This window comes from Bos javanicus, chromosome 24 (genome assembly GCF_032452875.1).
Source record: "Bos javanicus breed banteng chromosome 24, ARS-OSU_banteng_1.0, whole genome shotgun sequence".
Classification (NCBI taxonomy): domain Eukaryota; kingdom Metazoa; phylum Chordata; class Mammalia; order Artiodactyla; family Bovidae; genus Bos; species Bos javanicus.
Window position 1 is genome coordinate 2625342 of NC_083891.1, and position 142204 is coordinate 2767545.

The window sequence follows — 142204 nt, forward strand, 5'->3', positions numbered from 1 at the left end:
CATATTTAATAAATATTTTTAGTGTGTCTTAGATTTCATACTATAGTTTAGACAGTTTCACTTCCAGCTTTCAGACAGACAAGGCCTTTTAGAAGATTCTCTTTTTTTGTATCTGTTTGTTTTTCACTTTTAACTATTTAGTGGAGTGTCTTAGGAACCTTTCGGATCTAAATGTCCAACAATCACACACCATTGCCTGACTTAGGCAGACAAGCAATTAAACATTGTTTCATTAAAATGCCATTTTCCTTAGTTTGAAGGAACAGAGCCCCAAATCCTGTACAAATAATTCAGTGGACAATAACAAGAGAAGATAAGTATTTTTCTCCATCTATTTCACTAACCAGAATTCTTGTTTGTTATAAAATTATAAATAACCAATAGATATCCAAACATTAGTCCATTCAACTTGCTGATTTCTTTCCACCCAAATAGTCTAATTTACTTAGACACTCCAAAATGAATTTGGAGAATTTCAGGGAGTTACAGAAACAGTGTTCTTAACCTTTGGTGGGGACTTTAAATGTTTGAAGATATTAAACAGTTGACATTTTGACAACGCTAAGTATGTTACAGAAGTGGTATGAGAACTCAGATATTTTGTTTTTATGCCATTTTTTAAATCGTGTGTTGACAAACTAACAGTGCTGTAAACACGCTGGGCTCGGGAATGGCGCTCTCAACAGTAACAAAACCATAACAAAACCGTCCTGGCCCTCAAGCTGCCATTTTCCAGGATGTACCTCCTGCCTCTCAAGTTACATTCTCAGATTCTGCATGCATTGTAAAGAAGCGGGTAGAAAGGAAACCTCTTAAAAGTACAGTATCAATATTATTGCAGAATCCGCGTGGCCCTGAGTGAAATCATACGTGGGTGATAAGCGGGTGAGAGAAAGAAGGCAAGTCAGGAAAATCACAATTTTATGAGGAGTGCGGAAGTTTCGCTCACTGACTGTTGGTCTAACTTGTCAATTTTCCACACATGGAAGTTATTATTGCAATACTGTTGTCTTAAACAGACCCAAGGATTTTCACCATGGACTCACATCCATTTCAAAATATGACCAAAAAATATTAAAGCTTCCAGTATGCAAATTTTAATCTCTTTGTGTATGTGTGACAGTATGTCTCTATATGACATTAATATCCATGTCATCAGTTGCAATGCGTGACACTTTTATTTGTGCATGTTTACTCTGCATGATAAAGAATGGTGGGCACTTCAATACTTTTCTGTGAATCGGACTTAAATCTGATCAAGAATACATCGCACTTAGGCATTCAGGCTGAAAGCAGAAAGAATTGTCAACGACCTTCTCCAAGCCCGCTCTCGGAGTTAGTGCAAATCATTAATCATATTTTATAAACAGGGATCCTTCTCTCGAAGCTTCTCAGCCCTCTTACTGCCTCCCTGTCTCTCCCCCCCGCTCCAGCCCCTTCCTGCGTGGAAACACACGCACAGGCACACACATCATACATGCATGCAGGCTGCACTCACATTGCACACATGCAGAATGGCCCCTGGCTGAGCGTCCAGCTTTGCAGGCACAAGCCCCTCCCTTGGCGCTCGTCCGGAGTAGTTTCTGTTGCAAATGCCCTAAGTTGGAGAGGGCCCCGAGCTGCAGCAGCCGGTTACGTTAGCGAACGTTAGGCACCGAGAGAAATGCCACGGCGGAAGGTAACGCCTGGACTGAGGCGCGGCCTCCCCTAAGAGCGCAGTCCGGGTCCTGGATGGAACCCATGTCCACCGCGGATCGTCACGAGGTCAGCGGAACACTGCCCAAAGCCCGGTGGGCGAGGGCTGCCTCACCCCGCGCCCAGATCTACGTCACCGCGGGCTCCGGGTGGGGGGCTCCGGCTCCCAGAGCCTCCCCCAGCCTCCTCCCCGCCTTCCCCTCCTTCTGCCCGCTCCCGCCCCTTCTCCTTCTGTACCACCCCCTCCCCCCACCCCATGGAAGCTTTCTGGGGTCAAACTGGAATTTCTATTCCCAGACTTAACTTAGTGCAACTAACTATGGCCCACGGAGAGTAGTTGAGATGAGAAAATGGAGTTTGAAATACAAAAATCACACTGGAACTTTTCAAGGATTTAAGAAAAAAAAGTGATATTTTAAAACTGATATCCAGTAGAACGCTAGTTCTGAAGTCTTCCCAGTGGGACCCCATCTTGATCTGCTGTTAATCTGCAGATACTCTGCGCCTGGACTCCCCTAAGCGCCTTTAGCAGGAAGTTAGGTGAAACGCACACCCCGAGCGGTTGGTAAAGCACGCGCGGCTGGGACCACCGGAAGGATATCCGAGTATAAATCTGGATTCGAGGCTTAGCGCTCAGGTGCCCGAGTCGGCTGGAAATGCATCCCCAGCACGCCTGCACGTATGGATGCGTGCTCGTGTGTGTATCCGTGTGTGCGCGTCAACAGCTTCCCCTAACTGGATCTGCGGCAGCGCTGGCCCTCGGGAAGCAGGGGCGACAACTAGCCACTGGGATCGTGATTCAGTGCTATTAGGGGAAGAATTATCTGTGTCTGAGTCATCGCGAGCCTCCAGACTTTCCCCGCAGTGTGGCAGAACTTTGTGCTGATGAGACAATAGTGGAGCGTGTGCGTTTCCTACAGGGCAGACCATTCCGGTGCTGGGGGAAGCCTCGGGCCTGCGCCCAGCTGCTGGGGCCCGGCCCCCTCCCCGCGCCGCGTAGCCCCCGGAGCCCGGCCGGCGCCGGGGTCCCCGCGGGGCGGGCGCGTCCCGGGCGCGCGCGAGCGGCGCGGGGAGGGGGCCGGGCGCGTGGCGGGCCCCGCGCGCCCTCGCGCGTCCCCCGCGCCCGGGCGCAGCTGGCGCGGTCGGTCTAGTGCAGCGCTCGGCTCCGCGCCTCGGGCGCTCGGCTTCACCTTCAGAGGCGCGGGGCGTGCGCGTCCTTCTCCCCTGGCCTCCGCCTACCCTGCAAGGTAGGGGCTGCGATGGGGGCGCGGCGGGGCCGGCGGGGGCGGGGGGCGCGGGGACCAGGCCTCGACGTGTGGGGGACCCGGCGTGCGCCGCGGGGGTGGGGGCGCCGGGGAGGGGCTCCGGGGCGCGGGGAGGGCTGCTCGCTTCCTCGGTGGGTAGTTGCTCCGCTCCGCAATTCCGGGAGAGGGAAGATGCAACTTCAGGCGGCCGGGCGAGCGCCGGAGAGGTGGCTTTTACCGCAGTGGAGGGGCGGGGTGGGGGCCGGAGGGGAGCGCGGAGGAGGCGCTGGCTTTGTACACTTCGTCAAAGGCGACGCGGGAGGAGGGGAGCTCGGATGCGCTCTCCATCCATTAGAAGACAAAGAGCAAATTGCCTTACTTTAAAGTAAAACGCTCCGGCTAATGAAGGTGGGTGATGGGGTTGCGGAGCCGGAGGAGCCGCTTCAGTTATTAAGGGTTCGGCGGATGGGGTCGTTGCCTGTGGGCACCGAGCTCGGCTGCCTCGGGGACAGGTTTGCAGGAGGGGCGTCGCTTTGCCTCCCCCTCCCCTGGCTCCCTGCCCGTCAGCTGGGAGCGCAGAAGTGACCCTAATGTTAAAAGAAGTGAGAGCTCTGAAGGGAAGTTGGGGCAGGGGTGGGGGTGGGGGCGAGGGTTCTTGCAATGACTCTGAGGAGCGGTGTGGAGGGGGTCTGGCAAGCGGGGGCTCCTCGGAGATACACCCAGCCTGCCAAGGGTGGGAGCAGGGGTGGGGATGGTACTGATCGCTATTTACACCCGGGCATACACTAGGAAAGAATACTTGGGGTGTGTGTATTTGGGGAGGGGAAGGTCGAAAAAGCGCCTGGTCTGCCATTTCCAGGGAGAGCTAACCTACTGAAGAGTTACGATCATTATTTAGATTAAACCGCCTCGTCAAGTTTTAAAGAATAAGTTTGAATGAATAAGTTTGTATGAATAAGTTTGGTAAAAGCCAGCCGAGCTGGGTATTTAAAACAGTGGTTCGTGGAGGAGGTTTGGTGTGCGGTGACAATCAGCGGTGGTGGGCTGGGGGGCCGGTGGACCCCTGCTATCAGGGACCAGGGAGACTGAGCCTTTTACCCGAAAAATGTGGGTCTGTTCGTCAGCCCCGGTTATTATCGGCGTTAATAAGCTCCCCGCTGCAGACCCGGATCTGACCAGGAGCTTCTGGGTTCTGTGTCTGTATCCTACTCATTCCGCTGGGCTTATTGATAAAGAAGTAATTGGTCTCCGGGTGTGCAGAGATCAACTTGCTCAGCCCTCTTTTTAAAATATATTCATCCTGTGCCTTATTTAATCCAGATGCACAAAAAGCCATTTGCTGCTGCATTGTTGGTTTACATTTTTTGAAAAGGCGACTGGTGTAACCTGTGGAATTTGAAATGCAAATAAAAGCTCGTGGGAGTTGAGGCAGAACAAATCAGCATTTATAAAGTGAAAAAGATTTAATGTCTCTGAAATCATTGCGGAGAAAAAAAAAAAAACTGGAGAGGGGGAGTGCTTTTTCAGGGAGTGAATTGTGACGTCAGGTCTTTTTGGAAAAGATGTTATTTTTAAGGTCTGAAACCCGGGTATGTAAAGTGCTTACAGGAAAAACAGATTACAAGATTAACATCTGTTAACATGATCGTTTATCTCCAGCCAAAAATAGGTCAGTTCTTTCTTAAGGAAACACTATGACTGGCGCATGCTTAAATAATAAAATTAAAATAATGAATTCATAAATTAGGACCGGCGATGGTGATACTCTGACCTGTGAAGAACATTTTTTAATTTCGAGATCAGTGAAAGGTCAAAGTCCCTTTTGGGTGTTGAGGACAACTTCACCCCGCGTCCACTACCCGCCCCCCAACCCATGACCCCTCCTTTTCACAGCTAGCTTCCTCTCCGCCCCCACCCCGATTGCTAATTTTCCCTTTCATCCATTGTGGAAGTATAAAATATATTTAAATGGATATTGTCTGACGCCCCCGTAGTTAAAGAAGGCAAACTCTCGGCGCAGATGGCTAACTTTCAGAGCTCTGCTGTTGTTTTACCAATAAATGAAACGGTAGGGAGGGGGGGATAAAAAGGAAACAGCCTTGCAAAGTCTCCCTGCCCCCTGGGTGTGAGTGACGGCTTTCCTGGCCAATCCGCAGCGGCTTTCTCCATCCCGGAGGTAATTTGGGGTGTGAGTGTGTACGCGCGCGCGCGTGCATGCGCCCATGTGTCTGCACACTGTTAAGTCCGACCATCCCCGCGCATCCGCAGGCTCCGAATTTGCACAGCTGTGAGCTGTAGACGTGGACACGCTTTTTCCCGAGTCTGTGCAGCTAGGTAGGCACGCAGCAGTCTCCTCTGAGTGTCCTCCTGTAAAGAATGAGCATCAGAGGTGCTTTCGGATTCAAGGCGAAACCTGCAGAAGGGGAAGCCAAGGAGTGATGTGATTGTGCTTCTCAGAGATTATCGAAATGTGTGGTTTCTCCCGTCTCGTTCCCACGCGACAGACGCGCCGCGCTTCTTGGGGTTAGAGTGTTGGAGCCCACTCGCCCGGCGCTAAGCGTAGCGATATCGGGAATTGTTGAAACTGGTGTTCACTGTGAAAGTGAAGGGCAGCGTGTACCTTCCAACTTCAGATTTTTTTTTCCTCTCTGGCAGTTGATACTCCGTCCGTGGCAGAGCCTAGAATGTGACCAGTTCACGGTCAGGGAAAGTTCAGCTGCCCACCCGACTTACGAACACGGAGCGCTGGCGGCGCGCGCGCGCACAATGCGCACATTCACGCGCGGAGAGCGTCCCGGGCCGCTCCGCGTTTCCTGCGGTTTAGCCCGGCACCCACTTTCCTCGGAATACGAGTGGTGGTGGCGTGTGGAAGTGTGCGGGCCGGACTGGCCGCGCAGCATCTGCTCAGTATTGGAGCCGCGGCGCCGCTTCGCCCCGGGGCGGACGGCGGTGCTGCAGGAAACGGGTTAAGGCCCCACTCGTGCCCCCTCCTTCCTGGAGACTTTCCCTGGGAGGGACCTGCGCCCCGGCCTCGTCCACGCGCGGTGTATCCGGCTGCGGGGCCGCGCAGCGGTCACCCGGACGGTCCATGGGCGATCCCGGGCGACAAGATCCTAACTGGGCGACGAGGTGGTGTCCAGCCCCGCACCCACAGCCCAGGCCGTTCCCGACCCCTAATCCGAGTAAGACTCGGTCCTCCCCTCCGCCCCCCATCTCTGTGAGCTCGCGGATGGAGGAATGGGTAGCAGGGGGAGGTGTCGCTAGATTAAATCATTCCTGTTTCTGCTCCTCCTGGGGTGCGGCGCGGGGCCCGGGGCGCCGGGGGGCGCGGGGGCCGGGTTGGGGCGGGGGCGCTTACCTGCCCGCCCCGGGGGCGGGGGCGGCGGCCGCGCGCGGCCTGGCTCACTGGGGGAGGGCCGGGGGCGGGGCGGGCGGGGCGGGGAGGGGGGAGGGCCCGGCCTGCGCCCCCGCCCCCCGGCGCCCGCCCCCCGCCCCCGTCATGTGGAGCGGACGTCACACGCCTGCACTGTAACCCAAGAAGTGAAAGAGACGGGGACCCACGGCCCAACTTCGCACCGTAACAAAGGCGGGGGTCCGTGCGGGCCGGAGGGGGTCTAGCTGGGGAGGGATCGGGCTCGCCGGAGCGAGTGGGGGATGGAGCTGGGGGTGGGGCCGCCCTGGGGGGAGATGTTGGAGGGGGGGGCTTGGCAGGGGAGTGAGGGCCTGGTCTGGGAGTGGGGTCCTGGCTGGGGCCGGGGGAGCGGGGACCCGGGCAAGGGTCCACGGGGAACGGGGCAGTGAGGGCCGGGGCGGGGGTCCATGCGGAACGGGGCAGTGGGGGCCGGGGCGGGGGTCCGCGCGGAACGGGGAAGTGGGGGCCGGGGCGGGGGTCTGCGGGTGATGGGGCGGTGGGGGCCCGGGCTGGGGTCTGCGCGAGTCCCTGGCCGGGCGGGGGTGTGCGCGGCGGCGCGGACCGCGCTCCAGGGGCCCCGGCGCCGCCAAGGCCAGGTAATTGGTTTCTATTTTAAACTTCACTTTGTCCTGGCGGAGGTGGGGCGGTGGGAAAGGCGTGGCCCCCGGGCGATTACATAAGGGTACGTACCTGATCTGGTCCGGGCGGGGGGCCGCGCGCGGCTTTGGGCGCGAGGGGCTGGTGGGCACCCGGCCCGGGCGTCCCGGTGCGGGGCTGCAGGGCGTGGAGTTGCTGCGCCCTGCCCGTGGGCCCTGGTAGGTGTCGGCCGTGGGGGCCCCGCTGCACCCCACGCTGGGACTGAAAGCCCCAGGGGCTGGGGGCTGGGCCTGCCGGCGGGGTCCACCGCGTAACAAAGGGCAGGGCTGCGGGACCCTGGGCCGCGCGCGGCGCTGACCTAACGGCAAGTCACAGAAGTCTCAATTAAGCGTGCAACAGAAAGGCATTTCCCCCGTGAACCTGCCCTTATTCTCCAGTCTTGATTAAAGATGATTTAAACATTGAGGTGCTCCAACCCGGTGGCTGTGTGAGACATACCATTAAAGGACTGACTGGAGGAGAATCTAGGGTGGTTATTCTCCCAACAGGATCTTCTCCGGATTATTTTTCCTGCCTCCCTATTAATACGATTGGAGTATTTTGGTTGAGGAATGTAAGTGCTACTTTAGGGAACTCGGCATGCCTGCTATTCGGTAGAATCTTTCTGCTGCTGCGCAAAATAGAGCTGATTTTATCATTTGTTTGTTCCTTCATTTTCTCTGGCATTCTTTGATTGTGGCGTCAAAATAGCTGTGTATTTATATTTACACAGACCGGCCAGAATAAAGTGCCCCGCAAGCCACTGCTGCGCAGCTTTCCCTGTGTGTGGAGTGGGAGGGGCGGAGCTGGCCCCGGTCTGAGGGCTCCGGTCCGGGAGAGGGACAGACAGTTCCTTGAGAGCAACTCCCAGCTCCCTTGAATGGGCCCTGGGAGACCCTGAGTTCCGAGCCAGACTCTAGTATTTTGGTAATGGAATTCGAAGTTTGATGTGTTAAGATACAAATATATCATGTCTGGTATTTTTCTTAGTTCATTAGTAGGGCTTTGTTTTAACTTGCCAATTTGAATATAATGAAACGCTTAAACCACAGTAACATTAAAAAAAAAAAAACCCCAAGGGATGTGCCCTCAAACTCACAGAGATGAATGGGAGAAGTCTCTAAAATGAAACAGAACAGTCAAGGAGCCTATTTGGTAGGTAAAGGAGAGGAGTGCTGCTTCGTTTTATTTCTAAAAGCTGTTGTTTGTCAGAGCAGTCTGTCCCAATGGCTTAATATACTGAAACTTACTCGATCAAGAACTTTTAACGTTTGGATGTGTAATTGATATTAGTCACTCATGACCCAAGAGTAGTTTTCATCACCAGTCTTAATCCCATTGTTAATTTGTAAAGGACCTTTAAAGTTGACTAATTTAGAGATTAAAGTTTTCTAGGGCTCTGAAGTCCCATATGTCTAACTTTGTAACATGTCCCACAGACCAACCCAGGGTAAATTAAATGGGTGATGTTTGTGAAAACAGGTCCATGCTGAAATCGCCTTGTCTCCACTTCCATGAATTAAACTTTAAATTCACTTACCTTACCTGCTCCTACTTGAAGATATCTGAGTCTTACAGGTGGCGCATTTGGTGTGGAGATTAAGTTTAGCAACAATTATGGAAAAAAGAAAAGGAGACTTCTTTAAAGAATAGCTGGGAGTGGGGTAAGCTCTAACAGATGGTTTTCAGCCTTACTAAATAGGGAAAAATGATAATGTGACCTAGGAATTTAAGGAGAGTTTAGTCATGGATAGTTCTTGAAAAACCAGTAATTGGTTTATTGGGTCATTGTGGATTTTTATTTATTCATTTTCTAGGATATGTATTGGTCTTATTCATAAGTTACCAGATCGGCTCTTTTATAAAGAATTTTGTGAGAATGCCTGTAAGTCTGGCTAGAGATTGTGTTTAGAGTTTCAGCTGCATTATACCTTAATGGCATAGAAATAGGAAACTGAAATAGAAGCCGATTCCGTTCAGTGGGAAGGAGCTTGTCCAGCCGTGTCTGCTTTCGTTTGTTAATATGTTTGTTGTCAACATTCAGGATACTACACTCTTTTGGTTTTTATTCCATTTTCAACATTGGTGTTAGTTATATCGTTAAAAGTGGTATTTTGCTTATAATGTCATTAGATTTCTAACTGAATAAAGCAACTCTGTTGTGCAGGAAACATAACTTTTTCACTGGTGTTTGATGGCCACATTTAGCTGGAGACAGCTAAATTTTCTCAGTAACAGGCATAGATTTTGGCAGAAGGATAGAACTAATGAAGAAAGCAGAAGAAAGTGAAAAGATTTTGATCAGATATCTGCAGTCATCAATATTTGAACGTAGAAGTAGCATTCCTTCTTCAAAAGGGAATACTCTAGGTGCTATAAATGTTTCTACATCTTAGCTCTTGGATGGAGTTATTCTGACACAATTCTTTAAAAAATGCATCCCTTTGCTTTCCTAAGCCCTCCCCCTCAGAAGTTCTAGACGATGTGGGAAACTTTTCTTTAACTCTCTTCTTGCTGAGTGCTGTTGGGAGATACTAGTGGCTCCCTGTGCCGCCCTGGCCGTCTGCGCTGTGCTCCTCTCGGTGTACTCACAGCAGAGCTAGCACCCAGCACGTGGACCTGGCTTGGCTTGCATAGCACTGGGCACCTTTGATCTTCTTCTCCAGAATTCTGAATGTCTAAATAGGAAAAACTCACTGCATCACCGTCGTTAGCTCCCAGATCCTCACTCTCTTGGTAGGAAACCACATCTCACTTGGCTTTGCGTCTTTCAAGTGAATAGCAGCGTCAGGATGTGGCTTCCTTCTGCAGTCTGATCGGAAAATGCAGAGACCGGCTAGCAGGATGGAGCTTTGGGATGGCAGATGTGAATGTAGGGTGTGGGTGTGCGTCCCTGGGCACCTGGAGTTTGGGTACCAGCAATTTTTTGACTGGTCGCTGGGTTTGGCGCTCACTGGTGGTGTGAGTCACTCGTGAGACTGTGGCCCTTTTCTCCTTCCGGTCTCCTCCTTGGGGATGTCACCCCTGACCTTTTCCAGCTGATGACCAGCAGTATGTTGGCAGCGGTCTGTTTGGGATTAAATGAGCCTTGGGACCATGAGAGTGACAGCATTTTTCAGATTCAAGCCTTGGTGTCTCTTCTGTCTGCCTCCAGAAACAAGTGAATTTGGGGAGGGGGGAGGGGGGACTTTTCTCTTTGATGGAGGGGTGACCTTTGCCCTGAGTGAGATTCACTCCCCACCAGAGTGAGTGTGGGGGCACTGATTTATAGGAGGGCATCCTCTTTATTTTTGGACTCCAGCTATGAATAACTTGCAGTTTACAGAAATGCTGGCAAATTGTCACAAGCCTGTATTAAGAGAGGAATCCTATCAAATGTTTATTTATGAAGAATTTCTTAATAAAACTAACCTTATGGGAAGAATAAGGAAAAAGTTTCATTATAAATTTGAAATGTCTTACCCAGTTCTTTAGAAAGCATCTTTATTTTAAAATTAATTTTCTTCAGGAGAGAGCTGTTTTAGGGTCTCCACTTAAATAGCTATGGGAGGAGTACGCATGCAGGCCCCATAAATGCATTACTTGTAAGTGAGAGTTACACTGTCTGCCAAGGTGTACCAAGTGTGTTTCAGACAGACTGGTCAGAATGAGCAGTTGCAACTGTCTGTTTGGTGTATTCTTTATCCCTCGCATCTGGCTACATGTGATTTGGGCAGCTGCAGATTCTGTTTCCAGAGCTAATGCTGGTTGTCATGTTTATGTCCAGAATGAACTGTTTTCCAGCAGCATATATCGGAATCGTAACAAAGTGTAATTTTTGTGGCTCTCGACATCCCTTAAAAGTAGTTTTCCAAAAAAGAGCTGGTGTTTAGTCTTCGATTCAAATGGCACTGAGAATCACAAAGCAGCAATAATTAGAAATGCAACTCTTTTTGGAACCCAAACATGTAAATACGTGTAAAATGATGAGTCAAGCACCACCGCAGAGTGTCGAAAAAATCAATTCAAAAAGCAGCTCCATTGGGTGTAGGTAGATTTTCCTGTGTATTTCAAATATGTGTTCATTCTGGTAGGTTTTCTTTTTCTTTCTGTTCTGTTGTGGTTGATGATGTTTTGCAGTCAGGAATTTAATCCAGTTGTTACGTTCTGAAAACCGACTTTAAGAAATAGGTATTACATGTGACCTGAAGTTCAGACACTTCCTCAATGGAGGGTTGAAAGGAGGAGACCTAACGTGTTTCCTTCAGGAGGAAAGTAAGCTAGCGCTCTCTTCCTCCAGAACCAGGTAGGCTGCCTCTCACCATTGCTGGCACCGGAGACTGCTGTTGTCAGCTCAGCCCTCGTGCAGCTGTCTTGCTCTTTTCTTGCTCACTCAGGAGATGGGGAGCGTAGGCTAACGTGGTGTTAGCTTTCACGACATGGTTGAAGGGAGACTGAAAAATTGAGGTTCTCTGGTAAAACTCTAGTTTTTTCTTAGGCACTCGGAATTAAAAAAGAAACCCTTTCCCAGCATTATTTGATCTTCACTCGAAAAACCCTCCCTCTCCAACTCTTCCCATGTGAAAGGAAAGGATATTTGTTTAGGAATTTTTGTCCTTTGTCTCAGAGAAGGGCAACATGTGCCTGTGTTTGCCATATGGCACTGTTTAACCTGTGTTGCTCGGACTGACTGGGGCTGCGTGAGGCGCTGATTCCTTCCAACATTCCAGAATGTTCTTTGAAAGTTGGGACAGTGAAGGATGCATCCAGAGTTGTGCTGAGAGGCTGTCCCCGGCTTCCTCAGCGTCTTGTTCGGTTGGTATTTGAGGCTGTGAGCAAGTGTCGCTTTTCTTTTTCTTCCCTGAAATAATGTTTGTGGGAAAAGAGTTTGACATTAAATGTTGGCTGATTGTGTGGATTCAGGAAGACACACAGCCCCGTGTGAGTAGTTAAAACTTCTGCTGGTTGTAAATGGGCTGAAAGTTGGGCTGGTGAGACAGGATTTCCACTGTGTAGTTCCTAATTATTTTGGTGACTTTAACCTAGAGCTAAAAAATATGTGTTATTTTCCTTCTTAAAAAATTAGCTTTTTATTATTATTTTTCTTAATGGATGGATGAACCCTTGAACAGATGGGTGATCCTAATTTATAGTTTAAACTTTTGTGGCTGCTTTTGTTCTGGGATTATCTAAAGGCAAATCTGTGATGTTTTCACTGAAAAATTTGTTTTATTTACACATGTTATTTGGAATGTTTAGATAGACATGTATGTGATCACAAGCTTCTCTGTTACATGCTGCATCTCTGGAATGGATGGATGTGGGCATGGATGAAGAGTCTGCCTCCAATTTTTTGGGGGGGATGTTTTTATTAAGATATAATTGACATTTAACATTGTATGAGTTTAAGGTATACGATATTTTGGTTTGATATTTCTTTAATTGAAGGATGGTTTACAATACATATAGGTATCAGGCGTATAACATAGTAATTGGATATTTTTATGGATTGTACTCCACATAAAGTTATTATAAAATACTGACTGCAGCCCCTGTGCGGTGCATTGTCCTTGTGTCTTGCTTGTCTTCTGTGTATGTAGAGGTACCTTTCACCTCTTGGTCCCCTTCACCTATCTTGCCCGTCCCCCACTCCGCTTGCCCAGAAACTACTAGGCTGTTGACTGTAACTGTGAGTCGGTTTCTGTTCTTATTTATTTACTTTCGGAGAAGGCAATGGCACCCCACTCCAGTACTCTTGCTTGGAAACTCCCATGGATGGAGGAGCCTGTTAGGCTGCAATCCATGGGGTCGCTAAGAGTCGGACACGACTGAGCGACTTCACTTTCACTTTTCACTTTCATGCATTGGAGAAGGAAATGGCAACCCACTCCAGTGTTCTTGCCTGGAGAATCCCAGGGACGGGGGAGCCTGGTGGGCTGCCGTCTATGGGGTCACACAGAGTCGGACACGACTGAAGTGACTTAGCATAGCATTATTTACTGTTAGTTGGGGGGTGGTTACTTCACAATGTTGTGTTGGTTTCTGCCATACATCAGCAGGAATCAGCCATTGGTCTACACGTGGCCCCCTTCTTTTGACTCTCCCTCCCACCCTCCACCCCATCCCACCCCTCAGGGCCATCACTGAGCCACGGGGTTGAGCTCCCTGTGCTATACAGCGCCTTCCCACTAACTGTTTCACATGTGTAATGTGTGTTTCAGTGCTACTCTTCTTGTTTTTAAGGTCCCGTATGGCTGCAGAGCTGCCCATCAAAGCTCCTGGGTCTCTAGACAGTTTCTTGCTGAGTCAGCCTCCTCAGCTTTAATCATGCTGTTCCCCGTTTTAAGGAAAGAAGTGAACACATTACCTTCGTCCATGTGTGTGTTGCCTGTAAAGTGCACGTGGGCACGTGAGGATGGGAGGGTAGTGCTGGGCACCACTCAGGGAGTCAGACGGATGAGAATCACGCAGGTGGGCACATGAGGATGGGGGTTGGGGCGGGCCGGGTACCGCTCAGGGAGTCTGAGAGATGTGAACTGTGCAGGTGGGCACCTGAGGATGGAAGGCAGGGCCAGGTACTGCTCAGGGAGTCTGAGTGATGTGAACGAAGGCCACTTTGCCTGACACATAATTCCTATTGACACCATCAGTGACCCAGGGAGATTTCTGTGCCAGTTTGAGAAAATATCATCATTCACATTGGTAATCATAGTCCCAGCAGATTTAGACTCATCACTCCAAGGCTTTCTGTGTCTTTAGCGTGACCATTAGCATAATGGTGATAATTTGTTCCTTTGACTCACACTGAGCATAATTGAAATCAGTGTTATTGTGATGAGCATAGCACAGCCCAGGTGCTCAAGAGGCTTCTTTAGCTCAGAAACGGCTTTTTGCGCTTTAAAACAAGAGGCGAGGATAATGATCTCATTCCAAAAAACAAAAAACAGAACTCTAAGTAAATAACTGAATTCCTAATGTAAAAATACTTGCCATAGCAACGTAAACTTGGGACAATTCTGTAGAGTCATGGGATTAGTGGTTTAGTGGTAGGATTAAAATTGGCCTCAGTAAATTACCCTGGTGACAGAAAAGCAGAGTCTGTTAATGGTTTTACAGGAAGATTGGCTTATCAGTTATTTTCTAGGTTGACGAAAGATTATGGGCTGCTTAAAATTTGAACTTGACAAAGGAAGGTTAATTTTCCTAACAGCTATTATACACTTGAAAGTATCTGTAGGGACTGGTTAAAAAAAGAAGATACCGCAGTTAGAATTTGGGATTTATTTTGTGCATGTGGGTGTCAGTTGATGGACGGTCCAGTGTTTGTTTAGCTACGAATGTTCAGGGCTGTTGAGAGTGTGTATTTCAGCCAGCGGTTAAATGAGGTCTTCCCAGTGTCCATGGAAATAGTAGACTATTTTGGAAAGTGCGTGAGCTCTTTGGGGCCACAAAGGCACCATTTAGACGAGCACTGAGCTGCACGTCGTGGCCCAGGCAGGCTACGGTGGCCCACTGCTGCCCAGGGTGCTTGTTAGGTCTGCGGGGTTTTCAGTTGATTCTATAGAATGACCGTGAAAGGAGACATTTACTTCCCTGGTTATTTACCTTTCTTTGTGCATTGATGTTATTTCTGTTTGGGCTTGTTTAAAAGGGTTCATATTGAGAGTTATACCTATGTCACTGGCTGGCGGCTTAGGGATGCTTTGGGGGTGAATTGGACTTTTTACAGGTACTGAAATGCAGAAGGATTTGGTGACTCAGCCACGGTGACGGAGTTGACCTCACACCCAGGGCTCCTGAGTGGCAATCTCGTGCCCCCTCTGATGTCCCCCGATGCCCTGTGGTGAGCGCACGGAAGGAAGTGAGGTTGCAGCTTGTTGAGAAGGCTCAGGGCTGATCGGACCTCTGAACTCTGAGAGTGTAGACCCAGCAGGCAGGTTCTTTACCGCTAGCACCACCTGGGAAGTAAGGTGTAAATGAAAGTCAAGAACAAGGAAGTGAAATAATAGGTCCTGATGAGGGGAAAGTAGGATTTCGCATCCAGCTCATCGTGTTCCCTCCAGCGGATTTACTTGAACTGAAATGTAGAATCTGAGTCTTCTGGTCACTAAAAGTGAGTGAAATAGGGCTCTTGATATGTCGACTAGATGACGAGGGCAGAACTCACACCAGCTCTCCCGTGAAGGAGGAGGGTTTTGTCCTGTAAGTTTGTATGTTGGGCTTTTTCGCACAGGCCTTGTGTTTTCACATAGCCGACCTTCAGCGGTGCTTTTGGAGAGAGTCTGTGGTGGCTTGCAAAGGGGGTTCCTTGGAGCTCCCCTGGAGCAAGGGTGTCAGAATACAGCATCCTGAGTTGAGAGCTGTTTTTTGAGTCCCCATGACAACATGATCCCAGGTATTGAGCACTACAGTTTATCGTTGTGAGTTGAGTTTTTATCTTTAAGGGCCTAACACAGACTTGAATCGAATTGAGTGACCACATGAATAACCAGCCCCCCCCCCCAAGCAAATAGCTCATAAATGTTCTATCAAGGCTCATTCCTTTTTATGAACATTGGTTCCACGCCTGTCATGTTCTGTGTGTTGTTTGGTATTCGTCACAGTCGGGAGAGAGGAGCTCATTCTAGCCCCTTGCCCCCAGGAGACTCTCGTGGTTAAGGAACTTGGGTCGTTTGAGCAGACCAGATTCTGGGTAGTCACCTGGAGTCTGACCCTCCTCATGCTTGTTCAAACCTAACTTTGAGTCTTGGTCTGAGCCCCCTGGAGTTGTGTCTCTCTGTGGAGATCACGTCGTGGAAGACCAGTGTCCCTCCTCTGGGCCTCTGTTCAAAGTGGCCTGGGTGACCGATGCGTCACCAGGGGGACTGGGAGCCAGGGTCAGGGTGCCCTCAGCGGGGACCGGCCCCCGAGCAGGCGGGCCTTGTGCAGTGTGTGGTTGTGTCTTATGTGAAGATGAGCAGAAGGAGGAATTTACAGGGTGATCTGGGGGTTTGAAGTGAGGAGACCCCTGCGTCAGCGTCCAGTCGTCCAGCCAGCCAGGAGTCCCAGCCCCTGTTCTTCAGGTCGACTTGCAGAGCCTGCACCAAAGCCCAGGAGGGCCCGATCTTGGGAAGCCAGGTCCTTGTTGGGCAGGGGTCAGCAGCCTGTCTGTGAAGGGCCGGATAGTAAACATTTGGGGCTTTGTGGGCCAGAATTTCTCTGCAGGGGCTCATTCTGTCTGCCTTGTAGCAGTCAGAGAAGCAGTCACAGACAGCGTATCGGTGAGTAAACAAGCTCTGTGGATACTGAAACTTGATTTCATGTCATTTCACATGTCATCAAATGCTGTTCTCTCTTTGATTTTTACCCCAGCCACCGTCCTCAGCTCATACACAAGCTGCACAAAAACAGGTGGCTGGCAAGCTGACTGGCCCCAGTGGGCTGACCATCCTGCTAGGCCGTGCTGCCTGGTAGTAGAACATTTTCAGTTTTGATTTTCTAGTTACCCCATGCAAAAAGGGTAAAGAAATGGGTAAAATTAATGATATGGTTTATTTAACCTGGTAGATCCAAAATGTTCCTTGAACACGTGATGACGTAAAAGTTACTACTGAGATGTCCTTGGCTCTCTGTCTCGCTCTGAGCCGTGGAAATCCCCGAGGATCTTACACTCGGAGCTCAGCCCGACGTGGGCTTGCCCGATTTGGACCCTGTGGGGCTGGAACAGCTGTGGGGCTGGAGATGCTGTCGGGGTGGGAGCCGGAGCTGAGATTCATCAGGGACTTGCACTCCCCCAGTTCAGCTGTTGGTAGACAAGGATTCTAAGGGGCGGTGCAGGACACTTTGGAAATATCTCAGATATTTCCAGAATCAGAGCAGCATAATTAAGGGATAAAAGTTCCCTTCTACCATTCTCAAGGTCTGTGCAGGAGCAGTGTGTGTGGGGTGCTGGGAAGGGCAGCTGAAGGAGGCACTGGGGTGTCCAGCAGCCCGAGGCTGACCCCGCCGTGTGTCTGTCCTCCAGAGAGTCCCTGGTAAATCGGCCCAGCACCCTCGGAAGCAGGAGCCGGCCTGTCCAGATATTCCTCCGGATTCCTGCAGCTGGGCCCCTGCCTCTGATGCAGCATCCGGTAACTCAGGTGTGTTAATCCCGGATTGCAGGCGTGTGGGAAGGAGTTGTAGTGCAACATGCAGCCTCTGGCTTCCTGTCTCATATCCAGTCGTGTTGACTTCTGGCTGGTTGTGAAGCCCGTGTGCCTTAACTTGTTCATCTGTGAAATGGGGTCAGACGCTGGCCTCCCCCGAGGGCCCGCAGAGCACAGTGTGCAGTGCACCAAAAAGAAAGGGAGCCCGAGAGCAGACTAAACTGCAGATGAAGGCCACTCAGGAATTTCAGAACACAGAAGGAAAGTGATGGTTCTGGTTTATTCTGTCTCATCTAGTGGTAATTTTATATGTAGCATGTAAAAATATAAACTTTACATCCAGCATAAAAGGCATTTAATTCTTCCTACTTTTTGCACATTAAAGAAAAAGTCTGTTTATTTTACAAGCAGGTGAGACCTGTGGTCTAATTCAGTTAGATAGATGTTCTTTATATTCAGCATACGTGTGTGCTCAGGTGCTCAGTTGCATCTGACTCTTGTGACCCCATGGACTGTAGCCCATTAGACTCCTCTGTCCCTGGGATTCTCCAGGCAAGAATACTGGAGTGGGTAACTGTGCCCTCCTCCAGGGGATCTTCCAGACCCAGGGATGGAACCTGGATCTCCTGCAGGTGGATTCTTGATCACTGAGCCACCAGGAAAGCCCTCCCTGGGAAGCCTATTAAGGCTTAAATCTTAATTCTCCTCATTTTTGTTTTATTAACCTCACAATACAGAAAGCAACTGTATAAAACATGGAAACTGTCTAGTTTGCCTGGGGGCTTAAGGTAAGCCTGGAGTGTAAACCCCAGGCAGAGTTCACTGATAATTTTGTGTGTCGTTGTTGTAATGATGATCAGACACCAACAAAACGCTCTCTGTGCGGAGGAGCAGAGTGTTTTTCTGAGATTATGGTTTTGCAGAGCCTCCCCTCACATTCTTCACGGATGACCTAGTGCCCATCTCGTTTCTGCTCCCAGGTCCTGAGATGTGAAATACGGGGGTTGGATGAGAACGCAGTATGCTTTGAGCTCTGTATCAAAGCTCGTGGAAATGCCAGGGTGGGGGCTTTTCACTCAGGAGGGCGGTGTGGATGCAAAGGGAAAACCTCTTTCCCTCACGATGGACCTGGAACCAGTGTCCTTCATCAGTCTTCTTAAAGTAGGTCATTTCAGTGTAACCCTATTAATAATAATAACAATGAAGATTCCTTTTCCCCAGATGGGCAGCAACAGTTCAGAAAAGCTGCTTCTCAGAGGGAAGAGTCAAGTCAGTAATAAGAGCAAATGGACCTCCTTTAAGAGGGTGATGCTTCTTTTAAGGAGAAGAGGGTTAAATGTAGTGTCATGATTCCGTTCCTTCGTATCCGCAGTGTTTTTGAGGATGGTTTGTGTCTTATTCCTGCGCTGTAAGGCATCACAGTGAGAGACACGGAGGTCCTGCCCTCGTGGGCTTTACAGTGGGCCATGTCGTGAGTGTGGCCGAGTGTGATGGGGGTGTTTGGCTACCAGCTGGAAGGGGATTTACGGGTTTAAAATTGCAAGAGAATCACATTGTGTCAGTATATTTATTACCTGCCACAGTCAGGCACAAAACCCTGCCATTCCAGGAGTCGGCGCAGAGCGAGTCTGTGTCCCCACGAATCTTGAGACTGCTGCTCCTGCTGGCTGTTAAGCTGTCACGTTTTTGAGGTGAGACCTGGTTAAACTGCTTCCCGATTGTGGGGCTGGTCCTGCTTTTGGCCTCCAGGCTATGGTCTACCTGCTGCTCCTGCCTGAGAGTCCAGGTTCCGGTCAGCACATTTCGCGTTTAGACTTTAGTATTTAGACTGAAGGTCACGTTGCATTTCTCACCCTATCAATCACCGAAATGCTTCTTTGGATAGATAAATGGTGTTGAAACAGACTAGAATTCTGTTGATTCTCTCGCCTATGGACTCACAGTATCAGTGTTCAGGAAACTTACCGGACCTAAAAGAAAAAAAAAGATCGGCTGGCATTCCTGTGGGATAACAAAGTCCAGATCAACGCTGTTCAGCTCTGAGAAAAAGCGCTGTTTCTCTTTTCTGTTTCAGTGGCCTAGCTAAACCTTGCTTTAGATGTGTGCAGGTTGAGGCAAAGGGATATTTCCACTTAAAGGAGAAATGAGAACTGTCGGTGTCAGGATCACCACTTTTTACTGTGTGGACCTGACATTCTTAGCAGAGTTTTGCCAATTTACATGCTCAGCATGTTGGATTTCATCAGTTAGTTCAGTTCAGTTGCTCAGTCGTGTTCAGCTCTTTGCGACCCCATGGACTGCAGCACGCCAGGCTTCCCTGTCCATCACCAACTCCCAGAGTTTACTCAAACTGATGTCCGTAGAGTCGGTGGTGCCATCCAACCATGTCATCCTCCATTGTCCCCTTCTCCTCCTGCATTCAGTCTTCCCCAGCATCAGGGTCTTTTCCAATGAGTCAGTTCTTCGCAGTTGGATTTCATAAGTGGGTCCTTTGCTAAGAAAAGATTGAAGGCCCCGGAGATGGTCACCCTGAATTGGCTGCACATCTGGGGGCTCAAAGAGCTTAGGCGGTTTCTACCCGTCATGTGAAATTTATGGGTATTCATTTGCCTGAGGATCTGCTAGTCAGATGGGACTTCAGGATGACAATAAATTCAAGTGTTCTGATTAAAACATCCCTTTCTTAGACAAACCATGGCTGGTCTTGGAGGTTAGTGGGAAGCAGACACAGGATTGCAGGCTTACATTTAATCACATGGGGCAGAATTTCTTTCCTCTGCACTTGCATGCTTAATTCACTGTAAGATGTCTGAAGTTGAAGCTATGAATATGAGCTCCGTCCTATTTTTAATTTTGAGGATTCGTGGGAGCTGAGCACAAATGATGTCCTTTCCCATTCTCCCAAAACTTTGTCTTCTTTGGTAGCATCCCATTTTCTGGCAGAGAGTTGATCTGAATGTCATTATTCTGGAAATTAATATGAAGCTTCACATTTTAATAATTGAGCCAGAATTAAACGTGGACATCTGGGGCCCGAACCTTATGCTGTGTTTCTCTTGTGTAAGGGGTAAAGACCGACACAGTACTTCACTTTGAAGACATAGAGGTTTTCAAAAATAAGTTACATATAAGTTCACAAAATGGTACGAAGACACGGCACTTTTCCTTCAGGTCTGCTTCTGCTCCTTCATTCAGTCATGTCCGACTCTTTGCGACCCCTTGGACTGTAGCCTGTCCTTGGGATTTTCCAGGCAGGAATACTGGAGTGGTTCCCACTTCCTTCTCCAGGGGATCTTCCCAACCCAATCAAACCCAAGTCTCCTGCGTCTGCTGCATTGTAGGTGGATTCTTTACCACTGAGCCACTGAGGAAGCCCTCGGTGGGGGTGGAGTTCAGCGTAAATAACTTGTTAAAAGCAAGAGAGTTCCAGAAGATCATCTATTTCTGCTTTATTGACTGTGCCAAAGCCTTTGACTGTGTGGATCACAATAAACTGGAAAATTCTGAAAGAGATGGGAATATAAGACCACCTGACCCGGCTCTTGAGAAATCTGTATGCAGGTCAGGAAGCAACAGTTAGAGCTGGACATGGAACAACAGACTGGTTACAAATAGCAAAAGAAGTACGTCAAGGCTCTATACTGTCACCCTGCTTATTTAACTTATATGTAGAGAACATCATGAGAAACGCTAGGCTGGAAGAAGCACAAGCTGGAATCAAGATTGCCGGGAGAAATATCAATAACCTCAGATATGCAGATGGCACCACCCTTATGGCAGAAAGTGAAGAAGAACTAAAGAGCCTTTTGATGAAATTGAAAGAGGAGAGTGAAAAAGTTGGCTTAAAGCTCAACATTCAGAAAACGAAGATTATGGCATCTGGTCCCATCACTTCATGGCAAATAGATGGGGAAACAGTGGAAATAGTGGCTGACTTTATTTTTTTGGGCTCCAAATTCATTGCAGATGGTGACTGAAGCCATGAAATTAAAAGATGCTTACTCCTTGGAAGAAAAGTTATGACCAACCTAGATAGCACATTGAAAAGCAGAGACATTACTTTGCCAACAAAAGTCTGTCTAGTCCAGGCTATGGTTTTTCCAGTGGTCATGTATGGATGTGAGAGTTGGACTGTGAAGAAAGCTGAGCACTGAAGAATTGATGCTTTTGAACTGTGGTATTGGAGAAGACTCTTGAGAGTCCCTTAGACTGCAAGGAGATCCAATCAATCCATCCTAAAGGAGATCAGTCCTGGGTGTTCATTGGAAGGACTGAAGCTGAAGCTGAAAATCCAATATTTTGGCCAGCTGATGTGAAGGGCTGACTCATTGGAAAAGACCCTGATGCTGGGAAAGATTGAAGGCAGAAGGAGAAGGGAACAAAAGAGGATGAGATGATGGGATGGCATCACCGACTCCATGGACATGAGTTTGGGTAAACTCTGGGAGTTGGATGGACAGGGAAACCTGGCATGCTGTGGTTCATGGGGTCGCAAAGAGTCTGACATGATTGAGTGACTGAACTGATAACTGATGACTTGTTAATTGATTTTCAATCACGTATTTGAACAATTGAATTATAGAGAAATACTTAGGGTAGCGTTCTCCTTGCTGAAATTAAACTATTTCTTTTCGAATAATTGTACAAAATGCATAGCTGGTAGACTGCAAAGACTCTTAACTATTTTTGCCATCGAGATATTTGCAATCCAAAGTAAAAGTTGCATTTTGAGAAAAAAGGACGTGTGTGACATTTCACAGTGTTTTTGTAATTTTTACTTTATGCATGCTGTTGTGTACTGACTGCCTTCTTGATATCAATCACTGTATTAGGCATTGAAGTCCATAAGCTTCATGAATGTACTTGGATTTTTAATATACATACATGTTGTTCAGTTGCTAAATCCGGTCTGACTCTTTTGACCCCATGGACTGCAGCATACCAGCCTTTCCTGTCCTCCACTATCTCCCAGAGTTTGCACAAACTCATGTCCCTTGAGTCAGTGATGCTATCCAACCACCTCATCCTTTGTCACCACCTTCTCCTCCTGTCCTCAGTCTTTCCCAGTATCAGGTTTTTTTCCCCAAAATTGAAATGGGAGTTTTCTGTCAACTTATTTTCTCAATTTTTTTGAGTGGTTATGGGATCTTAGTTCCCCAACCAGGGGTCGAACCCTCACCCCCTGTATTTGAAGGGCAGAGTACTAACCACTGGACCACCAGATAAGTCCTACAACGTACTCTTCTTAAGGGATGAGCAGAGTGTAGCGGCTGGCACACCCCATCCTGGTTTTTAAGTGCCCAGTACCCCGTGTGGTCTGTTCTGAGCCACAGGGAGGGGACCTGGTGGGGGCAGCCAGTGGGCAGGGCCTGGAGCCAGCAGCTGGATGTTGCCCTGGGAAGCTGCACTGCGTGTGTCCCCGTAGTGGACGCTTGTGTCGCTGAGGGTTTCCTAGTGTGCAGAGAGCCTCTCTGACACATGTGGTTTTGTGCATGTGTTGGAATGTTTCTTTGGGATTAGGTCCCCAAGATGGAGTTTTTGGCCGGAAGGGGCGTTTTCATTGAGTGATATTGTCGAGTTTCCATCAGGATATCAAACTGTCATTTCACACCCTCAGCAGCAGTCAGGGACGTGAGGCTTTGTCTTTGTCAGCTCTTGATGTTATCAGTCTTTCAGTCTTGGGCAATCTGACAGGGAAAATACGCACCGGATTTTAAACATTTAAAGCCACATTGAGCATTTCTTAGTGTCTGTTGACTATTATTTCTCTTGTGAACCACCTGTTCACTTAACTCGGTCAGTTTTTCACTGAGTTATTTATGATTTGTTGCTTTGTAAGAACATTTTCTTTATTAGGACAGTAGCTCTGTGCTCTGTGTCTCAGATAACTTTTGGTTTCAGTTTAGTTCAGTTCAGTCGCTCAGTCATGTCCGACCCTTTGTGACCCCATGAATTGCAGCATGCCAGGCCTCCCTGTCCATCACCAACTCCCGGAGTTCATCCAAACTCATGTCCATCGAGCTGGTGATGCCTTCCAGCCATCTCATCCTCTGTCGTCCCCTTCTCCTCCTGCCCCCAATCCCTCCCAGCATCAGACTCTTTTCCAATGAGTCAACTCTTCGCATGAGGTGGCCAAAGTATTGGATTTTCAGCTTTAGCATCAGTCCTTCCATAGAACACCCAGGACTGATCTCCTTTAGGATGGACTGGTTGGATCTCCTTGCAGTCCAAGGGACCCTCAAGAGTCTTCTCCAATACCACAGTTCAAAAGCATCAGTTCTTCGGCGCTCAGCTTTCTTCACAGTCCAACTCTCACATCCATACATGACCACTGGGAAAACCATAGCCTTGACTAGACGACATTTGTTGGCAAAGTAATGTCTCTGCTTTTGAATATGCTATCTAGGTTGGTCATAACTTTCCTTCCAAGGAGTAAGCGTCTTTTAATTTCATAGCTGCAGTCACCATCTGCAGTGATTTTGGAGCCCAAAAAAATAAAGTCAGCCACTGTTTCCACTGTTTCCCCATCTATTTGCCATGAAGTGATGGGACCAGATGCCATGATCTTCGTTTTCTGAATGCTGAGCTTTAAGCCAACTTTTTCGCTCTCCTCTTTCACTTTCATCAAGAGGCTTTTTAGTTCTTTTTCACTTTCTGCCACAAGGGTGGTGTCATCTGCATATCTGAGGTTATTGATATTTCTCCCGGCAATCTTGATTCCAGCTTGTGCTTCTTCCAGCCCAGCATTTCTCATGATGTACCCTGCGATATTAAGAAGAGGTGGCAAGAATACACAGAAGAACTGTATAAAAAAGATCTTCACGACCAAGATAATCATGATGGTGTGATCACTCACCTAGAGCCAGACATTCTGGAATGTGAAGTCAAGTGGGCCTTAGAAAGCATCACTACGAACAAAGCTAGTGGAGGTGATGGAATTCCAGTTGAGCTATTTCAAATCCTGAAAGATGATCCTGTGAAAGTGCTGAACTCAATATGCCAGCAAATTTGGAAAACTCAGCAGTGGCCACAGGACTGGAAAAGGTCAGTTTTCATTCCAATCCCAAAGAAAGGCAATGCCAAAGAATGCTCAAACTACCACACAATTGCACTCATCTCACACGCTAGTAAAGGAATGCTCAAAATTCTCCAAGCCAGGCTTCAGCAATACGTGAACTGTGAACTTCCAGATGTTGAAGCTGGTTTTAGAAAAGGCAGAGGAACCAGAAATCAAATTGACAACATCCACTGGATCATGGAAAAAGCAAGAGAGTTCCAGAAAAACATCTATTTCTGCTTTATTGACTATGCCAAAGCCTTTGACTGTGTGGATCACAAGAAACTGTGGAAAATTCTGAAAGAGATGGGAATACCAGACCACCTGACCTGCCTCTTGAGAAACCTATATGCAGGTCAGGAAGCAACAGTTAGAACTGGACATGGAACAACAGACTGGTTCCAAATAGGAAAAGGAGTACGTCAAGGCTGTATATTGTCACCCTGCTTATTTAACTTATATGCAGAGTACATCATGAGAAACTTTTTATCTCTTTTCTCTTCTTCACTTTGTGTAAGGTCTTTTTGCTCCAGAAACATTCAAATAGCCTCCATCTAAGTTGTTTCTCAAAATCTGTATGATCGTAACTGATTTTTTTTTTTTTTTGCATTTGAGCAAGTGAATGTGTGTGTGACAGGCCTTTTGATTTCTTACCTGATTATTGTTCTGTTGCTTCTTCTATTGATTCCTGAATAGATTTTGGATGTTTATTTAGGGCTTACCTGGTGGCTCAGGTGGTAAAGAATATTTTAATAGAAAATTAGTAATTTCTTTCAATATTATCACATTTGTTAATGTAGAGCTTTGAAGAACATTATATTCTTTTAATTCTCCTTACTTTGGTGGTCCATGGATTTAATTTCCCCCAGCTCCTACTTTATTTTTTGTTTTTGATTAGGCCAGCTTGTCAGTTTTCTCATTCATTGGGCTTATCAAAGAGCCAATTATTGACTTTATCAATTTTGCTGGGTTTTTTTCTCATTTGTAGTTACCTTTTAAAATTCAAGTTTAAGGCTTTTAAGGCTTTTTTGGTTACTTCTTGACTTGAATACTTCACGTGCATGTTTTCTCTATTTTTAATCCCACAGCTGGTTACCCTTTCAGCTTTCTGTGTGCCCCATATATTTTGACACAGGAGGGGTTCAGGAGAGGTTTGCAGTTGCCCCATGATCTTCTCCTGCCCCAGGAGTTGTTACGGAAAGTTCAAAATTTTCCAAATGGCTGAACTTTTGTTAGTGTTGTTTTTGCTTTCACTTGGTAGTTTTTGCTGTCACATTATTATATCTGAAGCTTGGGAGACCTGCGCTGTTTCTGATTTATGGAACCGTTAGAGCCCATCTTTGTGGTCAGCATGTAGCTGCCTTATGTTCTATCCTTAGTTTAGCAAACTGGCCAGTACGGGGTCTGACGTTAGATACTCGATAATCCCTACTGTTTCATTCACGTCTACTATTGTTTTTGCCTTTTTAATCTCTAGGTTTAAGAGAGATTTGTTAATTCTCCCAGATCCATTTTGTCTCCTGTGAACTATCCATGTATTCACTGGGGTGTTTGCTTTATGTATTTGGTTCTGTGTTATCTGATTTTAACATGTAGGACAGCCTCATCCCTGATGGTTTCTTTTTTTACCCTTAATCATTATAATATGACTTTTGTGCAATTGAATAAACCTTTTTCAAACCATGAATTAAACTTTTAGTGATATTTCTATTTTCACTCTTGTTTATTTGCATTTTTCTGTTTTATTTTATCTATATGTTATCCAGCTTTTCTGAATTTCTTCATTTGGGGTGTCTTTTGTACAGGGCAAAGAGTTGGATTTAGTTGTTAAGCCCTTCATTGAGTCTTTTTAAATAAATAAGTTGATCCATTTATATTTTTTGCTGAAACAGATTAGATGTTCTTTCCTACTTAGAAAAACTTTTATCTGATTTTATGCTTTCTTTTTTATTTATTGGTAAAAGAATCATGTTTCTCTTCTTTAATCCTTGAAATCAGAAGATAGATAGAAGGTTCTGTGTTTTCAGTTCTATCAATGGTTATATTTATACCTTTTGCTTAAACCCCTGTTTCTCAATTTATCGACTTCAGTAACAACATAATTTGACTTCCTCTTCAGGGAGGATGAAGAAATGAAAGCGCCTCTGTTCCCTTCCTCCCTTTCTTCATTTCTTCCCCTCTTCCCACGTGCTACTGTAATTCCTTTTCTGCGTGTGGTTTTAGTCTACAATTGTGAATTTATTATTCTTATGTTGTATATAATGTCTTGTAAGAAATGTAACAATCGCATGTTTATATATACCTCACAAATACTTAGACTTGATTCTATCTACACATTTCTTTGCCTGTTGGGTTCAATGATCATTGTCAGATTTGTTTCATTTTTATTGTTTTGTGTGTGAGTTCTCTGAGTCACGTGTTTGACTGGATTCTTTTTCCCAGTAGATTGTAAAGGAGGTTGTGGTGAGGACTGGGGCCCTTGTGGAAGTTGGTTCTCTGAGGAGAGGGTGCTGGGTCAGGACGGAGCTGTGGGCAGCGGTCAGAGCCTCAGAGAGCCTGGAGGGCATGTGGGTGCATGTGTGTGCGTTTGTGTGTGTGTGTGTGAGGACAGCAGGTGGCGTCTGAGAGGTCTTTAAGGGCTGTGAGTGATCTTGAGGACGCTGGGCTCTCACCAGTTATGAGGTGATGGGTTCTGGGTGACCCCTCAGTGTCTGCAGCAGAGTGCTCACCAGAGCAGGGGACTGAGAGGAGTCCATTTTCAGAAGATGATGCTGGGCAGTGCTCAGGGAGGGTGGTACTCCGGGCAGACCAGTGACCATAAGACTGGAGAAAAGGGGGACCTGAGAGAGGTGTTGGAGGGTGCGATCCTGGAGACGTGGTGATGGTTTGGGCAGGTGGTAGATGGAGGGAGGCCCAGTGTAGACGTGGTGCGTATGGGGCCCGGGCACCACTGGGCCAGGATCACTGTCCAATTACCCCACACAGCTGTGTGAGGCCATAACATGTTCGGGAAGAGGCCTGACCGCTCTTGCGAGAATGCTCGGACAGCAGCGGCTTGGGCCTGCCGGGTCCCAGAAACACTTGGTGTTTCCCTTTCTTCCTCAGAAACGGGCAGGTTACAGAGCACCCACTCCGCACACCGGCACAGTTAGGGCCGGAGAAGTGCAGAGGCCACGCTTCTCGTACAGAGAGCACGCCTCCTGGTGCAGAGACCACACCTCCCAGTGCAGACGCCATGCCTCTCTTAGAGAGACCACGAGTTCTGTTGCAGAGGCTATGCCCCCTGCCGCAGAGGCCACGCCTCCTGGTGCAGAGGCCACACCTCCTGGTACAGAGACCACACCCCCAATGCAGAGGTCATGCCTCTTACAAAGACCACGAGTCCTGCCGCAGAGGCCATGCCTCCTGGTGCAGAGACCACACCCCCAATGCAGAGGCCACGCTTCCTGGTGCAGAGACCACACCTCCCAGCACAGAGGCCACGCCTCCCAGTAATGTCCCCATTTTCCAGTGCAGGGGCCTTGCCTCTCTTACAGAGACCACGCCTCCTGGTGCAGAGGCCACACCTCCCAGGAACCCCTGAGAGCACTGGCTCCCACCTCTTGCCAGGTGTCGGCTGGAGGATACAGTCTGGCCTTCTCTCCTTTAGTGCCAGGACACTGGTGGTAGAGGATGCCTGCCTTCTAAGTGCAGGAGGTTGAGGGTTTGATGAATGTCGTAACTTCAGAACTGCTGATACATTGTGCATACTGGTAAAATTATTCTTTGAAAATTCTTAATAGCAGTAATGTTTTTATCTGTTTCCAATTTCTTCTGGCCCATAGGTTGGTGAGAGAGACTGAAGTTCATGTCTTTGATGTGGGTAGAATAAGGCATTTGAAAGTTGTCTTTTAATTAATCAGCTTAGAAAAATACTTTTTAAGAAAATTACTTAAGAAGGAGAAAGGAATATAAAAGGAATTTAAAAGATCAGATTTATGGAACTTTATGGAAGCATTGTCAAGGGTAGGGTAAGCTATGCAGTATGTAGGATTTATATAAAATCACAGATAAGAAGTTCCTAATGTGAATTAGGTCAGAACTTCAGGGCTTTTGGCTTGAGGATGGTTGTAAAATATTTGTTACAAAAAATGAAGTGGATTAAAATTCTCAGAATAAACCAGAGAGCACAGAATAGGATTCGTATGGAATTTCGAGTCAGGAAGAAGTGGGACATTCCAAAGCTGATTTATAAAAGGGCTCCTTGGATCAGAACACCACACGGTGTCAGTTAAATGCTGCCTCTAAAATAACTTGAACTTGGAATTTCTCAAGCTGTTAGTGCGAAAAGAGTCACTGTGTGGAGGCATGTTTGTGTTGGATAGAAATATATCCTTAATGGAACTCTTCTTTCTGTATTCGAATTCAAATTGTATTCTGAAAACTCTTGACTTGCTCCAGAGTTAAGTTAAAATTATTGGGGGGGTGTGGAAAGGGACACTTTTCTGTCAGTTTTCGGCCCACAGAGTTCAGCAGAGCGCATGAAGTGTAACAGGGAATTTAGAGACAGGCTGTTCCAAATTTGGCATGAAAATTGGCTGCCTCATCTAGAGGAAAACTTTTCTAAACAGTTGGTGGGTTCTAGCGATGACCTCTGACATCGCAAGGTCTAATCCTCACTTGGCATAATACTGTTCCCAGCGCAACAGATTTTATGTAATTTTAAGAGTTGATTATTGACCTCATGATGCCTATAAATATTGTTCATTTATGTTTTGTGTTAAGACTCTTAAGGGAGTACAGTATTAAAACATTTTAAATGATTTTAAACATTTAAAATAGACACTTTTGCATTTTTTATTGTGGTAAAATATATATAATGTGTATGTGTGTGTAGTGTTTACCATTTTAACGATTTTTAAATGTACTCAGTGCTTACATTGGTTTTTAAATTAATGAATATTACTTGAAAGGAACATAAGGCAAATATGTGTGTTTTTCTAACTACAGTGTGACTTAACCTTTCAGAAGCCAGGATTTGGGAAGAAAAGATGATAAAAAGAGAAAATGAACTCTCTGTTTAATCCCAGAATGAAGATTATATTTTTTAAAATATTAAAGTTTTGTGGTCAGGAGACGAAAATTACCCAAATCCCTTTTATCTAAAAAGTGAATCTCCTCCCTTGGCCCAACCCAATAATTTTATTTAGTTTCTTCTTACATTGAAAGAAAGCACTTTTCCCCTAAATGCAGTAGTGGAAACTGTTACTAGATTTTTGGTTCTTTCAATGTCGAAGGGAAAATATGTAAGCTAAAATCATGAGTACTTTCTTGTAACTGTCTAACTCTGTACAATACAGACATTCATAGATCCGTTCTCAAACTTATTTTTAAAAAGCCCTCTAAATATAAAGCTATAATGAGTGTAACTTTCTTAGCAATAGAAAAACAGGACACCAAATCCTTAATAATAATAAGTTTGGGTGTAATTTTGGGCTGGTGACCTCACCGTGCGGCACGGTTTACTAATTTTACATTTTGCCGGGAGAAGGCAAAACCTCTCTTAGCAGGCGAGGGAACTCTGCACACAGCCTGACTTGACTACATCAGCTATTTATGTTCAGGCAGACAGAGCTAAACCGGTGCAAAGACTGTAGCTTCAAGAAAAACTCTTCAAGAACGAACTTTAAATGCTTCTCAAACCGACAGGGGAGGTTGGAGGCTTGAGACCTGGAAGTTCTCTTTCAGCGTTCCTCCTTAGTCGTGTTACACTGACACGGCCCAGGTCCCTCGTGGCTGGGGAGGCATAGAGAATGGGAAGGGGCCCTGGGACAGGCTGTACAGCCTGCCCAGGCCCTCCTTCGAGGAGTAAACCGGATCGTTAACAGGCGAGGATGGATCAGCCTTTCCATTTATTCCCCCCAAGTGAGAGTTTATGTCACACAAATAGCTAGTTTGCGTGGATCTCTTATTAAGTGGACGTGGATCTGCTCCTCATCACACACAGGGGACACTGCCAGCCTTAATCCTGGTGTCTCTAATTTCAGGTAAATGAATACACTTCTGCAAAAGTGGGGAGCAGAGGTTGATGGGCCGTTTCTTGCCCTTTCCAGTCCAGGAGTGCGTGTCTCACTTTCATGTTGTCGCAGGTGCCCTGGGAGGCCCCCTCCAGGTGCCCGTCTGTGTATCTGGAAGGGGTGCTGGGCAACCTGCGTGCAGATGGGTGCGGACGGGGCTCTGGTCCCGGAAATCCAGGGTCCCTCAGGGTGTCCCCTCATTCTCCAAGTACAAGTCTGGATCAGGCTGTGGGTGGGCTGTCCATGCAGGACTGAGGGAGCAAGAAGTGACCAGGTGGTGGTCAGAAGCGCTCAAACTGCCCCACATTGACTCCTACGTTGAATGGAGCTGCCTTGAGGGGCTGTGATGCTCGTGGCTGCCCTATCCACGGAAATGCATTTGTCCGGTAACAGAAAAAATCAGGAATTGAATGTACTGACAGTTTGAACGTGTCTACGGATGTAGGAAGTTACTAAACTTCTGCTTTGAAAATGAGGCTGCCTATGCGGATTGCCAAAGGCTTTTGAGGCTCAGACTGTAAGTTGATGTGACATGTCGTGTCTTTCTCAAGATCATGGTCAGCACTGGGACCAGAGCCTGGCTTTGCATCCCCTGACCAGCACTTGCTTCTGAGCCAGTTGTCACCTGCAGCCGGTGGGGAAAATGGTCACCCCTGCTCCCAGTTCTCAGTGGGCGGAGGGGAGGTGGGCTGGCAGGAGATCTGGTGGGAGGCAGTTGTTCTCTGAGGCAGAGAAATGGGACCTCCGGCCCTGGGTTCATGCTCCTCTGGCCCTGGGCTCCAGGTGATGCTCCCTGAGACCCAAGGGTGCCTCTGATGGATTCTGCGTCCTGGACACCAAGGCCCCAGGTCAAGCCTCTGGGGAGCCCTGTCCCGGCCTCTCTTTTAGTCTCTCCTTTGGAAATCTCGTCCTCAGCCCCTGCCCTGTCGGCCCCATCCTCGTTGCTGCCGGCCCTTGGGCAGGCGCTGCAGGTCCCTGGCCACGGGACATAGCTTTCTGTGTTCTTGGGAGCGTGACTGAGGTCACCCTCACGGTGAGGACTTCCGTTGCCTTGGCCTTCTCTGTCCACTTGTCCCTCCGGGTCCTCCTGCCCCCTGGGGCCTGCTTCCCAGCCAGGCTCGCCTCGCCAGCTCTGTTCCCCAGATGTGGGCTGTGAACCTGGAAAGTCCACTCTGCCTTCCAGGTCTGCCTCAACATCTCCTCCGCATCTGCTGGAGCCCTCCTCCGCCCATGTCCCCTAGAGCCGACCACGTGCCCAGGGCGCCCCCCTGCCCTCCACAGGTACAGACACCCGGGTCTGATTTGACCCACCAGGCAGGGCTCTCTTCCGGATCCTCCCCCCACGTCCCAGGGCCCATGGGGTGAAGTGTGTGTGAAGAGAAGGGCCTGTGTGCGCATGTGGTCATCGTGGTGTGGGAGCCTAGATGGTCTGGGCTGCGTGGGGTGACACGGGGACACGGAGGCACAAATGCAGGAGGAGCCTGGGGGAAGCGTGTCCCAGGGTGACGTCATGGCCCCGAGTCGCATGGGGAGGCAGCCACACGGTCATGTGCTGTGCCTGTCTTCGGCTGGACCCCAACCCTGATTAATGTAATTAATATCCCACATCAAGAAACTGCGGGAGCTCGAATTAATATTTGCTCCCAAGGGACCTCAGCAATTTCCAGCAGTGCTCAAACGAGTCATTGGGGACCAGGAAAGTCAGAAGAGCAGTGGTTGGAAACCTGGGTGTTTTTAATCCAAAGAGCCTCTGTGTTCCTGCAGCTTGGATCGGGGTGCGGTGGGCACGGGAGCGTGGGCGGGACCGGGGTCTCTGCGGGCCTCCCCGCATGCTCCAGCACATCACGTGCCTCTGGATCTAGAAGCTTCTCTCTGCCTGGTCCTCCCTTGGCCTTCGCCTTTCCTCCCCTGTTTCTCTTCTCCCTTTCATCTGCTGCGTTCTGTCGTCTTTATTTCCAAGGTGGCCTCTTAAATATCCTAGCGTGGAGCTCCAGCCTCTGTTTCTCCCTCACCAGAGCAAGGCACTTGGCCTCCCTGCCCGGCCACCTCCATGCTGTGTGACCTCAGCCAGGTGCTGGCCCTCTCTGTGTCCCACTTGCCTTATTCATAAAGTGGCCAGGATGACCGTAATTCCTTAGCAGGGGAGATGGGTTGATGGGTGGAATATGCTCATACCTGGCACCTGGAAAGCATTCAAAACATGTTAGCTGTTCTCTCCCGACAACTCAGTGACAGCTTCCCGGCGTGGGGGAGCAGGTGCCCTCAGGAAGATCTGGGAAAGAGGCGGCAAGGACCCTGGCTCTGCAGAGGCAGGTCCATCGTGTGCTTGGCAGGACCACACCAGTGGTGCTCACATCCCCTTTGTTGGGAGGAACCTGTGTCTTCCAGCTAAGCCTGGAGATGAGAACATGTCACCTGAGCGAGTGAAGAAAGGGAAATTACCATGAGCTCCGATTTCCGGGGATCTCTGCCTGCTCTTGTCATTTATCAAAGAGTGTGTTTAATTTATGATGGAGAAGCTAGACTTCCACGCACTGCTTGTGGCTCATGCAGCAGAAATACTTCATTTTAGACTTTAAAAGATGTTTGCAAGAGCTGTTCTTGTAGCTCGCTGTAAGACATGTCCGGCAGGACTTTCCAGGGCGGGGGGTGGAGCGGGTGAGATCACTAGCACACCTCGGTTGGAACTCCGCTCCAGTTCTCTGCTTTGTTAGCGCGGATGGCCAGGGCCAGGCAGCCTGGAGGTCCTGCCCTGAGATCCGCGGTCCAGGATGAGCCACTCGGGGTGCAGTGTTCCTGGTGGGGCTCGGGAAGCTGCACGGCAGGTCTTTGCTGGCTATGTGCTGACAGCCAGCATTGACGGACAGTCAAGATTTTGAAACCAAAGAAGATGTGTGAGTCGCTCAGTCGCGTCCGACTTTTTACGACCCCATGAACTGTAGTCCGCCAGCCGCCTCTGTCCATGGGATTTCCCAGGCAAGAATTCTGGAGTGGGTTGGCATTTCATTCTCCAGGGAATATTATTGACCCAGAGATCGAACCTGGGTTTCCCACATTTACTGTCTGAGCCACCAGGGAAGCCCATGAAACAAAAGGCCCTGCAGAGCGTGGTGCGAGCGGAGAGGTTGAGGACTCTCAGTTTTACTGTCTGGGAAAGCCTTGCGGGAAGGATATTTGCATATGGTAGGATTTTTTTGCCCACATCTGTGCAGCTTGTTGCTTCTGGGACAGTATTTTTGGGCAGAGGGCTTTTGAGAGGCACAGCACTTTGTTTCTTTCTTGTTGAAAAGCAATGGCAAACATTTCTTAAAAAGGTAATTACTTTAATACCGACTTCTGGTCATTTCAGACTCTGAGAGGCTGGGGGTGTCTTCCCCTGAGCACCAGCGTCACCTCCACCCTCTGGGAAAGTCAGATTTGGTTCCGCGAGCATTCCTTCCTGTTTAATCCGTTGGACTTCTCTTTCGCAGTTGCGGATTGAGGACAGGCTAATAAGACCTGGTGTTACTTTGACCTTGGCATGGGACCGCTCTTCCCAGCTTAACTGGAAATGTGTTCAAAGGAGTCTGACGGTAAATAGAAAAGTAACTGAGCACACACACCTCGTGGTGAAGCCCTGTGGTCACCTCTGTTTTTGTTAGGACCGAAGGATCAGAGGGTGAATTCCAGCACAACTCTGCAGGAATCTCTCCCTGAGACATAGCTGGGTAAGCAGCTCTGCAGAGAGAGCGTGGTGCGAGCGGAGAGGTTGAGGACTCTCAGTTTTACTGTCTAGGAAAGTCTTGTGGGAAGGATGTTAGTTTGCATATGAGTAAGATTTTTTTCTGCCTACATTTGTGCAGCTTGCTGCTCCTGGGACAGTATTTTTGGGCGGAGGGCTTTTAAGAGGCACAGACCTGCCCTCTCCCTGCTGGGAGGAGCCATCTCAGTGCCGAAAGCAATGATGTGATCAACTAGTTACAGACTCTGGGATGTCCCTATTTCCATCTTTGGTTTTATGGGTGGTCTTTACTGAGCAGGGCTGCACATCTTTCTCTGCACCCTGTGTGTAGCGGGGACACGTGTGTGGACTCAGGCCTTTGTGGCTTTGGGGTTTTGACGAACAGACATTCTAGACGATCAAGTACGTTGCAGTTAAGGAGACTGTGGTGGTGACTCTTCTTCTTTGGCCAATAATTGTGTAGGTTGTCCTGTGTGTAAAGTCGTGAGATGGTTTGCTGTGAAGGAGACTTTGAAGAACGGAAACTGCAGGGGATGTTGCTCGTCTGGGAAGATTGCAAGCAGTGCCTGGCGTGGCGATGGGCGTGCGTGTGACTGCATGGCTCCGTGTGGCCATGGCAGGCCCCCAACTGCCAGGGAAGCCTGGACAGCCCTGCCATGATGGAAATGCTCAGAAAAACATTTAGAAGCCCAAAGGAAAATACTAACTTTGATTTTAATCTGAAAGATATTATGATGCAAAATAAGGCAATAAGGGCAAGCTCATATGTGGCTCAAAACAGTAAGGGATTTACTTGCAATATGGGAGACTGGGTTTGATCCCTGGGTCTGGAAGATCCCCTGGAGAAGGGAACAGCTACCCACTCTAGTATGCTTGCCTGGAAAATCCCATGGACAGAGGAGCCTGGTGGACCACAGTCCATGGGGTCTCAAAGAGTCAGACACAACTGAGCGGCTAACACTATACAGTTTCTTTGTGGATTTGGGGAAATTGCCGGGTTTTCAGTGTCAAAGGAGGAAGCAGCAGAAGCATTTCTTTAAGCAGTCGTCCGCCCCAGGGACTGAGGCCAGCATCCTGACTCTCAGGTACTGATGTCCGTGTGAGCCAGCCACTTGCCCAGGTGTGAGCGCCACCTGGTGGCTCGGCTGGCCCAGGTGGGCCCGCAGCAAACATCTCCAGACTGCCGAATCCCCAGACCTGGGATGTGGGCTCACGCCCGGCCTCTGACCTCTCTCCTGTGCAGTGGCCTTGGTTTCTACGTGCTTCCACCTTGTTGCTGTTGTTTAGTCTCCCAGTTGTGTCCGACTCTTTGCTTCGACCTTGAGTTTTACGCTGTTACCGAATCTTGGATTTGGGTTGGAAAGAAGAAGGGACCTGAGTTCGCTGAGAGCCTACGAGGTCCCGGGCACTGGCCCAAGGACCTTGTGGACACTTCTATTTTACATTTGTGAGACAAGATTCCCTGGTGGCTCAAAGAATCTGCCTGCAGTGCGGGAGACCCAGGTTTGATCCCTGAGTTGGGAAGATCTTCTGGAGAAAGGAACGGCTACCTACTCTAGTGTTCTTACCTGGAAAAGAGGATCCTGGTGGGCTACAGTTCATGGGGTCACAAACAGTCAGACAGGACTGAGTGACTAACGCCAAAGATGAATTTCTCACAACTGCAGAAGCTGTGGATGACAGATGACTCTCCTCTAAAGGCCACATTACACAGGGCTTCTCAAAGGCGTGGGTCCAGGCACGTGAGATGCTGACCCCTCTGGCCCCCCTGCCCCGCCCCAGGCCTCCTTCACTTGCCCGCATGTGGGATGGATGGTCCTGTTTTCCAGGGGCTGCTGTCCTGAGAGGTGGGGGAGCAGCCATGGTTCCCAGAGGAGTGTCCCGCTGCCCCCCTGCAGCGGGGGCCTTGGCGGCAGTGACCAGTGTCCAGTTCTGTGTCAGAAACATCACTGAGGAGTCTGGTGGTGAAAGTCTGTTCTGCCCTCCTCGTGGCTTCCAGAAAGACAAGGCGCAAGGCAATGATACATGGTGAACGGAGGCAATCATGTACCATGGATTCTGTGGTGTGGGAATCACAGCTCTTGTTTTAATGCAGCTTCTGTCCGGGGACGGGCCCCTTGTTCGGGGGAGCGGTGGTGCCCAAAAGGCCACTGAGGAACAGGTCAGTATCTACGACCTGGCACCAGGCGTCTCTGGGCTCCGATGCTGGGACTCACCAGCTCGCATTGGGCTACTTGGGGATCGGAAGGAGCTGGAGCTCTGGGCTCGTCATTGGGTTTGCTCACTTCTCTCGCCAACAAGTCCCCGGCGATGGTTCAGACTCGGATTTGGATCCCCGTCGGTGAAGTGGTACAGCTGCTGGTCACGGGCTCAGGAGGGTGGACGGGTTCCGCTGGACCGAGGCTGGTTCGGAGCGAGAGTGGAGGAAGCACCTGCCACTCGGGCAAGGAGGGGTGGGGAGACACAGCATCTTCCTCTGGGAGTGGGGAGCCCTGTGAAGGCATCTCAAGTTGAGGGGAGCTGCTTGCTCCTTGAGCTGGACAGGAACTGTTAGTCACCCTCGCGCCCAGTCTGCTCGGGAGGTCAGGGCGGCTTCTGATCGTTAGTTGTGTTTATCACGTAATGTGACAGAAGCTCATTTAGACGGTTGAGTTGGGAACGCGTAGATTGCATTTTGTTTTGAATTGCGTGGGCAGGACACGCAGGTCCCGCTGTTTTCTTTCCCAGGCCTGTGTAACTTTTCCTGGATCAGGGTGTCCATCACCTGGACGCAGCCCCCGACAGCCTGGTAGCCGCTGGCCTGGCTTTGGATTGTCTGCCACCAGTGCCCACGTGGCCCTTCACCTGTTCTGGGCATCTTACAGCACCTGGCTGAACAGAGGAAAACCCCGTCGAGAAAGGGCGTCTGGGGTCTGATGTGTAGTAGAGAGTGGAGGTGGGGAGTGAAGAGAGGTAGGGGCACCCCAGCGCCCTTCAGTGTGGACCCGGTTCTGAGCCGGAACCAGACGGACGTGGTCGCTGATTAGGGATCTTGGCCTATGGGTTTCTGGAAAATGTTTGCAGCACCTGCTTTGCCCCTTGCTGCCTCTTTGTTCACCGCAGGCCTGTCCTGAGCTCAGAAGCACAGCTCTTCCCAAATATTCAGGCTCGACTGCCAGTGGAGAGACTCCATTTCAAGTGCGATACCATTTCTCTCCAGGGACCAATGGGGTGGGGCTGGGAGCTCTGAAATTTAAAAAAAAAAAAAAAAAAAAAAAGGAAAAACTTGATTGTATTTTATATTTACTGTTTCCAAAAGCTGATGCTGGGTAAGATGCTTCAACTTAGGAAAAACACTTCCGTCCTCATTTCTGCAAGTTCGTCTATGACCTTGTGCAGAATTTTCTTAACTTGAGTAGCTGAATCACACAATAACGTTATTGTGGGGGTTGGAAGTGGATTTTTGTTTGTTTATTCTTTTATCCTTGTAGGGAAAGTATAGACAGTCTTTTATCTGCAGAATTCAGAACTTGCAGAGAGGTGTCATTAACTGTGCTTGAAAGTATATTTTTAGACAGGAAGGAGGATACGTCCTACAGCCATGTGACATCATGTTCTTGTCAAGAATTGTGCTTTGTAAACATTCTCTGCTAGATCACTCTCCTTAAGAGGCTGGAATATCCAGCTGCTTGGGTTAGTGATAAACCAGGTCATGTTACAGTAGTTGTTGGCAGTCGTGGATCTGAAAAACTTAAACTGGTTATGGTATATGTGCTTTATATAGGAAAGCATTTGGGGAAAGATTTGTCCTTTTGTTGGAGAAGGAAATGGCGACCCACTGCAGTATTCTTGCCTGGAGAATTCCATGGACAGAGGAGCCTGGTGGGCTACAGCCTATGGGCTCGCAGAGTCGGGCACAGCTGGGCAACTATCACTTACTCACTTGTCCTTTTATAATTTTGACCCTCTTACAGTATCGATTGGTGTCGGTACAGTGGTAAACAGAATCTTAAATAACTTCTTGTATGAGATGCCTTTCTGCTGTCCTGCCAAAATGGACTCAATTCAGTGTACCCTTACAGAAAATGCTTGTAAGCTGTTGCTTAGAATTTAGTACAATTGCTTCTTGAAGTATTTATCTGCTGTGTGCTCCTTACAAGGCATTTCTGGGGCTGAGTTCTGTGCTCACAGAACTACCCCGGAAGGTAATGTTTAACAGGGTGGTTTATGGCTTACTGCACGCAATTATCTCCCTCTGTATTCTTGGGCTCAATTCTTTCTTTTACTCGATGGTGGGGACTTCCAGGTGCTTTCACAGAAGCACAGAAGAATGAGATAATATTTGAGAAGTATGAATGGCGATCTGTTTTCTTATACTGGGAGAGAAATGCTGCTTTTAAGTAAAAGGCTAGAAAGCAGGTCAGTGTGTGTGTGTTGGGGGCAGATATTGCCCTTGCTGTTGATTTACATGAAATAGGATGCAGCTTATTTCTAGAAGCAAATTTCAGTTAAAATGTATTTATTATACAGTGAGTTAATAGGTGTTTCAAAAAGGTGTGTCAGACCAGGAAGTGTTCCATAGTAAGAAAGTATAATGTGTCTGCCTATGACTGTTTTGTTTTCACCACTGATTAATTTCTAAAAAAAAAAACTAAAATTGGACACCAAATTGGTGGCAGTTTCTACACGTTTGAGGTTTGCCTGAGTAAAGACCTCTAAACAGGATTTTCCCTGCCGTTTGTCTAAGGCCTTCTGGTGATCCATGTTTGTTTTAAAAAAGAAACTGATGAGTCCTCATTTTCTCGGTATCCATGAGTTTCCAGTGTTTCTGAGTTAGTGGAAATGTTGCCTTTCATCGTCTCAGTGCAGGATGGAAAAAGAGTGAAAGTAAAAAACTTGTGCTTTTGTGGCTGCCGAACTGAATAGCGAGTGATTTTCCTGTATTTTTTTAATAAAGCCCTTGGGCGACGACAGATTTTGGGGAGCCGCCCAGCTTGGGGGAGATACAGTTCTGAGCTCCTGGAAGCCCGGCTCTTATTGGAAATGTTGACAAGATCATTAACTACTCAGCCGTGCGGGGCCCTCCAGGAAGCTGGGTTTACCGCCAGATCGCCAGCTCTTTGTGGTGGACTTGGGGCTCCGGCAGGACCCCTATCTGCAGGAGACTGCAGAGCAGCCTCTGGCTCCAGAGACTTTTCTCCCCCACACCTCCCCTCCTTTTCCAGTTTTGTGAAGTTTCCTTTTTAAAGGATAAATAGATTGCTAAGGCCACTATTTAATATGAGACTTGGGAACTAGTAAATAAAAAGCTTTGCTGGATTCATTTTGGAGAGTAGCAGAAAAAGCAAGTAAAAGGACCCCTGTTTCCTTTTGAGATTAAAAAAAAAAAAAAAATCCACCATCTTTATTTTCACGTGGATGCCTCGTTCTCAGGCTTCACTGTTTGGGTTTTCCAGAATATGTTACTAATGGCCAGGAAAGAATATTCACAAGTCCTTCCCTGTTTATTCTGGGCCTTTTCTGAATGTAATCAATAATTATATTGTGTATTCATCTGCTTTTGTTGTTCCCCTGTAAGGTCGGAGCTGACTGCGAGTTTTTGTATTTTAGTAAAAGGACATGTGGGCAGCTTATATGTTCACATTAATTTATATTTCCTTTAGCAAGGGTCTCGGTAGGCTGTCTTTACTGTTAGGGGATGTTCTTGTCTCTGGAGGCAAAGATGGCATCTCTGTCTGCTCAACCAGTAATGTACTGGGTTTTTGACACATTGTGGTAAACAGCCTCATCAAAGATACCCTACTTTTGGAATGACGCTGAGGTCTTCTCTGCATTTCCGCGTGAATGGGTGGAAGCTTCAGAGGCTATGGCCTGAGGTACAAGAATAGAAATGAATCTTGTTTTTAAGTGACCGCAGAGTTTAGTAAATAAACCCTTATCACAGATGGTTACATGTGGAGATTCGCGTTGGCATTCACATTGGTTTATTTAGGCCTGCCAAATAATCTAAAGGAAAGCTTTGTTTAGGAAGATGGACTTTTATCACCATCGTGTCTGTGGCCCGGTCAGGTCACCTCGTGTCCCGAACAAAGCATTTTTCAGGTTTACCTTTAAAACGAGTGCTTTTGGCAGAAAAGTCCGAGCACGTTGCTCTCTGGCTGCCGGGTGCAGGGGAGTGTCCCCCAGGCGCTGGGACATCAGTGTCCTCCTCCGCTGGGGGAGGCCAGCGGGCTTCCCAGTGAATGCCCCGATTCTCGGGGTCGCCGCCTCCGCTTCGCCTTGTGTGAGTGGAGCTCGCTCATAATAGATCATTGACCGGCCTGAGCCAGGCGGCCCGAGGCCCTCGCGCCGGGCGGTGAATGCGCCGCTTCACGGGCGGCCCGGACCCGGGCTGGGGGCGATAAGCCGGGATTGTTCATCGGGCTCAGACCGGCGCGTGGGGAGAGGGCCCCTCGTCGTCGTGACGGAGCCCTCCGCGGTGGCTCAGAGAAGGGCCTTCTGTCTCCGCGGTAGACGAGCCCGTGCGGGGTGTCAATGGTGTGTGTTCACTCCCGGCTCGAATGCCCCAGGCTCGCTGGGAAGGCCCCCGCCTTGTCCGCTGGAGGGCAGGTGGGCGTCTCTGAGACCCACGGGCCCAGCCCCAGGAGAGGGTGCCCACTGTCGCCCCGGAGGCCGCTCTGGGAGTTGTGTGACCTGCCTTCCGGAGCCAGAATACCGTCAGTATCCTGAGCGGCCTGCCTGTCTGCCCCGAGCTGTCTCCTTCGTGAGGGCATCTTACCCTCAGCACCGACTCCTCAGTTTCCACTTTTTCCACCAGCGCCTCCCCAGTGGCCCCCCCGCCGTGAGCCCAGCCCTGTCCTTCCGCCTCTCGGAAGCCCCCCACCCCCAAGGTGACCCCCGGAGAGGAAGGGAGGGGAGACCACAGGGCGCCTGCAGCCCAGCTGGTTCTTAGCGTCACAACGTGGTTAACCCGGACTGAAGGGACTTGGTTTGCAGCAGCTGGAGCCGCAGCTTTGCCTCTGTCCAGATAGCAGCCTAGACCCAGGACAGGAAGTGCCCTTCTTCCTGCAGCTCCAGGTCTGGAGTCTGGTTTGAGTCCCTTTAAAGAAACGCTCATCTTTTCCCCACCCCCACCCCCAAACTTGAAACTTTTTATTTCGCTTGGGGTTATAGCCTATTAGAAGCTTCCAAGATGGCGCTAGTGGTAAATAACCTGCTTGGCAGTATAGGAGAGTTCCATCCCTGGGTCGGGAGGATCCCCTGGAGGAGGGCATGCAAACCCACTCCAGTGTTCTTGCCTGGAGAATCCACATGGTCATAGGAACCTGGTGGGCTACAGTCCATAAGACTGCAGAGAGTCAAACACAACAAGCGATTTAGCATGCATGCGTGGGTAGCCAATTAACAACCTTGTGGTAGTTTCAAGTGAACAGTGAAGGGATTCAGCCGCACATATACATGTACCCATTCTCCCCCCAAGCCCCTCCCACCCAGGCTGGCACAGAACATCGAACAGAGTTCCGTGTTGCATGGGTCTCTGATTCCTTTCTCAGGATGGGACCTGGATAGAACAGATTTTGATGGTTTTGGGAGAAATGAATACAAAGCTTTGTGTTGGTGAACTTCACAGAGCAGAAAATGGCGACATTTCCTGTTGAGTCAGGGCTGAGCTTACTGTGTGAGAATATAGGACATTCTACCTTCTCCCCTGATAGTGCTGCACTGAACCGGTCAGAAGGTGACTGTTGAGGGAAGAGAAACCGCAGCAGCCTTGCCAGATTTTTGCCCTGGGACGTGATGGGAGGGTCTTCCTGAGCGCCCATGTCCTCGTGCCTGACTTTGCCCTGTTGGCACAGAGGCTGCACCCCACGGAAGTTTGGGGGCGTCCCTTGAGTGTCAGCAAGCAGCCTCCTAAAGTAAATGCTGCCTTCAATTGGAAAGTTTCATATTATTCACATGATTTTTTTTTCCTTTGAGTTTTGAATACTAGAATTTAACAAAAGGTAATTTTCCCAAAGTGCATTGCTTAGAGACCCCTGCGCCTCCTGGGGCCTGGAGAGGGAGAGGGGAGACAGGTGAGGGGGAGGGCCCACCCGCCCCACCCAGCTGCCCCAGAGCAACTCTGTTTCCCATTGTGTTACTTAACCAGAGTTGCAAGGAGTTATTATTTTTTTTAACTTCTTTTGTGAAAACTATCCAAAACCCCATAAAAATGGACAGAGTAAGGGAAGAGCATCTATACACCCACCATCCAGCCCAAGCACTTGTTAATGGTTTGACGTATTTGCCTGCTCCTCTCTTTTGTAACCCACCTCCAAAATATTTGATTATACACCCTGCAAAGCTAGAAATGTTCTCCTGTATTACTGACCTAACAGAATAGTAATTCTCAAATATAGTCTAATATCCCATACTGTATGGGGCTTGGATGGAGCTAGAGCAGGTTGGATCCTGTGCACTGTGGACGATTATAGCTGTTGGGGGAACACTGTGTAATTGTATTTAATAACCTCTGCAACAAACCCTCCAGGGTCCAGTGAATACACAGGGGTTGCTGTTTAGCCATTTCCAACCTAGCTTCCTAAACTTTCATTTCCCCCTTTTGAACCAAACAGTGTCACTGTCAGGGACTCAGTATCTTTGCGTGCTGCACTGCCATTTCATTAATTTATTTAATGATTATTAATAACAACACCTACTATATGTTGACCATGTATTATGTGCTAAACATTGCACCTTGCCTGCATTTATCCTCACAAAAATAATGCAGTTCACATCACTATCATTTACACTTTAAAAAATGAAAAAATGGACCAGGGACTTAAAAGGCTGAGACACTTGCTCCCAGTCACACGGCTGATCCCAGGGAGTGGCAGAACTGGGTTTGGATCTTGGGTAGCCCAACCTCAGAGCTCATGGTCTAGACTACCTGTCATGGTGCTGTGATGCCCGCTGCCTACTTGTCTCCGCTCTGGCATCAGGATTCAGTGGTACTTGGCGAACTGGCCTTCTCACTGTAGGATGCCTAACCCACGAGTGACCCGTTAAAGAAGCTGTTACAGAACCATGTCCAGACAGGCACTGGAATTGGTCCAGGGCTGGCGAGGGGGGAGAAGCAACGTGGGTCTGACCTGGTCACAGGGCAAAAAGGGGTCAGGATGGTGCGGAGAGACCACACCTGAGAAGGTGGGCAGTGCGTAGGACCCGCACGCCTGAGGGCCCAGAGGCGGGAGTGAGCAGATGTGCAGCGGGGTGTGGGGCAGGCACAATCACTGGCTGAGAGCCCAGGGACCCCAGTGATGGGGGTTCAGGCCTTTAGGAGCCCACTGCGGGGAGTCTGGGCCTCATCTTCCTGGTGTGAAAAGCCTGCGACGAGCTGAAGTCTGAGAGAGGCCCCCAGCTGGGAGGCCCACGTGGGTGTGAGAGAAAGGCAGGCGTGTAGGTTTAGGTGTGAAACAGAGGTCCAGCCCACAGGATGTTGGGGTCACTCCTGGCTGGGGGTGAGGGGCGAGGAGCTCGTTCTGAAGGCCCGTTGAGCCCACAGCCCCCTGCTCCCAGGCTGCCTGGGCTTCCTGCGCAGGTCATCGCTGCCCGCCCTGCCCCGTGGCTGCCGTGTGGCTCCGTGTTCCTTTCCGACATCTGGGACCTGCAAAGGCAAGCCTGTTGCTTGGTTACCCATGTGTGTAGGTCCCCAACGTGGCCTGGCACCCAGTCGGCCGTCAGGGACTGTGATGAAACCCTCGCTAAGTTGCCCGACGACCGCGCAGTGGGGCTTCCACCGGGGGAGCGGTTCCTGGACGGGGGTGGGATGCAGACCGTGGTCGCGTGTTGGTTCCTACAGGTCTGACAGCTCGGTGGTCACAGGGCGTTTCCTCCTGGTGTGTGTCCCGGGTCCCTGCCCGCAGGGCTTGTTCAGAAAGGCCTTGCTGTCGGCAGGGGAGTGGGGGCGCTCGCTGGGTCCCGGAGCCTGTTCTCAGGGTCGCCGGGGGCCCTGCAGGAAGTGACTTCTCCGCGTGGTGTCTGGTCCAAGACTCAGTTCCCAGGGTCCTCACTTACAGGAGTGATTTATTCGCTGAAACATTTACCCACAGATTAAACGTATCCCAGCTCCAGTGTCAGCAGTCTTGAGAAAGTCGACGTATTTCATTTGTGCTGTGCAGGTGTGAGAAGAGAGTCTCTCTAAGGCATGGCAGTGCCTCACATATATTCATTTCGACCTGCTGCTTTGCTGTTTGTGCCTTCACAGGATCATTTCTTAAAGTTTAGCGACGTGTTTTATTTCCAAGATGTTGATATTTTGCCCTCTCTTAAACCGCCCCCCATCCCTACGATATGCATTTTTAAGTTATGAATACAGAGTTATATTTTCTTTAATAAATATTTTACTTTTTATTATTGTAGTTATCAAATAATATCGTTATCGTTGTTTTGTCCCTAAGTCGTGTCCAACTCTTTTACGACCCCATGAACTGTAGCCCGCCAGCCCCTCTATCTATGGGATTTCCCCCCTAGAATACTGGATTGGGTTGCCAGTTCCTGCTCTAGGGGATCTTCCTGACCCAGAGATTGAATCTGAGTTTCCTGCATGGCAGGTGGATTCTTTACCACTGAGTCACTTGGGAAGCCCATAAAATAATATAGGTATATATAAATACAAATACTTATATAGATATAAAATTGCCTAACCTTTTCAAAAAGAAACTTACGTAAGGCATTTTTAAAAAAGCAGCTTCAAACTGTTTGTTACATTCCTTTGAGAAACACACACACACACATACACACATACACGGAATGATGCGCTGGAAATCTATTTTAAAACCCTAATCAGCAAGCCATTTTCATGCCTAAACAATTAAATTACAGGCTTGTCTGGCAAGTTCCCAATTACAGCCTTGGAAAAACTTTGTAATACAACAACAAAAGTGGTTCTTTATGGGCAAAATGTGACTCCGATGGGGCTGTGCTTCATGTGTGTATGTACATGGGTCGTGTGTCAGCTAAACACATGTAACATGCATTTTCTCTGCCCTCTTCCTAACGTTTGTGTTGTTAGAAGTACGGAAGGTCTGAGTAAAAAGCTCACATTTATTGACGCGCTTTATAAGGCTAGTTATCTCAGGTTAATGTGTTGTAGGAAAAGTTGAAGCACCAAGTCGCACATGGCGTGCGTTTGCCTGAGAGAGTGCAATTGTGGCTGTTTAGTACCTGGATGTATTTGCTAAAAACTTCTCTCAAAGGGCAGTGTTTGGAGGAGGACCGCTCACTACCAGAGACCCCAACCAGGGTTGAGAAACCATCTGAGACCCTCAGGCTCATGGAGGCTGGGGATGGTTCAGTCGCTCAGTGGTGTCTGACTCTTTGTGATCCCATAGACTACAGCCTGCCAGGCTCCTCTGTCCGTGGGATTCTCCAGGCAAGAATACTGGAGTGGTGTGCCATTTCCTCCTCCAGGGGGATCTTCCCAGTGCAGGGATCAAACCTGAGTCTCTTCCATCTCCTGCATTGGCAGGCAGATTCTTTACCATAGTGCCACCTGGGAAGCCCAGTGCTATGGAATATGGGGCTTGTAAGGTCCTCCTGAATCTTCTAAATGGGGCTGCCGCCCATTTGCATTTTTACATTGGAAGTCCTGACGACACCATTCTTTTCTTTTGGGGAAAAGAAGTGATGACCCGTCTTAAGCAGCGATTTTTGCTTGCAGCTAAAAAGAACGATCGTGAAGATTATTGATTGGGCCACTGACTAAGGAAAGCCAGTTGTGGGAAATTCCATTTTGACTCTTTCTTTAAACGTTTGCAGGAAACTTTGTGAGTCAACCGTGGGCTTCAGGAAAGGGGTCACTTAGTGGTGGAGCCAGTTTTGTTAACGTTATGATTTCCTTAACGATAATGGTGTTCTGAGCTTAAGTGGTCATTACCCTTATGGTGTTTTTCCATTTTCCCCCTCCAAATATTTTTAAGTTCTTTAAAAAGACATCCCAGGTCATTCTCAGAGGGACAGCAGGGCTTAGTGTTGAATGATGGGGGTGGGCAGAGAAGTGGAAAACAAAAGAGAAAGAAGAGCTTATTGTGCTGGTTGACGGGCACCATGGACACCTTGCCTAAGACTTTTCCTGTAAACTGCAGGACCCTGCTGCCTTTCGCATGAAGCTTTTAAGCTAGTTTTTCAGGAAGCCCAGATAAGAAATGAAAAGTATATTCTCTAGCATTGGGTTTCTAGAGTGGAAGCATCTAGTCTTTGGCTGGGAGGTCGAAACTAAACATCAAGGCTGTAATAAGGAAACAAAATGTGGATTTCTCTGGCAGCAAAGGTGGCAGCATTGCTTCCCCCACCCCCCCCCCATGGAAAGGAGGACAGTCCAGCCGCATCCTTGGGATCCAGGTGAGCCTGGATGCTGGCTGGGACCACCTGAGCCGCCTCTCCTGCCTCTGCTAGAGTGGATGGGGCTGCGCTTACAGTCGGTCCTCTTTGCTCTGTGGCCAGCTGGGAGGCTCCTGGTAGTAGAAGCGAGGCCCCAGTGGGCAGGTGTCTCACTGTCTGTGACTGTTGGCTTGGCCTGTGCCCGGGGGTCTGAGTGGCCCTCGGAAGCTGTGCTTTGCAGGGGGCTTCCTCATGTCCTTTCCCGATTCTCAGCACCTGACAGGTGAGGGCATGCCCAGATGGGAAGGACATCTCCTGAAATTCACGCCCTGGAAACAGGAGTCAGCTCTACGGTCAGCTCTGCCCACACCTGAACAGCAAAGTTGGGGTCTCTGTGCAGAATCCCCAGAGCAGCCTCTTGGCTCTGAGAGCATTTCACTTTCTGTGGTCCCAATCTGCAGGGAGGAGCAGAGAGGAAAGGAACACTGGCTACAGAAGGACTGTTTGGAGATTGGAACAATTCTTACCCGTAGAAATTTTCATTTAATTTCCAGGTGCATTCATAGGTTGCCTTTTATGATCCCTAATCAGCTGAGTTTTTCTTGTTCCATGAGTCTTGTCTTTGTGCCTGGGTTTCAGATGTTTAGTTCTCATGAATTGGAGGTTCTGATATTTAACATCCTTTATGGACCAACTTGGGGCTTCCCAGGTGGTGCTAGCGGTAAAAAACTTGCCTGCCAATGCAGAAGATGTAAGAGACATGGGCTCCATCCTTGGGTGGGGAAGATCCCCTGGAGGAGGGCATAGCAACCCACTGCAGTATTCTTGTCTGGAGAGTCGCATGGACAGAGGAGCCTGGCAGGGTACAGTCCAGGGAGTCGCAAAGAGTCCGACACTACTGAAGCGGCTTAGCACCCACGCACGCACGCAGGGACTGATATCTATGACGATAAATGACTAGCACGCAGTCAACTACAATGATTTATTTTAACGATTTAGCACAGTTATTACCAGTCATTAATTGTTTAGTGACTGATCTTTTAAAGGAAACAGCTGCTCGTTGGTCGGTTTAAACTTTGCTGGATGCTTCTTTTCTTTAAATAGGCCGGGAATGGGATTCAGAACAAGCAGTGTGTAGACGTTATATATCCGCGGACGTTATGGGGCCGCTGTTCCCGCGGGGAAGCCTGGTTCCTAAGGCCTTTGTGTCTTTTCTGTTCCAGGTGCTCGCCGCCAGCGCCATGCTCTCCAGGTAGGACACGCCCGCCTGCAGGGCAGGCGCACCTCTGCAGCGGGGCAGCGGGAAGCATCTTCTCGCCTGAACATGGAGAGATAAGGCGTCCTTCGGCAGGCAGGCCCGCGTGACCAGGAGCTGTGCCCGCCGCGGCCGTCAAGATGGAGCGCTCCCGGGAGGCCGAGGCGGAGCTGAGAGGGGGCCGCAGCCCGTCCAGGGCCAGCCGGAGCCCCGAGGCGGACGGGGACAGGGCGCTGAGCCACAGCTGCTGTATCTGCGGCAAGACCTTCCCCTTCCAGAGCTCGCTGTCCCAGCACATGCGCAAGCACACGGGCGAGAAGCCCTACAAGTGCCCCTACTGCGACCACCGCGCCGCGCAGAAGGGCAACCTCAAGATCCACATCCGCGGGCACCGCGCGGGCACGCTGACCCAGGGCCGCGAGCCTGAGGCGGCTGAGACGCGCGTGTCCGAGGGGCTCGGCGGTTGCACCAGCCCCACCAAGAGCACGTCGGCCTGTAACCGCATCCTGAACGGCGCCACGCAGGCGGACACCGGCAAGATCCTGCTGCGCAGCACGCGGAAGGAGGCGGAGGGCGTGGCGGCGGGGCAGTGCGCCTTCTGCAAGAGCAGATTCGAGCGCAAGAAGGACCTGGCGCAGCACGTGCAGCAGGCGCACAAGCCCTTCACGTGCCGCCTGTGCAGCTACGCCACCCTGCGCGAGGAGGCCCTGCTCAGCCACGTGGAGAAGGATCACATCGCGGCGCAGGGGCCGCGCGGAGACGCTTTCGCCGAGAACGGCAAGCCGGAGCTGCCGCCCGGCGAGTTCCCCTGCGAGGTGTGCGGCCAGGCCTTCAGCCAGACCTGGTTCCTGAAGGCGCACATGAAGAAGCACAGGGGCTCCTTTGACCACGGCTGCCACATCTGTGGCCGGAGATTCAAGGAGCCGTGGTTCCTGAAAAACCACATGAAGGCGCATGGCCCGAAGGCGGGGAGCAAAAACAGGCCCCGGAGCGAGCTGGAGCCCGTGGCCACCATCAACGACGTGGTGCAGGAAGAGGTGATTGTGGCCGGCCTGAGCCTCTATGAAGTCTGCACCAAGTGTGGGAACCTGTTTACGAACCTGGACAGCTTGAACGCGCACAACGCCATCCACCGCCGGGTGGAGGCCGGCCAACCACGGGCCGCCGTCGGGGAGGGCTCAGCGCCCGGCCCCGCCGATTCCCAGCAGTTCTTCCTTCAGTGCCTGAACCTGCGCCCGGCGGCCGGCACGCCCGCCCGCGGGCAGACCGGGCGGCGCGTGGCTGAGCTGGACCCGGTCAACAGCTACCAGGCCTGGCAGCTGGCCACCCGGGGCAAGGTGGCCGAGCCGGCCGAGTACCTCAAGTACGCGGCGTGGGACGAGGCGCTGGCCGGGGACGTGGCCTTCGACAAGGAGCGACGCGAGTTCATCCTGGTGAGCCAGGAGAAGCGCAAGCGCGAGCCTGAACCGGGTGCGCAGGGCCCCCCGCGCAAGAGGGCAGGCGCACCCGGGGACCCCGCGCCTGGGCCCCCGGATCCCCGGCCCTCCGCACGCCCCAGCCGCCGTGCTGCCGTCCCTGCCGGCCACGGCAAGTCGTCCGAGTGCTTCGAGTGCGGCAAGATCTTCCGCACGTACCACCAGATGGTGCTGCATTCGCGAGTGCACCGCCGCGCGCGCCGCGACCGAGAGCGCGACGGCCCCGGGGACCGTGCGCCGCGTGCCCGCTGCGGCTCCCTCAGCGAGGGCGACTCGGCCTCTCAGCCCAGCAGCCCTGGGTCGGGTTGCGCCGCCGCGGACTCCCCGGGCTCGGGCCTCGCTGATGAGGCTGCCGATGAGAGCGGAGAGGAGGCCCCGGCCCATCCCACAGCAGGTGAGTGCGTGCGCCCCGGTGGCCCAGGTCCCAGTAGCCCTGCGTCCGGGTTTCCCTTGCCTGGGTATCTCATGTCCAGGTGGTTTGGGCTCAGGTAGCCCTGTAGCTGGGTCGCCCCATACCCAAGTGGCCCGCGTCCAGGAAACCTTTGCCCGGGTTCTCACGCTCAGGTGATCCAGGCTCACTCAGGTTATCTTGGACGTGGATGGCCCTGTGCCTAGGTACCGTTGAGCTGGGGAATTCCAGAACCAGTAGACTGCTGCTGCGTGCCGCAGGCATCATTAATGCCCAGGCAGTTAAGGCTCAGGTAGCCTTGCCCCCAGGCGGCCCAGCATCCTTGGTGCTCAGGTAGCCTCATCCTTCGGTGACCCTACCCCCAGGTAACCCTGCGCTTGCTGCCTTTTCCCAGGTATTCCAGGCTCGGCTAGTCCTGACTCAGGTGCCCCTGCACTCAGAGAGTCTGTACCCAGTGTGTACTTGGAGCGTGGGCTGGTGGGTGCAGACCCAGGCCCCTGGCATCTCCACTTGAGGCTCCTGTTTGCTGACTACCTATAGTGTTTGCATAAATCAACCCTGGCTGTTGAGGTCATGGTCTCTTTGGAGCATCAGGTATTGCTGAGTGAAGACGGAGTGATGGAGCCCTTCCGAGGTGTGCCCTTCTCTTCACACCATCAGCTGGGGCACACACGCTTTCCTCTGCTTCTCTCCTTGCACCAGACAGCTGAGTGAAAGAGGACCTTCATATTGTGTGCAGTTATAATTAATCTCCTCGGATTCCAGTAACCCTGTGGGTTTAGAGATGGCTAATTGGAACCAGATTACTTTCCAAGTTGCAGCTATGTAAATATTTAAAGATGCTTGGCCAAATTTATTCCCACCATGTTCCCATTTTTTAATAAATTTTATACATTTTGGTATTTTCTTCATTAATTTTTGTCTTGGGTCATTCCTTTAAATGGAGGTGATGTTTTAGTTACAAGCTTGTAACTTTCTCCCCATAGCCAGGAATGTTTTCCTTTCTCCCTGAAAATTGGTTTGACTGGATGTTACTTTTAGGGAAAGATTGGCAATGATGGAAATCCCAGTGCTTCAGCGTGGTGTTTTGTATTCTGTAGTGAGGAAAACTGCCCCTGTGCACCTCTTTAAAACAACACACGAGTGTATGTCATTTTCCCCGTACTGAAAATAGTTCTCTTGAACAGAGTTTAATTATTACAGGTCTGGACAATGTATTGTATGAGCGTCTGGTACACTCAAGTATATGCAGAGTTAGTAGAAGTGTAGTCAAAAGTTTCTCTGATCCTGCAGGGCAGTCTATACTGAATCTGCACACATGTACATGTCCATAAATGAAAAATAGCACATTATGCATCAGCTCGTATTTTGCATTTCATTTCTTAGTCATTCACCCGTGGGAGGAAGCAAGATAATATCCCTTTCTCTGAAACTGTACTTTGCATTCTGGGAGATCGTCTGGATTCTAACAGCAGTTGGTCATATATGACCTGGGGAACCCAATTGTGACCCCGGGTGGCATGTTTGAGGACTAATTTTTGTTTTTCCTTTTTAAAAATGTTGACAACTGTAGATTTTACTGGTCACATACCAGTAACACTATGTCTACTTTTTGGAGCACATTTGGATAAAATGCTAAGCTGGTAATAATTTTTTATAACTTTGAAGACAAATATTTTTAATATTTGGAAAAGCTGTCCTTCACCTCATCTATTATGATAGATGTGAGATGCCCAGTAAAAAGCAAATTCAGCAGTGCCTTTAAAGTCAAGATGTGGGAAAGATCAAATTACATTCACTGTAAATTGAAATTTACTCTGTTTTTTTCCCTCAGGTTCATTAAATTTTAGAGATTATTATTTACTTCTTAATGAGATTATATGTGTTTTCTGTATATATAATCTACTTTTTGAGAAATTTGGTGCCTCTGATGCTTCCATAGCAAGATTATATATAGTAGTGAATTTTGCAAGTTGACAACAGAATATTATAGCTTGTTGAGAGACTAGAAAATTTTATGTTACGACAATGGTGTAAAATGTTGAACATTGTAGGTCTGCACAGGTCATTTTTTGTAGCCCCAAAGGACAGTGTCTTTCCTCCTAAAGATACCAATTTTATATCGTAGCAGGCCTTTAATATTCTTCTTGTTCAGTTGCTCAGTCGTGTCTGACTCTTTGCAGCCCCATGGACTGCAGCACACCAGGCTTCCCTGTCCTTCATTATTTCTTACGTCGGTGATGCCATCCCACCATCGCATCCTCTGTCACCCTCTTCTACTCCTGCCCTCAATCTTTCCCAGCATCAGATAGCTTTTGCCAGTGAGTTAGTTCTTCACATCAGGTGGCCGAAGTATTGGAGTTTGAGCTTCAGCATCATTCCTTCCAATGAATATTCAGGGTTGATTTCCTATAGGATTGATTTCCTTGCTGTCCAAGGGACTCTAAAGTGTCTTCTCCAGCACCATGGTTCAAAAGCATCAGTTCTTTGACACTCAGCCTTCTTTATGGTTGAACTCTCACATCTGTACATGACTACTGGAAAAACCATAGCTTTGACTATATGGACCTTTGTTGAGAAAGTTATGTTTCTGCTTTTTAATACTGCCTAAGTTTGTCACAGCTTTTCTTCCAAGGAGCAGGTGTCTTTAGCTGGCGTTAGATCTCAGATGCCCCTTATGGAGAGAGGAGTATTATATGGATTATGACTCACAAAACAGTTTCATTGGCAGGGATTGGCGAGAACTTGGAAACAACCATTAATACTTGGAAAAAGCAAATGGGTGCTTTGAATCCTCTATTTTGATCTGCAGTCAACCTTTCTTTTGTTTAAAAAAATGCATTCAACTTTGGAAAATATTTGCCTTTCTTATCACTGAAAGATGACTTAGATCTTCAAACATTGAAATGACTTTAAATTCTCATAGAACCTGGGTGGGATGACTGGTTAAAATTATGAGAGGAAACACATAGAAATTGAGTCATAGAAAGATCAGACTGGTTCTCATGAACGTGAGTTCACCTGTGGTGGCAGAGTTGACATCAGAATTCAGATTTTTTTGACCTTTCCAGTAAATTCCCATCATGCCATAATTTCCTCCAAAGATTTTTTGACATCCAGGAGTGGGTTTGAACGCTGCTTCTGAATCTGGAGACAGTTCGCATGATCAGATTAACTGAAAGAAACTTCTTTTTTTTATGAAACATTCTTTGTTGAGTGTTGCCGCCTCCTACTTTGGAAAGCGCTGATTGTCACATTACCTGTATTTCCACATAAGACTGAGTCCCTGCAGCCCTCATTAAGGACTTAAAATAGTCTAAGAGCAAAGTTGTGAATAAAACTCAATAATTTAAAATGTGTTAGTGAGCTGGATTTAAGTCTCCATTGAGAAAGTGACTTGGCACCGATGGAAAGTACACTTCTGGAGTTCACAAAAATTAGTCCTTTTAATTCGGGAAGAGGAGCCTTGAAAGGGCATAAAACTGAAATTAGAAAAATTAATATTTTCAACCACAGAGTAGAGTGCTCACAAGTCATCCCTGTGGATGGGTGAACAGACCAAAGAGGAATTCTGCTTAGAAAGCATTGGAATGGGTGACTTCCATGACAGTCCAGTGGTTAAGACCCGGCATTCCACTCCCACATGCCTCGTGGTGCAGCTTGGGAAAAGAATTGAAATCACGAGAGTGCTGGGATGACTTAGGAGTGATGGAAGCCCTCTGGGTGTGTCTTGAAGGACTCTCTTCATGAGCTCAGTGTCCTCTAAGACATGGCGCCCGGGGCAAGCCTGGCCTCATGCTGGGGGCCCTGACTTGATGCAAAACCCATTCCCACTGGGTATCTCCATACCGTTTCTGCTAACACTTAGGTGATTGATTACCCCAGGTATTTTTGTTGTTGTTGTTGAAGTATAATGGCTTTACAATATTATATTAGTTTCAAGTGTATGACATAGTGATTCAATATTTTTATAGATATATTGCAGTTAAATTTATTACAAAGTAATGAGTGTTTCCCTGTATTGGATAATATATCCTTGGTTTTGACTATCTTCTGTTATTCTAACTTCTTCTATCACATCAAATCCATAATCCGCTGAGCCCAACCTCTCTCTGTATCTTTGGATGATGGCTGTAACGTAATTGATAGTAAAACCCCAAGTTTCGAAACTGCAGATAATGAAATTGCAAATATTTGACTGTTTCTAACTGACAAATCATGACTCAGTTTTCATAGAATGGAAAGTTCTGTGAAGAAGTGCCACAGTATTATATGTAGTTGGAAGAATTAAGGAGAGAGTTTTCAGGATTAAAAAGTACAGTCAAGGGAAGAAAAGACCATCAGAAAGAGGAAGTTATTTGTTTCAGAAAGCCTCCATTTTTCTGATATTTCTTCATTTGCTTCCTCCAGTCTAACACTTTGGGACGTTCCAGCTCATCTTTTTTCTGTTGTAACTGCAAGAAGAGCCACAGTGTTCTGGTTGTAAAATGTTGGTGGAGCACGTGCTCTGGGCCTGACCGCTTGTCCACATTAGTGTATGGGTGGGTGAGGCCGGCCAAGCCGTGGTCACCCAGCTTCCAGAAGGGTTAACTGGCTAGTCTCCTCTTTTTTTTTTTTTTTCCATAGAGCATGGGCAGTCATTAGAGCAGTTTAGGGAGGAAACATTGCTACGTGTCCTCCCATTGTGCCGGGATTTGGGGGGACTCTAGAGGACAGCAGTCCCAGTGTGGAGTGTAGGGTGAGCCCAGGGGGAGATGTTTACTGGCAGCTGGGCCTGCTGGCGGGAGGCTTTTGTTGTTACTTAGCACTTCCTTTGGACAGAGCAGGAGGGGCTCTGGGCATGGATGCTCCCCACTGTCCTTCTGTCCGGATCCATGTCGCGGTGTGTTCTGAGCCAGGGAGCTGGGCCCCGCTTGCAGACCTGCCTGGTTCCCATCTCTGGTGCTCAGTGACCGGGAAGGACTTCTGTCCTAACGCAAGGCTTCATCAGTGCCTCCCCAACTCAAGAAGCTAAAAATGATACCACAAGAAAGGGGCTGGGGGCAAGGAGGAGAGACCATAAATACAGTGGGAGGATGGGAAACAGGATATGTGTAACTGGCTTGGGTGGCTCAGCGGGTGAAGAATCTGCCTGCGATGAAGAGACCCCGGTTCAATCCCTGGGTTGGGAAGATCCCCTGGAGAAGGAAATGGCAACCCATTCCAGTGTTCTTGCCTGGAGAATCCCATGGATAGAGGAGCCTGGCAGGTTATCGTCCCTGGGGTCATGAGAGTCGGACACGACTGAGTGACTAAACCACCAGCACCAACTCTGGGGTGGCAGGCGCATCCAGGCACAGTCGTGTGCCTGAGACGAACCCCCACTCCCCGGGGCCCTGGGCTGGGGCAGGAGTGAACCTGGGACCCCGGGCGGTGTCAGTTCTGCGTGGTCCTGGGACCCCGTTAAACGGGAGCCCGCGGGATGGGTCCGAGTGAGACCAGGAGGTCGGCTCCCCTCGGCCACGGTTCCCGCTGGCACGCCGGGCCGTTTCCCATCCCTGGCGGCCTCGGCACCTTGGGCGATGAGAACCTGATAACTGCATGTGCGGGTCGGTCGCCCGCTGCGGCAGTGCCCGGCCGCGATGCTTGCCCTGGGCCGGGCCCCAGGGCTGGGGTGCTCCTGCCCCATGCCTGCGAGCGCTGGAGCACAACCCCAGGGTGGGGACCCGACGGGAGGAGACTCGGGACAGCAGAGGGGGGAAGGGAGGGCAGGTTGATCCCAGACCACAGAGGAGGGGCTGCGAATGCAGGCAGATGCCTCTGAGCTAGACGCGAGGACGACCACCCCCCTTCGTCTTTCCTACTGGACGAAACACCAAGGTATTTAATTAGGTGGGAGTAAAGCGAGAGTTGTAAACCCTCCTATCAAATCCTTATTCAGTAGAAAGATGTACTGAAGTTCTTTAAGAAAAATATCCAGATGCACTTGACAGCCAACCGCAGAATGCCCTGTGGTTTAGTCAGCGTCTTAGCAACCAGGAGCAACGCATGGAGACACTGGTAATTATTCACTGGCCCTGCAGTCCCCTGGTAGGCCTCGGAATTATCACAGCAAGAGTGAGTTACGATGGGAATAGAGCCTCAGAAGTGTGTTTTATTCTATTCTGATTCTTCAAACACTGATCATCTGTGCATGGCGTGTGTGCTCATATTTGCTTGATCACCATGCTGTGTCCTCTGACCTTCCAGAATGAATGAATTACGCTGTGAGACATATCAGACTCTGAGATGATGCTCTGAGCTTTTCTCTTGACGCTGGGGCACCCACGTGGGATGCATGGTCCTCGGGCTGTGAAGCGGATGCCGTGCAAACACTGTGGTTTCTTAGCAGGATCCAAATGCTTCTTTGTTGTCTGTCTCTGTCTCCATTTCTCTCTTTCACACAAGATGTGCTGTGCTCTGCTAGATCGCTTTAGTCGTGTCCAGCTCTGTGCAACCCTGTGGACTGTAGCCCACCAGGCTCTTCTGTGTATGGGATTTTCCAGGCAGGAATACTGGCGTGGGTTGCCATTGCCCTCTCCAGGGGATCTTCCTCACCCAAGATCAAATCCCTGTTTCTTATGTCTCCTGCATTGAAAGGTGGATTCTTTGTCACTAGCACCACCTGGGAAGCCCTTCACACAAGACAGAATCATAGAATTTAGAGCTGGAGGGAACTGGGGAATAGTGGTCTGTCCCCTGTTTTAACAGAGAGGAAACCAAGGCACAGGGGGATCCTCGTGGCTTGCCCAGCGTCTTCAGGACTCCAGGCTGCGGTTCTCCTTCTGCATGAAGTAGCCGTGTGTCTTCACCCTTCAGCCGCTGGGGGTCCGGCTTCCTGGGCTGTATGCAGGGGCCGGGACCCGCCCCCCGCGGGGTTGTTCCTGCCGTATTCCTTGCGGTGCCCGGCTCCGCCTGGCGTCCTGTCCACATGACTCTTGTTGGTGCCAGAGTTAGAACCAGAACTGACATCCACAGGGTCCGACTCCCAGCCTGGGAGAGGGTGTCTGTCTTGGCTTGTCCCTTGAGGGGCAGAAGCCTGTGGTCCTAGATACACAGTCCTAGAAAAACGCACTGAAGTTCAGGCCCCGCCCGGGGTTCCAGATCCACAGTCTCCACGGCCACCGGCCCCGAAGGCAGCCAAGATGGAGTGGAGGCAGCCCTGCTGAGCTCTTCAGTCCTCTCTGGCCCTCGTTGGGGTGGGCACCGGCTCCATCCTGTCTCCAGGAGGCTGCTTGTGGGCAACATCGAGTGGGTGTTCTCTGGAAGAGAAATTAATGATGTTCCTGGATGCCAATAAAAAATGCATGCCCTGTGTCCATAGAGGCTTACTTGATGCGACCCCTGTTCAGTCTCTCCTGTCTCTGCGTTTCCTAAATTCCGTCATCCCCCGTTGTCCTGCTGGCTGTCGGCTTCCCCTGTGCGCTGTGGTGCTGCTGGCTTTGATTTTCAGCTCCTCCCCTGTGGTCCTCACGTCACAAAGAGGAGCCTGGTCTCCAGTTCAGACAGGAGCTTGTGACTTGACGTGAAGTGTGAGCCCCCTCTTTGTAGATGTTACCCCTCTGTGTGCGTACGTACATGCTCGGTCACTTTGATCATGTCTGACTCTGTGTGACCCCGTGGACTGCAGCCTGCCAGGCTCCTCTGTCCACGGGATTTCCCAGGCAAGAATACTGGAGTGGGTTGCCATACCCACCTCCAGGGGATCTTCCCGACCCAGGGATTGAACCGATGTCTCGTGCATCTCCTGCATTGCAGGCGGATTCTTTACCACTGAACCACTGGGGAAGCCCGTTGCCCCTCTGTAGTAGAAACAGGTGAGTTTGGGTCTGTCACCCCAGACCCCTGAGACGTGGCCTTCTGTGGGAAGAGTTGGATTGAACTGATTTTGCTTCTGAGCCATCAGTTGCTGGTCGGCAGGGGGTGTCCCGGGCAGCTCTGCAGGAGGACGACCCTGGGCTGCGGAAGCGGGGTCACACCTGGTGGGCTGGGGTGTCCCAGCTGTCCTAGGCACATGTCACTCCACCGACACCTGTCTTTCTGGGGGAATCGTCAGGGTGCAGATGCTGAGAGGCTGCGAGGACCCGGTGCCTTTGCCCCTGGCCCTGGGGTCTTTGCTGCTGAGAAGAGCAGTCCTTTTCTGCTTCCACTGTGGCCGAGCCCACTGGGAGCCCGAGGTTCACGGTCCTCGCCTGTGACCTCAGAAGCAGACCCACCTGGAGCCCGGGCGACCCCTCCTTTCAGGATGCACTGTCCTTCCGAGGCACGCTCTGGCCCAGCCAGCTTCGTACCGAGGGTGCTATTTGATTCGTATCACCTTTGATCTGTGTATTCATCGTGGGCAGTGAATCATTTATATCTGAGATTCTCTTCAGTCAAGTATTTAGGTTTTGTTTGATAAGTATGTTTGTTGTGTACATGTCTCTGGCACAGGTTCTTAAATTTCCATCCATAACTTCGGTTCAGTTTTTTTTCCCTTAATTTCATAATTTTCTGTGCACAGATCCTAATCCAAGACTGGTTTTTGTGCAACCTTTGCAGGCTCCTGATATGATCCAGTATTTGCATGCACACTTTGCATACTTTGCATATTGAAACAGATGTAGTTTCAGATCTGTATTTTACTAGAATTGAAAAAGCTTGGGATAGTCTTCTCTGGATTGAAGGTTAGAAGGTCAGACTTTCTTTACTGGAATTTTACCTGGACCTGTGTGTGCGGTCACTGTACTTATGTCCACTCAAAGGATGCCTCCTCTTCTGCTTTGTTTATGAAGGCAGCTGTTGATCTGAGAGCAGTGTCTTCACAGATGAGCAAGACATTCAGGCTAACTGCTAGCTGCCAAGTATGTTCTCCTAACAATGTACCAGATTTGAGTATTACTCACGCTCTTTTTGCGAACTCCAGACTTTCAGCCCTGTGGATAAACTGAGTTCCAGTTTTACTCTGACTACACTTTTCATTTTTCAGTCTAATTGGTTACTGAAATATACCATCAAAAAGGGTAGCCCAGTGGGACCCTCTGATGACAGGTTGACTGTGCTGGAGAAGATGGTGTGTGTGGCTGGCCCTAACGTCCGAAGCCTGCTGGGAACCGCAGCTTCCTCCCCAGAATCCTGCAGGCAGGTTGTCCTGCAGACGAACGGGCAGTTCACTGATGGGCTGGACTGCTGGAGAATGCCATTTTGGATGTGGGAATGATGGTCATGTTTCCAGTCTGACTTTTGGATGCTATAACTGCTTCCATTCAAGGCTTGTCTGTGATGTTCTTGGCTTTTAAAAAACAGATTTCTGCAGCATTCGTGAGATATGATTTACACAGGTTATTCTGGCGTTGGACTTGAAACGCACAGCAGTGGGGGTGGATCAAACGTTTTCATCTTTAAGAAATAGAATTTGGGGCTGTTTTTTTAAACAATGGTGAAATTTGGTAGAGTAGGGCCATGAGGTTAAAAAACGGGCATTAAACCTTTAAAAGCTCTTTTTCTTGTAACGCTCCTTGGCTGATAGAGAAGCGTTGTTACTGGCCGCACTGTGCAGTTCAGGGTGTCACCGGAGGTGGCCGACAGAGCTCCTGAATTCCAGCTTCGAGGAAAGGGGTTGCACAGTCCTTGACTTGGGAATTTTGTAAACTCTGAACACAAAGTTCTGGACAGGTGGTGTGTAACACCAAGGAGAGAAAGAGTCTCTGCAGTTTCCATGGTGACAGCCTACTCACCACTTAGAAACAAATTCTTGCTACTGATCACAAAAGGGCCCTGGGCTTGCACATTAGTGGGGAAGAGAGAAAGCTACCCCCAGAGCTGCCTCCCGAGCTGGAAAGCACCGGGTGGATGCAGGGTTCCTGGATCCGTTTTAAATATCCAGACTTCTTTCCCATTCTGGATCAGAGTTCGTTGGGTTTTTCTTCCTTGAGTTCAAGATCCTTTTCTCTGAGTTTGAAGGTCTGGTGTGTTGGGGGGGCCTGTTTTAGAAGCTTGTAGGTTTTGGAGCAGCAGCACACGAGGACACCCCCCAGAGCAGGTGCGGGGAAGGCAGGGGAGGGCTGGTCTTCCCTCTGTCCAGGGGTCCAGCATCAGCCTCGCCTACTCCGCTGCCCACCGGTCATTGTCTCCCCCAATCCTGCTCAGCCCCTTTGCCCTCCCTCTGGCCCCTTTTCTATCCGAGGACAAAGGGAGGGGATAGGACACCGGGTCACACTCAGCGCCCAGCGTGCATGGCGAGGCCTGGTGTTGGGGCGCGGGGGTCTCGGGTGATGGTCCGTCCAGCCGCAGAGCCTCCTGTGCCTGTTGTCTCTCTGTGACCCGAGGCCAGGGACTGGCTGCGGCCAGTGCGCCCGGAACAGATCACTGCGACCCTGCCCTTGTCATTCCTACAAGCCTGCTCTGGGGAACCCCCGGCCCCTCCGCCCGGGCTGCAGGGGAATGTGCCACTTCTCAGCTTCCTCTGATGCCCTCAGTGCGGGGCAGGGCCGTCCAGGGAAAGGTTTGCTGTTCAGTGGCTCAGTCATGTCTAACTTTTTGCGGCCCCATGGACTGCAGCACATCAGGCTTCCACGCCCTTCTTCATCTCTTGGAGTCCCTAAAATTCATGTCCATCGAGTCGGTGATGCCATCCAACCATCTCATCCTCTGCTGTCCCCTTCTCCTTTTGCCTTCAATCTTTCCTAGCATCAGGGTCTTTTCCAGTGAGTCGCCTCTTCACATCAGGTGGCCGAAGTACTGGAGCTTCAGTTTCAGCATCAGTCCGTCCAGTGAATATTCAGGGGTGATTTCCTTTAAGGGCAAGGTTAGGGTCCCTTTCACTTTTCACTTTCATGCATTGGAGAAGAAAATGGCAACCCACTCCAGTGTTCTTGCCTGGAGAATCCCAGGGATGGGGGAGCCTGGTGGGCTGCCTTCTATGGGGTCACGCAGAGTTGGACATGACTGAAGCAACTTAGCAGCAGCAGCAGGGTCCCCCAAAGCTGGTCTTTTGCGTTAGAACTACTCACCCCCAGCTCCTCTGCCCCCAGATGAGGCGGGGAGGGGCCGAGGCCCCCTGAAGCCAGCCCCACTGCCTCACCTGCACAGGAGGGACTCTTGGAGCCACCGAGGCTCTGAGAGGCCCGTCCTGTAGAGACTGGTCATTGGTGAAATGCCGCCCTGTGGTTTGGGTCCCCTGAAGGTAATACTGGCTTCTGCTCTGTCTCCCATGAGTACGTTCCCTCTTCTCACTGAACGAACGATACCGCATATAGATGAAAAGTAATTTTCTTCATGACGTGTGATGCTGGTGTTGACATCACTATAGACACTTCTTTTTTTTTTTTTTTGGACTGAGCGTCTGACTCATACAGTGCTTCCTTTGAAGTCATTCATGTAAATAATATATTTGTTTAGCTGAAAACATGTTAGAGGTTCAGTGCATAAAAAATACAGGATGCCTGGTAAGTTTCACGTAAACATCGAATAGCCTTTTTTAGTGTAAGTGTGTCCCATGTAACATTTGAGACATAGGCTAAAAGTGACTTGGCTTTGGTCTGCAGTTCAGATTACCTGGCTCCCCTGTGTGTTCCCTGGTGTGTGTCTCTGGGTGAATCTTCTGGCAGGTGGTTATTTCAGGACACCTAGGAAATGCCTGGTCTTGTTTCCTGGCCTGCTTGTTGACTGAGTGAGACCTGTTCAGCAGCTCTGTTCGCTATTGGATGGAGATGCTGATGACCTCATGCTATGAATGTTGGGATGATAATTAGCTGAGGAATAAAAGGGGACGGCTCTCTGGTGGAGATTCCTTGCTCTCTAGTTTACAGGTATCGATACTTTGAACACATGCATTACCTGCATTGAGGGTCAGAACAGTGCTGGTGGAGAAAGAGATTCAGGAGAAAAGGAAAATTGCATTTATTCTGTTTGGTGGATGAAAAAAATCTTAGCATTTTCTAACACAGAAAATGTTCCATGCGCTTCCTGGAGTCAGGACCGTGTGACATATTTGAGTGTCCTATATAGCGTGCGGCCGCTGTGACTGTGACACTTTCTGAAATCCGTCCTAGAGAATAAAGCTGCCCCAGTGGTGGCTGCTCTAGCATGGATGTCAGTCATCAGAGGAAAGTTATGTTTCGTTTTGGAATTTGGTAGGTGGAGTTTGTTGCTGTCTCATAGGTCCGTGCTCTTCCACAGTGGGGTGTCAGTATTCCATGATGTGTTAGTATTGGGGTCACAGCTTTGCCCTAACTCCGTGGGACCCTGGTAGACGCCCCCAAGGATCTGGTAGCTTGGTTAGTAAAAGGCCCCATCTAGCCTGAACTGCTGAAACTTACCCTACATGCAAGGGCCCATCTCCTTAATTCAAAATAAAAAGAGCCCAGGAATCCTGCAGACCATACTCTAAGAAAGCTGTGGGGCATGTACGCAACGGAACAGTACTCAGCCATTAAAAAGAGCGCATCTGAATCAGTTCAATCAGGTGGGTGAAACTGGAGCCTATTATGCAGAGTGAAGTGAGTCAGAAAGAAAAGCACCAGTATAATATCTTAACACACATATATGGAATTTAGAAAGATGGTAACGATGACCCTGTATGCAAGACAGCAAAAGAGACACAGATGTAAAAAAACAGACTTTTGGACTCAGCGGGAGAAAGCGAGGGTGGGATGATTTGAGAGAATGGCACTGAAACATGTATATTATCATATGTGAAATAGATTGCCAGTCCAGGTTTGATGCATGAGGCAGGGCGCTCAGGGCCAGTGCACTGGGATGACCCTGAGGGATGGGATAGGGAGGGAGGTTGGAGGGGGGTTTGGGATGGGGGACATGTGTACACCCGTGGCGGATTCATGTCAGTGTATGGCAAAACCACTACAATATTGTAAAGTAATTAGTTTCCAATTTAAAAAAAAAAGAGCCCCAGGAGTCCTCCAGACCATACTGTAGACCTAGGCTGCCCAGATGCAGGGACAGGGTCCTGTAATCTCAGTCTGTGATCTGCAGCCTGTCATTTGCACAAAAATAGTCAATAATGACCCAAGACTCACAACCATCCCCCAAAGCAGCGTAAGAAATTTGGTTTATTTACTGGGTGTATTTCTTCTGATTCTGAATTGATTTTGCCTATGTGTGATCTACCCTCGTTCAGTTTTGGTTAAAAAAAAATATTCTCTAAAGATGGGTGGAGAAAATCAGGCAGATCACTGTTTTCTTGGGACTCCCGCATCGCTGGTTTGAACCCTTGGAGAATTTCTGATGCCCCCGCTGTAGCGTCCACAGTGCAGATGGACAAGCTCTAGAAGCAGTGGGTGCCTTCCTTCCCTCTGACCTCTGACCTCTGACCTCTTCCCTCTGACCTCGAACTGTGCAGAGAGCTCCCGAGTTCATTTTGCAAGACTGATCTGTAATTGAAATAGAGGGTTCTGGAATCTGGTGTCGCCTTGAAGCGAGGCCTTTGTGAGTCAGTGAAGGTCCTGACTCCACCTGAGTGGGGTTCGGAGGTGGGCGCTGTCTCCTGCCATCGAGGTCTTGTCCCGTCTCGTTGCTCACTTGACGTTGGAGGCGAGGTCCCGCCAGGCACACCAGGCAAGCGCCTGTGGGAATGCACAGCGAGGCCTGGGCTGCGTGGACCTCTCCCCAAGGAGCTGCAGAGCTACAGGCTGGACCTCTACAACTTCTCTTTCCCACCTGTAAAGGGGAGGGGGGCGTTGTCTTCCTCCTGAGGACCCTTCCCTTGGAAAGACGTAGTGAAGCCCTGCATGGACTCCTGTGATTGCCGACCTTACGGGAGGGGCTGCCTGCTGCCCGACAGACTCCCGCAACCTCTGAGCTCACAAGTGGAAGCCTCCAGACGCACTCAGCACAGGGTTTCCATGCCGACACCAGGCGGCAAGGTGATGCAACTTTTAGTGGTAGGATTACAAGTGGTTCTGAGAGGACCTGCTGGCTTCTTTCATTAGCTAAAACTCAACCAGCCAATCACAAACATAGGTTTTCTTTGTGTATCTTAAAGATTTGTGCAGAGGAGAATTAATGCTAGACAGTTTTATTTTTCCATTTTGTCCTTTTTTATAATCTGAAATTCCTTCTCTCCTTCACTGCCTGTCATTTAAACTGTTTCTCTTGTCCTTTCATTGGCGGAACTGGGAAAACACCCCTTTCCTGTCTCCCCAGGATCACCCTGCTCATCCTCCTTGACCTCCCTGATGGGGTCCGTGTGCAGAAGTGTGTATGGTCCATGATTCCTTTCCATTTAGTGCGTGGCCATCTCCTGTCCTCCCTTCCCCGTAAACACAGAGGCTCTTCTCCTATAGCCTTAGGACTGCCTCATACTTAGTTCTTTTAGTTGGAGACCATACTCGATTACCATTGCAGTGACTGCATTTATGATCCCTTGGTTTCCAGAATGTTTGTCCCCAGCCTCATGGTCTCAGGGACAGCCTGCTTATGTCTGATCCCCACCGTCCACCTGTGTCCACTGTGGGGCCCTGGGAGCTGAGCTGGGGAGAGAAGTGAGTGTCCTGAGCTGGGGAGAGAGGTGAGTGTCAGCCACTCAGTCGTGTGCAACTCTCTGCCACCCCATGGACTGTAGCCCGCCAGGCTGCTCTGTCCATGGGAATCTCCAGGCAGGAGTACTGGAGTGGGTGGCCATTTCCTCCTCCAGGGAATCTTCCCGACCTGGGGGCTGGACCTGGGTCTCCTGCATTGCAGGCAGGTTCTTCACCGTCTGAGCTGTGTGGCAGGGTGGCGGGGAGACATGTGCACCCTCGGCTCTTGCTGGGGGAGTCCTGAGCCCTGCGCCTGGACCTGCAGCCTTGCAGGGGGCACACATGCAGGGGCTGGGACAGCGCTGCCCATGCTTCTCTCCGCGACCTGTCACCTCAGCCTTGCCTTAGGGCAGATCCTCCACGTCTGCAGCCAGCAGCTCTGACTTATGAGTTCCGGTCAGCCACCAAAGACCAGGTCGGCCTTATTCGCATGTACAGCAACTCGGCTAAATTTGGCTGGTTTTTACGATAAATTGCTTGAGTGGCCATAATTTTATTTAAAATGGAAATAATGATCATTGGTTGTCTGGTGCCTTAATCAATATTAATATTAAATAAAAGAAGCTCTGCCTCAAAATGGCCAGAGTTACACAGTTTGACCCACGTGCGAAGCAGAAAGACCCATGATGGCTTGAGCGCCAGTCCCACCTGCGGACTCAGCTCTACAGAAACGTCTTCAGAAACTCCTTTTCCCTTTGAAATACAGAGTCTGTGGCACAGTGTTTCTACTTTTTTTTTTAACTGTAAGTAAAATCAGAGAACTGTGAAGTGTCTGACTCTGTGACCCCATGTGCTGCAGCACGCCAGGCTTCCCTGTCCTTCACTGTCTCCTGGAGCTTGCTCACACTCATGTCCACTGAGTCAGTGATGCCGTCCAACCATCTCATCCTCTGTCGCCCCTTCTCCTGCCTTCAACCTTTCCCAGCATCAGAGTCTTTTGCAATGAGTTGGCTCTTCGCATCAGGTGGCTGAAGTATTGGGACTTCAGCTTCAGGGTTGATTTCCTTTAGAATTGGCTGGGTTGATCTCCTTGCCGTCCAGGGGACTCTCCAAGCAGCTATGCATTTTTTTTTTAAAGAAATAATAAAACTTTCAGTGCAGTATTTTCTCTAATTGAAAGCTACCAAGTTAATATCATTAATTACATCCAAAAAGGGATTAAAAATCCCTCTAAGGTTTATTACTTTTTGACTTTAAATTGCAGGAAAGTGTCAGTTGTAAATTCTGAGACAACAGGTTTTTAACCAAGGATTCCTTAATAGGATAGGGTGTGTGTGTGTGCTCAGTTGTGCCTGATACTTTGCGACCCCATGGACTGTAACCCGCCAGGCTCCTCTGTCCATGGAATCCTCCAGGTGTGAATACTGGAGAGGGTTGTGATTTCCTTCTCTAGGGGATCTTCCTGACCCAGGGATCGAACCCACGACTCTTGCATTTCCTGCATTGGCAGGTGGATTCTTTACCACTGCGCTACCAAAGCTGTCTGTGGATTATGCATTTATTTAAATACTTTAACAAAGTGTGTGTTAGGTAAATTTATGCATTGCTCACACATCTCCTTGGTAAAGACAGAAAGCCCTGAATGTTTCCACGCTAGGTGAAGGCAGAAAAGTGTTCAGATTTTGAAGGTTCAGAATTCCTGGAGTTGTCCCCGATAGCTCTGATATCCACGTTTTCACGGGTTAATACAATTTTGAAAGAGCAGAGCGGATCATGGAGTAAAACATTTAAGGCTGAAGCCGTGCGTGCAGGTCTCTGCCTTTGCCGGGGACAGGGCGAGCCTGTCCTTTGAAGCTGGGAGGCAGGGACCAGATGAACCTCTGGGTAAGTTGCAGAGTGGAAGCACTCGGAGTTCAAAGGCATCGCACGGAGACCCTTTGCCAAGTTTCATTTCAGAACTTTACAGCAGTCCTCAAATGGTCGCAAGCTGAGAAGCACTGTGAAAATCTGTTTATTTCTCAGTACCCCAGGCTGCCCTGACCCTGTGTTCTCCAGGTTATTTATAGAGGTCTTTGGGGCCACGCTGGCCAAAGATGAGAGCGGCTGGACCTCCCTGCCTCATCCTTCTCTCCTCTGTGCTTGCTGATTAACAGCGGCTGAAACTGGAGGTTGATCTGGAGGAAGGAGAATGGAGAAGCGGAGTTCTTGTTCCTGTCTCTAGGATCAGGTTGGGATGGAGGCAGTGTTTAAGATGGAATTGTGTATCTTCAAACATATTTTTTTGCCAATGATGAAGACTCTCCCAAGTTTTCCTCCCTACGAATCTGGCAGCCATGGTCTCCACTGTGGAGGTTCAGTGTCCAGTTGTACGTGCGTGCTGAGTCACGTCCAACCTCTGCTACTCCTCTGTCCATGGGATTCTCCAGGCAAGAATACTGGGCTGCAGGCCCTGCTCCAGGGGATCTTCATGACCCAGGAACGGAACCCGCGTCTCTTGTGTCTCCTGCACTGGCAGGCAGATTCTTCACCACTAGCGCCACCTGGAGAGCCCTGCTGCTGGGCTCAGGGAGCTCCCCGGCTCCACTGGAAGAGGGAGGGCCGCGCGGCTTGTGTGGTGTGTGGCCCCCAGGGGACCCTTCTCCCTGCGGAGCTGGCCTCCTCCAGCGGGGCTTTCGTCAAAGGGCTCAGCGCTGCGTGGTTTTCATCCCTGGGTTTTGCTTGTCTTTCCCGGGAGCCTGGCCTTGCCTCTCAGACGCAGTGGTTCAGCGAGTGGTGTGGGAAGTCAATCTTTCTGTCTGTACGTCTAGTGTGGGAGGATCGTGGCAGGCGCAGCTCACTCTGCTCGGGTCAGTTAGTGACGGGCCTCCAGGATGGAGAAGGCTGCTAACAGCGTTTTGACTCCTTTGCCAACATGTATCATTTCATTTGAATAAAGGATTCAAAGCCAGGCTCACTCAGTTTAGTGGGAACAGCAATGGCAGGTGCCCGTTTGTATCATCCTTCTCGTGACCCGTCATTAACAAAATTAAGACCGTCATTTAGGAACAAAGCTAGAATTTTCTGGCTTATTTTACCTCTCCCATGGTTAAATGATTCTAAGCCAGTTTGGCAAGGTGAAGAATGCTTTAACAAGCTTCAGTGCTAATGGAGTGGCCTTTTGTGGGTTGATGATAGTCTTAAGAAAACCTTAAAAAAAAAGGAAGCTTGGACTGACAGTTCTGAATAGGTTGGAATCTGTAATGCGCTGTGGCTCAGATGTCAAGCTTTGAGAGTCACCAGCCCCAGGAAGGCTGTCGGGCGTCTGCCTCGCCCCCCCAGCTGCAGTGGGTACCCTGCCCAAAGCCGTGCCTCTCATCAGCTGACTCCTGAAGCCTCACATTAAACACAAGGGATGCGGACTTTTAAAAGAAACTCCCTGAATGAGGAAGATCATAGCTGGTGTGCCAGCTTTACATAAGATTATTTTTTTCAATGAAATCTTACTAAGTGCGTGCTCATGTGCTATTCATGAAAAAAAGGAAAGTGCCCTGTTTCAGAAGAAATAAGGTTTTTTCCCAGAGTGGGATTTTGAGCCGTCAGTGAGTAATGCTGAAAGCCAAACAGTAATAAATGACGTGGTTTACTCACGTACTTAGTAGTGTACACATGTACACTGTATATGTAAGCCTACATGTACATATGTACATGCATATATAAGCCTTTCCGGCTCTGGCAGAAGTACTGTTGTAAACTTCATTTGTTCAGAGTGAGGGCAAAGGATCAGGTGGCTTTGGTGGCATCAGTTTCTCCAAAGCATCTTTTTGTTTCAAATGTTTAATTAAAAAAAAAAAAAGATTACATAAAATTCCTTAAGCTACTTGGTAGTTATACAAGCTGTTTAAATAGTGTATCAATTTGAGAAAATATTTGCAGAACCTTTTAAATAAACAGATGTTCACTCAGATACCTAAAAACTGTGTTGGAACATTTTCATTCATGGGTTTTGTAAAGATGTTTACTTCTTCACTAGTGTTACATCATTCTTTAAAGACTTGTTTCGGTTTTAGTTTTATCCAGTGACACTTAACCCATGCCAGAAATGGGTTAGATTAAGAAAACATTTTCTGTCTTAGCATAAAGTCGGTGTCTGTGGGGTGATGCCATGGGGGGTGTAGGGGCTGGATTAGTTGAGAGAGTAAAATCGGCTCTTAGTTTTAAGACGGAGCAAGCCATGCAGGAGCACCTCACAGCCCCACAGCCTGGCCTGCTGGGCCAGCCCTGGCCGCCTTGCTCCAGACCCACCCAGGCGTCTGATATGGGGAGAGTGAGAGTGCTAGTCGCTTAGTCCTGTCTGACTCTTTGCGACCCCTTGCGACCCCATGGACTGTAGCCCATCAGGCTCCTCTGTCCGTGGGATCCTCCAGGCAAGAGTACTGGAGTGGGCTGCGATTCCCTTTTCCAGGGGATTGTCCCGACCCAGGGATCGAACCTGGGTCTCCTGAATTGCAGGTGGATTCCTCCCCGTTTGAGCCGCCACGGGGACCTGGGCATCAGTGGGGCTGTGGGGCTGTGTGGGAGGCACCTTCCTTCAGCCTCCACAGGGAGGCTGGTGGAGCTTGGCTGATGCAGGGTCCTGGGCGCTGATGTCAAAAGGCCTCTCGGAGCCTGGCCCTACGGGGTGTTTTTGGTGTCATATTGGGTGTAATTCACTTTGGTATGTGAATGATGTTATCCCTACCAGAGAAATGATTTCTCCTCAGGAGATATTCAGATGCCTGCCTTTTTTCCCCTCAAAATACTGTTAACTTCAAAATTATCTTCTTAGCTGATGTAGGAAGTGGAAACCCACTGCAGAATTCTTGCCTGGGAAATCCCATGTACTGAGGAGCCTGGCGGGCTACAGTCCATGGCGTCGCAAAGAGGTGGACACGACTGAGCCACTGGGCATATATCTTCTTAGAGTTTTTTTCTTTTTAATTTCACTGGACAAATTAGTTGTGCCAGTGGTAACATTTTCTGTAGTCTTTTGAGGGCAGGGTTAAGAAATAGAATTTTATTAATTTTGGTTATGCATTTTAATTAATTTTGATAATGAAATTTTTTGTCATTAAATTTGGTCATCAGAGTTCTGCTCCAGTATCCTTGATCTACAAAAATAGAATCTTTATACAGTGCACACCCATGCGGAGGAGACGAAGTGAGCAGGCCTGTTACGGAAACGGAAAGTTTTACTTGAATTGTTCTGGGCTGCCATCTCTCCCGCACACTTAGGGCTCCATGTCTTTGAGAAAGCCACGCTGTCTGTCTTAGGATTGTCGGTGGATTCAGGTGGGACCCGATGCTGGTGATGAAAAGAGGCTGTTACTAACACCTGGGAATTCGGACATCTCTTGTGTCAACAAAAAAGTTTCAGCGAAAGCTCAGAAATCCTCATCTGTGCCGATAAGTCAGCAGAACCTCGAAGGGGTGGCCTGGAAAGGGGAGGCCTTGGTGAGACGGGAAAGCACCTTTCACCAGCTGTGCTGTTTAAGAAGAGTCAGACTCACTAGGGCCTCTGGAGCGGAAGCAGGCAGGAGCTACTGGGGGGTGCTGGTCAGGGGCTGCTTCCTCGCAGTGACCGTGACCTTGACGGGCAGTGGCTGGGATGCCCTCCTGAAGGAGAGGCTGGTCAGAGGCCATGGGCCTTCCTGCACCTGGGACCCTCGCTCTGTGGCAGGAGCTGGCCTGCTGCTGATGCAGGCATGCCGCTCCCTTGGCCGACTCGCACTGGACGAGCTATTCGAGCCCGGTGCTGCTGGCCGGTCAGCGGGGACCAGGTCCCCGAGTGGCCATTGCTGGATGCGGGCGGGTTCCGAGCCGCGGGTGAGATGGCCTCTGTCCGCCGGTAGCCCGGTGACGAGGCTGCAGTCACGACACGTGCTTCTCGTGTGCTGTTTGGGTGACTTAGACTGATGCAGGGCCTGTCATGCAAACACAGAGGCTTTATGCCTGAGGTTGTCTGCAGCGGGTGGATGCTGCTTCACTGTGGTTTCAAATCAGCCGTGAGCAGCACTGCCGCTAGGACACGACGGCCTTGACAGTGTGGAAGGCGAAGGGCATGAGAGGCTGTCCCGACTGCCCCCACGGATGCCTCTGGTCTGCCCGGCGTCCTCTGCCCCCCGCCTGCCCTCACCTCCAGACCCGTCCGTGTCGTGCTTCTGAGCCTTTGTTGTTCAGTCACCAGGTCGTGTCAGGCTCTTTGTGACCCCACAGCCAGCCCTCCCTGTCCATCGCTAACTCCCGGAGTTTGCCAAAACTCATGTCCGTCGAGTCGGTGATGCCATCCAACCATCTCATCCTCTGTTGTCCCCTTCTCCTCCTGCCTTCAATCTTTCCCAGCATCAGGGTCTTTTCAAGAGTCATTTCTTCCCATCAGGTGGCCAAAATATTGGAGCTTCAGCCTCAGCATCAGTCCTTCCAGTGAGTATTCAGGACTGATTTCCTTTAGGACTGACTGCTTGGACCTCCTTGCTGAGCCTCCCCTGTCCTGCAGACAGGGCTCCAGGTGGAGCCGGAGTCCAGTCTGAGCCCAAGCTGGGCCCTGACACCTTACAGCCTGTGCTTGTGACCCCAGCTGCATCGATCGCTCCACAGCCGCGCCGGCCTAGTTGCTGGGGACACATCACGACCTCTGGTCCCTGGATCTTCTGTGTGGGCGTCCGGGGCGGGGGTGCAGTGTGTGGGGTTCCTTTGACTGTGGTGCCTTTGCAGACCCTGCGCCGGGGGCCGTGTCCCCTGTCACTTGCTGGGGGTTCCGTTGCCCTGGCCCTGGGAAACTGTTCACCAGGCTCGTCCTGGGAAACCGTGTGCACGGATCCTGTTCACGCCTGAGCTGTGGGCTGGAAATGTCTTCAGGGAACAGGGGGCGGGTGTACATTGCAGAGTTTGCTGCAGGGCCGCGAGGGTGTGGCATTATCGCCCACGGCTGAACAGACTCTATGTTCTCCGTGGGACGACAGTGCACACGCATGCACGCATGGGCATGCATACGTATGTGCACACACATGTATATGCACACACACACTTGCACACAGTGGTGATCCTAGGATCTTTGAGGCTGGAGGGGGTGGTAGGGCAGTGACCGAGGTCCCCTGAGCTGGCAGTGAGGCCATACTGGGAGCGTCCCCGTGTCCAGCTGGCAAGGAAGGAGATGAGGGAAATGTCCACCATGGGCCTTACTTTGCTCCTGCCATTTGCTGAGCTGTGTCTCAGGCAAGTTCCCAGGGATCTGTCTGTGCCCCTGGGTGCTTTGCAGAAGCTCCCGAGAGGGGCAAAAGGCCTGTGTGCTCAGCCTGGCCAGCTGCCCTTGGCAGAGCAGAGAGGTGATTTTAGCCTCAGGCCTGGTGCCCTGAATGTATTCTGGGACCTCACGGGCGAGCAGGCTGCGTGGGACTCGCAGGGGCCTTAACCTTGTGCAGGGACCTGCGTGGACGCACAGCCGTGGAGCAGTGGTTCCAAAGACACGTGACTGTGCTGGGTGGCCGTGTGGTTTTCCCCAGATTCTGTAAATAGTAGCATGTCACTTTTTGCAGCTACGTGTTTTAGGTTTGGTGTGTATGTTTCCTGGAAACCCTGAAGTCTCTTGACGTCTGTGAGTAGAATAGGAAGCAGGGACCCTGGGTTCCCACCTGTGTAGCTCACAGTGGGGCTGGTCTCGGCCACACTAAGGTGGTCAGGGTGTGGATCGATATGCTCAGCTTCTAAAAATAGCCTCAACACACACACACACACACACTTTCTCCTTTCAAAGAATGGTGTATTCACTGGGCTTCGAATTCTGGACTTTGTAATTGTCTGGTTGTGGGAAAGGGAGAGAGTTCTCAGGACTTGAGGTCACGTGGCAGCTACCCCAGCAGCTGCCCCAGTGGTCCCCCAGCCCAGACACACAGCCGTTCTCTTGTGGGAGGCTGTGCCTGCGTGAGTCTGTGTGTGCAGGCCTGTGTGTGCACGGTGTCCGCGTGTGTGGCTGGGCGTGCATCTGCGCACGCATGGCTGTGACTGTGTGTGGCTGCGTGAGTGCATGCTCAGACAGGGAGGGAGCGGGCTGGGTGGTTGCCCGGCATATACGCAGGCTTCAGGAGCGCCGTGTCTTTGAATGAGCTTTGCTCTGGCCTGAGCTCCGCCCCCAGGACCAGTGCGTCTCTGCAGTGCCGTGTAAACCATAAGCTGCTGCACCTGGAGCGAAGCGGAGGCTGTCAGTGACGGGTGGTGGAAGCCCGGCAGCCTGGCAAAGGGTTTTCACGTCAGAGCGAAGATGTGGCATCAGGGGCTGCGGTTCTGAAAACTGGGTCTGGGTCCCAGAATCTGGACGTCGGATCAGCGGTGACTTTGCAGGTCACTTCCTGTTTCATGTCTTAGCGTTGTTCGGGCCTAACTCAGCGTTCTGGGGAGGATCCAGGGCCCTGTCCCCCAAGGGGCCTCGTGGGGGGGGGGTCCTGCCCTCATGTGGGTGCCGGGGGAGAACACAAGTCAGAGGTCACAGGGCAGGTGGAGTGGAGGACACGGGGGAGCTTCTGGGCCCCGGTGCGTGGCTGGGCTGCTGCCTTCATCACGGAGCTCTGTGAGGGCCACGTGTGTGCGCCACTCACCACGTGAACCCGGCCAAAGCACTGCAGCCACGCCTGGGTTTTGTTAAAGAGAGAATGTATTGGTTAGTATTGACCTGTCTGGGGCTGAATGAAAGTGTGACCAGTTGTGTTTGTTGCCCCCTGCCCACCTCCCCCTGATGCTTCTCCTTGCCAGTAGGTGAGTTATTTCGGGCTGGGCGGCTTGATCCCAAAGCTGCAGGTCCCGTTGGATAGCCCTGGAGGGGACGCTAGGTCAATGGAGGTGGAGTTGGCCCGAGGGCCCTTTCTTTTGCGTTCAGCTCATAGAATGTTGGAACACCCTTACTTAGCTTTAAACGTTTTTAATTCATAGACTCACGGCTCCTGCTTAGCCAGCGAGCTCCTGGAAAACAATCACAGAAATATGATATTGCAACTCCTTCTTAAAATAGAAATATGACTAAAGGATTGAGAAAATAAACATGAGTAAGTGGGGCTTTCCTGAGATTGTTCTGTGCGGCATTGGTCCACTGGGGCTGTCATTCTTTGTCTAGATTTTTAAGTAACTGGATAAGTTGAAGGGGAGCTTATACAAGTCAAGGGGAAGGCCAAAGATATGTATGCAAGAAAGGGGAATACAGTTATTTCCTCTATTAAAAAAGGGGAGAAAATGAAAGCTAAGATATGGAGAAGTACATGAAGAATAAATGTATATATACCTTGACTTTGCATTTTAATTACAAATAATTTAACTATAACCCATTATATTGCAGCCTGCTTGAGAGTCCAGAGTTTAGTGATGTGACTTGGAAAGATTTGCTACAATTACTAAGTAAAATATACAGTAATTCTTTCCACTCAGTGTCTCTGGTGGGCTGAAACATTTGAGATTTATTATTTATAAAGTAGCTTGAACTCCTCATGTGAGCAGTACAGAAAGTCTGTATTTTGTATGCACACATGCGTAACCATCAAAGGCTCCAGGACCCCAGTGCCCACCTTCTGGTTGGGATGAGACGACTCGGCAGACGAGCCGGCGCTGCTTAGGTAGCGTCCCCGTGGCTCCTTCTCTGGGGTCAAGGCTCTGAATTCGCAGGTAACCCCGTGCGAGGCCAGGACCACACTTGTACACACTGGCTGGAGCCCTAAGAGAAAAGATGAGGAATAAGCCAGGAAGGGGTGTTTCCTGCACACAGTCAGCCTCATGAAATAATAAAATTTTCACTTTGTGGGTGTGTAGGTGACAAGTCCTGCCAAGTGCTGCTCGGAAACTGTGTCCGCGGACCATTCAGCCCCAGCCCCCCATTCTGAGTGCATGTACAACAGCACTCCAGGAGTGAAAAGAATTTTGATTTTGATGTAGACAACGGTTCTGTGGGTGAAAAAGTCAGGCCCCGCAGTGCCTTGTTGGGCTAGATCTCTCCCCTTTGAGGTGCTGCTTTTCTGTGCGTTTCTGTCCCAGAACTGGACATTTGACAGTGCTGCCTTACAGTCTGAGCCCCACAGTCCAATGCGGTAGATCCATCACTTTAGCTAAGTTCATTTTAGCCAGATCATTCAAGGGCATCACTGGTTTAAAGCTGTGCACATTTTCTTCTCTGAAAATACTGGTGAACTTGCTTTAAGACCTTTGGATGAACTCCTTTTATCCATTTCAGGTACGTTCTGTACTAAGAGGTGAAAACTGCGTGATTGTACTGATGCACACTCTAAGCGAGTTCTCCGCGTCCCTGCTTGGCCCGCCGGACCTGAATATTCTGTTTAAAGGTCGATGCCGCCTTGGCCCCTTCTGAAAGCCAGGCCGCGCGCGGACCGCGGGGAGCGCGCGCCCTCTGCCGGCCAGGCCCCCGCACGGCGCCGGAAGCCGCGCCCCTCCCCCGCGGCCGGCGCTGGGCCCCGCGGGCTTTGTTCTGCAGGTCGGCGTGTGTCCGGCGTTGCATCTGAAGGCGGTGCTGAGAAATAGCCCCGGTTTCCTAAAGAGGGTCATTATAGTTCGTTCGTAAATGCATAGAATGTGGCTCTTAACTATTCTGGGATAGTTACGCAGCATAAGAACTTTCCAGCCACGCAACTGCTAGTGTGTATCCACAGCCCTTGTTATATGTTGGAGATTTGCAGGTCCCTTCTCTTCTGCAGTCTTGATCCGACCTGGCTCTCTTAAAACCTAAAGGGTGGCACAACAAACACAGGTGGTTTGAGTGGAGTGGGTTCCTTGTAGAGGTTGAGGGGCAGTTCCGGACGCCCTGTCCTTAAGGAAGCTTTGGGGAACAAGCTTCACATGCGAGGCCCCTGGGCTCCTTCCTCTCCCTCAGCGGCAGTTTAAAATCTAAAGTGATAGAAACACCTTCTTTCACCAGTTCCTTCAACTTTAACATGCTTCCTTATGGTAATCGATTTACTTTGTGTTTGCCTTTGTAAAGTGGAAATATTCAGTATTCTTAAGAGCGTGGTTTGTAAAGTTTTGTTTTGTGGTTTTCTTTTTACTTTTACACTTGATTGAACTTTGTCAAATGGACAACTTATAGTTTCCTGTTAGGATTTGGGGTTGAAGGAGGGTGTATAAAAGCTACAGTAGCCATGAAAGTATTAATGGACTTGAATTCTGTTCACTTCAGCATAGATTTGATTTTTTCAAAAATACACCAGTGACCTGAGTGACATATTTTTATGGCTGTGTCAATGAGGAAGCAGTAAGTTCTTCATTTCTAGAATGTGACTGTTTTATGGCAGGACACACTGCTGTCCATTAACTGGAAGCTTGGGTGGATACACGAGATATTTGATCAACCTCTAAAATGTTGACTCTGTAATCTCTGAACAGGAATGTTCTTAAACTTATTTTCCAGATTGCAAGTGTTAACTTTTCTTTTGGCACCTGGTTACTTGGTTTAGTCAGAAGTACTGTATTTAATCTGTAACTTTTTTTCTTCAGAAATCAAAATCTGGCTTCCAGAGTGCTAAGATATTTATTGAATACATGTTTTTCCATAAACGCAAATGTTACAGTTTTGCGAGTTATTTATGTGAATAGATTAATTACTGAAAATGAAAACTTGAACACTGCATTCAGTCAGCAGAAAAAGGAGCAGGAACAATTTAGGGAATAAAATATTTGTTCGTGTATAAAATATTTAAGCGTGATTATTCAGTTGTTGGTGTTCTAGTTGTCTGGTTTCCTTATCGCCGAGACCTTATTATTATTATTATTATCGTTGTTCACGTTGCATGTGTAATGAGTGAGAAACCTTTGAGAAAGAATGCTTGTCTTAAAGAGACACTTTTCTGGCTGTAGGACCGAGTCGTTCTGGAGAGATACCGGGCCATCAGAAGTGGTTCTTGCGCTGTTCGCTGTGGAAACAAAGCTTGTGCTTTTACAAAGGGCAGTGAGGCTGAGCTGAGACTTTGGCTTTATTGCTGGTGTCGTCTCCGGGCCTGGAAGCCTGGCGATTCCTTGTTTGCTGTGGCCCCTCCTCCCAGCGGCCTCGCAAGTAGGCCAGTTGGTCACGTGCTCTCCTGGGTGCCCTCTGTGATGGCAGACACGCCGCGTGTCTTCGCCCCTCGCTGATTTTCCCTTTATTCTCCCAGAAGGAGAACTTCCCCATCGAACCAGCCCGGGGCAGGATTTTCAGCATCTCCTTTGCTTCACTTGCACAGAAAGCTTATTAAATCGTGTTTGAGAATTGAGAAGCCCCATGGCTGTTGTAGCTGAAACTTTTTAAGTCATTTTTGCGTTGTATCCAAGATGTGCTGTGATGATAATTCGCCCCATTACATTTCATTGAGAATCAGTGTTTCTGAGACACTGAAATATCTTTTCAGGGACTCTTTCCCGCCCCCTCCCCCCCACACCTGTGTGGTTTTCTCTTTGTTAATTTCTTGCATTTCAGATGGGTAACTCTCAAGTTTCAGTTAAACCGTGATGTGATGCAAAATGGCTTTCATTTCTGTTACAACATCTTACCTTTTATTCTGCTCTGTGTTTATATTTGTCCCCTTTTAAGGCAGGGTAATGGCACCCCACTCCAGTACTCTTGCCTGGAAAATCCCATGGATGCAGGGGAGGAAAATCCCATGGGCTGCAGTCCATGGGGTGGTTAGGAGTCGGACACGACTGTTCGACTTCACTTTCACTTTTCACTTTCATGCATTGGAGAAGGAAATGGCAACCCACTGCAGTGTTCTTGCCTGGAGAATCCCAGGGACGGGGGAGCCTGGTGGGCTGCTGTCTATGGGGTTGCACAGAGTCGGACACGACTGAAGTGACTTAGCAGCAGCAGCAAGGCAGGGTAAACCATTATTAAAGAAGGCTCTTTTGAGAAATATTTAAAAACCGATGTTCTTGCTGTCACAGCAAGTTTTTGGTAACTGGTAAAGTTGCAAAAGTTACTGGGAACTCACAAATATTAAAAAATTAAAATAACTGCTGAAATCTCATAATTAGTTTTTACAAAGATGAGTGTATGTATTTTTTATTTCTCCTGGTGAGGAGCTCAGGCCCCATAGCTGTGGCTCCAGAGCGCAGGCTCGTGGTTGAGGTGTCCCGGCTTAGCTGCTCTGAGGCACCTGGGATCTTGCCAGACCAGGGATCGATCCAGTGTCCCTTGCATTGCAAGGTGGACTCCTAACCTGCAGACCACCAGGGAAGCCCTCAAAATTACTTGAAACACAAGAGTTCTTCATTGTGGGAATTCTCGGGCTCACAGTAGTTGGGATCTTTTATCTTTGTGGGGAGGGTTACTGTATGTCCCAGACACAGCTCAAATCACTAGAATAATTTGTATTCAGGCTCTTTTCTGTCTCAAGAACCTCCTCACTGTCCCCACCCCCCATACACTGGTTTGGTGGGTCTTTTTTTTCCCCGCATGAAGAGGAACAGCTTAGAAGGGGCATCCTCACAGCCTTTGGGTTGGGGAGACCCCGCTACCTGAGCATGCAGTTTGCTGTCCTCCCTGAGCGCCAGCTGCCATTTAGGGGCGTCACTGCAGGTTTGGGGCTTCCCAGGTGGCTCAGTGGTAAAGAATCCGGCGGCAGTGCAGGAAACACAAGAGACTCAGGCGCCATCCTTGGGTCGGGAAGATCCCCTGGGGTAGGAAATAGCAACCCACCGCAGTATTTATTCTTGCCTGGAGGATCCCATGAACAGAGGAGCCTGGTAGGGTCACAAAGAGTCGAACATGACTGAGCAATTGAGTGCACGCGCGCTCACACACACACACACAAACACACACACACATACTGCAGATATTACATCTGGGTTTTAAGGAAGGGAGTGGGGCTGCTAGGCGAATCTCCCACTCAGATTGTTCCAGGATCACCTTCCGGGAAGTAGGGGCCGCAGGGGGGTCTCTTCCTGACCCCTCTGCTGCTCTGTCCTTTCGAGTTTTACTGCATCACCATGTGCGTGCACCCCGCTTTTGGAGAGAAAGTCTGTATTCTGGACTTGCAGACCTGAAGTCTTTTGGGGTCTGGTATGGAGAATTCTAGAAACTTGCTGCGCATGCGAGGCTCAGCTCTTCCCCTTACGAGCCCCTGACCCAAGGATGGTTCAGCGTTTGGAACAGTCAAGCTGAGTTTACCCCAGAGCACCTGCCTCTTCCCCCAGCAGCCACTGGACAGGGTCACTCCCATCCCCTGGGCCCCTCCCTGACCGAGGGTGCAGCAGGTGGGCGAGGGCTCCACCACCCACCACGAGGCCTTCCAAAGCCGCGTCGCCTGCGTGAGCCTGCAGGCAGGCCCCGGGGGGTGGGAGCGGGGTCCCCACTCAAGGAGGGGCACTGTTTCTCCGGGGCATTCCCCTCAACCCCCACCTGGGAAGCAGATTTGGGGAGGTGAGGGGAGGGATGGTGAGACGTAGGCTTACAGGACAGTCACGGGGCCCGTCCTGGGCCAGACCAGTGGTCCATAGTTTCTGAAGCAGTTGCAGGCTCCCTGGGGGTACAGTGGGGGGAGAACACTCTTTCCTGGCCCTCCCTCTGCGTGACCACGGGCTGAAAGTTGCAGAAAGCCCTATCTGTCATAAAGAATTAAGTCCTTATTTCTGTGTTTTGATACAGCTGGTCCCTGTCTGTTAACTAGTAGTGGGGTAGTTACATGTCACTAGATAGGCAGCTATGTTATTTTCCTTTGCATTTTACTGAGTCACTTAATTGAGAAATAAATATTAAATAATGCTGGTTTGCCCTCGAGTTTGGTCTGCCCTTAAGAGAGAGCTGCTGATCCATCCGGGCACTGGATTGCACTGTTACTGAGCTCCACCAGCCTCCCCGCTGCGGGGTGCAGGGCAGTGTGGGTGAGCTCCATGGTCTCCGGTCCTGATGAGAAACACTAACATCACACTTTGCGTTTCAATCCTGCAGGAGCAAAGCCACACCGTTGCTGCTTCCCAGAAGACGTCTCCTTGACCGTGCTCTCCAATGGAGACCAAAGCCACACACTTGGAAACAGCCCATCAGGAAGAGCGGCCGGGGAGCCCGGCGCGGGGATCGCGGCCTGCGTGTCCATACTTGAAAGCAGCAGCAGGGACGCTCCCAGGAGACCCGAGCCGCCTCGGTGTTCTGTGGACTTGAAGACGCCAGCGTGTGGCCCCCAGCAGGAGGGCCCGGGCCCCAGGGACGCGGCTGACCTCCCTCCACGCCCGGCCCAGGCGGCGGGTCTGCAGCCGCCCTCTGAGAGCCAGGCCGCCTACCCCCGGGAGAGGCCGCCGGATTTGCACACCAAGGAGCACCCCACAGCGGGGAAGCGGGCGCCGGCCCCAGACCTGGTCCCATTGGACCTGAGCGAACGGTCCTCGCGGGACGACCCGGGCCGCCGGGAGCCGGCCTCCTCGCTGCAGGCGGCGCTGGCCGTGCACCCGTGTCCATACTGCGGCCATAAGACCTACTATCCCGAGGTGCTCTGGATGCACAAGCGTGTCTGGCACCGGGTCAGCGGCCAGGCCGTGGCCCCGCAGTGGACTCAGCCCAACGGCTACAAGAGCATCAGGAGCAACCTGGTGTTCCTGGCCCGGAGCGGACGCACGGGCCCCCCGCCTGCCCTCGGGGGCAAGGAGTGCCAGCCTCTGCCCATTGCCCGGTTCACCCGCACCCAGGTGCCGGGCGGGGCGCCAGGCCCCAAAGGCAGCCCCTCGCCCCTGGGGGTGCCCACGAAAGCCGCTGGCCTGCCCAGGAGCAAGGAGGGCCACCCTGGGGCGCCCTGTACACTCTGGACGGCCGGCCCCGACGGGACCCGGCAGACCCGGCCTGGCCCCAGCCCGGAGCAGCCTCCGCCCAAGCCCAAACAGGAGGCCAGCCCCAGGCCTGGGGCCACGGGAGGCAGTGGGGGCTTCAGCAGAAGCGCCACCCCAACGCCCACTGTCATCACCCGGGCAGGCCCCCAGGCCCCTGCCAGCGGCAGGCAGGGGGCAGGCCTCGGGCCCCCAAATAAGCACAGTGCCCCGGACCCCCCCAAAGCCAAATTCAGCCCTCAGCCTCAGGGTCAGCCGCACGGGAAAGGCGACGGGACCACCCCTCTACCTCCCCGGGAGCCCCCCTCCAAGGCCGGCTCCAGAGGGCCCGCAGTCCCTCAGGGCCCACCTGCCCCACACCCTGTCAAGCAGGAGCCGGCGTCCGAGGGCCCCGAGAAGCGCCTGGACCTCCTCAGCATCTTCAAGACGTACATCCCGAAGGACCTGGCTTCCCTCTACCAGAGCTGGGGCGCCAGCAGCCCTGTGCTCGAACGCAGAGGTGAGAGCTGCGGCCCGGCCTGCCTGCCCCCAGGACCTCAGGGGAAGCCTCCCGCCCCCCTGGGACCTCAGGGAGTCCCCCACCCCCCCAGACCTCAGGGAACCCCCATCTGCCTGCCCCTGGGACCTCAGGGAGCCCCCATATGCCTGCCCTTGGGACCTCAGGGAGCCCCCACCCTCCCAGGACCTCAGGGAGCCACCTGCCTGCCCGCTCCTGGGACCTCAGGGAGTCCCCGATACCCCAGGACCTCAGGGGGAGCCCCATGCCCCCCGGGACCTCAGGGAACCCTCGCCTGCCTGCCCCCGGGATCTCAGGGAGCCCCACCCCCCAGGACCTCAGGGTGAACCCTCCGCCTGCCTTCCCGCCCGGGGACCTCAGGGAGTCCCCCGCCTGCCTGACGACCTCAGGGGAGCCCCCCCACCTGCCCAACTCCCGGGGACCTCAGGAAGCCCCCCAACCCCCGGGGACCTCAGGGAGCCCCCGCCTGCCTGACCTCAGGGAGCCCCCACCTGCCTGCCCCCCGGGAGCCCCCACCCCCCCAGAGGACCTCAGGGAGCCTCCAATGCCCCTGGGGACCTCAGGGGAGACCCCGCCCCCCCCCCCCCACTGACAACCCCACGGGGAGCCCCCAACCTGCCTGGGGACCTCAGGGGGAGCCACCCACCCCCCCAAGGCCCTCAGGGGGAGCCCACCCGCCTGGGGCACTTAGGGAACCTTCTCTGTAGAAGGCCGTGGGCTGCCTGCCTGCTGGGTCTGGGTCCTTAGGCAGCTGGCCTGGCTGCTGTGCCCTCCCGCCCTGCCTACGGGGATGGGTGCTTGCTTTCCTGCCCCTGCCTGCCTGCCGGGGGCTGGGGCATTTGGCGTTGGGCCCCCTGCTCCTGTGACACCCCTGCACTCCAGTCACGTCTCCTCAATGCCGAGCAGGCGGCCTCCAGGGCGCGTCCCCACTCAGCCATTTTTAAAAAGCGTCAGTAGACATCCACTGCCTCCCGTGTCTGCAAAGACAGGATGTTCACTTGAAGTGACTGTTTACGCTTTGCCTTTATATGTTTGTAATTTTAATAGGGCACGTCAGTGTGCAGGGTGTGTTAAGTGGAGCCTCTGGAGAGCAGGAATGTGCCTTACAGGGTTTGGGGAGTTGACGTGCGCTAAAATTCCGGAAAAAATTATGCCTCATACCATTGTCTTCGTATCTCCCCAATGTCTCAGAATTCATGCCTGTTGGGGTTGTTAAGTTGCTCAGTCGTGTACGACTCTTTGAGACTCCACACCAGGCTTCCCTGTCCTTCACCATCTCCCAGAGCTTGCTCAGACTCGTGTGCACTGAGTTGGTGATGCCATCCATCCCCTATTACTGATAATGATTAGCAATTGCAGCAAGTTTGCCAGCTCCACAGAACACATGCGTGGGATCCCATGCTCTTGTTCTTGATTATAAATTGAAAGGACTTTCCTGGCAGTCCAGTGGTTAGTACTCTGCACTTCCATTGCAGGGGGCAAGGGTTCAATCCTTGGCTGGGGAATTAAGATCCTGCATGTCCCAGGGTGTGGCCAGAAAAGAGGGAAAGTTTAAACAATAAAACTTTGGGGCTTCCCAGGTGGCACTAGTGGTAAAGAACATGCTTGCCAATGCAGGAGACAGAAGAGATGTGGGTTCGATCCCTGGGTTGGGAAGATCCCCTGGAGGAGGAAAAGGCAACCCACTCCAGTATCCTTGCCTGGAAAATCCCATGGACAGAAGAGCCTGGTGGGCTACCGTCCATGGGGTCGCAGAGGCAGACACGCACGCACCAGCTTCACGTTCTCAGCAGTGTGTCCGAGAAGTGCAGGTTATTCGCTCTGAGACGGAGTGAAGGTGTGTAGGTTGGCCCTTTGCATCTCATGCCAACCTCAGTTCTTTCTTAGATCGGGTTCTTGTGGCCCCTGAAGCAGAGAGGACTCAGATGCAGATGACAGTGAGTTTTGTGGGCGCTGTGTCCCTGGTCACCTTCTCCCATCCGTCCAGGGCTTCCTGGAGTCTGTCCCCCCGACCCTGCATTTGCACCGGTGTTGAAGTGACTTCCACTTGAACTTGATGTGCTGCGTCTCACGGCCCGCAGGACTGTGCTCTAAACCTACCAGTCGGCCCCTGGTGAGCGGCAAAGACTCCTGCTTCCTGAGGCTCTTTGTGCTGCTTCTGGGTCTGCTTTGTTGCCTCTAGCCCCCAGAAGGAGACGCGAATTCTAAGTTAAGGTTTAGAGAACTTCAGATGACAGAATTTGAAGTCCCAGTAGCCTGAAATGTTTTCCTTAAGATTTTAAAAATAAACCGTTCTAAGGCTTTCCCCCCTTAAACAGAGGTTCCATGTTGATCTTTTAAAGTGAAAAATGCTAAGTCGTCGTGAAGCCTCTTTGCTCTTCTTGGATGTTTCACTCTTCTCATGGATGCACTGAAATATGTCAGGCGTGAGTGTGCAGATTCGTGGTGTTTTCGTTCACCCTGGTTTGGGTTTCTTAGGTGCTTGCGTGCTAAGCCGCTTCAGTCGTGTCTGACTCTCTGTGACCCTTTGGACTGGAGCCGGCCAGGCTGCTCTGTGGGATTCTCCAGGCAAGGATACTGGTGGGAGCTGCGATTGCTTCTCCATGGGATCTCCCCGACCCAGGGACTGAAACCAGGTCTCCCGCATTGCGGGCAGATTGTTTACAGTCTGAGGGTTTATGATGCTTTTAAAGTGTTGCGGCTGCAGGGAAACAGCAGGTGTGCCAAAGTCGCATGTAGAGCGGTGAACAGGACAGTGGCGTTCCCTGTGACGGAGACACTATCTACTGTTGCAGCTTGGGAACCAAGTGCATCCGCCTCCCAACAGTTACATCATCGACACGCTGCTGAATTGGCAGTAACTAAACTAAAGCAGTTTTGGTGTCCACCCATTTTTCTTTTTCCTTGAGTACATATGTGTTTGACTTTGGCATCAGGAATCTAGAACCTTGGCTAATTCATCTCCATTCCAGATAATCTTGTAGTTCAGTTCAGCATGGACTGCAGCACGCCAGGAAGGTCCATCACCAACTCTCGGAGCTTGCTCAAACTCACGTCCATCGAGTCAATGATGCCATCCAGCCATCTCATCCTCTGTCGTCCCGTTCTCTTCCCGCCTTCAATCTTTCCCAGCATCAGGGTCTTTTCCAATGAGTCAGCTCTTCGCATCAGGTGGCCAGAGTATTGGAGTTTCAGCTTCAGCATCAGTCCTTCAGTGAATATTCAGGACTGATTTCCTTTAGGGTTCCTTGGAAGATAATCTTTGTAACTGTCCTATTCCAGGAGTCCCAGGACTTTGGGGTATCATGCTGTCCTCTGACTCGGTTTTTGTGTATTTCCCTGTGGGATTTGTGTATTCACCCTGTGGGGTGAAGATCGCAGCCCCCCACCCTGGGATTGCTATGAGCATCACCTTGCAGGGGGGGCGATGGAAACGTGCAGAAGGGAATTTTATAAAAGGAGAGCAATTCATCTGTGGTGGACATGAGATCGGTCCTTGTGGAGCTGGAGGTGTGATTCTGTCATTCTCCAGGGACGAATTGCCTTGAGGTAGAATGTTGCACTCAGGCTATGCCTCTAAGGCATCGAGGTTTTCTGAGATTGAGAGAGAGGATTCTCAGAGAGCTTTTCCCCACCTGTGTTTTGACCAAATGATGTTTGTGTAGAAATGAATGGTCTGGAAGTTCTGCCGAAAGAGAAAGGATACCACGTGGGAACGATCACCGTCACTTCCCTTAGGGCTTGAAGCCTAATCGTTTAAGGATGAAAAGAGCCACGTTTTCTGTTATCATTCTGCAATGTAGATCCCCGGTCTGGAAGCAGGTATGAGGGTAGCGTGAATGGTTTGTGGATAGAATAAGTCGTAAAATAATACATTATCTGCATGTCCAGACTTTGTATCCAGCCTGCAGTAGATGATGACATGGATTTTAGAATAAAAACACTGAAAATAAAAGAATAGGGTAATTCCAGATAGGATAATATATACGGTTTTTCTTGTTGGGACTTTAAAAAAAAACCTCTTTTATGCCCGAGACACGTTGCTCGGGTGATGATGGAAGAGGTGGGCTTCCTTTGTACGCATCTTGGTAGAGTCTCTGCGGGGTCCTTCTCCTTGCAGGGGCCAGGGCACCTCACAGCGTAATGAACTTGAATGAGTGTTGGCAGGGCTTTGGGGGTGAGTCTGCAGGTGCCCCAGGCCTCTCCCTTTCCTTTCTGAGCCCACTTTATACACAGCTTTACTTTTGAGGTCAGGGTTTCAGAGCCGCTTGCTCACCAGGTAGCCTTCAATTCAAATGAAGTGTGTAACCTTTCTTACTAGCTCAGAATTTTGGAGTAGCTTGGGCATAATATTATTGACCATAAAGGGCAAGGATCTTTTCTTTAAAAAGTAGGGAGAAAATGATGTGATAAAATGCATGGAAGAATCTGTGTGTGAGTGTGTGTGTGTGTGTGTCTGCCTGTGTGCGCGGGTATGTGTGTCCATACTTAACACGAGGAAATCAGAATGGGGGTCAGTGGGTACACGAGCTCAGGGGTGGGTACAAAACCTTACTGTCCTGCTTTTTCTGCTGCTGGTTTGGATGGGAATTACTTAGAAGAAAAGCATTGCGGTTTAGTTTCTCGTGTTGTCAGGATTAGCTGCAGAGGCCACTTGAAGGGAGTTCATCATCACTGGGTGACCCGGAGGTGTACTGAAGACCTACGTTCAGATGCAGCCCGATCACTCTTTGGGAAAGTCTGGGCACCTACAGCCGTTGTCCCTGAGGGTCTTCACAGCGCCCAGGGGATGGTGCTCATAGTGAATGGCAGGGAGGAACAGAGCACTGGTGAAGCTGAGACTTTCTCGGGCCAGAATCGGAGGAGGGAGCGACTGTTCTAAACAGCCAAGCTGTTGGCAGAAGGGGTCTTAACGCTGCCATGCTTGGAAGGACTGGGGAGTCCAGCATCCTTAGGAGCCCTCTCTTGAGCCCACCAGTCGGTCATCCAGGGATGTCCTCCTCAGCTTTCCATCCCACCCCAGCTTGATCAGAAAGCCAGGGACGAGGCGGGTGGGCCCAGCACAGGAGCCCGTGGCTCCTGGGGTCGCCTGCCCTGCTGACACTTGGTCATGTCTGACTGGGAACTGGAGACCCCGTCTCGTCAGTAAGGGATCTTTCATTGATGACAGGACGGGTGGGTTTAAACATGAGCTATCATTCTCCTAACGTCCCTGAAGGAGTCTGTGGGAAGCTGAGAACTTTGTGGGCAGATTCTTCTGTTTCTCGGAGACTCACATTCACGACTTGTCCCACAAGAAATCTGCCAGGATCTGCTCTGCAATTCACACATTTCCTTGACTGTTATCTCATAAACAGTATCTGTAATGTGGGCTTCCCAGGTGGTGCTAGTGGTAAAGAACCCGCTTGCCAATGCAGGGGACAGAAGAGAGGGGGGTTCGATCCCTGGGTTGGGAAGATCCCTTGGAGAAGGAAATGGCAACCCCCTCCAGTATTCTTGCCTGGAGAATCCTGTGGACAGAGGGCAAGTAGCATTAATTTTATATTATTTTTATATGCTGTGTCTTCTGATATAGGATGAGAAGCGTGATTTGGTTTCAGATAATTTGGCAAAGATCCTCGGTCATCCTTGCACTCGCCTTTTGCATTCAAGTGTCAGGCTCAGGGTGCAGAAATGCTCAGCTCAGGGAACATCATTTTAAAAAATTTTGTTGTCATAGGCATAACTTTTTCTAGGTAGTAGTATTGATTTTTGTCTTCCTATTGAATAGAGATGCCATTGACTCATTGGTTGGGAAGGTCAGGCTCCAGGAAGTGGTCTGGGAGCTAATATTACATGAAAAATTAGCCCTTGTTTCAGAGTGTGTGTGTGCTAAGTTGCTCAGTCATGTCCAATTCTGCGACCCCATGGACTGTAGCCTGCCAGGCTCCTCCTCTGTGCAGGGGATTCTCCAGGCAAGAATACTGGAGTGGGTGGCCATTTCCTCCTCCAGGGGATCTTCCCAACCCAGGGATTCAACCCACATCTCCTGCATTGCAAGTGGATCCTTTATCCACTGAGCCACTGGGGAAGCCCCTTCCCTCAAACAGAAAAGGCAGGAAAACGAGAAAGTGTTTTCTGCCTCCTTTCCTAACAAAAGCCCTGCGTCTTTGAGGGACAGGAGGGACGGAGGTTGGTGCTCAAGCCCAGCCTCCTTGCAGGTGTCCTGTCTGCGCTCTGCCTGCTGCACAGGGCATGGAGGAAAGAGGCGGGGGGGTGCACAGCTCTCAGGTGTGTGGCATCGCTGCGGGGTCCGGGACGGCCCTGCTTTCTGGCTCGTCAGCTGTCTGGCCGCGTCACCCCGTTGGCAGATGCGGGGTGCCCACTGCCCAGGCCCCGCCCACCCGAGGATGCATCACGGGAGCGGCATTTACCTCGCTGTATCCTGTGCGCCCTCTCGGTCCTGGCGGAGGGCCTGGGGGTGCCTCCCGTCACGGCTCAGAGGGACTAATGATGCTTGCCTCTCGCCCCCTCTCTCCCCCCTCCCCGCACCTGCACTGCCCCCCAGGGACGCTCCGGACGCAGGCCCACCAGGGAGACTTCATCTGCGTGGAGTGTGGGAAGAGCTTCCACCAGCCCAGCCACCTGCGGGCGCACATGCGGGCTCACACAGGTACACCCATGGACCCTGGGGCCTGGGACGCAGCCTCTAGTTCCCGGGGTCCGGCCCTGGTCGGGGAGGGGACGGGGTCACGCTCTAGACTTTCCATTCAGCCCCTGCGCCTGAAACGGCTTTGCCCCTGCATCCAAATGCCCTGTGGTTTGATCGGAGATCAGCCTGTTTTGCAAACACTGCATTTTAATTGCATGCTGCCACCAGGATGCGCTGAAACCCGAGCTGTCCATGGGCATGATGCACGCTGGCTCTTTGCTCGCTGGCACAGGGTGGTGCTGAGTGGCACATTCTCTAGGCCTGTGAGCAGAGAGCTGGCTTGCGACGGTGGCGTGTGTGTGTGTGTGTGGTGGGGACACAGTATGGCGGGGGCGGGGCGGGGGTCAGGCCTGGGTGCCCCCTCCAATGCAGAGGGTGTATCCATATCCGGAGGGTCTGATGCGCAGTGACAGGCCCCCGCGCGGGGGTAGGGGGGGCCTCTGCACGCCCCCGCTAATTAATGCTGTCCCTGGTGGGTGCTGCCTGGTGAAGCCTGAATTAAAAAGGGCACTGGCTGCAGGCAGCGTTTTCAGTCTCTTAGCTTAAGTGTTATGGTAAATTGCTATTTCCCCGCCACAGGCTGGGCTGGCGTCTTTTTAGCCTGTGAGTGTTCGGTCTGTGCGGGGCGCGCGTCCCGGGCGATGGGAAGCTCGAGTCGGCCTGCTGACGCGGGTCCTTGTCCCCACAGTGCTGTTCGAGTCTAATGGCCTCCGAGGTGCTGACGCCCACACCACCTCCGCAGACACCCCCAAACAAGTAGGTCTCCCCGCTCCCAGGGGCTGTGGGTTTTCACGTGGTAGCTGGGAAAGGGTGTCACCGTGGTCCTCAGGGTACCATGCGGTGTCATACCAGGTGTGCAAATAGCTCTTCGCTGCTCTGAATCGGAACCCAGCCCTGCTGCGTGGTCCAGGGGTGGCTGACAGTCCCAGAAGCTCCCGGGGCCGTGAATGACACAGCTGGGGTCCATGCAGCCGCGTCTGGTCCTGTTGGGGGTGATGAAAAGCTCTAAGAGTCAGACTTTTCCACTTGGGATGTTTTGCCTGGAAGTTATGACTGGAGACCAAGTTATGCTTACCCTCCCGTTCTGAGAATCGTTTTTTTTGATTTGTATCAGAGTGTGATTGGTTCACACTGTGGTGTTGGTTTCCGCTGCGCTGTGAAGTGAATCAATGTGTATACCCCCTCGTTTTGGACTTCCTTCACGTGGGGCGCCACGGAGCACTGAGTTACGTGGCGGTTTCCGGGCTGTGTGGCGGTTTCTCACCAGTTCCCGTTTTACACAGAGTGTCAGTGGTGTGTGCGTGCCCGTCCCAGGCTCCCGACGCATCCCACCTGCCTGGGTATCGTGTGTCCGTTTTCTACATCTGTGACTCTGTTTCTGCTTTGCACAGAAGTTCATCTGTGCGGTTTCTCGAGAGTCCAGACACAGGCGCTTCTCTCCGCTGTCTGTCTCTCTTTGGCTTCCTTCCCTGTGTGTGACCGGCTCTGGGTCCATCCTCTCGGTCTCTGCAGATGTTTTTACTTCAGAGTCGCGTTTTTGAATCACTCCGTAAGAAGCCTGCTGCTGAGTCTGGTCTCCCGTGGCCTCGTCCTTGTCCTGATTTGATTCTTTGTTAAGCACGCCACTGACTTGGCCAGAATGCATAATACACGCGTGTGCGTGTGCATAGGCCTTGAGTTACGGTAGATGTGTGGCCTTCGTGTGTAAACCGTTCAGTCCACAGAGTGTGGCGGCCTGCGGGGTGCGGGTGACGGCGGGGTCCAGCGTGCAGCTCTGAGGTCGGGAGGCCCACGCGTTCCTCGGTGGCCTCCTGTGGCTCTGGACCAAGACCCCGTGGTTCCAGGCTCTTCTTCCTTGATTCCCTTTACGGGATGTCAGCCCACCCTCTGTTCTCCCACAAGCATTCTCTGCAACACCATCTTGCTTTCTCATTGGTTGCCCGAGAAGATTCTGTAGCCACAACCTCCCCTTTATTAGTGAAGAAGGGTTTCCTTGCCGCCAAGGTGCACATGCAGGATCCCGTCTGGGCAGTCAGGTCCACTTAGCACGCCCTCCTGTTCCCGTGTGGGATTCCTGGTCGTGGACAATGGTGAGGGAAGCAGAGGTAGCAGAGGAACCCAGTCTGTTTCTCAGGAAGAGAACAGTGTGTGGTAACCCTCCCCAGAGCCTGCAACTCATTCATGACTGAACTGCCTTAGGATGGGCCGGACCTCATCAGAGCCTTTGGTTTCGTTTTTTATCCAGTTTTCAGAATCCCTGTTTGCTGTTGAAAGGTTTCTCTTCATATATCACAGACAGAATACCTTGCCCTTTGTTACAGTTTTTAGTAAGTGCCTTCTCTCTTAATAAAATGCATAGTTTTAGAATGAAAAGCTGTTATTTCAGGATGCTGTCACAATTTATGAAAAAAAAAATCTTGCTGAATGCTGAATTGAAAGATCTGTGGACATATGTGACCTCAGCTCAAACTGGACCACGCTGTCCTTTTTAACAGAAGTGAAACCCCCTTTCGACAGGAGTCACTGTGATGTTTGCGGGTTGTATTAGCAGCGAGGCCGTGCCATATTGGAGAATTGCACACTGACAGACTGAGTGGCGTCAGTGCAGTGGCCCCTGCAGACACAGGCGACCCGTTCCGTCCCCCAAGGTGTGGCTTTTCCAGGTGCGCGCTGGGCGGGGCTGGCGGGGGATCACTGGCCGGCGCTCTGAACAGCACCGTGAGGCTCTTCAGGGACACACATCAGCTTATGAGCTGCATGTGAATTCCAGCTAAGTCTCTGCAAGAGGTTTCTCTTGTAGGAGAAAGAGATCAACAAAGCAAATCACTGAGACTGTATTTTAAATTCATTCTGTGTTAATTATGGATTTCCCGGGTGGCTCAGTCGTCAAGAACCGGCCTGCCAATGCAGGAGACTTGGGTTTGATCCCTGGGTCAGGAAGATCCCCTAGAGTTGAGGAAATGGCACCCCACTTGAGTATTCTTGCCTGGGAAATCCCATGGACAGAGGAGCCTGGCGGGCTACAGTCCACGGGGTCACAGAGTTGGACCTGACTAAGTACACACACACAAGACGGCATATTCAAGATCATGGCCTCTGAAAGTACTTTTTGTCCTTCATTACATTCAGAGTATCTTTTGTTGGTTAATTGCTGGACGTTCTGGTTCTTGAAGGAAATGCTGTTTTCTTTAGTGTACTTTGGGATTTTAGAATTCTCATAGAGATGTGTCTGCCAGGGTAACTGCAAAACGTAGCAGTAGTAGATACCGGTTTAAATCTTAGTGTTCTTTCTTATGGTGAAGTTCTCATTGTTTACAAAAATCACAATTGCTATCTGAGATTTAAGATACAATACAGATTCATAGAGTGATCCTGTAGTTATTTATGTCTAGAAGGGGACTCATTATATTGATCAGTCATGTTCTTTTTCATGTTGAGCTTGCTTTGCCAACATTAACTAATTAATATTTAAATCATATTCTTTTCCTGTGGGCTTTAGAAACTGTGGATCAAGGGATTTTTTTAAAAAATCATACAACACTGTGTATTCGTGTGGAAGTTATTTGATGTAGCACTTAAAATGGATGGACTTTTATAGATGTACATAATGGATGCTAAGTTATATAACTGAAACAGTATTTGGGAATGCAGTTTTATAATCATCATTTGTCCACTCATTAACAGTATTAATTGAGCACCTCCTGTGTGCTAGGCTCTGTCTTATTGGTGGAGAATAATCAGGATTTAGAGGTGAAGGTAAACATCTTTGTTGCTTTTATGGTTTGTGAGGTCCAGTGGGTGGTGGTATCAGGGCTGCGATACAGGAAATCTGTCCTGAGTGCACTGGGGACCCTGAGCGGGGATGACGTCAGTGCTGAGTCCACGGTGAGTCGGGTTGGTCCGGGTCGGGGATGGACTGCAGAGATTCTGGACAGTGGAGTGAGCCCTGCTCTGGAGGGGCTTCGAGCGATCCCAGTAAGACCCAGGGCTGGGAGGAACAGATGGGTGTGGGGATGGATATTCGGGGGGTGGAGGAACTCTGGGATTGGATGTGGGGGGGAGCAGGGAAGGGATGGACCAGACCCGGGTTCTGGCGTCCGGCTCCAGCTCCTGAGAGGAGCCTGTCCTGGTGCTTGGAATGTGGCCGGAGGAGCTGGACAAAATCTGTTCCCATTGACCTTCAAGTTGGTGATGCCTCTTGGCAGGTGAATATGTGGGTTTGAAGCGGAGGAGAACGGTCTGGGTGGAGGACATATGAATATTTCATAGCTTGCAATGTTGAAGAGCTGCCAAGATCAGCCAGTTCGACTCCAAGCGACTCAATAATATGAGTTATTAAGATGCTGGCTTACCGAGTAGGAGGCTGTAACCCAGGTCTCCCCTCAGGCAGGTGACCTTCACCTGCGTGTCCTCATCTGTAACGTGAGGACGGCAGCAACACATCTGTGCTCATGGAGAAAATTCTCGAGGACGGTGCGCCAAGCCTGGCCGAGGCAGCACGCCCAGCACGGTAGCGGCTGTCAGTTTCCTAGGAGTGAACTGTTGTCCTGAACAGCTGGGGAGACGAGGGGTCCATGTGTGAGTGGCACACGCGTGTATGAACATGTGGACACTTGTATCGATGCCGTGGATGAGGGGTCCATGTATGAGTGGTGTACGCGTGTGTGAACATGTGCACACTTGTATCGATGCTGTGGACGAGGGGTCCGTGTGTGAGTGGCGCATGCGTGTGTGAACATGTAGACACTTGTATCGATGCCATGGACGAGGGGTCCATGTGTGAGTGGCGCACGTGTGTGTGAACATGTGGACACTTGTACCGAGGCCGTGTGGATGCACCCCTCGGGGACAGCTGTGCTCAGGGACCCAGCGTCTCAGCTGCTTCCTGTCCTGTGGTCTTCCTGCCTCGTCTGGACCTGGTGGTGTCCTTGGAAGTGCTCTGGTTTTGTCTTGTTTTAGTTGCCCCTTAAAGCGAGAATAGGAAAACTCTGAGTTTGAGGAAAGTGTCATCGGCATAATATGGTTCCTGGTGGACCCCACGCTGCTGGGTGGCCGCCGTATCTGTACCACAGGCATACAGCAGCTGCACTTACTTTGCAGAGATAATATTTGAGTTTTCTATATGAGTTGATCCTAATGTCATAATATCTAGATGCAGGAATGGATTTATTCAGTTAATTTAGTTACTTGAGGAGGAATGAAAGAGTTTCCTCTTTTTGTTTTTTTGAACCAGGTCATACATGCAGTTTAGTTTTTCTTCTGTTCCATTATGGTTTATTACAGGATGTTGAATATAGTTAGCTCCATGTGCTATAGGACCCTGTTTATGCACCCCATATGTAATACATAATAGTTGCACCTCAGTTCGGTTCAGTTCAGTCACTCAGTCGTGTCCGATTCTTTGTGACGCCATGAATTGCAGCACTCCAGGCCTCCCTGCCCATCACCAGCTCCCGGAGTTTACTTAAACTCATGTCCATCGAGTCGGTGATGCCATCCAGCCATCTCATCCTCTGTTGTCCCCTTCTCCTCCTGCCCCCAATCCCTCCCAGCATCAGAGTCTTTTCCAGTGAGTCAACTCTTTGCATGAGGTGGCCAAAGTACTGGAGTTTCAGCTTTAGCATCAGTCCCTCCAATGAACACCCAGGGCTGATCTCCTTCAGAATGGACTGGTTGGATCTCCTTACAGTCCAAGAGACTCTCAAGAGTCTTCTCCAACACCACAGTTCAAAAGCATCAATTCTTTGGTCCTCAGCCTTCTTCACAGTCCAGCTCTCACATCCATACATGACCACTGGAAAAACCATAGCCTCGACTAGACGGACCTTTGTTGGCAAAGTAGTTTCTCTGCTTTTGAATACGCTATCTAGGTTGGTCGTTACTTTCCTTCCAAGGAGTAAGCGTCTTTTATTTTCATGGCCGCAATCACCATCTGCAGTGATTTTGGAGCCCCAAAAAATAAAATCTGATACTGTTTCCACTGTTTCCCCATCTATTTCCCATGAAGTGACCGGACCAGATGCCATGATCTTAGTTTTCTGAATGTTGAGCTTTAGGCCAACTTTTTTACTCTCCTCTTTCACCTTCATCAAGAGGCTCTTTAGTTCTTCACTTTCTGCCTTAAGGGTGGTGTCATCTGCATATCTGAGGTTATTGATATTTCTCCCGGCAATCTTGATTCCAGCTTGTGCTTCTTCCAGCCCAGCGTTTCTCATGATGTACTCTGCATAGAAGTTAAATAAGCAGGGTGACAATATACAGCCTTGACGTACTCCTTTTCCTATTTGGAACCAGTCTGTTGTTGCATGTCCAGTTCTAACTGTTGTTTTTTGATCTGCATATAGGTTTCTCAAGGGGCAGGTCAGGTGATCTGGTATTCCCATCTCTTTCAGAATTTTCCACAGTTTATTGTGATCCACACAGTCAAAGGCTTTGGCATAGTCAATAAAGCAGAAATAGATGTTTTTCTGGAACTCTCTTGCTTTTTCCATGATCCAGCAGATGTTGGCAATTTGATCTCTGGTTCTTCTGCCTTTTCTAACACCAGCTTGAACATCTGGAATTTCACAGTTCACATATTGCTGAAGCCTGGCTTGGAGAATTTTGAGCATTCCTTTACTAGCGTGTGAGATGAGTGCAATTGTGCGATAGTTTGAGCATTCTTTGGCATTGCCTTTCTTTGGGATTGGAATGAAAACTGACCTTTTCCAGTCCTGTGGCCACTGCTGAGTTTTCCAAATTTGCTGGCATATTGAGTGCAGCACTTTCACGGGATCATCTTTCAGGATTTGAAAGAGCTCCACTGGAATTCCATCACCTCCACTAGCTTTGTTCGTAGTGATGCTTTCTAAGGCCCACTTGACTTCACATTCCAGGATGTCTGGCTCTAGGTGAGTGATCACACCATCGTGATTATCTTGGTCGTGAAGCTGTTTTTTGTACAGTTCTTCTGTGTATTCTTGCCACCTCTTCTTAATATCTTCTGTTTCTGTTAGGTCCATACCATTTCTGCTAACCCCAAATTCCCAATCCATCTCTCCCCCATCCCCCTCCCTGAAAGAGCTTCCTTCTAATGTGTCTTTGGTTCCTTTCATGGGTGGGGTGGGGAGGATTACTGACTCATTAGGGGTTAAAGGTCTGGGTTAGGAGAGAGTAGGGTGTCGTTGAATAGTTGGTTCCTGGGCATAGTATCGATTCTGTAGGCATCCAATTCCTTTGCATTTCTTGTAAAAGGGCTTGAGCCCCGGCACTGAGGAGCCCGCTTCATGAGTGAGCTTCTCTAGCCATGGGGATGGGTTCTCCGGCCCTGGGGGAGTAAAGGCACCCGCTGCTTGTGCTTGTATTAGGAAGATGATTCTGATCATAAGAGAAGCTAGTATTCCAAGCAAAACTCTATATAAGAGGAGGGATTCATGCATGTCATCATTTTCAAAATGCTCTGCCATAGCTTTAACAAAATTGAGTGTTTAATTTCTAGTCATCATCAAAATTAATCATTAGAAAGAATACTTTTGAACATAATATGCTAAAATATTGGTATCATTGTGCTATACATGTTAGAGAAAAAAGTAGGCTTTTTTTTTTTTTAAATGTTGTGGAGAAATTGTGTTTTCCCACTATATTGTTTGTGAAATGTTAGAAATTAAGTAATGTCTAAAACCAAGAAAAATTAACCCACTCCCCTTCCATTCCCCTGGTTTCGGGATTTCAGAGACCAGACTGCCTTTTGCTGAAATATGAAATCTGGTGTTTTGATTTGTTTGGATTACTTGCCAGAATTTATAGTCTATGATTAATAGTTTATTTCTTACTATTCTAAATGGCTATTTTGAAATAGTTAAGCTGGAGAAATAATTCCATTAATCAAAATAAAGAGAAATGAGAAAATAAATGGCAGCATAATTTGTCACATTTTTAGCTGAGGAGGTTCTAATGCAAACGGTGGAGAAATGGTGTGGCTGGTAGATTTGAATCTCTGTATCTGTTTCCAGTGGCACAGAGGTAAAAAGCCCGCCTGCCAGTGCAGGGGACACAAAGAGACGTGGGGAAGCTCCCCTGGAGCAGAGAATGGTAACCCACTCCAGCATTCTACCTGGGGAATCCCATGGACAGAGGGGCCTGATGGGTTACAGTCCATGGGGTTGCACAGAGTCGGACACGACTGAGCATGCACCCCACGTGTGTCCAGTGGGCTTCCCAGGTGGCCCAGTGGGCAGAGAACCTGCTTGCAATGCAGGAGATGCAGGAGTCTTGGATTTGATCCCCGGTCAGGGATCTCCTGGGAGAAGGGTGTGGCAACCCACTCCAGTATCCTTGCCTGGAGAATCCCATGGACAGAGGAGCCTGGCGGGCGACGGTCCGTAGGGTCACACAGAGTCAGACACGACTGAAGCGACCGAGCAGGCTCACATGTCTGTTTTCAGCATCCCTTTTAGATTCGCTGTATCATGGATCACATTTCCGAATTCAGAGGATTTCTCTCAGCAATTTCTTACTCATGTAAATCCGACTCACGTAAGCTCTTGAAACACAGCATGCATTTTTCCATTAAATATAACATAATGCCCAAAGTCATGAATGCAACTAGTGATTTATCTGAAATGACCTGTGACAGCGTGAGCCGCGGTGTACCGATGGCTTCTCGGGGAAGGTCCTTCTCAGCAAGACGTTCCGTGTACATCGTGGAGCATTTAGCATCACCGTGCATGTCTAAGGCAGGCCTCGTGTGCAGACTGACCTCCTTCTGGGGCCCAGAAGACTCATGCATGTCCTGGGGATTCCAGCACTTGGGTGTGTCTGTCAATGACCCTCATACATGAGCATGTATGCATTCCTCTACCTTGTAAGACAAAAGGGGTGAAAAAGTAGGTCTCATCAAATTCCAGAAGTCAGTATTCATCCCTAGAACGTTGAAATGCCTTAAAGAAAGATATGTTTCTTTCAGTCTTACTGAAGAACCTACAAGTCACACAGCTGCTGTAGAGAAAAGTCAAATTTTCTAAGAGCAGGCTTCTTATTTTCTGAGGACTCTTTGTGGGAGAATAAGAACAATCTGTTTGTACTCAGATATCACGAGTCCACTTAATTTACTTGTTTCTGTGACTGCTTTCTCCCACGGCTGCCTTTTCCCCTGCGTCTGATTGCTCAGATGCAGTGCATTCATTTCTTAACAACCCTGTGGGAGTGCCACAGTGAGCAGTAAGGTGATGGGCCCAGTGAGTGAGGAAACGAAAAGGCCTCTCTCAAGAGTGATGTGCTGTTGGAACACATCCCTTCATTTGTGAACAGCAGGCATGTCTGCCTCGAGATTGGTGGACTGAATTGAACACCCTGGTTATTTGGGTTGGATTCTGCAGTCCCCCCAAAATAAGTAGTGTAAAAACTTTCCGCGCCTGCAGTGTGCAGCGTTTGACACACGGCCACCCTCCTGTCTCCTCTCTAACAGCCGGTACAAGTTTGTGAATTCTGGCCCGGAGGATGGGAAATCCAGGGGCTGCCTGGGGTGAAGTGTGTGTTGTGTTTACAAAGTGTAGATGCACACACACACACTACGCACTCATGTTCATACACATTCTTCACACATTTATGGAATCCTCGGCAAATCTGTTTGCTAAGTACAGTTACTTCCTAGAAATACTCAAGGCCAGTCACCTAACAGCCAACAAGAAATCCCATTTTCCTGTTGTGAACACAAAGGCCATTCCCTTCCTCTAATGAATGCCATCGGAGATGGATCTCTACCCATGTGATGTCACTGTGCAAAAATACAAAATATCCTTCTCAGCTTACTGCAGGCTTCCCTTATAGCTCAGCTGGTAAAGAATCCGCCTGCAATGCAGGAGACCCCGGTTTGATCCCTGGGTTGGGAAGATCCCTGGAGAAGGGAAAGGCTACCCACTCCAGTATTCTGGCCTGGAGAATTCCATGGACCATACCCCTGGGGTCACAAAGAATTGAACATGACTGAGCGACTTCTACTTTGAACTTGCTGCAGGAAATTCACCATCTACCTAAGGAAGTTTAATCACCTCTCTCATTCTGTTACTGTTTGCTCCATTTCAAATAACCCCCTGTTCCTACCACTGTGCCCAGCCCCCAGCCCCGCACAAAATGTTGTTGGTATCTTTCTGACTTCCACTAGATGTCGACGGGAAATCTGAATGCAGAGCTTTCCACAGGGGTTTTCTGAAACTGTTAACTAAAGAGAAGCATTTAATTCATTATGTCACCCGGACCTTCCTCCTGAACTTATTTCTGGGCTTGCTGCAGGCATAGCCGGAAAATTTCACATGAATGCTGCATTTTATGTGTGCATGCTAATTTCAAGCTGTTGGTTTTATTTCATGGAGAATTCAGTTGAAGGTTAATGCAGTTAAGTGAGATTAATCTCGCCCTGTTGTGTTGTCCTCAGATTGTAAGCTCCATCGTTCAGGCAGTAATGCTTCAGACATCGCCTGAGAGCCTGTCTGAAAGCTGGGGCCCGCCTTCCCTCTCCCTTGCATCTCCCTTCCATCTTATAGGTCCCATGACTTTAGAACACCCCTTCTGTTTTTCCGACATGGTCGTTACTTTTGGCGATGAGTGGAATTCTCTCAGGCCCCGACAGATCTGTGGGAGTGCTGTAGTGTTTGTTGATATGGCCTCCAAATTCAACCCTGTTCTGGAATTGTCATTCACATGTGAACCTACTTTGTACTACAGAACACTGCTTTAAAAAAATCGTTGTTGTTCACTTGCTAAGTCGTATCTGGCTCTTTGCGACCCCATGGACTCCAGCAGTCCCGCTTCCCTGTCCTTCACCATCTCCCAGAGTTTGCTCAATAAAAAATCATTATTTACTAAAATCCTTACTTGATTCAGATTTCCTCTGTTTTCCTTTAATGTCCTTGATCCTTTTCCAGGGTCCCCTCTAGGATATGACATTTCCTTGTATTTTCTTTTTTTTTTTTTTAATTTTTGGCTGCATCATATGGCTTGTGGGATCTTAGTTCCCTAACCAGGGATCACACCCAGGCCCCAGCACTGGAAGCGCCGAGTCTTAACCACTGGACTGCCAGGGAAGGCCCCAGAGCATTGCTTTTTTGAGTCTTCCTCCAGTCCCACCTTGCCATCTTTTCAACCTTTTCTCCAGAGCTGGTTCAGACCCTAGGGTTTGCTGTTCCGGTGTGCGGACCGGACATGCCCAGTGCCTCTCTGTGGATCCCTGAGAGTTGCCCAGGCTGCCTTGGAAGGCATTACAAGCTCCTCCTGCTCACGTGTCATGTTCGGTTCAGTCGCTCAGGACTCTGCGACCCCATGAACCACAGCACGCCAAGGCCTCTCTGTCCATCACCAACTCCCAGGGTCCACCCAAACCCATGCCCATTGAGTCAGTGATGCCATCCAGCCATCTCATCCTCTGTTGTCCCCTTCTCCTCCTGCCCTCAATCTTTCCCAGCATCAGGGTTGTTTCAAATGAGTCAGTTCTCTGCATCAGGTGGCCAAAGTACTGGAGTTTCAGCTTCAACATCAGTCCCTCCGGTGAACACCCAGGACTGATCTCCTTTAGGATGGACTGGTTGGATCTCCTTGCAGTCCAAGGGACCCTCAAGAGTCTTTTCCAACACCACAGTTCAAAAGCATCAATTCTTCAGTGCTCAGCTTTCTTTATAGTCCAACTCTCATGCCCATACATGACTACTCCTTGACTAGATGAACCTTTGTTGGCAAAGTAATGTCTCTGCTTTTTAATATGCTGTCTAGGTTGGTCATAACTTTCTTTCCAAGGAGTAAGCGTCTTTTAATTTCATGGCTGCAGTCACCATCTGCAGTGATTTTGGAGCCCAGAAAAATAAAATCTTCCACTGTTTCCCCATCTATTTGCCATGAAGTGATGGGACCAGATGCCATGATCTTCGTTTTCTGAATGTTTAGCTTTAAGCCAACTTTTTCACTCTTCTCTTTCACTTTCATCAAGAGGCTCTTTAGTTCTTCACTTTCTGCCATAAGGGTGGTGTCCTCTGCATATCTGAGGTTACTGATATTTCTCCTGGCAGTCTTGATTCCAGCTTGTGCTTCTTCCAGCCCAGCGTTTCTCATGATGTACTCTGCATAGAAGTTAAGTAAGCGTGCGTCATGAGTTACAGCTAAAGCCAGGCGTGTCTGCCGGCTGACGAGGCGGCTCTGTGAAGGTCACTGTTTGCGCTTTGGGTGACACTAAGAAAGTAGAAAGACAAGTGCTCCTAGAAACCGCAAGGCAGTAATGAGTTTTTCTCTTGTCTCTTTTTTCCTCCAGGGGAGAGACCATTCTAACGCAGATGCTGTCCAAACAGTGCCTCTCAGAAAGGGAACCTAGAGATACACTTGGTCAGTTCTGGTGCCGTGACCTCGTCCGCAGCCCCCTCCTGAACGTCCCAACAGCCACCCTGGCTGCCCCATGGAAGACCCCCCCAGCCGGACACCGCCTCGCATCCTGCAGCCGCCCGCCGGAGCGGAAGCTGAAGGGAGGCTTCTTGTCACGTGTCTAAACATCGGTGAAGATGCTCTTCTTAGAATTACATGTAGATATTCTATACGCATCCACGTGCTCACCAACCATAGTCCGTGTTTTTTTACAGTAAGCGAGGTGTTGGCAGGCACGGTAGGAACACAGAGCATCTGTATCATTCAAGACATGTTCGAGACACTGGAAAGATGCTCGTGTGTCGGACAGACTGGAGCAGCCACGCAGGATTTTGGAGGACCGCGGGGGTGACGTCGGGACTGACAGCGGGGGGCCAGGAGGGCGGGGTGCTGATGGATGCCCCGGCCTGTCCGCGTCTTAGTGCGTATTTAAAATAGTAAATAAGAGGCAGGACGGGCGTTCAGGTGCTGTGGAAGCAGGCTGGAAGGGGCGGCGGGGGGGGCCCGGGTGACGAGGTCCTCCGTTTTCAGGGGTCCCACCACCTGTCCCAGCTGAGTTCCCCTCCCATCTGTGCCCAGTGAACCCGAAAGAGGTGACGCGGCCATGGGAAGGCTTTGACTGTGTTTCGGGAAAGAGCACTAGTTGAACACTAAGAAAAGCAGGCTTCTTTGTTTATTCTCAGGACCTTCTGGTAACAGGGCTACATTCTGCAAACTGCTTACAACGGAAGACTGCCCGTCTTAACAAATGATCTAGCCACTGAACCCCCCCACCCCCAACCTGGACCCTTTGAGTCAAGCGGGAAAACCCCTGGAGCAGGTGGGGGGCCAGGTCATCCCTGGGCCCTGGCACTCTGGGGTCCTCCTGCACCCCTGCCTTCCCGTCCATCTGTCCCAGCAAGTAGGCATCTTTTCTTCTCGGGCCTGGGGGACTCGTTCCCAGACCGGGGAAGCCCCTAGGCCCGTAGGTGGGGGCGGCTTTACATACCTCTTCCTCAGTCACACAGAGGCAAGTTTTAGCGGGGGGTTAAGGCCCGTAAGAAAGGATCTTACGCCTTGCAGTGTATGCAGTTAAAATTGTACTCCGCAGAGATAAATGTTTTCTTTTCCCGTCGCCATGGCACTGTGTGTGATGGCAGGGTTTCTGAGACGTTCAGGTTTTTGCACATAGTGATCTTATGCATTATCACAAGTTACTGCTGCCTTGAATGAAAATGTTCTGTGAAAGTTTTTGCAAAAGCTTTACTAGGTTTTTTTTTTTTAATTGTGAAATTTTGTAAAGGCAGGAAATGGATTAAAACGAGCATGCTAAATATATTTTTCAAAAAAGCAATAATTTTACGTGTACAGAAATTATCCTAACCTTTAATACTGGTGAGAGCGACAGTTTACTTAATTCAGTAATGGATTAGTGCAGTTTTTGTAGAAATGGGCTTCGGATACAAAGAATTGTTTAAACACACACACATACAAACCCTGAAGTGTGGTTTTCCTGTTCTAATGATTTGTTGAATTATATTATTATTATTATTGTTATTGTTGTTGTTCTTAGTTAATGTTTGGTTCTGGATTCTACTTGTTACTGAATTTAAATTACTTGACGGTTCAGGTTACTTTGCAGCATTTGCAAACGATGCAATGTAACTGGCTAGCTTATATCTATAAATATATATACATGTATGTACACACACATATATATGCATATATGTGTATGTATATATATATAACTTTTTTACTTATTTTTTCCTGATATTCTTACACGAGATATGTTCCAGAATGACCTGTCGTGTTGGTGTCATTAGGGATGTCCGTGCAGATATGATCAGCGGCTGTAATTGACTGTCCTGTCAAGTTACTTTGAACAAAGCCACAAAGACACATTCCTTTGTTCACGCTGGGAATCAGAATGCCTTTCTGTCGACTTACGTTTGATCACGTCTGTAGTCTCCCCGCAGTGATCATTTCTGCATTTTCTGGCTTTTATTTTCTTGGCTGACAGTGAAGGGTGACAGTTCAGGGCCTGCTGTTTCTCTGTGTTTCAGTTATTAAAGGAGCTCTGTACACAACGTGGCACGGAGGAGTTGCCTATGCGTGCACCTTTGGAGCCACAGACGGCATCCTGGGAGTCCCTCTGTGGGCAGCCTGCTGGAAGGGGTGCGTCCTGGGGCCCCGTTGGCCCGGACACATGGCCCGAGCCAGTTGGAATACGTGTTTCTGCCCGGAGCACAGAAATAAAGTTTTCACTTCATTCATCAGACGGCGGGTGGGGGTCCCTCCAAGGACGCTGCCTCCGAGACAAGCCGTCTGGGGCCTGACTGTGGTTCCTTTCTTCCACTGATCATCAGTATTGTATGGGTTTGCTCATGCGTTGATGTCAGTTCGACCCTAGTATTTAATATGATTTGTGTTTTACTTATTTATTTAGCCAATGTGGTTTGATTCGCTTTTTCTCGAATGAGGATTTCCGCGTGGTCTCTCCTGTACGTCAGCTTCCGACTGTTACAGACTCTCTACTACCTCTCCTGATCCGCTGTCTCCTTGCTTCTCGACAGGCTCTTGCAGTGTTGGCGTCAGATGTAACTTAGACAATAAAGGGTTTGGTTCTGCACTGCAGCTTCTCCGTGTGTCTCCCCCCCACCCCACCTGCGCTCCCGGCCTGCTGGGCTCACTCCTGCTCCTCCTTGCTCACGCCTCTTCCTCCTCGTCCAACTCAAGTAACACAAATGATGAGCTTATAGAGGTCTTTCAGGTGATTCACTCTTATTCCTTAACTTGAAGAATGAGCATTTCGATTCTGTGGACACTCAGCCGTTCAGCACCTTCTCCGGGCGTCCGTCCGTCCTGTCTCTCCTCTCCCTCGGCTCCTGGGAGGCCTGGGGCCGTGTCAGACGGATGCGTTTCCCCTGGGCTGTGACACAGTCCAGATCCTCAGGCCAAGGGGATGGTGCCTCCTGGGCTTTTGAGAAGTTAAGTACCCAGGGCTTTAAGAGCTGCCTCCCCATGGCTACTTATTTATCTTTTAAACCAAGAAAGACACTCCCTTTCACAAAGATGCTCCGGGAAGCGGCCCCAGGAGTGACAGAGGCCACTTTGGTGACGTGAGGGAGTTTTGTGCTCAGGATGTCAAGAGCGCTCCGTCCCAGGTTGTACACAGACGCCCCCAGGACGTGTGCGCTCCCTGAGCTATCACCCAGCTGCATCCTCTGGGATGTAGTCATGCACGCGCAGGTGGCAGGTGAGGAGGCCTCTGCTGCCGCCTTGGGCCGCTGGTGCAGGCTGAGGCACCTTCTCTCCACCAGGAGTCAGAGTGTAGCCCGCAGGGTGGCGAGTCTAGTTAGAGCGAGGTCGCAGCTGCACAGAACCCTCCTGGCTTTTCACGGGGAGACTCTCCACCCACATTCCATCTTTAAAGCAGGCAGCGCCCCGCTCCCCCCGCCCCGCTCCGGGAGGTCTGAACAATGCACAGAAAACAGCTGGGTCTCCCCAAGTTTGCTTTTCCACTTTCCAAACGTCTCCAGGCCTGAAGTAGCATGTGCTGTTCCACTGCTTCTCACTCAAATCGCAGGACATTTTATACATGGAGCAGAAAGGAAGAGAGGAAAACAACAGGCGGGGACTTCAGGCGATGGTTCAGGTGCCCCGTAAGCGTGTCTTTGTGGAATGACCGAGGGAAAATGTTCATTCTTCAACTTTGCTAATTATGCTTTGAGGCAGTAAAATGCAAAAGACCACAGAATTTGTATTTCTTTTTTTAAAATACAATTTATAACATTATATTTTGTACTCTTTATATTAGAATTTGTAACTAGATTGATGTATTTAACTCTATTTCTGAAAAAAATAATTCAATGTTCCAGTTGTGTGACAAAAATATTTAGATAAGACATATTCATTTTATTGGAAATTGAAATCAATAAAAACATCTTGGAGTTCTTGAGTTCTTGAAAAGACCTTTTTCCCCTATTTCAGGAGGTGCCTTGAATCGTTTGACAGCCCATCAGGGTCTAGCATTTGAAGATTTTTGTTGGCAAACCCAGGTATTAGTGCTCTTAATTTATATGTGCAGAAGAGTTTGGGGGATGATCCCACAAGATGGTTCATCTAAAAACGTGCTAAGATGTCCAGAGGACTCTTTTTTCAAGTTTTTTGGGGACTCGGGCGCGCACACTGTTTCTCTTTTCTAAAGGTGACTGTGTTTCTCATTCGCCCGCAGCACCTCTCATTCCGCAACACCAAATACAGCTTTCTTTGACTTGCAGTACATTTTCTGCTCAGATGGCAGAAACAGGACTTGGGGCCCTCGGATGCAGTAACAGAATTTCAATGTGGAAAGATAAACCTGAGTTTTGAAGTGAAAAAGATTTCTGTCTGAGCTGGCAGGGAAAGGCAGGGAGGGTGGGAACCTGAACATGGCCTTCACGTTGTGTCTGTCAGGGAAGAAAGTCGAGGCTGGACAGTGAAGGGGGCATCCGGTGAGGGTCACGGACGGCCCCCTTGTGCCCCTGTGTTCTCGGTTGGAAATGAGTTTGAGGGGCTTTCAGAGAGTCTTTAGGTTTTTGCAGACATCAGACCCGGACCTTGTGTGGGATCTCAGTTTATCGTGACTCATTTAATTGAGAATCCTGTGCTCCCCCAGGTGGCTGGGTCTGGTGAGAAGGGTGCTGATTCTACATGCAGAAGCAGCCCGGTTCCCTCTCGGTATATGAAACAGGCAGAAATAAGCCCAGGTATCTGTGTGTCATCAGGTGTGCTGAGTTCCCTCCAGGGAACACGGGTGTGTGATTTCCATGGGTCCAAACCACATATGCACATCTGGGGTGTCCTACAGGTGACTGTGCTCTTTCCTCCAGGAAGACAGCTGTCCTTTCTCTCTGTCCATCCACTGGTCACCAAAGAGCCACGTGGGTGTCCTGCTACAAGCCCGTGGACATCCTCCTTGGTGGGAATGAGGTGGCTGATGGTGTCTGCACGTTGACTGCGTCTGTGATGTGCCTCGAGCGCTGCTCAAGGCAAACGTGGCTGAGCTGCACACACACAAGACAAATCCCTGTGCCAACCCCCCAGTGATGGGACCTTTCCTCCCCCTCACTGACTTGCCGTTTGAAAACAAGAGTGGTGCATTCCTGGTCTGCTACACATGTTCTCAATCTTGTGTTTTCAAAACGCGAGGTATTCTTCCTAGTGGCGCAAACAATATAGAATCTGCCTGCAATGCAGGAGACATGGGTTCGATCCCTGGGTCGGGAACATCCCCTGGAGGAGGGCATGGCAACCCACAGCAGTATTCTTGCCTGGAGAATCCAATGGACAGAGGAGCCTAGTGGACTATACAGTCCATGGGGTCACACATAGTTGGGACACGACTGAGCAATAAACACTTCCACTTTTCATTCTTCAAGAGATCAGCAGAAATACTGAAAAGGGAGTGTGAAACGCCCTGGTGTCTGCCTGCCTGTGTGCCAAGTCCTTGTGCTGTCTGACTTCCTCTCTGCCAACCGGTGCTCCAGACCTGGCAGGCTGCAAGGGCGGGGAGTCCTGCCGGAATCTGGAGTCTGGGAGCACGTGGCTGTCACACAGCCCTCTGGCCGGTTTCTTTTACAGGAAGACGAAAGATACAGTGAAAGGAAGATTGCACTCAGAATGTTCTTTGTCTCCCTCCCTCTTCTCTCTCTCTCTCTCATTTCAACTAAAGAGGACATCATGGGAGAGCCAAGCCCCCTCTCCCAAAGGGATGTCAGATCTGCCATGAGTAGGGCGTCCCAGGGAGCCCCTAGCTTGGCTGCCGACAGTTCCAACCTCGTCAGGGCAAGAGGGTGCTCTCCTTTTCTCGTCCTGGGGTTCATCAACAGGAGTGCCGTGGTCAGGTCACAAGCAGCCCCATTCCCACTTGACTCTGTGCCTCTCCAGTCTCCTTATTTTCTGTTCAGTTCTGGGAATGCCATTTAGAGAGTCGTGAAGGCAAACTAGGTGCATTTCCAGGACGGGGTCACGGAGACCCAAAGAGGGGGTTTCTTTCAGGGAAGAAAGGTGTATGTCACATGAGACAGGAGAGCGGTTGTGAGGTCATTGGAGGTCTGCCCTGAGAAACAGCGAGTTCTGGATGTCTCGCATTGCAGACCTGGGACAGGCAGGTGGAAGGTTCAGGCTGACTTGGGCTCAGTAGACAGGTTGACCTGAGGGTCTGGCCATTTAACAGTAGGGCAACCTGCCCCTTGAACCGACAGATCTGACCCTGGAGCGGTCAAGCAGAAGCTTGGAGTGAGGGGAGCAGGACCAGGGTCCCTGCATGGAGAGGGCAGGTGGAACCAGATCTCCTCTGACTTCAGGCTCCTCTGAAACTGTAGAAGTTGTGCAGAAAGTTTTTAACATTATAAATTCATTCAACAAATTCTGAGAGCCAGCCAGTCTAAGTGAAGCCCTCACCACCAGCATAGAAAGAAGAGCAAAATGGCAGCTGCTCTTGGCAATCTCACAGTCGAGGAGAAGGCAGATGTCAGCACGAATTCTGAGCCAGAAGGGTACAGGCTCTGGGGGTGTGGATGTAAGCGGGATGGGGTCCGTGGGGAGAGGTTGAGGAGCTGGTGAAATCAACCAAATGCCACGTGTCCCCGGGACCGGGAGGCACGCGCCTGAAATTTTGGAAACAAACTTGTAAAATGACTGGGGTAATGACTTGGAATTAAAAACGAAATTTGCATCTGATATCAAACCTTGGTTGACTGGGATCATCTGTGAGAAGATCTTGACATGAGGGAGAGAAGTGACGTGAGATTCAGTGAGGCAGAGCCTAAGGAGATGCATTCTGAGAAATGCCCCTCGGAACGTTCAGAACATATTTTGACTTGTCAGATCTGACAGAGGAAAGGGACGGGGATCATTGTCAATTATCCCTTGATGACATTAACTCAAAGTGAGGCTTCAGGCAGAGATCCATGACACGTACCAGGGGGAAGACACTGACAAAACCCGGCATCAGCAGAACAGCCTGCGTCTGTGTAGACTCCGGGCATCTCTCCTTAGCTCCCGTGTGTGTCTGTCGTCCTTCAAGTTCAAGGACCGGAGACAAGCCAGAGGTAGACAATCCAGGTGTCAAGGGGAAGCTTGAACATGAGACGGAAAAGGTGAGACCTTTTAGGCTGAGAAAGACAAAGGCCAGGAAGGACATGGGCCAGGCAGTTCTGCACAGGTGAATCGTCCCAGTCTAGGGCTAAGTGAGGCCCCTTTCCGTCTCGAGGTAAAGCCAGAACAATGGCAACAACACCCTGTGTAAGAGGACTGTCGTGTGCCTGGAACCGAGGTAGAAGTTTTCATCTATTTTTTAGCTCATTCAAGCCTCAGTGCTCTTCAGAGCAGGCATTATTAGCCCCACTTAACAAGTTAAAAAAAAAAGTAGAAGATCAGAGGTGATGCAGTCAAAGTGACACGGCCAGTGACTTGCAGCTGCACCGCTCTGTTTTGCCTTGACGCCCTGCGTGCAGCCTGTAGGGATATGAGCTTCCTATGACACGTTTCATCTTTCCAAAGCACAGAAACCGCCCCCGTCCGTGGGTCACAGCAGCTGTCCGCCAGGTTAGGAGTACAGATACATGGCCCGTGTTCAAGAGACAGATGGGGGAATGTCACCAATCAGAACAGGTTTCGGATTTCTGGGGTCGTATTTCAGAGGGATCAAAGGTTCCCTTGGTTGCCTTTCTGTACGTGAAGAACAGACACATAGAGGGGTAAGGATGCGATTTCTGAATGTGAGTTCAAGTGTGTCCTGTCAGAACCATCAGCCGAGCTCGCCCAGACCCAGCCTTCCCTTCTCTCCTGGCTCCTCCTTTCACACTTTAGACGTCTGCTTCCTCAAAACCATCCCCAAGTGTGGATGAAACCCATCCTTAGTCCTCTGCTTCCTCTCCATCTATCATGTCTTGTCTTTTAATGTCAATCTTCCTAAAAAAATAGTCCACAGTCACTGTACTTCTCCCCATTGCAGCTTTGAATACCACCATCACCTTTGCTGAACTGTCTCATGTTATCAAGGGGGCTTCTCAGATGGTGCTAGTGGTAAATAATACACCTGCAGTGCAGGAGACCCAGGTTCGATCCCTGGGTCAGGAAGATCCCCTGGAGGAGGGCATGGCAACCCTCTCCAGTATTCTTGCCTGGAGAATCTCAAGGATGGAAGAACCTGGCAGGCTACAGTCCATAGGGTCGAAAAGAGTCAGATACGATTGAATCGATTTAGTATGCACGCATGCAAAGTATCCAGGACCTTACAGTTGTAATTGTTTTTTCCTTCTGTTCTACACGTATTCTAACTTTTTAAAATAGAAAAATCAGACACACACACACACACACACTCATTCATATTCATCATCCAGATCCAACAATGACAACATTTTGCCAGCTTGTGTTGGTATCTTTTACTTTGTTGTCATGGTTGTTTTGACTTGGAATCATTTAAGTAATTCCCAGACGTCATGACATTTCAACTGTAAATACTTCAGTGTGCATCTCCAAGGGATGTATTTTTAAAAACCACGCTAGCAGGAATGTTGCATTCCTTATATTCCTTGATCCTTCGGTGGAATTCCTTCCAAAACCTTGCTCCTCGTTGCTTTTCCATCACCCAGAGTCTGAGTCTTGGACCCTAGTCTTAATCTCAGGAGTGAGGTGGTGGATGTCTGGTTGCTCTCTATGGGGGGTGGGCGGGGTGGATGTTGGGCGAGCAGGTAGGGAGCAGGAGTGGAGACTTCCAGGGTCTGTGCTTGTGCCCTGGGATGGTCTGAGTGCCTGCCCCATATGGCAGGTGGGTCAGGATGCTCCGGAGGTACCCCCACAGCTGGAAGCGATTAGGCCATGAATTCAGAGTGGGGTGTGGGGGTGTGGAGGGAACCTTCATAAAGTGAAGTGAAGTCGCTCAGTCATGTCCGACTCTTTGCGACCCCATGGACTGTGGCCCTCCAGGCTTCTCCGTCCATGGGATTCTCCAGGCAAGGGTACTGGAGTGGGTTGCCATTTCCTTCTGAAGCTTCATAGCTTCCTGCTAATTTCCCCAATAGGACTGGCTCCAGTCTCACGGCTGTCTGTGTAGCCTGAAGTCAAGTCATGCCCGGGATTTACTAAAACGCTGGTGGCTCATCGCAGACAGTGATTCTTGATGCCTGCTCACAATGCTGTGTTTGGCCACCTTCAAGCCTGACTCACCTAGTACCAGGGAGATCACAGCTCTCAGCATGGCAGGCCCCCTCCCATCCCCTGGATCCTTTCTGGAAGTCCTGTTAGGGTTCCACATAACCCAGGCGCAGGCTAACGTATTAATGAATCATGTAGCATTTGAACCGGGATCACTGCCCTTGGATTTGGAATAACTCCTATGGAAACGAAAGAACCATTCAAGGAAATACCTGAAAAGTTCACACCTGTCATGAATACACATTAAGGTTTTAGTTAGGCATCTGCCTGGAAAACGTGAGGGTTTCCCGCAGAGACTATGTCGGCTAAAATTCTATTTAACCAGAAGGAGGTTGGTGTGGCGGGGGAGTCCAGAGGGGTCATGTGACCCCCACCCCTTCACACCCACAGGTACTTGGACTTTATAATCTTTCATAGAGAGTGTGCATTGTGCGGGCATCTCTCTGACGCCTATACCCTGCTGTCTTCACTTTCCCTCTTTCTCTTTCTTCTGAATTCACTTGAATGTTCCCCCATTGTCTGTGGGTTCCTTTAGGAAATACAGAACACTGTGTTCCTGTATTTTTCAGTCAAAGCTCCCCATGAATCTGATCCCTGCAAAGCTGGGAGCAAAACAGATTTTCCCACTAGAGTATCAAGCATAACCTCGAATATTGGCACAGTCTTCCCTGCAGGACCCCTGGAAACTTCACCTGCATTTAACTGGGGCTCCTTCCCCTTTGCATAGTTTAGTTTGCTGTCTTTTCAAAGGTTTCTCCCTCCCCGCTCCACAGGTGCCAGGTTTGACCCCAGGGCAGAATCCCCAGGGCTCCTTCCGCAGACAGGGGGCGGGGGTGGGGGACCTGCCCTGGAACCCACGGCCCCTCCTTCCTGATCAGCATCCCAGCCCGGAGGCCCAAGCTTGTCCTCCCGAAGTTGCCCGCTCCTACCACTAGATGGCAGATGGGGGTCACACTTGAATGTAAAGTAACCATTACAAACTCACACATTTTATTCGTCATTTCTGTCATCATACAGGTATTGAGCATCTACAGCATGCCAGACAGTGGGCTTGCTGCCTGGCGAGGGGGATGCTGAGGTGAAGATGTGTGAAGGCACGGAGGGAATCCCGTCCTTGAGTGAGGGCCATGAGTGAGATGGGGTTCCTCCCTCTGTCCCCAGCGTAACTCACGCCTGCCGGGCTCCCGCCGGATCCAGGTACCCTGGAGGCAGGGCTGCCTTGGGGGCTGAGTGCCCAGCTGTCAAGTGCTGTTATCTTCTCCTGGGGGCACACCTGGTGGTCAAAATGACACATGCACCAATCTAAGAATTGACGCTTTCTAACTGTGAGGTTGGAGAAGACTCCTGAGAGTCCCTTGGACTGCAAGGAGATCAACCAGTCCATCCTAAAGGAGATCAGTCCTGAGTGTTCATTAGGACTGATGCTGAAGCTTCAATACTTTGGCCACCCGATGTGAAGAGCCAGTTCATTGGAAAAGACCCTGATGCTGGGAAATACTGACGGCAGGAGGAGGGGGGAGCTACAGAGACAAGATGGTTGGATGGCATCACTAACTCAATGGACATGAGTCTGAGCAAACTCCAGGAGATGGTGAAGGACAGGGAAGCCTGGTGTTCTGTGGTCCATGGGGTCGCAAAGAGTCAGATATGACTGAGTGACTGAACAACACCACCAACAAATCTCAGAAGCAGACGAGTCCTGAAGAAGAGGGCATCGGGAGGCCAGCCGGGCTCCTGAGGACACATTCCCTCTGCCAGAAAGATGAGCATCACATCCATGCTGAGGGCAGAAGGACAAAGAGCTGGAGGGAAACCCTCCGAGTGCACAGCCCAGGAGACCACCCCCCTCCCCCCAGCTGCGGGGAAGCAGGGCCAGAGGGGCTCAGCCCTTGAAGGCGGATGCAGCCGTGGGCAGACACGAGCTCACTCACGTTCGTGGGAGGCCACTCTGCCGGCTGTTGGCCGGATGGGTTATCAGGCCTGTGGGAAGCATTTTGGTGGTGGAAAGAAAGACAGACCTCAGGCCCTGGGAGCAAATGGTGGGGCAGGGACTGGGGTCCCAGGGCCCAGGGTGGAGGAAGGACACCCAGGCTCCGGGGCGGACGCGCCCTAGCTCCGGAGCCTTCCTGCCTCCCGGGGCCTGGCCGGGGCAGGGCCAGGCCTGAGGCCTCCACGGGGCCCGGGTCTCAGGGCACGTGGATGGTGCTCTTTGCGAAAACGCTGGGACTGAGACCTCGAGTCCTTGGAGGTTCAGGGAACCGGGCAGCACTGCTCGCTGCGTGGTCTGCGCCCAGCGGAGAGATGGGAGGGGGAAGGGTGAGCCGCCCCCGTCACGCAGCATCTCCGGGCCTGTTGGCTCTGGAGGACGCCAGCACGGCCCACGCGCGAGCCTTCTCTGGGGTGGGGAGAGATCGCCGGCCCCGCCGGGAGGAGGTCGCAGCAGGGGTCCCCGCGGGGGGGGGGGGGGGGGGGGGGGCCTTAGCGGGGCCAGGCCGGCAGGTGGCCAGGATGGCCCGGCTTCAGGGCCGCCTGCCTCTGGGGCAGAGGGCTCAGGGGGAGACGACGGGGAACCCAGGCCCTCTGATGGGGGACTAGAACTTTTTGCACACAGAGAACTGAATGTATTCGTCCGCTCAGGCTGCCTCTCAGAACCCGCACCCTGGGCAGCTTGGACAGCGAGGTTCACTGTCTACAGTCTGGAGGATGGGCGTCCAGGACCAGGAATTTCTCAGGAGGTCTCTCTCCTTGGCTTGGGGACGGCCATCTCCTCGCCGTGTACCCACGCCGCGGGGCGGGGTGGGGGGTTCTTTCTTGCTGTCTCCTTCTCTGTTTAGAAGAGCACCAATCCTGTTGAGTCAAGGCCCCCCAGGAGCTCATGGTGTGTTTCCTCAGTCACATCCCTGAAGCCCCATCTCCAGTCACACTGGGGGTTTGGTGTCTACCAGTGGACGCAGGGGGAGCAATCCAGCCTTAGCAATGAAATCTCCCCGGGGCGGAGGGGAGGGAGGGAAGGAGGGAAGGAGGGATGCTGGAGGAGAAGGGCATGGCCATTCAGAGAGCAGCCTGGGGACAAGGCAAGGAGAGGCAGAGACGGCCCCCTTCGCCACACCCAGGTTCTGCCCTTCGAGGACCCGCTGTGCCAAAAGCCAGACCACGTTTCTCTTCATGGCGCTTGTCACTGTGTGTCTTGTGTATGTATATACCTGTGTTTGTTGTTTATTTGTCTCCCACCCTGGAGTGTATTTACCTTTCAGGGGTATGCAGATTTATTAGAGTAGGTTTGTTCTTTCTCTTCCTGAATGATCTTCTGAATGATCATCTTTTCTGGAGTCAGGGATTCTGTCCAGGGCAGAGTGAGGTTCTGATGATGTCATCGTCACCACCATTATCACCATGACGACCATCATCATTACCACGATCATCACACCATCAGCATCACCATCTCTTCTCTATTCCATCATCATCATCATCACCACATCCCCTTTACCATCATTATCACCACCACAGTCATATCATCATCCCCACGATCCCCATCATCCTCACCATTACTGTATCCTCATGTGTAAAAGACAATGTCCTGAAGTAAAGTAAAACAGCTAGAAAGATGGACCTAGGATTTAGGGAGGAAGCAATATTAAAAATAAAAATTTGTGTGTGATTAGGCATTCATGGCAAAAGGCAGGAAAATATGCGCACTCTTTAAAGAAAAAGTAAAAATGAAAAAGAGGTCAAAGTAGTATTAGCTGACAACACCTCTGGAGAAATGAAGGAGGAGGAAGTGCAGCCAGGTAGGGTTCAGACACAGAGCTGCCAGGGGCAGGAGCGTCCATGCCTGAGCGAGAAGAAACCCCACACCGACCATGATGAGGCCCCTGTGCTTTGAAAGAGGCCGGCCTTTGTGGGTGGGGAGGCGGGGGTTCTGGGGAGGACGCAGTTGGAGGGTGGGTGTGCGCCTGTCACAGAGCTAGACCAGGCAGAACGCCTGCCACTCAGATGCCTTTGCCCCTCAGCAGAGGGACAAGTCTGGCCCTTGGCTAGACACCTGCTGGGTTTGTAATGAACCAAATTAAGGAGCCTCTTCTGACATGTTTGCTGGGAAAACTAGAATTTAAACTTGCACTATTAATAGAAAACATTTAGAAGCCACTTAAATCGGCTGCATAATTATTAAATAGTCTCTTGGAAGAAAGTTGTCTTTGGAGATTCTCAGATGATTTCTTTTATCCTATCACTTCAGGAAACCAGGAGGAAGCATCCGTTACAATGTAAAACTTCAGGGAGAAGAAGAGTGAACTTAATTGTGGGAACTATTGTGATGAGCTTATAATGTCACTGGAGTACTTTCTCATTAAAATAATTTGCAAGGCAATAGGTAAATGACTATGATGTAAAACGTCTGACATCAATCAGGCTGATTATTTTCAGATAAATTCCAGATTCTGTAACCATGAACTTATATATTACAAAACGCTTCTCAAGGGCAGGCCATGTTTATGTGTCTAAGACCTTACACTGTGACTGGTACTTTGATGAAGGATGGGAGGGACAAGAGGAGTTAAAAAGAATTCATGGCAGTGTTTCCAAGATGTTTGAATTTCCTCTGGAATGTCCTGTACTGGATCAATTCTGTCTAAAGACGTGGAAAGAAGTTCCCGATGAGGACACTGTTGGTGACCTTATAGGGATTGTGAAAATTGAGGATGTGCCAAGAAATGGACAAACGTCACTCTAGTTTTTAAAAATAATAAGATGGTAGATTCATACCATCCATACTGGTTTGCTTGAGCAGTCTTCCAGAGACAGTGTTAAGGAGATGGTCTGAGAGTACCTGGACTAGGAAGCAGTTCTCAGAAAACTGTCACTGACCCGTCCACACTGTCCCCTCCTGGCCTGGGGCTGACATGTCACTGTATTCTGGGAATGTAAATCTACGGAATAAACACACATTATTAAAGAATTATGCTGAGTCTCACCGCATCTCCTCTTTTGAAAGCTTTAAAAATAGTAAATGAAAAAATTAAGAGAGAAAGATATATCTGGACGGCCTCAGGAGTCTGACCAGCTGGTCTTGGAGAAAAGTGAAAAAGATGGGGGGCAGGCATACAAATGAAAAGTCCCCTCATTAGTGATTTACTTGTTTGCTCACAGGATATTTAAAGAACACCTATGCAGATCTGTTTATGATGACGATCGGATATTTTTAAAGCAAGGGGCCTGATTTGCGTTTGGGGGAAGGGAGTCTGGGAACTGTTATGCCAGCCGTGAAGGATGCGCCAGGGTACCTAAGAGGTGGAGGAGGGGTTGCAAAGGAGAAACCTGGCTCAGCGGGGAAACCAAAGGCTGTGGGAGCGCGTGGGGTCAGGATGTGCTGCGGCCAGAGCGGCGGCATCTGTGGTTATGTCAGTGTCAGGACTTCCTGTGCTAATTTTAAGTGAAGACATGCCGCACGGATGGTTTTCCAAAGCAGACGATAACGCGATCTGAACTGTATTTCTGAAACCTCAACGTGGTTGTTGGGCGAGGAGTGGACGGAACGCGAAGGCTCGTCTGAAAGAGGGGAGAGAAGGATGGCGCAGCCCGGCGGTGCTGGTGAGCAAGGCCGAGGCGGACGGTGCTGGGAGGCAAGATGCCGGCCGGTTTTGCGGGATGAGACCGGCGGAGGGAGAGGGATGCTGCGCCGGGATTTCCTGGTGCGCTGTGTTCAGTCGTGTCTGACTCTTCACAACCGCATGGACTGTGGTCTGCCGGGCTCCTGTGTCCACGGGGTTTCCGGGGCAAAGGAGAAGCCCGAGGGGCCCTTTTCTGAGGTGGGGGGTCAGTGAAGGGGAGCCGAGGGTCGGGCGTGAGCTGGCCCGCAGTGGAGCTGAGCGCACACCTTCACTTGTGGGGGCTGCCCCGGGCTCTGACGTCTTCTGCATCCAACCGAGAGACTCCTGAAGGTGGAGAAGACTAGGAAGCCATTGGCAGCTGACAGACGCTGATGGAGATGAGAAGGAGCCCCTGGCAAACAGTGCAGGGACAAAGCAGCTTGCTTCCTGCCCTTCACTGGCTGCTGTCGAGGCAGACTCCCAGAGTCTTCTCAGACAGCAAAGTCCGCTCTACATCCCACAAACACGGCCTGCTGCTCTCAGGTGGAGAAAGAGAGAAAGAAAAGCAGGAGAAGGACAGGAAGCTCAGACTGCTCTTCCTCCTCACAGCGGCGCTCCGCCCGCTGCAGGAAGGACCCGTTGCATCCGCTTGATGAGGCAGGTTCCTGTCCACGTCTTCCTTCAGCAGGCTGGGGTGGTGCGGCTTCCAGAAGAGGCGCGTTAATGCAGGCAGACGGTTCGGACAGTGAAGCCTCGGGAACTCCCCGTCTTCCGACGTCCCGGTCTGTGAGTTCCTCTGGACACACTGAGGCGCAGTGGGCAGCATCCGGCACTTGCCGGCTCCGCTCTCACACCGAGGCGTGGATGTCAGCGCAATGTTGTCAGCTCTGTCTCGTGGTTGGCACCCTGGAGCAGGTGGCGGGTGCCCTGTGCCCCTTGTGATGAGCTGCAGCTGGATCCGGCTGGTCCCTGCTTGGGTCCTGGGTCCTCTCCTGGTCCATCTCCCCGGGTCCTCTCCTTCAAGCTCCGGCTCTTTCTTCTTTACCACCCGCATCTGCGTTAAACCTGGAAGGCGCTGTTTTCCCCGGGGCTTATGTTAGACCTCTGGGCTCTGCTGGTTTCCTAGGGGATGTGTGAGCAAGCGAGATTCGGTACCCAGGTTGATGCATTGTCTGCCTCCTCACCCAGGAAGGGCCACGGTGTTAAGGGGTTGTATCGTTCACCTTCCGTGTCCCTCTTCTTGTGTAAATGTTTCCCAAGCCTCCTTCACCTACAACCAGAAACAGCAGAGCCTGGAAAGCAAGGTGGACTGAAAGCTTGGATGATGTCTGGGCTTCTTGAGAGAGCGTGCATCCTTGTGAGTTGCTCACTTGAACTGAGTCTCAAATAACTGAAAAGTGAGAGTGGAGCTAAAGTGATAGTTATGGTTCTTCTGTGCTTTGCTTTAAAATGACGTGTACCCCTCCACGTGGTTGGAAGTTGCTTGGTCCCTTTTCCCACGTGAAAAAAATCTGGTGCCACATTTGCAGCTGGAAACCTCGCGGGCCTCAGCCTTAGCATGAAGCCAGGCTGGGTCTTCCAGGGACGTGTGTGTGTCCTTGGCTGACTCTCAGGAGAACATGCTCAGATGGTTCAGAGCGGCACCAGGAAGCTGCGGGCCATGGGGTTCAGAGCAAGAGCTCAGCTCTGGCAAGTCTTTAAGAGGTGATGCTGGCTCCCGGCGAGGCTGACCCAGGAAGCAAAGCTGTGTCATCGTCATGTTCATTCTCACTGTGCCTCTTCCGGAAAATGGCACTTTTGCAGGTTTGTCTCAGCAGCAACATCAGAACCATGCACATGATTTGGGGGAAAAAAAGAGAAGTGGGCGTTTCCAATAATCTGGTCTGGAGAAAGCCAAACAAGATCCAGCCTGCTTGCGTTGGATTTGACTTCTCTGAAGAAATGAGATTAGTGGAAGGAATGATTTTTACATGGGAGTTGTCATGCGAAAGGCGTGGGTACTGACAAGGAGCAGAAGATACGTGAGGCCACGGCGGTCTCTGTGCAGGGATGCAGTCCTGGGCCCGTGTGGCTTCTGAGCCTCGCCTCTGCCTTGTCTCCCGCCCTCAGGCTTCCCAGGACAGGGCCAGCTTTCCCATCTGGAGGGGCTACTGCCTCCACACAACTGCCCACCTCGTTGTGTGATGTGTTCCTTGCTGTCCCTTGGCGGATAACGCTGTTGGCATCACATATCCAAACGTCTCCCTTGTGTTGCCAGCCAAGGTCTCAGCATAGATCTGTGTGTGTGTGTCCGTTTCCACACCTCACATCTGTGTTTGTTTTAAAAGACATGTCGCCTGTCTAATGAATGACTGCTGTCTGGGCAGCCTTGCCCAATTTTGGATTTAGTAGCACTAGTCTTTTAAATGAATTGGTAGGAAAAATGTATCAGTGGCTCGAGTATTATGTGTGCTGCATCTCTAGCTAACGATGAACTAGTAAAGCTTGGAATATGTCTCTGAAAGCCAAGCATCTTCTGCTGTCTCCAGGGCTGGCTGTGCAGGGTTTGCTTCTATTATGTTCAGTAACAGAGAAGGAGATTGTGACCAGCGCCTGGTCTCACAGTTAGGTAACAAATGGATGGGGCTGACCATAGACTGAAGGACGGAAGCCTGTCTGTCTGTGGCAACAGCACCTGTTTCTTCTGCTGTGTGTTTTGGGATTTTTTTTATTTTTCTTTATTTTTAAAGCATTTGCTGTTGTTGGATTTCTTCCTGATCTTCACTTTACTTCTTTTTAAAATTCCCAATAGTTCCCCTTTAATATTAGACTAAGCATGTTAATTTTTTTTTTTAAATTAGAGACGACTGGTTCTAAAAAAGAAAAGTAGGTGTCTGAAATCCCAAGTGAAGAGATAACCACCACAGTGAGCATTTTAGTCAATATTACTGCAAAGAGGTTTTATATGTGATATGATGGCTGATATAATAGTATTTGTATGCTTATGCTTAGTCGCTCAGCTGTGTCCAGCTCTTTGTGACCCCACAGACTGTAGCCCACCAGGCTTCTCTGTCCATGGGGATTCTTCAGGCAAGAATACTGGAGTAGGTGGTCATTCCCTCCTCCAGGGGATCTTCTCAACCCAGAGACTGAACCAGGATCTCCTGCATTGCAGGTGGATTCTTTACCAGCTAAGCTACCAGGGAAGCCCAATATAATAGGATAGATAGCCTATATTCTCCAAAAGGAGATATCTTGCATATGTTCTATAACCCATCTACTTATTTCTATGTGAGCCTCTTCCATGCTAATGCATTTTCATCTCCAGTGTCCTTCTGAGGGGTAGCGGTCTCTTTTCCAGATGTATTGCTTCCTTAACCAGTTCTGTCTTGTTGGGCCTATGGGTTATTTTCTATTTAAAAAAAATAATATAAGCAGAATTCTGATGAGCCTTCTTGGCTCAGCCATCTCTGGGCGCTGTTGCAGTCCCTCTCGGTTACACACCTTAGTCTGATAACGCTATTGACATCTTGTCCATGACCCTCCAGACGTGGGAACTCTATCAGTTCCCCTCTGCTCTGCCTTCTCTGACTCCCAGCCACCACTTTAAAGATTTTCATTCATTTCATTTTAAAGTAGGCCCTTTCTTTTAAATTTTATTTCTATTAACTACCTGTGCCTGCGGGCTAAATCTTTTCAGTCCTGTCCAACTCTGTACAACCCTATGGACTATAGCCTGTCTGGCTCCTCTGTCCAAAGGATTCTACAGACTAGAATACTGGAGTGGGTTGCCATGCACTCCTCCAGGAGATCTTCCGGACCCAGGGGTGGAACCTGCATCTCTTATGTCTCCCGCATTGGCGGGTGGGTCCTTTACCATTAGCACCACCTGGGAAGCCCATTGCCTACCTGGTTCCTGTCTATTTACCATTCCAGTTTCAGGCCAACCCTCTCATCTCTGGTTAAACTCAACAAGATGGCAGTTCAAATGCTAAACCAGGCTCTGCCTTTCGGTGTGAACCTGACAAGTATCTCCTTTCCCTTCCCTGTGCTGCCCCAGGGCCTTGCCACGTCTCCTGAGCCACGGCAGAGTGCCCCCAGGTCTGAGCTGAGCCGTGAGCTGTGGTTAGGCTTGTGGGACAACCCCGGGGTCCCCGATTAGAAAGGAGAGCATTGTCCTGGCTGCCTGTGTTCACCTTTCATCTCTGCTCAACTTTTCAGTCAATCCCTGAATGTTCCCACTGCTCTTCTCCAGGTAGTAGCTGCTGGTGGGGAGGGAGTTAAAGGGTTTGCCTCTACCCCATAATTTGTTTAGCTCTTTGTGCAATAGATTTAATTAAAAAAAAAGGTTTATTTGTTTTGACAAGTCCACGTGCCACCCTCGTGCTGCGCCATGAACATGTCATAATATAAAATAGTCCCTGTAATTAGCTCAGTGGTACTATGACTTAGAAAATGGCTGTTGGATCATTTTTGACAATTTGAAATGCAACCAAAGTGCTCCCAACAAACACCCTCGTGTATGAGGCGGATGCTTCTCTGGCTTCCGTAGGAGCGGGGGCAAAAGAGACCTCCAGTTTCCAGTTCTCACGAGCAGCAGTGGGCAGAGCACGCCCGGCAGAACTTAGGTGGGAAAGCCCACAGAAAGAGCAGTCAGGTTGAACACTGGCGCGCCCCTCCCAGCCCAGCCTTCTGATGCCTTCCTGTGTCTGTCATGAGTCAGAGGATGGATCCTGCCACACGGAACCTCCATGGAAGACAACTCTGACATTCCACATCCTCCCTCTTGGCCCAGGCCTGGATTCAGATCTAAAATACACAGAGACCTGGGTTCAATCCCTGGGTGGGGAAGTTCCCCTGGAGGAAGACATGGCAACCCACTCCAGTATTCTTGCCTGGGAAATCCCATGGACAGAGGAGCCTGGTGGGCTACAGTTTATGGGGTCTCAAAAGAGTTGGGCATGACTGAGCATACATGGTTTTGCTTTACGTGCTCACTGGTATTTCTGGTAATTTCTTCCTGAATAGTAATTGTTTTTCATATTTCTTGGCATTTCTGGTGCCATATTCTAGCTTTGGCTGGAATTTTTTTTTTTTTTATTAAAAAATTTTAAATCATGGGATAAAATACAGCCAGCAGCCACTCTCCTTCTCTTCTTTCCCGGACATTTCTCCAGGTGTTTTGGAGGGTGTGTGTGTGATCATCTGCTTTGTAAACATAAATCACACACAGCATGACAACAGCACCCTGAACCCTACATTTGCTTTAAAACATCACCGACTCATCTGATTGAGACCATTAGGAGGCTGGCTGTATGCCTTTGTGATGGTTAAGTAAAAATAGAGACTGTGTTATTGTCTGTGTTTGGTAAAATGTCTTACTCACTTAACATGCTTTATAAATAATAACATTAATAATAGTGCAGCTGAATCACTAAATGTCTTCACAGTTTTTTTCCTCTCGCCAAGTTCGAAACCAGCCTTTCATTCTCGCCTCGTCCCACTCACCCTGGCTTTTCATGGCATTTTAATGAGTTATTTTCGTCTAAAGCATATTGTTGTGTTCTTCATATACACGTCTTATTTATATCTGCTTCTTAAGAATGATTTTATTATTTGCACTTTGGCAATTCGGAGGTATTAATATCCCCACTGTGAGTCTCAGAGAGGTTAATTAACTTATCAGATGTCACCCTGTGAAGAAGTAGCAGAACCAGGGCTGGAACTTGTGTCTGTCTGGCTCTGAAGATGACTCTTCTCTTCTCTCTGGCACTTTGCTGCTCTAATGCTCTGGGACCTCAGACTCAAGAGCTTGAGGTCTGCTGTGTCTTGTCTGGTGTGACAGAGCTCCTGGGTGGGGGTCACAGGGCATGTCTGCGACAACGTGCACCCTGCTTTCTTGGAAAGCACAGTCATTGTTAAATGCAGCCGCGGGACCCCTGTCCACTTTGCTGGTGTGAGCCCCTATCACAAGCTGCATGCCTGGCATCGCATGGTGTCAGGCACCCGCATGTGAGAAAGGAGGCCTCGGTCCCTTGTTAGCGCGCTGATCACACTCAGACGGGGCAGATGTGTGTGTGTGTCTGTCTGGCTTTCTGACTCCGGAAGCCCAGCATCCAGATGGACCGGCGGGGGCTGCACTGACAGATGCTGTGACAGGTGGACGGATGGGAGGTCAGGCGTCCTGAGAGTCCACTGACCTATCTGGGAGGGCCTCCCAAGAAGGGACACTGGTCCCCGGGCCGAGATGTGAGGGGCCAGTGAGACAGGAAAGGGGTTGTGTTAGGGGTCCACCTCTTCCCACTAGATCTACAGCCTTAAACCCAGGTCCGCCTTGTAGAACCTACACGCCAGTGAGTTAGGGCTGAGCCTGTGCTAAAGCCAGTGCACAAAAGTCAATTTGTTTACTCATATCACTGCTAAATTGGGGTATTTGAAAGCTTTACCTAGTTCAGTTTTGAGTAGATCTATGTAACAAAGAAGCTAATCTAATAGTTTTAGTCTTTCTCTTTTGACCACACCATATGGCTTGCGGGATCTTAGTCCCCTGACCTGGGGACTGAACCCGAGCCCTCTGTAGTGAAAGTGAGGAGTCCTAACCACTGAACCCCCTTCTTAGAACATATCGTAAAATTTTCAGGCAAAGTTCTGACTTCTATTACCTTTTGTTCATTGTGTGGTAGTTTGATTTGGTTTCTTTAACAAAGAAAAACTGCAAACACACTTTTCTTCAATTTCAAATATGTCTTGATGTTTTGGTCTAAACTCTGGGATTAATCCAGGAATCCTTGAGTTGGACCCTTGTTGACGGTCTTTCTTCCATATTGGCAACAGAGAAGAGTTCTATACCAACAAGATTTTAGAAGGAAGAACACGTAGATGCGTGCATGCTAAGTCGCTCAGTCTTGTCTGACTCTTTGTGACCCCATGGACTGTAGCGCACCAGACTCCTCTGTCCATGGAAGTCTCCAGGCAAGAATACTGGAGTGGGTTGCCATTCTCTTCTCCAGGGGATCTTCTGACCTAGGGATGGAACCAGGCCGATTCTTTACCATCTGAGCCACCTTGAAGGCCACACCTTCAGGCTTGGGTTAAATCTTAAGCGCATGTGAAATGACGGGTCAGAAAACCTGGCTTCATTCCCTGCTTTTTCTCCTGGCATCGTCATCTTCGTAATTTCCTCTTCCTCTCTCTTTGCTCAAAAAAGAATAGGAGGCAAAAAGGTTGTCGGTCTCTTGCCTAGTTCAGGCTCATCGAGCAGAATAAAGCCTTTAGGATGAGACCTTAATGCTCCTGCCCCAGGGGAGCAGTGAGTCAGGGGCAGGTATGTGAAAGGGAGGCGAGGAGGAGAGCCGGCTGTGCCTTAATCCACGGAGGAGCAGCCCAGAGCCCTGCTGTAAACCTGAGGACCTGAGCGCAGACACATCCAAAATGCTTGGTTCAATCCTGAAACTATAGAAAGAGCTGAAAGTAGGCCACATGTGGATATCAACAGCATAAAAACAGTGCTGCTTCTGGTCTCAGGGTCTACCATCAGACCCCGCTGTGTGTGCCGTCTTTGGTCTGAACGGCCAGGGTTTCCTGAAATCTCGGTTGGGGAGCGCAAGCCCCGATTACCTCCTTCTCTTCTCTCTGGCCTCCATGGCTCTCCCCGGATCAGGTCTGCCACATGCCTGCCTTGCTCCCTGAGCAAGTGTCCATCTGCAGGGATGTTCTCCTGCCGGCTGATCTGCCCTGGACTGTAATTTCAGACGTCTAAGCAGCATTGCTTGAATAGACTTACAGAAGTTCAGCCTCCCAGAGTCTGCAGGGTCATCCATCAGCTTTTCTCATACTAGCCGTATACACCCTGCCTCCACGACTCCTGAGAGTGAATTCCAAGACAGGAATGAGATTTGGGGGAGACTGCTGCCTGAGAATCAAACTGAAGACACAGCCGTGACACCAGCAACACATGACTTTAAGTTATTTATGGGGATAAAATACCGTTTGTGGCTTTTATCCAATGCCACGGAAATGACATGATTCAGGTCACAGAAATGAGGCCAGGATAACACTTGAACGCAAGAAGACAATCAAGGAGGAATCGTTTATTTTTCACTCAGTGGAAGGCAGGCCTTTCTCTTATTTTCATTGTAGTTTTTTTTCTTTTGTATTTAATATACAAGAATTTGACAAAGTACTACAGTATAATCATCTAATAATATCCATTTTACCCCATAAAATTATTATATCCAGTCTTAAAATGTTAAATATGTCACTATTATAAGAGAGTAACATAAAGCTCAGTTTATAATATTAGAACTCGTAACACGACACAAGGCTATCAATCACATTCCCTGGTAATATTACACTTTCCCCATTTTTCTTTAATTTTGCATTTTGAGTGTAACAAATTGGGATTAAAGCAGCAGGCTCTTGTTCGTCATCTCTTGGCAGTGAGTGGCAGAGAAGTTGTAAGTAGAGTGATGACAAAACAAATCACACAAACCCCTTATATTTAATAATGTTTCAAACGGATTCCTGAGATTTAAGATCTGGGGTAGTCGTCAGCGCTGGATCGGTGTGCAGGGTCCGGTAATTGCAGGACCCCTTTTGAATAAATGCAGACCATTAGAGAAAGGCTTGAATTAGATTGTGTAGCTTGGAAGAAATTGAGATATTCCTTTTGGAAGGTTTCAGTTTCCTCTCTGTGTTTTTTATGAACTCTCTGAATATTTTACTTTAAAGACAGAGTAGACTGCCAAACATGGAGTTATTTTTTAAATAAGCAGGTGAATACAGCTTAACACAAGTGACTGCTTCTCTGTACCTCCCCCGGAACACTTAAATGGCAAAAATATTTTCCTGTGAGTCTTTGAAAATGTCCCAGTGTGTTCACTCTTATTTTTTTTTTTTAAGCATCAGGGCTGTAAATCTTAAATTTTACTAATAAATAAAGGAATGTCTTTTTTTAAATATAGTTTTTAATTGGAGGAAAATTGCTTTTCAGTGTTATGTTGGTTTCTGCCATACAATAGCACAAATCAGCCATAATTGTGCATATATTACCTCCTTCTTGAGCCTCTCTTCCCTCCTCTGCCACCCCACCCCTCTAGGTCATCACAGTGCCAGGCTGGGCTCCCTGTGTTATATAGCAACTTCTCATCAGCCACAGGGTGATGTCTTTTAAAAGTTGTTAAGAATGGTTCTGAACTGAAGACTTTTAAATAATTACATTTGCAAACTGTTCGGTTGGTTGGGCTTCCTCGTTGTTATCATACACACATCAATTACTTTGTGATGAGTGATGTGGCTGAATCTAGGTCACTTCGTCAAAAATTTCCACCCAAGCTGTAAACCCAGCTATATCAACCCCTGCAAGCTGTACTCCGAGCAGCACTTAGCCTGTCAAGAAAGAGGTCTCTCCATGGAGGGTTGGGTAAAGTTATTGTACATGCAATAGAATTTGATCCGATTAGTCACATGGTGAAACAAGCTTGAGCTCTCCAAACAAAGAGGACTCTGTGCGTGCTGTAATTTTCACGTTGAATGTTCTCCTCTGCACACGTCTTGAACATATCCATTTAACCTTCAGTGTGCCTTTGAAGTTTTCATTAGAAGTTTGCAGTTCTCTGAGAAATTTTACGGCCAAGAAATAGAGGCTCTGGCTACCGTGCTATAAGAGGAGCCCATGGTTTCTCTTTCATTATAGCAAGAGTCTCTGCTTTGGCCGAGGAGAAACCTTGTGCACCCACAGCAAATTTAGAATTGGTTGCTTACTTGGTGACCCTTACAGGGGCACTTTGCATCACGCTCACATCAGTGCCCATGGCAAGACAGAGTCCTTGGCTGTGTTTCCAGAGAGGGCGGCACCTCAGGCTGCCAGCCACGAGCCACGAGAGAGCAAGTTTTGCTGTCTCACTGAACACTAGGTATGAGCCCCACTGTTGCAAATGCAGAAACTACCATCAATCACGTGTTGTTAATGCCTTTTGTGTCTGTAAAGGAAATGCTATAGAAGGGGTTAATTTTCCTTTGGGGATTGGAGAAGCAGGGGCTTCATGGGGTAGGGGGAGCGTGGCACTGGGGGTCTGCAAAATGATGAGGGAGGGGAGGGAAGTAAGGAAGCAGAGGTGACCTGCTAGGTATCCGGGATTCAGGTAAAGAGCAGTGTCTGCCAACTTATCCCCTGACTTAGGTCCTGTGCCGGAGACACTGGGGACATTGGAAAAGCAACTCTTCCTGTGCACAGTCTCGTTAGCCCTCTGCAGGTTCATAGAGCAGGTCCTGTGATGCCACCCCGCTGATGAGTAAACTGTGGCTTCAGGGCTGGAGTGGGTGGCCCAAGTCCCCAGGGAGTGGAGTGGCTAGAACCACACCCCCCCACCCCACCCCCCGCCACCCAGGGCTGCCTGACCCCAGAGAGCAGTCTGTGCTCAGTTGCTCAGTTGTGCCTGACTCTTTGTGACCTCATGGACAGTAGCCCAAGAATACTGGAGTGGATTGCCATTTCCTTCTCCAGGAAGAGGGGTCTAGGATGGAATCTATTTACTGAGACAGTCTATAAAGTGCAACATCCAGATATAATATTTAGGCCCTGTGGTGTTAAGGGCTTCTGGGGTGACTCAGTGGTAAAGAATCCACCTACCACTGCAGGAGACTCGGGTTTGATCCCTGGGTTGGGAAGATACCCTGGAGAAGGAAACGGCAATCCACTCCAGTATTCTTGCCTGCGAAATCCCATAGAAGCATCTGGCAGGCTACAGTCCATGGGGTCGCGAAGGATTGAACACAACTGAACCCTGAGAAGGAACACAGGAGCTCTGATGGCGTGACTTCCTCCCTACAGTCCTGCCCAAGTGTTTGGTCACTGATGACCTCCATTTATAAGAAGATTGCCTGGCACTAGGCGATCTGTGTGCGGCCCCAGAGGAAAACCAAGCTAAACTGGCCACAACTGGAGCCCACCGTCTGCTCCAGATAACTAGTCCAGTCATCTAGCCCTGGCAGAACCACTGCCTGGGCTAGAATTCAATTTGGGTCTAAAAGTGATATTCATGACTCTCATTGTGCATTTTATGGGCTCTGAGCATAAAGCAGAGATATTTCATGAATTCTCACAGGTCTGCTCCACATTTTCGCTGCACAAGAGCCCACAGAAGAGGAGTAGAGAGCAATCAGGGCACAGACTCTATATTTATATGATGGTTTGAACTTCAGCGCCTTGGTGATCTTCCCTCCGGGTAGGAGTGTTTTCTAGAGATTGAGGAAGAAGATAAATGTCGAGGAACAGGGAGCATTTGGGTAGAAGAGGGTAACTGTTTGTTGTCACTGTGGTTACACCGGCTGAGCAGATATCTGGGCACATGTGGAACCAGAAGGAGGCTGCTCTTTGCTGAATGTCCAGCTCAGTCACCACGTACAGACAGTCATGTGTATTTGTGCTTAATTTTAAAAATCGGCTCGAGACACGTCTGTGTGGCAGGGTGGTTCCTGTGCAGGCATTTTTGCCCAGGACTCGGGGCTTGATCTTTGATGGGGAATATTTTGGAGGGGAGACAAAGTGTCAGTCTAGAACCAAAGTCCGTGCCCACGAAGCTTCCTCCAGCACCTGTGACCAAGAGCCACACAGGGCCAGTGCTCCTTCAGCCTAACGTGTTAAGTGTTATTGTGGCTTTGTTTTCTTAAGCAAAGCATTTGTATGTGTTTCAGAAACTGTCAGGGATCAGTCAAGCAGATATTCCCGTGGAAAAGAGAAACACGCATTTCTAAAGCTCAAGCAAACGTAGCCGTCTCTGCTGTAAGGAGAAAGCGTGTGTGTGCCTGCCTTATAATAGGACCAGGAGGACTACACAACCCATAATAAAGCTGGATGTGGCCGGTCTGTCTCTGAAAGTGGCAATCATCGTCTTTTTATTGCATGTTGTCATTCGGACACCATTTATGACCCCCTTCATGCCTGGGGTAGTGTTCACCTCTTTTGGATCAGATCTTTTTCAGAACAAGGGTTTCTTCAATGAGGCGGTCGTCTCCTTGTGTCCTGTCCATCACAACTGAGAGGCAAGGCATGAAGTGGATACGGAGACAGGAAATACACACTTATAATGACCTCGTGGTCAACAACACTAGCTTGGGGTCACACCCAAGTGCAAATCTCTTTCTCGCCATCGCCAACCTAGCCACAATTTTAGATGAGTTAACTTCCCTCTCTGAACCTAAGGGTCCCCGGCTGAGAAGAAAATTCCCAGCCCTGAGGAGGTAATAACAGTGAATCTTAAGTAATATAGTGGGAATAACTCAGGTGACACCAATATTAACATGTAGTGAGGGTGATGGATAAGACTCTTGAGAGTCCCTTGGACAGCAAGGAGATCCAACCAGTCCATCCTAAAGGAAATCAGTTCTGAATATTCGTTGAGAGGACTGATGCTGAAGCTGAAACTCCAATGCTTTGGCCACCTGATGCAAAAACTGACTTATTTGAAAAGATTGAAGGCAGGAGAAGGGGGCAACAGAGGAAGAGATGGTTGGATGGTATCATCGACTCAATGGACATGAGTTTGGGTAAACTCTCAGAGTTGGTGATGGACAGGGAAGCCTGGTGTGCTGCAGTCCATGGGGTCACAAAGAGTTGGACATGACTGAGCGACTGAACTGAACTAAACTGAAGGGCTTCCCAGGTCGCTCAGTGGTAAAGAATCCGCCTATCAATGCAGGAAACATAAAGCTACATGCATTTGATCCCTGGGTCGGGAAGATCCCCTGGAGAAGGAAATGGCAAACCACCCCAGAATTCTTGCCTGGAAAATCCCATGGACAGAGAGGCCTGGTGGGCTACAGCCCATGGGTTGCAAAGAGTCTGACGTGACTGAGCACACATGCAAGCACGTTAATAAATGATCGTTTAGCTTTGCAAACCAGCTTCCTGACAGATACGCTGAAGTCAAAATAAAAAAGCCTGAATGCTTCTTATGCTAAAGTGAAGATTCCTTGCCAAGACAGTTTGTATTATTTCAACCATATTCGTTTCTCTAACCAAGCTAAAAAACTAGCATAGTTTCTAGAAGCTAGGGAGAAAGGATTACTTTTTAAAAATATGTTTTCTAGCTAATAAAGTGCAAAGATGATATTCTTTGTTTTTATAGGTTGAAGTATAATATAATACGTTGTCTACTATCTCAAATGTTTTGAAAAGGTAGCTGTATTAGATATAAATAATTTGTTTACAAGGTTCTGGGTGGATGATCAATCAGGAAGTTGAGAAAAGGGTTTGAGAAAAGAGAAATAGGGTTGGAGAATGGGGAGTAAGAAGGAAAATCAGATGAATGACTAGAAGCAGGCTGTGAGTAAAGGTCTGAAGTCGGCGGGAGGGGGAGGATGTCAGGCCTCTTGCGTCTGGAAGGAGGTGTGAACTGGGCTGAGCGATGTGAATGCCCACAAGCCGCACACACGCTTGTTCTTTTCAAGCTGTCCTGGTTCTTGCCCTGCACACACATTAGCACTGCCATCTTGACATGCGGGAGACGAATTCCCACTTTCCTCATCCAGGGCAGAGCGGACAGCTTAAAAACATAAAATTTAAAAATACGCCTATTTCTGTATTGAACCAAACATATTTTAAACAGTGCTCAAAAACTTCAGGTGGGAATTCAGATGTGTGAGAGGAAGCCCTTCTTGGAATGTGAAGTCCCACTAGGCGTCCACCTGTGCAAACATCCCAGGAGAGACAACAATAACGTACCTGTCTTTGTAAAACCGCAGCACAGCTTGAGGAGCAAATTAAGGGGGATTTGTAAACTGTGTTTCTGAAGAAGTCCAGGAGGTTCCTCGGTTTCACTGGTAGAGGAGTTCCAACAAAACGACTGCAGTCTTTATCTTGGGTAACTTCTGCCACAGTTTAGGGACATCTTTTCTGGGTTAGATTTTATTTGTTTTAAAAAATCGCTCAGCAAAGTAACCTGGAGTTGATAGACCTGTTGGGCCGCCGTTTCAGTACTGAAGTTCGGCAGCCTTCAGCGGTCCACCCACCAGCCACAGCAGCGTGCCCGAGGGAGGCTCCGCTCAGACCTCTCACCTGGGGGAGCTATGCGATTTGGCAATTTTTTTTTTTTAAACAAACACTGATCATGCCATGTAAGCAGGAGTTGCTTCCTGATTATCAAACAGCCGAGAGTCCTTACTGGCGATCTCTCTTTCTAGATGACGATGCAATAATTCAATGATGTTCTTAAAACTTCCAGTAAATTTCCACCAGTTCAAATCCTATTGAGGCCATTAAATCATGGCTGATTCGGACATAAATATTTCTCTCATACGGTAACATATAAATGGGATCAGATGGTCAAGGTAGTTCGGGTAAGTGGCAACTATTAATTTTATTGAAAGGACCTCCCTCGATTGATGTTACTGGTTTGAAAGGCTCGCCCATCTCTAAGGGGTTAACTGGCGTCCCATTAATGGAAACACTATAGCAAGACAAAGTAATAGGGTTTAATGCGCCCTGCTTTGAATTCAGAGTTCACGCAGAGTCTAGACTAAAGGCCAAACAAATTTACAACACTTCATGCATTTCTATGGAGGGAAATTTTTACTGAAGGATATGTAAATATTGCACTAATCAGAGGTTCTGGAATTCCAAATGCCATAAAAGGTTATGACCCGAAGCCCTGTTAATATATGAGTGAAGGCGTCGGCTACATCCTTTTGAATGACAGCTAACACAGGGTGTTTTGCATGAAAAATAACCTCTAATAAATGACCTCTGCTTTTTTCTTTTCAAATCTGTGACAGTAATGAACAGGAAAGGGAGAGCCTCCTGTGAAGGCAGTGTTATTTACACCTAAACACAGGGAAGTCTTGCTTGAGTCTTGGCCTCCGTTCAGGGAGACGGAGGAGCAGAGAACTGATCACAGAGGGCGATTTATTCTCTTTCCTTTGGGGGGCTTCCCAAGGAGCTCCGCGGAAGGGGGAAAGAAGTGCAAATGCGTGCCAAGTTGTTAAAATGAGTGTTTCATTTCCTAAAGCGTCTGTTCTCTTGGAGGGTGTGGATGCTGCGTCAGGGTGCTGATAAAACCATTCTGGCTCTGAGAGCCCTGACCTTTACCCTGGTAGATCTGTGTCTCTTGCAGGGGGTGGGGGTGTTTCAGCAGCTCAGAAAGTTCGGTCATTTTCCCAGATTTCAGCTGGATCCCCAAAAGCAATCTATCTCCTTAAATGATCCTCTTTCCCCATGGGACAGGATTTTCCCATATTTTATCTTTTAAATCTGGCAAAGGATCCATTCTATTTTTTTTTTTTTTTTTTTGGCTGAAAGCATTTGACCGGAGTTTTGACTAGCCTCCGCAGACATGAAGCTGTGTCAGGCCAGTGGCCATGATTACGTTCAGGGGTTTTTGAGGAAACATCTCATGGAGTTTGGCCAAAATTTTTCGTTTTGTTGCTGTTGTTCAGTTGGTCAGTCGTGTCCAACGCTTTGTGACCCTGCGGACTGCAGCACGCCAGGCCTCCCTGTCCATCACCAGCTCCAGAAGCTTGCTCAAACTCATGTCATTGAGTCGGTGATGCCATTCCACCATCTCACGCTCTGTCGTCCCCTTCTCCTCTTGCCCTCAATTCTTTACGGAATTTAAACCAGGCCACTTACCAGTTGCTCTAACTTTGGATTTGATCTCACAATTTCTTTCCAGGTGTCAGGTGTGTGCTATTTTGGTGTTTTCAGATGCTCGCATGGCCCTGGGGTTTCATTTTAGCGGAAACTCTTCCCCTCTCTGCTGCTTGTCTGTGAGTTTCCTCCACTCGCCCTCCTTCTGAGGCTGCCATTGTCTGCGCACTCTTCACCCACACAGAGCTCGTGCTGTGAGCTCCCCCGGGGAAAATTACCTCTTGAAGTTCAATGGCCTTCTTTCAAGTATTTACAGAACCACTGCGTCTGATTTTCCTCTCCTGAAACCTGCCCTCCGGGCACAGGGGCCATGACTCTGCCTATTGGAGCTGGCGGTGCCCAGCCTGACGGTCTTTGGGGAGAGACGCCGGGGCTTTGCATTCGGGTTTGAACCCTGACCTGCGATCGGGGGTGTGGGAAGATTCTCTGGGAGGAACCTCCAAACCCCAGCACTCACGTTGGTAGAGAGGCCCCTCCTGGCCTTTTAGGCCAGAATCATTCCTTCCAGGCCTGGGCCTCTGTACCCCAACACCAAATGAACTCTCAAAAACAGAGTTCCGGGTGAAGTAGAAAGAATAGCCTTATTGCTTTGCCAGGCCGAGGGCCTCAGCAGGCTGAGTGTGTCCTCACTCAGGTAGTGAGGAGCTTTATAGTCAAAGAGGCTCAAAGAGGAGGATGATGCTATCCGCTCACATACCTTCCTCTGACCGGTGGGTGGTGAGGCAGGCGGGAGTCTGCATCTTCAACCTTCTGGTTCCAGCAGGTCTGGGCTCCACGTGCTTGTGGGCGGCGCACAGTTAACTTCTCCCGCTTGGTGGGGCTTTCAGTGTCTGCAAAGCAGCTCAAAGATCCTGTGCTGTGTATCCCCTGAGGGGGATCAGCACCTGCCCCGAGGCTGCGCTGCTGTTTCTCTCGCTGCTCCTCCCTTGTCTCTGGGCCCTCCCTTCCCTGGTTAGCATCTGTCTGAACCTCCTGGTGGGACTCGGGAAGGTCCTGGAGGCTGAATGAAGCCCACTTCCTTAATGAAGAAATGGGGGCACTCAGAGAGGCTTCTGTTCCCCCACAGGGTCCTGCTGGGTTTCAACCTGTAGCCCAAGCGGAATCACCTTCTAAAGAGACTGCACCCATAACTACAGGACAATTACGTACAGGTGAGGAGGCGGAGGGAAGACACTTCTTTGGTCAGACTAGGGGTGAGTCCCAGAGGTAAAGAAACTGCCTGCCAATGCAGGAGACTTCTGTTCAATCCCTGGGTCAGGAAGATCCCTTGGAGGAGGGCATGGCGACCCACTGCAGTATTCTTCCCTGGAGAATCCCATGGACAAAGGAGTCTGGGGGGGGGCTACGGTCTACAGGGTTGCAGAGAGTCGGACAGGACTGAAGTGACTTAGCACAGACGGAGTCTCTTTATGTTGTTGCTTCATTTTTCAAGGACAGCCCTCCTCTGTTACACACTTGGATGAAAACTTGACTGCCACGTTGGCCTCAATCGTTCACAACCATGCTAAAGGGGAAGCAAACGCACCTTGAGATCTCAGTGCTCCTCGTCTGGAACCCTGCTTAGATTCAGTGAGCATTTTAGAGGGACTGGAGCCTGGCTGCCTCAGACCAGGCACCGTGAAGGGGTGAGAAATGAACCTCTTGTTCCTGTAAAGCTAGATTCCTGATGCTCCAGGTGGAGAAAAATAGCCATCGCCAACCTCATGCTAAGAAAAGGCTTAGGCCTTGATTTACCCTCAGTCTTGTGTAGTGAATTAATCTTTGTGTTTTATTTGTTCTTTTTTTTGTACTTATTAATACTTGAATTTATTGGTGGAACAGCATGATAATACATAATATTCCAAACATGTATAAGTGAGACTGCACAAAATTTCCATCTGAGACTCTGTGTCTTGAGAAAATAAATTATAATCATGTTCTAGCTCTGCACATGCAGACTGCTTCTGTGGACTCTGCACAGCACAATGTTCACCCCAGCCTGAAGTTTAATCATCTGAGGTTTTTGTTTTGGAATATTGCAAGAAAACTTTCCTATTAGCTTGAACGGAGCTTCATTTTGATAGTAAATGTGCTACAAAACCAGTATAATACAATCTCAGGACAAATAATTTGGAATTATGCACATGGATCTTCCTCAGTATTTGAAGAATCCATGAATTTATCAAATGTATGGGCTTGGTAAATTCTTTTTGCATGAGAAATTTAGATAATTCTGTCCAAACAATCCATTTCTCTTCCCGTGTTCACATGTATTTTATGGAATTCCTTCTGTTTCTCCTTAACTCGAACATTCATATAGTTTATTTTCTTACAAGTAGCTGGAGACAATAGATTTGTATTGAAGGGAAGATATTTGTATCTTCCCTTCAGTTCTTTCTTCCTTATAATTGTATCTACTTCTTTTTGTGCTAAAGGTCTTGATCGTGTGAAAACAGGCTGAGTGGGTCAACTGGAAAGAAACTTTATCTTGGTTGTTATGATTTTTTTCTCTAAGTTATCCTTCAGAAGCAGAGGCAAATTATAATTTTATTAGAGAGTCAGTAATAATACTTTAAGTCAAGTAGTGTGAGAATCAAGTTTGTTCCTTTTTTTCCCCAAGATTTTTTATACTGCTTGGCTTTTTTGCATTTCCTTATACATTTTGGAAGCAGTCTGTGAATTTCTATTAAAATACATCTTGTTTGGGGTTATGTAACTCTTCAGTTGGCTTTTTGACTATAGCACTTTGCATCATTTATTAGTGGCTATTCTAGAGATTACGGGGCTTCCCAGGTGGTGCTAATGGTAAAGAACCTGCCTGTCAGTGCAGGAGACATAAGAGACACGGGTTCAGTCTCTGGGTTGGGAAGATCCCCTGGAGAATGGCGAGGCAACCCACTCCCGTATTCTTGCCTGGAGAATCCCATGGACAGAGGAGCCTGGTGGGCTACAGTCCATAGTGTCGCATAGAGTCAGACATGACTGAAGCGACTTAACATGCATGCTCGCTAAAGGTTACAATGCATCTTTATTAACATTTTGCTTAGAGTTAGTATTATACTATTTTACATAATAAATAAGAAATGTACAACAGTATAGTTTTCTTCCCCCATCCTTTGTGCTGTTGTTATTATATATTACAACTACATATGACATTATCCCCATATACTTGCTGTAATATTAGCTTTAAACAGTCATGTCTCAAATGAGCTAAAATAAAATTATAACTCTTTATAGTGGCATATAATATAATTTCTAGTGCAGTTTTTCCTTCTTATAGATCCATCTGGTGTTGCTTATCTTCAGCCTGCATTTCTTGTTATGCAGGTATACAGAATGAGAATAAATGCTTCTAAGTTCGGTTTTAAAAACTCCTTTTGCTTCATAAGGCAGTCTCCTATACTGTTTTATACTGAATAAAAGTTTCCGGGGAAGGTGCCCAGGAAACATGTTTTCTACCTAATTTACATGATTCTGTTTGGGAATCAAAAAAAAAAAAAATATGAAGTTAAACCTGAGAGAAGCTTAGCGCCAGGTTATTAGGCTTTTCTGGTCTTGAACAAACATTCACTTGAGTGATTATAGAAAATAAGACCACACACACAAACACAGTTTCTCTAGGAAAGGTCGAGGTAACCAAGTGGAAAAAGTCTCATTTTAGAAATAATGTTGAAATTTTCAGATTCAGATAGAGTAGGCTACACTACTGTCAACAAGTGGTCTTCCTTGGGACACAGCTCATTGGTGCATTTGCCTGTCAATCAAAGGGTATTGTGCCACCCGCCTCCAGGGTTAGACAGAGAGCCAACGACAAGTCATGCGACCTTCTCGTCCCCAATTTCTCTGTGAAATGGGATAAAACTGATGAATGTATAAGATTATTGTGAGAATTACAGATGACAAGTAAAGCACGAAGGCTGTAAGAAGCCTTGGGAATGATATATACATATATATCTTTTCTCTATATAAAGACTAGGAAGTGAGTTAACTTTTCTTCTGTATCTTGACCCCAGATAGAAGAGATGTTTTTGTGTAAATAACCTCTCACAGGTGTAATTATTTACATATCTGGCTCTGCTATGGCGGGTGTGTACAAATAGTGATTTGTAGTTAAAGCAAATCTACCCTTCATTAATAAGGGCTTCCCAGGTGGCTCAGTGGGAAAGAATCTGCCTGCCAATGCAGGAAATGTGGGTTTGATCCCTGGGTCAGGAAGATCCCCCAGAGAAGGGAAGGAAATGGCAACCCACTCCAGGATTCTTGCCTGGAGAATCCCATGGACAGAGGAGCCTGGCGGGCTACAGTCCATGGGGTCACAGAGTCGGACATGACAGAGCACAGCACAGCCTTTTCATTCATACAAGCCCAGTTTTCTAAAGTTCCTCTCTCAGGGGCTAAGAAAATAGTTTTCACTCTCCCTGCTTCCAAGACACTTGATCATGGACTAATGGTAAGAAAACTTTATGAATGACAATTGTTTTGAGAGTCATGAAAGATAATTTATTTTGTGAGCTAGCTGGGATCATCACAATGTTTTCCTGTAATAAAAGATCTTGAGAAATGAAACAAATATATGACAACCACTAAAGAAGGAGACTCAGGAAAATAATTGTGGAAATACTGAGTGTTAAGAAGATTGGGAAGTTATCCACACCCCTCTCGGAGTTTTGACGACTCTGCCCGTCTTGTCCGTCTGGGACTGTTGGTCCCGTGGTTGTAGTTTAGCCCTCCTTGGACAGAGCGACAGGAGGGACTGGATGGACAGCCTGACACGTTCCGGGAGCGTGCGTCTCATTCCACGTCACGTGGCTTCCCATGGAGCGCCACAAAGAGGCAGCAGACCCGAGAGGCGGCCCTGAGCTCCCAGTCTGGCATCTTTGCTGCCTGCTGCCCCTTCACCTCCTCTGCTTGTCTCCTGCATCTCTGGTGGTCTTTCTGGAACAAGCCCCCAAAGCGGTGCTAATGTTTGCTTTTGATAATCAGCCTGAGAAGTCTTTCCACCCCTCCCAGTGGCCACCAGGCTTCAGGGAGGGGCCTAGAGTGGGCACGCAGGCCAGTTCCCGCACTGGAGCTGGTTGATGTGGGCTCTGTTTCCCCGACGACACCAGCCTGGGAGTCAGATGAGTCTGGACAGGCAGCAAACAGTGGGCTCTGTCCCCGTCCCCTCCTGAGGCTCCGGACTTCTTCCGGAGGTCTGGAGGGTGGGTGAAGTGGGCTGGCTCTGCTCCAGGGTCTCCGCTCCTGACCACACAGTGGTTTTGGTATCAGGCAGATGCAGGTTCACCCACGTCTTAGCAGGTATTCGCACTCCGTCGTTTTTATAGTGGGATAGTACTGAGTGGATGCACCGTTCATTCGTAGACGGACACTTGGACTGTTTCACTTTGGCCGTTTTGCATCATTGCTGTGAACATATGCCAAAATGAATTTGTTGTCCCTGTTTTCAATTCTTTTAGAAAACGCACAAGTTTCAACACGTATTTTTAAACAGTTTTGATTAGTTGTCAACATTAAAAAGATTATTTGTAATTCTATTTCTATATTTTCTTAAAATATCTCCTGATTCCAGCCAGAATCTGGAGGGAATGTGTTCATTTCTTCTTTCCTGCTGCTGTTCACAGGTGGGCCCGGCGAGGAAGTCTCTCCTGTGACTTAAACAAAGGTATTTTAGCTCAACACTTAGGCCTGGGAGGCAGAGCTCCTGGAGACAGGCCACCGTGTTTGCCCTAAGCTGTAGGCAACACCCCTTTAGTGGTGAACTGCCCCAGAAGCAATAGGACACAAAAGTTAAGACAAAAGAAACAGATCCAGTATGGAGGCAGAGTTGGTCTTCCCTTTTACACATGAAGGTTTCTAGTGGCTTTATTTGTGATAACCCCAAAGTGGGAACATCCCAGGTGTTTGTCAGTGGCTGAATAGTTACATGAACTGTGGTCTACCCACACCGTGGGACACTATTCAGGAATAAAATGGAATTTTGTTGCTCCAACGATCTGGATGAATCTCCAGGGAATTATGTTGAGTCAAAAGAGCCAATCCCCAGTTACATACTGTTTGATTTCATTTACAGGAATTCTTTTTTTTTTTTTAAACTGAAAAATAGTTGATTTACAATGTTGTGTTAATTTCTACTCTATAACAAAGTGATTCAGTTATATATATTCTTATATATATATATTTTAAAATATTGTCAACTGAAAAAAGTGCACAATGTGAGCGCTGAGAGTTAATTTTTATTTGGGGCAAAGTGAGGACTGCAGCCGGGAGACAGCACCTCAGATAGCTCTGAGAAACTGCTCCAAAGAGGCAGGGGGAAGGCCAGTATATGTGATTTTGCTGAAGGTGGAGTGCATGCAATCAAGCACATATTTTTGCAGAAGAGTTCTGCAAAAAAGTCACCTTGGCAGATTTTAGTGCTTTTCTAGGTATGAGAAGATGCAAGAATTGGGCTCATACAATCATCTTCTAAAAATATCTAGCTATCTGAAGACCTGTTTTGCGGTTTTTCCCAGAGCACCGAATGCTTCATTCCGGATCTCCATCCTGAACTCCTTTCAGGGGCTGTTGAAGGTCAGCAGCTGCAGTGGCTCCTAATTCAATCCTTGTGGAGGTAGATGGCAAGTGCCAATTTGGAGGTGACAGTATCTTTTTCCATGATGGTTTTTCATAGGATGCTGAATCCAGTTCCTGTGTTATACAGAAGGACCTTGTTGTTAGTCCATTCTACGTGTAATAGTTTGTATAAAGTCTTGACGTGATAAAATCATAGGAACAGAAAACAGATCAGGGTTTGCCAGGAGTAAAGGAGGGTGGGGAGCTGGAGCCAAGCGGCTGTGGCTGAAAGGGCAGCAGCGTCGGGGGCGGTGGGGGCACGTCCTGGGTCTCGAATGAAGCCAGGTCAGGGTCCTGGTTGTGCTTATTGTGCCAGCGGTTGGTAAGGTGTCACCACTGGGAAACTGAGTAAAGGGCACAGGGCATCTCTCTATCATTTATTACAACTGCATGAAGACCAACATTGTCTCACGATAGCAACCTTAACCAAACGCAGTCACCATATCGGTATACGAATGTGTGTGATTAGCCACAGAAGGCCCGAGGCTCCTGCTGCTGACACACGGCGCTTCAGCACAGGGCGCGTGGTCTCTGTTCTGCCCCGAGTTCATTGCCCGCCTGGGACTGTCCTTTCTTACTGCTGATGGGCATTCTTCGTCCCTGGTCATCATGGCAGGCCCTCAAATGAACACTTCTATCACCAGGAAGCGGGTGTGAAGAGCCCCCTGTGCTGCTCTGAACTGTTGAGACCGTTGTTTGCACTGTTTCCTCTACAGAGTCTGATCTGGCCCTCGGGATGGAAGGACCAGGTAAGGCTGCCCGGCCGCCAGGGAGCAGTCCTACAGCTCATCTCTTACCAAGGGTCACCTGCGGGTCGGGTGAGGTCACGGATGAATGCGGCAGGGGAAATTCTCAGCTGTTTCCACAGATGGACCCCAGTGGGGTCGGCACGTCTCCACCAGAAAGTGTGGGACCAGGGAGACGGAATTCTTCAAGATGCTGACCAGGATTTTTGCACAAGATCAAGAACCTTCCAGAGACTTTGCTTAGTCACTGTTCCAGTGAGCCGATTACAGGAAATTAAAGGCAGTTGGCCTTCTGTATACAACATATGGATTCAGCACAATTTAGCTGGTGGTGGTTTTGGAAATATAGTATTAACCATAAATTTAAAAAACACAGTTTTTAAATACATTTTTTTTTTGTTTATGGAACAATGTGGATTTGTTATGCCCCTTGACCATCTACTGATTTATTTCACAAGCATTTATTCAACACTTATGCTCTTTTCACCCGCTGTTATCAGGCAAGAGTTTGTATTTATGCATCCACACTTTTTGGAAGACTTTAACTTCTGGCCAACAGTCATTCCAGTATATTGAAACAAGAAAAAAAATCTCAAAAAATGTCCTTTTTCTTCTATTCTATACTTTCATGATATTTGGCACTAATGGAAATGACCTTTAGGTTCTGCCGGAGTGCACGTTCTAAGAAAAAAGGGAAAAGATTCCTCTGCTCAGAGCTGGGTTCCCTACACAGAGGGTTTAGGTATCTTCAAGTTTTTATTTCAGTCATAAAGGAAATCAACCCTGAACATTCATTGAAAGGGCTGATGTTGAAGCCGAAGCTCCAATACTCTGGCCACCTGTTGCGAAGAACTGACTCATTGGAAAAGACCCGACCCTGATTCTGGGAAAGATTGAGGGTGGGAGAAGGGCCTGACAGAGGATGAGATGGTTGGATGGCATCATTGACTCAATGGACCTGAGTGTGAGCATGCTCCAGGAGAGGGTGAAGGACACGGACACCTGGTGTGCTGCAGTCCTTGGGCTCTCAAAGAGTCGGACACGACTTAGCGACTGAACAATAAAGTTCCCTACGGTGAGTCCATGTTTGCTGAGCCAATAGTTTCATTTTCAAATACGGTGTCTTGTACATGGCAAGTCTCAGAAAAGTCTTGTTTACTTTCCTGGTTATTTTCATTACATTTGTTATGCTTTTCTGCTGATGTGGAATCAGTTAGATCTAGCTTAGACTGAGATGTTTGTGCTAAAAAGGGAATGCTCAGTATGAATTGTTTTGCCCACCATTCCATCTTCTTTCTTTTTTATGTAAATTTATATTCTGTGCAGCAATTTTCTTAGATTTTAATGTTTCATTAGTTGAATCCACTCTCTCAAAATTTTCATCTGCGAATTTTGCTCCTTCTTGGACCAAAACTTACTGAAGTTCAAGTGCCACCGTCTCTCCCCCTCCCATGGAACTTGTCATGTAGAAAGGATGCTAATGAGACATGACTGAGGAAGAGTGCACAGGTGTATTATATGGGCTCAGATTGGCAGCTCTCTGATACAGGCACACACACATACACACGGACACACACACACACACGGACACACACACGCACGCAGAGCCAGGCTTGATGAGAGACTTCCATTTGGTTGAACTTGGCAATGATTTTGAAATGTTGACAACTGTCAAATTAAGATCACCCAAGCCATTTCACAGGCTTGGATTTGGATGCAGGTCTCAGAACAGAAGGAGAGAGCTACTGGCTCTGGCCCAAGTGACTTCACCATTTATCATCGGGTTAGCTGTGCCTTAAGGAAATGGAGCCACACCAGGGTAGGGGGGTCAGCCTCTACCTCCAGCAGTCATTTCTTTTCACGTTTACCTTGATTCGAAGGAAGGAAATAGATTAGTCTTTTGTTTTAAAATGTGCAGAGATGGAGCCTTGTCAGGTTCCTTTAGCGTCTGTTTTTCACCCCCGTCCCTTCCTCACCAACCTGGGAGCAGCAGCGTGTCTTCAGTGGGTGCTGGAGGGGGCCTGGGGCTGGGGCAGGTTCGCTCTCCAGGCCTCTCAATGCGCATTTCTGTATTCAGTCATGTGATAGACTCTGTTGCTATGCATCCTGGTGATGCCCAGTTTTCACTGTCCATCCCAGTTAAAATCTTCACGTGTCTCTTGTCTTCCTCTCAATTTTAAGCCTGGTAAGTGCGATGGCTGGGTCCCTTGTATCTTGGTCGATATTTTCGCCTCCAGTACAGTATCTGCCCAGAGCAGGGGCTGAACGAGCGATACCAACACATTGAGAAGAATAGACGATTTGGGTGCATGAGGATGAAACATGATTTTTCTCGAGTGGTCATCTTGGTTGGAACTGACAGCAGAACAGAGAAATTCAAATTATTTACTGAAAATAGTTTCTTTATAAGATTTGATTAGTTATCTATCAGCAGATTACCCAGCTGACATTTGAACTGAATCCTTTTAGCTAGAAAAATGAGTATTCTGTTTCCAGGATGGATTCCGGCTGGCACAGTCATCCCAAACTTCAGATCCAAGGCCTGGGACATTCTCTGCACATGCAGTAGGTACCGGAGAGAGTGCTGTCTGGGACCGAGCCAGGCAAGTGTTTGTCAAAGCCCTTCATCCAAGCACGTGGTTTGAGCTTATCAGCAAATTCATATTCAGGGAGCTGAAGAAATTAAACCACCAACTTTCAGTGCTGTGCTGTGCTGAGCTGTGTCCAACTCTTTGTGACTCTCTGAGCTGTAGCCTGCCAGCCTTCTCTGTACATGGGATTTTTCAGGCAAGAATACTGGAGAGGGTTGCCATTTCCTCCTCTAGGAGATCTTCCCAACCCAGGAATCGAACATGCATCCCTCATCTCCTGCGTTGCAGGAAGATTCTTACCGGCTGAGCCATCAGAAAAGCCCCAACGTCAGGATCTATTGTAAATATGCAAACCCACTCAGGTCAAAGCTGTAAAACTGGTCTGACCACCCTCCTCATGCTCCTCCCAAATGCCCAGGTCTCTGAGTTCCTGGGAGAAAAGAAGCAGCAAATCCATTCTGGATTGCATGTCTGTTAAGACCACAGGATGGCAGCTGCGGAAACTGAATGGTAAATTAAACAACAGTTACGACAATGCCCAGAATGGCGAAATCGGGGCACTCAAGATGACGCGCTGCAATACTTCTCTTTGGAAATAATGAACTCCAATGCAGTGTGCTTAGTGGATCAGATGTGAAAGATAGTATGTGCCGGAAGTGAAGTGAATTTATTTGTATTCACTATCTTGGTGGGTTTGGAACATGAAGTGTGGTTTCTTTCAAAGAAACACATTGTATGATTTGCTTTAATTAAATAATGCTCTGTTTTTCTGAGCATCAGTAGCTCAAAAACTATCCAGAGCCAGACTCACTGCCTTACAAAAAAATCTGAAAATCATTGACGTAAAATGTGAGTAATGAATTTAACCAAAATGTACAACTATTGACCGGACAGCAAACAAATCATTCCCCCAGTTCTAGGGCTTTTCGGGAGCAGATCTGGCAGATCCAGGGATGACGAAACTCAGCCAGAGGAAGAGGGAAAGTTTGGGTGGGTACAGGAGCGGGGTCCTGGCAGCTGTTACCAAGCCCAGCTGTCCCCCTCGCTCCTGTCTGAGTGATGACACGGAGGAGGCGAGGGGAGGGCTGTGGCCGGCTCTGGCCACAAGGTGTCGCTACACTGCTCCGTGTCCACCGGCGTCAGTGCGTGTGTCCTGCTCACAGGATCTTCAGTGCCTTTAATTCCTGTGTACACAGCTCCGCTGCATCGTTACTGGAGGTGAGGTGCAGGGTGCAGGCAGAGGCGGGGGCCTCTCCTCCTGTCTGCATCCATGTCGATCACAGCATCATTCAGGGACTCCCAATACACTGGAAATGCAGCAGGTGCTGTACAGACGGAGTGTGAACAGGAGTCAGCGGTCAGTCAGTGTGACCTGCACCAAGTCGGAGCAAATACACATGCTGACCCTGAACCAGCTCGTCCGGTTACAGGAGGGTGTGTTTTCAATAAGTGCAGCGCCTATATTTTCATTCTACGGATTTTTAAATTAAGTAAGCGTGCGGAGAATCTGTGATTGATTAGAGATCATGACACATGGGCTCGGAAGAACTGAGGTGTGCGTCCTGGTTCCGTCCAGTCTCTTTCAGCTCCCTGCCCCTGGCTGAGTCATTCATCATCAGTTCCTTTGTTTTAGAGGCCGAGATGGCAGGACCAGGCAGGGCAGGAGGGAGGTCTGCAGCCCCAGCCTCTGTGTTATTCAAGGGGCAGTTGTCACGTGTGTGGGGAGGCTTTAGTCCCACAAGTAGGATTCATTACCTTCCATCACGTTTTGGGGAATAAGATCTATGCAAGTGTGTGCATGCATGCTAAGTCACTTCAGTTGTGTCCAACTCTTTACAGCCCCATGGACTGTAGCCCAGCAGGCTCTTCTGTCCCAGTGTCTTCCCTGGTGACCTTCAAACGTCAGGGCTGGGTGGGTGGCTAGAGGATCAACAAGGGCTGGATGTTTCGTCCCATCAGAGGGTTGCAAATTGGGTCTCATCATTGCACGTGAACTGGATCTCAGTGCAAATGTGACAAGACTCAGTGTGAGGGTTCTGAGCGCCAGAGCCTTCCTCCTCTCGGGATGCTGCCCAGCTGGCTGCACGGGCCCGGTCCGTCTTCCTGGACCCTTGCTCTTGACCTCCGCCCCGCCCCACTCGTCCGCGTGTCTGGCCCCAGGGATGAGAGACATGGGATTCAATTGTCCTCTCGCTCCAGGAGGACAGCTGTTCCAGCCCAGTTTTCCTGAAAAGTGCAGAAGGGCAATTTTGCGGCCTCAGAGCTGTGTGGCTTGTGGGGCCCTAGTGTGATACTCGTGGTCAGAGCCGGCCAGTTGCCCCATCTCAGTGCAGGTGAGGCACCTCCCAGTGGGGCCTTGGCCGCCAGATCCCCGTCTCCTCCTAACCTCCTTGTCTGCACTGAGACCCTGCTCCCTGAAGGGGAGGTCCTTCTTTTGCACTTACAGCCCCAGTCCATCTTTTAGACTGGCCACCTTGACAGGCCAGATAACTTCTGAAAAACATGGCCATGGCTTATCTGTCTCCCTGGGAGAGGCCACAGTCAGGCGGCAGGTGGGCGGGAAGCCAGGCGGAAGGTCAGGCCCAGAGATGGCCTTCTAGAGGAGCAGGCGAGGGAGTGGCTGGAAGAGGAGCTA

At 49.5% G+C, this 142204-nt stretch overlaps 1 protein-coding gene and 1 long non-coding RNA gene across 6 annotated transcripts in view; one reads left to right on the forward strand and one right to left on the reverse strand.

Moving 5' to 3' along the window:
- LOC133237450 (uncharacterized) overlaps positions 1 to 1075 on the reverse strand; it is a 16135-nt gene extending 15060 nt beyond the window's left edge. The window contains exon 1 of the long non-coding RNA XR_009733195.1: positions 1 to 1075. This exon is cut by the window's left edge and continues 3532 nt beyond it. This is a non-coding gene — a long non-coding RNA (uncharacterized LOC133237450).
- A 1705-nt stretch (positions 1076 to 2780) lies between these two features.
- On the forward strand, positions 2781 to 103188 carry ZNF516 (zinc finger protein 516). 5 transcript variants are annotated; one of them, XM_061399502.1, is made up of 6 exons: positions 2781 to 2942; positions 47487 to 49387; positions 78797 to 80161; positions 86727 to 86831; positions 87559 to 87626; positions 99145 to 103188. In XM_061399502.1, the coding sequence occupies exons 2-6, from the start codon at positions 47659 to 47661 to the stop codon at positions 99202 to 99204; spliced, it is 3327 nt and encodes a 1108-aa protein (XP_061255486.1). In that variant the 5' UTR covers positions 2781 to 2942; positions 47487 to 47658; the 3' UTR covers positions 99205 to 103188. The 5 variants fall into 5 exon arrangements, with proteins under 5 accessions (XP_061255486.1, XP_061255487.1, XP_061255489.1 ...); XM_061399503.1 differs by lacking the exon at positions 2781 to 2942 and adding an exon at positions 3013 to 3347; XM_061399500.1 differs by lacking the exon at positions 2781 to 2942 and adding an exon at positions 6356 to 6531.
- The last annotated feature ends 39016 nt before the right edge of the window (positions 103189 to 142204 follow it).

Excerpts from the sequence above, each read along its gene's own strand:
- ZNF516 (XM_061399502.1), top strand. The coding sequence starts at position 47,659 with ATGGAGCGCTCCCGGGAGGCCGAGGCGGAGCTGAGAGGGGGCCGCAGC. Across the intron at positions 49,388-78,796 it reads CCCGGCCCATCCCACAGCAG|GAGCAAAGCCACACCGTTGC; the intron begins GTGAGTGCGTGC and ends TCAATCCTGCAG. Across the intron at positions 87,627-99,144 it reads CCGCAGACACCCCCAAACAA|GGGAGAGACCATTCTAACGC; the intron begins GTAGGTCTCCCC and ends TTTTTCCTCCAG.